Genomic DNA, 132,267 nt, shown 5'->3' on the forward strand with positions numbered 1-132,267 from the left:
GAAACCGACAAGGTAAAACATGCAGGTGTACTGAACACAGCTGCGCATTGGAGAGCGGCTCGAGTCGGAGCATGAGTCGAGTCTAGAAAAACAGCGTTTAGTCGTTAGGCAGGAGTTGAAGTGGGTGGCATGTCTGGTGCTACCTTGCTGTTTAGTGTACAGGCTGGTTCGTGTCTGGTAGCTCTACTTCCGCAACTATTTCCACCTCACAAACGTGCGGTACCTCATCGGAACAGGGCCTCAGGACATGTGATATGCTGTAGAGGCTGGAGGACCACAACCCTGGATCTGGTCCTGTGAAGTGGAAGTGAGTGTTGAGGTGGGAGGTACTGGGAACACTCCTCCTCCTACTCCTCCCTGAGAGGTGGAGATATGAGGAGTAGTTACTGTGACGTAGTCAGGTTGTTGAGATAGTCGGCGGCAAAGCCACGACCTGCTCTTAAACCGTATCCCAGAACGTGAGCACTCGGTCCGTGTAACTGCTAAACAAAACACGTCTGTATACGCTGCAATGTGGTCATTAGCAGCTCTCGACCGAAACTATCTCTAATAATCCAATATACCTTCCAGAAGAGCAGCTCAGCCCTTTATCTACTAATGAACAAAGCGGATTACAATATAGTTTACTTTAGGCAGCACGTGGTAGCCAGTGAGGAACATCACATGTGCTCACCTGCAGAGGGTGGATTGGCTAGTGGGGGATCAGAAGCTGCGCTCCCAGACCCGGCCGGCTACGTCACCTCATACCTCATACCAGACCGGACTCCGGAACCGGAAACTGATAATCGCTACATCACTACACTTCACCCTGTTACTGTCACCATCAGTAGATCTTTAGCCTAACTCGTAACATAGTGCGGGTGGTAAGCCATGAGGCCCCTCGTGCACGGTGCACCCTCCTGACACACTGTTTCAAGTTATTAAGCTGCGGGAGATGGACTGGATGTACTCGGCAAGGGTCATGCCCTGGTCTACTATACCTAATGTTCTTGCCAGTCTAGTGCGGTCTTTCCGGGCAGTTTAAATTCGCTACACTTTGTATCAGTATACCGTACGCGGCGTGGTTTACAACAACTTTATAGCTGGTGCTGCTGCTGCTGGTGGTGGTCGTTGTTTCATTTTGTTCCAATTATAGTACACTGTTTCACAATGCAACTAGTATACGCGTCATAATAGGCGCTAGATGCCACTACCATTGTGTATCTAACACTCTGCTTGATCCATCCTAACTGTGATAAAACGTTGGGAGGCTAATGCCGTACCATGTTTACGTTTGTATCTATTTAAGAGTACCCCTCCTAACCTCGCCTCGCTGAACCGTCAGTTTTATTGCCCTTCAGTAGTTGGGGAGGGGGCACTGTTTGCTTGGGTCTTTATCTCGGGGTGGTGCCTGCTGTGAGAGGACGTTGTGTTGTGTGCTGCACATGTCACCTGCCCTACTAGACCGCATGTACCCTCTCTGGGCTCCCTGTTCAGCCCACTTACCGGGCGCGTCTGTCACCTGATTTTCAGATGCCATTGTGTCTAGCAGTGCACGGGGTGGGGACAGTCGTCTTGCATCTATTGGTATAGTCGCATTCATTCTGTTTACTCATTCGTAGTGCAGGTTGGGAGACCAGAGAGGTAGAAATTAGAATTATATTTACTTCTCCTACCCCCTAGTGTTCAATTAAGATCACTCTTCTATTATGGCATTGTTGATTTCATTAAAGAGATCACCTGTATCCCAAATTCCTTTATCGAATCAGTGATCACTCTTGGGATTTCAAAATACCTCTCGTCACAGCGATAAGACGTCACTCCTATGACTTGATCCACAGGGAGTATCCAATATTTCATATGTTCCTGAGTACCAGCCAGCAGATATCTGGTCTGTTATTAGTAGGTGGTAAAGTAATCTATATCTGAGGTAACAACTTCATAGGTGCTGGTGATATCACACGACCACAACATAGTTTGTCCAGCAACCCTGGTATAAGATAAGCTGGGGATGACGGAGCAGAATGAAATGTGGCTGCACATGCTGCATCGACTTACTACTCAGCGGTATCCGGCTGGTTCTAGCATTTCGTCACGTTTATCAGTCCTGACCAAGGTTGTGATTGTCAGTCTTTGTTGTTAATTGTCCAGTCTTGGACGATAGACGCCTTTTTCGAATGTTTTGTGCGCAGGATCGGGATTTATTTTAGTTTTGATTTAGGGCAGACGTTTGGTTGCCAGCTGGCCATTTAGTTTGCAAAATGGCACGCAGACTCCAAATTTAGTTGTTTATGTCATTAATTAATGTGAGTGCTGTTAATTTCTAATCTATTGTTTAGAAAGCGGCTGGCGCCGTTTTGGATGGTCTGATTAACCTCTTTCAGCTTCATTCTCTCTAATTAGTCTTGTTCACTTGTCCTGTGCAATGTGCACCCCCGTTCCCCCTTGACGAAGGTGAGAAATGATCACAATAGTTCGACCCGAGTTGGCAAGTGAAGTCTTCTGTAGTTTAATCGAACTTGACAATAGTACCGTAGTAAAGTGAGTAGCTAGTGAGAATTTAGCGTGCACCCGGTAAATTCTAATCTTTTTTAATTTCAATACGTCAAGTTCTCGTTATACTCACAACAGGGAATGAAACTAATTCCAGCTTTAGTTTTAATCCGGCGTTACTCAAACCGTCCTTTTCTTGAGCACGTGTTCCTGCTAACGAGTTCACCTGGGCAACCTGGCAACTTTGGTTAACGTTTTTAGCTCCATTGTTACTGGAGAGGCGCCTCGGAGCTCCACAGACTGCACGTGCTCATCCCACCACGCCTGACGCCATACTTCGGGAAAGATCAGAGCCACCAAGCATTCTCAACCACCTGGCATTGGCACTAATTCGAGGAGACTCTTTGAAAAATAAGGCTTCAGAATTATAGCTTTTCTGTTAATATAACCTGGCATTTAAATTTTCATTTGACGAAGGCGAGCCTATTGTTTTCCAGTGGATAACAATTAGCTCGAGGTGCAGCTCCGATATATAGTGAAATACTACAATGAAAATAATTGAACTTTTTGCCAGTGATGCTCCTGGGCCGGTTATAAGTGGTTTATTAGTCACCCTCTCACTTACCCACGTGTTTAGCTGGAGCGGCTCAAAAGTCCAGCACCAGGTTACTGAGCAGTCATTTATTTTCCGCTCAGTTTCGACTTGGATTAATTCCGGTGCGGAGTAGACATCGTTCTAAGCCACCTAGTTTTTATTTGATGTTTACAAACTTCTTCAAGTTTTTTTAAGATTTTGAAAAATTTTATAAAGATCTGAGTGGGACTTGAAGACAACATTTGAAAAATACTATGTCGTATTCAAGTATATTCAGTGTATTTATAGATATGGGTAGATAAGAGGTGACACATTTAGTACCTATAACTGCCTGTCAGTGACTCAGTGGTCTTACATAACGAGGCAAGCATTTTCATTGTCATCATCACTAAGAGATCAGCCATGCAGATGCTCATAAACTGGTGATAATGATAATTAATAGCTGATCCCTGCTAAGGCATGCTCGTGGGTATTATGTGTCGGCTGGCAGCTTGCTGTCGAAATCATGCACCATAACGTGTATACAGGGCCCATAATATAAGTGGCCCTTCCACGGGATTAAAACTTCCACCAAGGTGCCTTCCTCCTTAGTGTCCACCTCAATCTGGAGCTCTATTTGAAACTAAATGGAGGTGAAGAGAATGCATGGTTTAAGTAAAGGCACGTGTTGAAGGATAGTTTTGTTTAAACACGTGACTGCACATTTGCCAAATCAAATTCAAAAACTATTGGCACGTGTCCAAAACTATTGTCACGTGTCAAAAACTACTATCACATGTCCACACAATCCTTATCTAATCTGCTATCCTGATTTCCATGGTGATTTACCTTAACACAATAAGAGTGTACACCGCACCCCTTATTTTAATCTGATTCATTCTGGTTATTCACCCCGGTCATTCATTCTAGGGATGCAACCTGTTTGTTCATCCACATGATTTAGCGGGGTGAATTATTCTAGTGATAAACCTTGGTTATAAATTTTATTCATTCTGAGATAGACATGTACGACATTTGAATGATAAAGTGATAAGTTCCAACTCCATGTCAGAAGTTATACCATGAAAATATCCTATGTGACTGCAACAGATCATTGTCAGTTTTGGCACTGGTGGTTTAAAGAGCCCTCTGGCAGTGGCTAAAGTAATGAAACTGAACAATATATGCAATGTTCATTGTGCAAGGTGTGTCACACTCTGTGAGCTCTGTAGGGGTTGTATCCACTCTCTGATCTCTCCAGTCTCTCCACTCTCCAGTCACTTCAAGTGTCATCGTATTAGCGTCCCCAACGTCTGGTGAAAGTAGATCACGGTGCCCATGGTTGCCAGCACACCGTGGTTTACTCTTTCAGCCACTAAGTCCTGACCTTGACGTCTGGTTTTACCTAGACCACCACCAGCCGTCTCTAAGGGCAACACCGTGCTGCTCGCCAGCTCCGACCCCACCATGCTGCTTTATATCCAGCTTCACGGCCTCTATATTAACTTAAGAACATTAGTAACATTGTCCGGGCATATTTTCATCGAGATTAAATAAACGTCTTTAGTGAACGCCTTTAAACTTATTTACATTTTTGAAGCTGCATTATTGGCTATTTTTCTTTCATCTCAGGTTTAAGCATCTTATTTTAAACTCGGGTTACCCTTAATCCTTATTTCTTAAATCACCTTTCTTAACAAAGGCAACTTATTAGCCATCAAATTCGAGCTACGGTTTTAATTCGATCAACCAATAACCATGATTGTCGCCATTATCGTACAAAAAAGTGGTGTGATAACACATCCAGTCCGTTTTCGAATTTCCAGTTATTAAATTCCTTATTTTATAGGTACTTTTATAGTAAGGCTACCAGGAATAGAGTCTATTTTTACGTTGTTCCCGGAGATTTACTTCACTTGTTTAGTGAACGCCCTTCTTCGTGACCTCGATAGTTTTTGTTGGCTTACTTAATACTTACCTTACTTATATACTTATCATTGTCCTCCCTACAAATGAAGAAATATATCTCTTTATTTACAGTGTTATATTAATATTTAACACTTATTTGCAATACTTTAAGCGTTTGTTATGTGCTTATCTCTTCGGTTATCGACCACAATGGTTGAAATTTTTGGACACTTTTCCATTATTGTCTGCAAATTAAAGTGAGAAAAGTCATTAGCCGATATTATGATTCGTACAAGGCTTGGAGTACAATCCAAAGTTTTCCCACCCGTTTATGAAATTATCGGTTGCGATAATTTTCATCATTTAACAAATTAACACCTCGTGCCGACACTGCCGAATTCCTGCTGTTTCCATGTTCCATGTGTGTTGAGCTTGATCACTTTCGGGTCGTGGAAATTTTATCAGAGACCAGCATCCAATTCTCTTCACATCCTGACTAACTGCTGAGTTCACAGTCTTGACCTGTAATCAATAATTTCATTTTGGTGCAGTGACTCATCTCAATTAAGTATATTGTACGCTTATGTCACGTTGTCACATTAGCTCTCCCTGCAGATAACTCACCTCGTTACGGCTCCTTCACGGGTAGCTGAATTTCCGGAATTTTATTGGGATAACTCCACCAATGATACCAATGATACGGTGACCGTGATCAACTATTTATAAGATCGTGAGTAAATTGTTATAGTAGGTTGCATTGTGTGCCCATTAGGTGCAAGAGCAATGAACTGCTGGGCTGCATTACCGGATAAGAATACGTCACCCGATTACTATACCACCTGGTCACCGGTGGGGCTCGTTACCGGTTTATTGGCGGTTATTAGTCGGCGACAAAACTTGTCGCTATGTGTCAGCCTCAGACAGGTTAGAAAAATGTCAACTCTTGTTTTGTTTCTGTTAATTTAGCGTTTTCGGCCGGCCTATTGTTCGACTCCTGTGAAACTTACTCTTTTCTTTTAGTATCAATAGAGATATTTCAGGCTTGTGGGAATTTTGTTAATTTTTAAATTGTTTCAAATTTATTGAAAACAAGACATTGTCTCCACTGTTTCAAGCCTGGGAAATTAAAACTTTTCGTCGCGAACTCTAATATCCATCAGTTTCAGCTACCGCACGATTGCAAGAGTTTTGTTTATAGCAAGTTGTTAATTCTGAAAGCTGTTTGATATTTCCCCCTATCTTTACTGCACGTGGCGGTGAAAGTGTGATGCCACTAAACTCGACATGTAGTAGTCACCGTCCTTAAACCCAGTCTGTTTATCCTGGTCTAGTAAACGAGTTCAGGTTTACTCACGCGATGCTCCGCACAGGTGCTCCGTTGCAAGTCAATTTAATTCAAATTATCGTTTGGAACGTGTGATTACAGGAATTGGCAACAGCTTGACGTCTTGTAGCCGAGGTTGGTCTGGGGACGTATGACACCTCCGCCCCATATTACCACCACTCTCCGTGTCTGACAGAGCACTTTCAGCTCTCGTCTGTCAAAAAAACACAAAAAAGTGTTTCTTTGTGGGAAACAAAGCGTTAACAATTAATGTCAATAGTTGGGAGCACATGGTTCCGCATGTGGCGGGATGCCCGTCAGTTACTGCGTGTCACACTATCGATAGCCAATGCGCGGCGCCATCTATTGCACGTGTCTGTGTTGTCATGGTAACAACAGGGTCATGTGACCAAGCAGATCACGCATCCCTGAAGGGTGATAGATCACGCGCATTTTCAGGCTCTGGCTCCCTATTTTGTCTGTGGGGTCCACAAAAAGATTGTATCTCGAGCCGATCATTATTAAACCACCCAGTTAGTGTATTAGTCTATCTTTATTTAAACTATATCTGCAGGAACTTAGCATCAACCATTTCCCAAATTCTATGTTGTTTCTCGATCTATATCTCCCGCTCTCCCTCTATTTCACATTCGAGCAGTTCACTGCTCAGTTCACAGTTCCGGATTATGTCGTGTTAGCTCACTGATTATTGTTCCATATCACTTTAACAGATATATATCGAGTATTGGAACGGTAATCTCTGGAACCAGCTGGCGGGGCAGTGGCAGTGTGAAACTAACTGTCGCCCTAGGGGGTTATTAAGTGAAGGAGACCTGCAAATTTCCAATAATTACCGCTCCCTGGCGCTCTTGAAATTAATCAAACAGTTATTTTGGTGCGGTGCAGTGAGATTTGGGTACTGGTGATCAGGTACCGTGATCACAAATAACTCAACTATTTGAAAGTTTGTGAAGTTTCACATCAAGTACCCGTGTGAGGTTCTATTGCTTGATTAATCAGTTGGTAGCAATCAAATAAGCTATTTGATCGCCTCAACTTCGTCCTCTATCGATTATATTTTAGATTGACAGGTCTTCGTTGATTCCCAGGCATCATCGTTTTTGAAATTATATTTACAACGCAAAAATTTAAACGACCAATCAGGAGGCACCAAAAGTTTCCCAGAATCCTTACTGAACCCAGAGACGTTCGATCAGATCTGTCGATATAAAATGGACCTTCCTTGGTAAGCTTCACAACTGAAGCCTGAATTCCGAAACAGCTAGGATAAGATAACATTTGTAATACGAATGCCCAGCCTCTTGAAGTTTAACGCTGTACTACTCGAGTATCAATATCTTACTTTTCAATTTAAAACAGAGCCGCACCGAACTCTAGGATATATATTATATAAGTTTAATTCAACGGATCTGTCTTTGGCTAATCTTAGATCTGTTTCCATAAGAGAACTTTGCACTGGTTTAAAGAACTTGAATATGTTGTTGGGAATTTTTTATGGTTTTTCGCCTTCCTTTGATGATTTAAGTCTAGGTTTATGTTAAGGCGTCATGAGAATGGGTTAAACTATTTCTGTCAGATCGTAATGATGTGTTGTAGTTTCTATGGCAACAGGTTTAGTGTTACTGGAGCTACGAAACCGGTGTGGAACACGAGCTGAACAGCTCATTCTTCTAAAATTACTGAAATTAATCGAAAGGAAGCCAAAAAATGTGTCATGGAACTGGTAGAGAGCCGATTAACAGGCAGTTGGCAATTTGAGAGTTTCGAGGTTTAGGGCGTTGAAAATAAACTAATAATGCTCACGTGCGCAGCACAGACTCAGGTCCGCATGGTAACATACATTCGTCCTGGTAACTGGCTGCGCGGCCAACCTGCAGGCCGACCAGCGCCGTGCCATCAGTGCCACTTTGCTCTTGTTGGTCTTTTTGGGTTCGACCTCCTTGTTCTTCCGAGTTGACCCCAGATTGGGACCTCTTGATAGGGGGCTGCAAGTCCAAAGTGGTCGGTATACTTTTTGTTCTTTATCTGTTTGCAGTCGTATCAGTTTAACTGTACTACTCGATAATATCTGTTGTACTTTGGCCTGGTTGCTGTTAAAAGTTCAATTGCTGTTAAAAGTCCTGTTTGCGGCATATTAACTGTTTGCCGGTAGCCGGCACAGATCAGCTGTGGGTCTGTTGGTGCGTGGCCGGCCTGATCACCCGGGCCCGCGTGTGTCCCACACAGCCAAACAATTGTTTGCAGCTCCTTGCACAGCTCATCTACCATTTAGTGTATGTTGTTTGGCACTTGATGGCTTCGGACCAAAATAATTGAGTACTGACACAAAAGAAAGATAAGCAGTGTTTATAATTAAGAAATTGACACTTGTTTTCTAAGTTGGGCCGTGTTTGGGAGTGCCCCGGGTCCCCCCTCAGCTAGCTCTCACAAGGATTCTCCCTTATCAAGTCTAACGCCACTCTTGTGTCTATTCTCGTATCTTTTCATATTTCTTGTACGTCATTTCCGTTACTTCTCACTTTGCTTGCTCTTACCGGATATTTGAAGTCATGTCGATAACGTTTTTGTAGACGAAGGATTATGCCTAACTTGTTACATTTTGATACAAATATCTGCCATGTTTACTTTGATTTAAACCTTCACATTTGTAACCCAAATCTCCGTTATCTAGCTCTCTGTTCTACAATCTCTCTCTCGCTATCATGATCACCACGCACCCGTACAACTTTAGTTCCGATGTGGAACGTCCTTCTCGTGCCCCAACTTGTGCCCGATGCAGGAACCACGGAGTTTCCCTCCTACTTAAGGGCCACAAGAGGTACTGTCCGTGGAGGGACTGCGAGTGTAGCAAGTGTAGCCTTATCATCCAACGAAGACAGGTCAGTTCCTTAAATTGTTATCTGTAAACTTGTGGCTACTGTAAAATCTGCTCTTCGGTTCAACTTACCGTCTACTGTTTTTCAGACCTCGTTTTAGACTTATTTCCAAAAAATTTTAAACGGAATGTTCACATTTGATGGTTGTGATGTTGTTGGTCGCGTGTGGCAGCCTCATAACTCCTGAACCACCAGGTGATGGCAGCACAAGTCGCTCTTAGGAGACAGCAGGCACAGGAGGAATCAATGAGATTACACCTTGGACTTAGCCTGGGTTTTTACCCGTCTCAACAAATCAGTCAGGTAAATAAACGACTTTGTTGGCAGGCTTATGTGAAAGATTTTTACTGTTTTTGATGTCTAGTATAACATAACTTTCGACTCTGTTATACAGACTATCCCCAATGATCTTACTTCGAATCTCTCTAACAACATTGTCAGATCATCTGCTATAATAAAACCTATTTTTTAACCGTCTATACTCCACTTTACCCGCCGCAAATCATTTGATCAAAACCTTCATTTGATCCTTGCCACTCTAATATGATTTGTCGTCAAGAGAGCCAACAATTAATTGTATCTTCCGGACAGGATCCCAACAATACCTCACCCGGAGGTGATGCCAACACTTCTCCTCGACCTGGTGACCAAGTCATGAAGGAGTCCGGTTCTCCTTCCTCGACATCACCCGCACCCACTCAACGTGAGTATTGCTGCAAATCTTATATCATTAAATATTAAAAGAGGCTTCGTTTTGGAATGTGGTGTTTTTCTATATTTGAATTTTTAGTCATCGCTCTTTATAAATTCTACAAAAAAGATGGCCTCTTATAAACTCAACGCGACCATACTTATAAAACGTTTTACTTTACATTCAAACTGTTGAATTTATGACTAAATGTGAATATATTTGGCCAGGTACTGAAGCTGAACAACAAGAATTAAACAACAGCCAGAACAGAAGTCCCGCCCGGAAAAGATCACCCTTGGAATTGTTGATGGCGCTATTCCCCGAACACGCAGCTGAAAATATTCAGGTTATTACTATTCATCTTTTCCGTTGTCAAAATTCTTGTGATAAAAAAGTAGAAAATGCTATCTGCCGAATGTTTATTCACCAAATATCTACTCCCAGACCCCTTCACTTAATATTATTTCAGGCTGCACTAATCGCCTGTCAAAACGAGGAGATCCGCACTATAGAGTACCTCTTGACAATCCGTCGCCAGAGTGGCATGGCGGAGAAGAGACCCCGAAACTCCCCACCAGTCACCAACCCCGTAACCTCCACCACCCCCACTACTCAGGAGACCATCATCCCTCAAACCACAACCTCTCTCCAGCTCCCGCCCATATCGCTCAAGGTTCGTTTGTTAATCTCATCGATTATTATTCCCGCTTTAATTGATGCTTTTCATCTAGCTAGAGTATACGTCTGTATACTATTATGCCTCTAATTCTGTCCAGCGAATAACATGAATCTATTCAATAATAATATTTTCCCATTAAACAGTGAATCTATTCTATAGTATTTTTGGGGGCCATTAAACTGCTTCAGTCATTAGTTTGGCGAGCTAATTTACTTTTGCACTAAGTTGTCATTGTGCGGTGTTCTCTGTTAATGAACGGTTTTCACCCACCATCCTATTTGGCACCTCATAATTAGTGAATTTTTGGTGACATATACCATTGAGAGGATCGTGTTTTGTGGGCCGCCCAACCAATGGGGTGCTGAAGATCGGTACCCTATTGTTTGCCAATAACCCCACTGGTCATTGTCAGTTTTAAAATTCAAATAACTGATTCACGTTCCACTAGTAGAGCCTCCCCCCTCTCGGTGTGTCATTTCTCAATAAGTATAATAGTAAAATATATAGTTGGGGAGGCCGGGGTAGGACACGTGAACTCAGGATCTCTGAAACTAGCTCTATTGCTCGGGGCCGGCTTGTCATTCAATCATTGTAAAGAGGATCTTAATTCTTGATATATTATACTAATAACAATTAGAGAAGATGTGTATACTGCAACGAGACAGGCAATAATAATTAATGGTATTATTATAATGCAAGGGCTGGTTTTCCTCCCCTCCCCTCCCCTCTAGCTCTCTCTCTCTCTTTCTAAACCACTCTTTTCATTCGGAGAGGAAGATGTCATTGCTCCTTTATAAACCAAAACAAAACACAGGCGTGGGCACCTTAATCGTATTTCACGATTTGCATGCTGGTCATTGGCTCGTACAGGAAACCGTTATCGCTGCTGAGGAGATATAACCTTGTTAGAGGGAGTAGCAGATGGGATAATATCACAACAATAAGGAACTGAGCATGGGAATTAGCTAATTTGTGGTATTGTTAGTGCCACACAAGTTCTAGTTACGGAGCAGCTACCAATGGAACAGAGGTCACGTTGGTCACGTGACATGAGTTCCTCAGAGTGGAGGTCCTAGTGATAACTGATAACCCCTTCACATTAAATCACATGAAGAGATCGGTAGCCGGTATTGTAAACCAATTGTACGGATTGTAGGGTAGCTGATAAACTGTCAGTGTGCCAATTAGGGAGACGCTATCACCCATCAGGGCAGCTGACATCATATCTGGCAGCACGGGTCAGGGGCAGTGAGGCAGAGAGGGGAGCCACGCGGCTACCCTGACTCACAAGTCATGTGGTGGTAGCCACACATGTACCAGATCACATCAGGTATCGCGTCTAGCTGGACTCTGATCTGGGATCAGGACCTGGAAACTTCCCAGACAATTGCCCTGATTTTACTAGGTTTTACCACCACTGGTACCCCCAGTGGCATCTGAACTGCTCGCATCGCATGAGGCACGGGTCGCTAATGTCCACTCTGGCCGCAACTGTCAACATAGAACTGGCTGTGTACAAATAGCTGCCGACTTGTTGGTGTACGTCACGTTTACCGGAGGAATTTAAACCAATTCCATCACGGCCGAGTCAAATGTTAGCACACCGCTAAAAACATGGTGGTCCTGGCGAGGCATAGCACTTCACCTCGGGCTTCAGGCGTGGTTAGGAAGTGTGTCTACAGGAGGCCGGGGTGGTTCAGATATCACTTCAGTTAACGGCAGGGAGGGCATTAGTGCACATTAGTGGTGGGGTATATTAGCTTTGCGGTGACATACAGTGATCCACTTATCTCATGACACTAACAGAAGTATAGGACGTGGTCTCCTTTCAGCCCACGCCGATAAAAGGAGCCCTTCAAAGGAACACCTGTAGAATGTGTTCAGTATTTACCCCACCTTTGACATGGAACCCTTTGATCTGCATGGCTTTATTTGTCACAACATTCTGGAGAAACGTCCGATTAACTCGGTTAAAGGGCAATTTTCCCGTTACCTTCTCTAACATGAAGCTCCCTACCGCCCTAATGTGCCAGCTAGTTGCACCTTGGGGGAGCACTACACAGACAAAAGAGATGACATACAATTGCTGGGGCTGAAAAACACGGAAGAGTTTTGTGAACTGTCACTCGTTGCAGGTGACAATGGTTCTAAAGGTGCATGTGCCCCCTGGTACAGCAGTTCCGTAATACTCTCTTTTGTAGAGCTGAAACCCCAAGAATAATAATAATCAACCTTTCCAGACATTATAACAATTTGTCTCAAAGGATGGCGTGGGAAGGAGCTGCTATGGTGCTTTGTTTCTAGGAATATGGTTAAAAGATATGTTAAACTTGGCCCCCTACTAGCCTGCCCCTTATCATCATACGTCTAGTTGCTCGGAGAGAGAGAGAGAGAGAGAGAGAGGACTGAGGAGTGCAGGGTGATAGATGACGACAGTCGTGATAATGTGGCAGGAATGTAACCATGTGTAGGTCACGCCAGCCTCGCTACAACCGATACAATGTTTCTACTGCTACACTTGTCTTGCTTCACCTCATACCTGCCATTGTCTGCAGTTAATCCAGTTTGTTTCACCTCCACCTAACAAGGTTACTTATCTGCCCGCACAAGTGCTAAGTACTGATAATGAGAACCGTGCCAGGCTTGTCTTGGTCCCACCAGGCCTCATCTACCTCCTCCTGGATGGGGTCCCAATAGGAGGGAGAGGGAGGAGGGTAGTGGCGGGTGTTGCACTTATCCCACCAATGTATCGTTATGTGTTGCGGAGCGTGCTGCAATGTGCACCTTTGCCCCGTCCCACTGGTCGCGTATTTACGACAACATTACCCAAATTCTAGATAATTTGAGATAATTTAACCTAGATTATCGACAATTATTAAGTTATATTATAATATTCATAGTAGAGTTGCCACATGGTGAAGTCTATGATAGGGAACTGAATATGTTTCTGGATGTCAGTGTCTGCCTGATATCATGTGCAGCTACGCGGTCACGTTCAGCTCCCTGAGGTCGCCCTGTCCAGCCGTCCTGCTGGTGTCGGGAGTAAGGACCGGCCTGTCTGTTCCAACAACTTCTGCCAGCTCCCTCTGTCCGCTCACCGTTTTGTTTCGCACCCCATTTGACGGGTTTACACCTTCTGTCCATCCCCATTAGATAAGACAAATTATCTTGCTGGCACTGAAATAGACCCCAATATAGCTAGTCGTCACTATCATTAATAGTAATCTCCTAGACGTTCCCTACACCTGGTATAGGATCAATCATCACCTTGCTCCGCTACTATGTAGGCATGTGGCGTGCCCTAATTCGAGTTCCATGCAGTTTTACACTTGCACATGACCCACCGGGAAACCTGTGAACCCGTACGCATTGCTCCGTCTCGCGTCTGTCTAATTATGTAGCAGTCGATAGAAGGTCTAATAAGAATACAGTCCGTCTAACAATATGTTTATTTTCAGAACATGCAGCTGACGGCGTTCTCCCCGGTGATGCCGAGGAAGCGGCCATCGCTCTGTCTATCAGGAATAGAGTACCTTACCAACCCTAACCTCTCCAGCTCCAAGCTGTCCAGCTTCGTCTCCAACATTCCCAAGTTCTCGGTCCCTGAGCGAGGTGGGTTTCCTTAATTTAATACGGCCTTTGTCTTTCTTTATCACATGTCCGAAGAAAAATTTAACCATATAGTCCCGATCATCTGATTGATCATGTGAACTGAATACTATATGAATATGTCTATCATATTATCACTACGTGTCACACAACTAACCTATAACTTTTCCAGAAGTTCCTATCGCCACTGGGAATTCCCCGGCCACGGGCACCGACCAGCCGACATTCTCCCTCAGCAACCTGATGACACAGAACTTTTCTCTCTTGGGAGGACCTCACAAAACCCCAACTTTCCCGACTGTCTCCCAGACAAACCCCCTCCTCAACTTCCTGCCCTCTTTCTCGACCACCAAGTTCCAGACCAGTGGAACTTTCACTAACTCCTTTACCAATACTACCACCCCTTCCTTCGTCTCGAACTCCCAGCCAGGGGAAATCCCCAAACCGGATCTCCTGATGCAGACCATGACCAGGTGAAATGGACAATTTCTCTGAGGAACAGTATGTGTTTCTCTGAGAAGCAGTACGTGATTTTTCGGAGACAGTGAAGTATACTTGCTTCTCTCCTGATGCTAGACAGTGACCGGCTCCAGGATCTAATTTTAGTTAGAGACAGAAGCCACGTCTGTAATAAGAGAGAGAGAGAGAGAGAGAGAGAGAGAGAGAGAGAGAGAGAGAGAGAGAGAGAGAGAGAGAGAGAGAGAGAGAGAGAGAGAGAGAGAGAGAGAGAGAGAGAGAGAGAGAGAGAGAGAGAGAGAGAGAGAGAGAGAGAGAGAGAGAGAGAGAGAGAGAGAGAGAGAGAGAGAGAGAGAGAGAGAGAGAGAGAGAGAGAGAGAGAGAGAGAGAGAGAGAGAGAGAGAGAGAGAGAGAGAGAGCTAGATGTTTAGAGTCGAATCTCTCTGACAAGATGGAAATCCTGCAGATGTGATCAGGGCATTATTTGTGCAAGCAGTTATGAGTTAGTAGACTGTAGATGAATTAGAGATATTGTCATGTGATGTTATCGTTCGATACCGTAATAATATAATATCGCATATAATATATTGAAATGTTATTAAGTGCTGTTAATGTTAATTAATATTGACTTGGAAGTGTTAAATATTGTGCTTGATGAAGTTTGTTAAATGTTAGCATTTATTATGGGTTGAATGAGTTTATCATTACTAACGACCCGTCTTATTTACAATGCTATAAAAACTGATATCAGTCTATAGAGAATCTAATAGGCTATACATATTTAATTTAAACTTTAAAGTATTCTTTGGTAATTATATGATTGTTGACGCCTAAAAGTATTATGTCTAGTTTGTTTATTTATTTTAGTTATGGAACAAAATGACATCGTTTTCCTATTTCCATAACTCCCAAAATAACATCAAGCTGTGTTGTGACGACACCAGTGACGACACGACAACTTGCTACCCGGTTATTTCCTTCTCTCTCTCGTCAGCTCACATGTCATCACCCACTGTTTGCAACCTGGCCTTCGTTCGTTCCGTTTAAAGCATTGTAATTGTCTATAAATATCACCTAGAGGAGAACTGATGAGTTGCGGAGGGAACATGACACAAGTTTTCACAACGCTGTACCCCGCACACAGATCACTATCAGTATCACCTTTCTCAATGAAAGTATAATTCTATTTCATTCTCACGTGGCCGCTGGTATCTGATAACATTAACACCTGTAAGTGTGTATGTTGAAGGGAAACTGCATCATTCAGTGTGTTACGTAACCAGCAGGTGAATATGTACAGTTCAAGTGCTTATCAAGTAAGATGTAATACAGTTTAACAGTTATCTACAATAATCTAAAACAGTTATCTACAATGCAAATGTTATTCTGATCTTGAAATTTATAATTGACTACGGTAAACAATTTCTGAACCAGCATACATTGTGAACGTAATCAAATTAATTTGGTTTAATTTAAGTTTATTTTCATTGCCTGAAATAACAGGCTCATACTCAATACTCATAGTTCATATCGATATGGTGATACACACGAGTGTCCACTGTAGTTCCTAATAAAAAGTCTATAATGTGTCTCAGATATAAATGATTGCCTATTATTCTAGTGACCACTCTGGTACTCCTGCTCTGGTGTTCTTTCTATCCTCACAATTTACTGCCATTTCCATCCTTATAGCCTCTAACTCTTATATTCTCCTCGTACTTGTCCCATTCTACTCGAACTCGTCCCTTTCTATCCCTAAAATCCCTATTTGTAAATCTGTCCATATAAAATCTTCCTCGGGTTCCATTTCCCTTCTTTATAACCGCATTGCCATTCTCTCCTTTTCAATCCCCGTATTTTCGTTTTTAAAATAACAAGAAAACCTCAAAAAATCGAATACCTTACGAGACATATTTAAAAAGTACGAAAGTCGGTGGTTTTCCAAAAAAACACCATATTTTCGGACTATCAAAATTTAGGTCACCATAATTTTTTCCCCCAAATTATTTGTCACGTATTTTCTTTAATTATGACTTTGTAGATTTACTATCTATATTAATATAGTAAGTTATCAATATGATTCATATAACAAATGAACACTATTATTACACATGGGACTACAAAGAGAGAAACGTCCTTGAACCAGAAGATCAAGAAGAAACTGACTTGTAATTTTTCATATTTTACTTTATTGATTTTCTTAAATATTGGGTTTTATTTTTGTAAAATAAAGAAATGAAAAAAATCCACGAATACCATGATTTAATTTGGGGTACGAAATGAGTTGGTTTTCGGCAAACAATCCCATATTTTCGGTCCCAAATCATTTAGGTCACCGGAATTTCGTCGAGTATAAATATGTCTCGTAAGGTAAGCATTTTTTAATACATTTTCTGTTGCCACATCAATCATAGTTTATTCGCCAAGTGTACACCGAGTAAAAAGCAATTCACATTTTATTAAGCTCTAAATTCGGTCCACAAGAATACATTAACCGCTGCAATTCAACTCTAGCAAGCATTGCGACGTGCATGCATTGTCCAATTACTCAACAAACTATAACAATCTTTTAATGGACCTGCGATTATCAGTAAAGCCATGCCTTGATCTTATGTTAAATTGGCTTCGTAGCCTAGTTTACTGATCCATTAATTTGTCATTTATGCTGTCACTTACATTTTTTCTAAGTTCGTGATCGCTTAATATCAATATTCTCATCGGAAACATAAAATGAAATGAATGTTAGTGCCATGGCACCGACGCGTAATCTATCAGAATCAATATGCAAAGTAATGCATGCGTGACTGTACATTCGAAATCTCCGCAAGCTTGATTTATAGCGGTGATTTGTTCGTATCTGATAATTTTAGTGCGTCTTATTCTGTACTGGTTATTCTGTAATAGTTGTTGTATTGTGTATTCTAAAGGTGAGATGTGTGCTGCAAAGACCGAAGCGCCCTGGTACAACCAGAGACCCGGACAGATGAGGAGCAGTGCTCCACAATCTGAGCAAGGTAAGTGTCTGGACTTATCATGTAACGATCTCATTTTACCTATCTAGATGATGTACATATATCATTAATTGACCACGTGACCTGTTTGCCACATGTAATACGACTGATTGTGTTTCATTGGCTCATTATGCCAGACGCTGTAATCATTAAATTATTATAAGTTGGACCCAATTAATAATAATAACCTCTCCGTAAATTCAGGTTAATAACCAGTAATAGTCCCCGTTTATATCACAAAAGTAGTCCCCTATTTGTATAATTGGCCGAACCATATGACAGTAAATCTTGTTTTGGAATATCTCATGTATCAAGTTTGATTACTGATGGACCCAAATTGAGCACACGATCCTTGCTAATTCTCATTCTCATTATTCCCATTATCGTGCATAATATAGCTTCACTTATCTCACATATCCTTTCTAAGTCTCATATCACATTTGATCCGTGCTTCATTGACATCACGTTTACCTTGGTTGCTGTTTCTTGGATTTGTGTAACTAACCCTGACACCATCACATCGAAGCGGGCGACCGAGCGTCTTTACTGGGAGTTGTATCTACCGAACCATCCTTGACACCGGTGACGAGCCTCTGGAGACAAACTATAAAGCATGATCATGATTCTTACAGAGCATCAACGTTCAAATTATCATCAAGTTCAACATCTATCTCAACAACCAAAACCTTTAAACATGTTCGGAAACTACAACCTCTACTTCCACAACCTCCCAACTTTGGAATCCCGGTGCAAGACAGCTGGTATCCCTGTGGAACCCTTCCTCTGCTCTGCTGTATCTCATGTTGTGGTTCTCAACAAAACCAGTCTCTGTCCTAAGCTTCTCAACAAAATCACCTCCCTTGGAGTAAAACTTGTATCTTCTAGAGCTGTCAACAAGTGGCTTGAGGATTACAACATTGTGAAAAAACAGAACTCCTCCCCTCCCAAACCTAAGGCTGCACCTGCAGTTACTCCCATTATCACTCAACGAGCAGCCCTTGTAGTTCAGGATGTTGAAAAGGTCTACAAACCTCAGTTCCTGACAAAGACTGAGGTCCCTTTTTACCCAGACCACGCCTGCTCTGGATCCCCCTGGGCTAAGAATATGAGTCCTGGTGACAGAAAGGAGGCTCCCACTAATACTATCCAGTCCAGACCTTCTGGGTACAGACCCACTACACAGAACACTATTCCTACCACCCAGTCCAGAACCCAATCCCGACCTAACGCTCTCCTTCTGCCAACCAAACGCAAGATATTCTGTGAGAACTGCAGAGTTTCTGTCAGCGATCTGGACGCTCACTTCAAGACTATACAACACCGCAGATATGCAGAAAACAACAAGAACTTTGCTGAGCTGGATGCAGTGATCGGAGATCTAACTATGGATAACCTTTTTTCCGCTTCCAACAAGAAGAGACGAGTTCAGGTTCCCTCCCTGCGTCTGACTCTACAACCTCAATCTACTTCTCAATCTGCTTCTCAGACCATGAATCGACCTTGTCCCCCTCTTACTATGGGATTCCAGTTCAGCAGATAATGATCAGAATTCAGAGTTTATTAGTTGTAATTTATTATTTATTTACATATATTTAATTTTCAACAAAATTACTGGTATACTCTCTAAATAACAACAAAGTATTTATTCTCTTTCACGAATCAATTTCGCAATCTTCCATTGTACTTCGCAATCAACGATAATAACGAGAGGACATAAAGTTATGTTTCAAATACTGAACATCAAAATTGTTTAGATTGGGCTGATGAAGGAACGGGTAATTTGTTACTTACCGCATATTTTCCAACATTAAGGCACGTTTCTTATTTTTTCTCTCTCAATATGGCACTTGCATGTTTCTCTTAATATGGCGATGAGTTAAGCTCGACCAGCTCTTACCATAGGATTCCATTTCAGAAGATAACGCTCTGAAACTTTTTTTAACAAATAATTCAATAAGATCAAGAAAGTCAAATAAAACTGAGCAAAGAAAACGTTTAGTTGGGGTGAATAAACGATCGGGTAATTTGTTACTTACCGCATATTTCCAACATTAAGGCACGTTTCTTATTTTCTTCTCTTAATATGCAATTTTCAGCATGTTCTCGCATGAGTTAAAGGATTATTTAGTATCCAAACTAGCTGCCATTGTTTCGACATGTGTTTGCAGTGCATGCTATCCATTTTCTAAACATTGGGACTCGAATTGCACAATCGCCTAACAATTTTCACTGAAGAGACATGCGAAATGACGTTATTTAATCAGCACATAACATGTACCAACATGTACCGTTGTCATGGAGATAACATTTAATTAGACCGGCAAGTTGGTATTGTTGAACAGCAACAAATGTTATGATGTTGCTTAAACGTCCCCCGATGCTTGCAGTAGTGCTTGTTTCTTGTCATTTGCTATCACGACTCTGGCTAGGAGAGAATATAAGGTTTACTTACGTTTACCTGACTGTGGGTTTCTTTTGTTGCATATTCGCGTCAGTGGTAAGAGACGATGCAATAGAAAGAATTTATCGTATTTCTGATTACGATCTGTCGAAATGAGTTCTAAAGTCGGAGAAAGACGTTCAGGAAGTGCAGCATGTTATTGTTCTTACAGGCGCAGAAGTAAGTGCACGAAATGGTTATCGTTGCCAAGGAAATGGCCGCGCGCCGACCTGACGCACGTGCAAAACAGCATCGCGTCCAATTTTGGATGGTTAATTCATTTATAGTTGAATCGAAGTTGAAATGAGTTTGGCTGTTATCAATATCAGGCGAGGACTTTCCGTGGCCAATGATGGAAAAAGAGGTGAACCTTAACTTATTTCAGGGTTAATGTTTGGCGAGGAACTTGTCCACATTACTGATTTCCAAACCCAGTGGCGGTAGTTCAGGGCCTTCATCCCTAAAGTTAATACTTTGCATATTAACATGAAATAACGCTAAAGTGCTGGCATAGTGGGCAACCTCAGTTTGGTATCTATGGCTACCATATCACATATCCGGCATCGCGAACTGTTTCCAGTTGCTCAACTATCTATTCCGGACTGTAATATCTACTCACTCTCCCAGGCTCCCACGATCGTGTATACGCCGGTCGAACAACTGTTGCCATGCCAGTCAAGTAAGTTCCGATACTTACAGTCACATACATATTATCTTCCTAATCCTCCTAATACTTTAACTTAATTTTATTCGATTAAATGTGAAGCGGAGTATTTTACTTAGTATTATATATGCTTATATGCTACAGTTGTGTTTATTTGTTTCGCTTGGCGACAGTTTCTGTAACAACCGAACTTGTTTTATTTTCGAATGCGTTTGTAATTTGCTGAGATTGCTAGCTTATTCAGCTTAATTTCTTAGGGAGCGAATAGAAACGTTGGCGAAACCTAAACTTTCACGGTCAACACTTTCTTACGGGTAACATGTTCTCAAATTTCGGTATTTCTTGCAGAATCATTAGTTCTTCAGTGCATCATGCCGTGATAAAGTTTTGTTCGTGGGCTGATTCTGGTTGGTAACATTCAAATTTAAGATAAAACCATGGAATGTGGAGTGTTGCAGAAACGTTTTAGCTGGTGCTTTTTCAGGCCCTCTTTATCATGGGGCAACCAGCAAACCATGTGGGAACTAACTAAAGGTGCAAAAAGTGCTGAACCCTCAGACCGCATACTGAGTCTAGCTCAGTCTAAGAGGAACCTCTCCACACAGGAGGACTTGAAGTAAGTTTCATCACAAAATAATTGCAAGTATAACAGTTTTATAACAATAATCCCAAACCATACTACAAGGTAGATCTATACCATTCTTGATCGTGATATAATGCGAAACCAGGATACTGCCCTAATTGTAATTTCTCAGGCCTCAATGGGAGTACAGTTGTGGGAGACAAAGTCCGATCATACAGGTGTCTGGAGCAGCTAGGAAAGCAGTCAACAGTGAGAGGATAGAGCAGCTAGCACAACCCAAGAACAACCACTGTAATTACACTGAAAACAGGTACATACTACATGCTACTATGCTATATGGTACAATACCTGGAACCTGATACATGCCGAACAATACCCTTCCTTTTAAAATTGTGTTTGTTCTCATCTTCTAAAGTTTTCTCATTCTTTTCATAATGAAGTTCTTAAATAAATATCTTAATCATGCCCAGTACACGTCATGAATCCCTTACCTAGGCCTATGTACGAGTTTAGTTGTGGACGAAGTTCCCCAGTCGAGGGCCCGGCAGAGACCGCTAAAACGGCAGCTGAACGAGAGAGGACCAACCAGCTAGCTCAACCTAAGAAGGTTCATTCTGAACATCAGGCTAGCAGGGAGGTGAGAGTCATTTTAGAATTTATCATTAATTACTTAATTACTTAATTACTTAAGCTTAATTAATTAATTAATTACTGAGAGGTAGATACCCGTCAGAGAGCAAGGTATTTTATTTTGCAACCTTATCGTCCTCTTTTTAAATGGTCTTAACTGTGAGCGACCACAATTAAGAACGGTCCTTATTACTTTATTATGAGCAGAAAATTGCTCAGCCCACGAGTTTTTTTATTTTTGAGGAATTTCGAGTCTTTGGATACTATTTTTTGTGCTTGTCTCCAGATGTAAATTGTCCTCTGATATACATTTTTGTGCTTGATTATAGGGCGATCTGCCGAAACTTTTATGTTTGTCGGTTGCATTTAAGCTCAATTAAAGAGCAATTTAAACGAAACACAAAATACAGATCAATCAACACCAGCGCTGCTACAATTAACAAAAAACCCAGTGCAGTGTTTGAGATCTGCCCGGTTTATAATTACCACTTAATACCAGCTTTCTCAGATCATTTAGTAGTACGTATTGTAGCAGCTGGAATATCTTTATGATACCTTAGCCTCTAACTCGCGAAGTAGTGTGAAAGTTTTGTACAAATTTAAACCCAAGATTATGATCGGATACAATGCGCAGACCAAATTGTGAGTATTATTGTGAGCAGTGGAGCAGTAGAGAAAAATTATTGAAAAGTTGAAATAACAGTCGACGGGGCTATTTAGTTAGTGTGGAGATGTTCATTAGTTTCCATAACATTCACAGGTTCAGTCGATCTTAACACAAGCAGCAATGAACACGAGACCAACAGAAAGATTGGATCAACTTGCCGAGGCCAAGAGACGTCCAGACGGTCCCTTCAGGGAACCCGAGTGGCCTGTGTGCAAGAAAGCGATGAAAGCCCAGTCTACTGAGAGGACCAGAGAATTGTCAAGATCTAAAGGCCTGGTTGAAGGATTCCAGGTTGGGAAGCTTTACATTCATAATTTGAGTATGGTTGATTATTTGGTGATCTTTCTAGAAGAGTCCTGATAATGAAGATGTAGGAGGTAATCACACCTACAACATGCACATTGCACATCCCCCGAGATATTAACACGCTGTTCCTGAAATTTAAACTATCTCCTTAATGGCAAATAAATAAGCTTGTTAAATATTAAAGTACGTGATATCACTGAATATAAACAATCTCCTTAACGGCAAATAAATAAGCTTGTTAAATATTACGTGATATCACTGAATATATTTCCTGTAGGGAAACAGGCATGTTATGTGGAATGTAAGCAAGTCCGCTAAGCAAGCTGTGGCTACTCGGAGAGTGGAGGAGCTTAGCGTCCCTAGTTAGTAAACTTTACTTCTCTTATAATTCCGCACACCTATTCAATATATTGTTTTGATATTTAAATTAATCGCCTATCAAAACTTCAATCACAGTCATGGGATACTCATAATATAACTCATAATATAACTCATCCATTCACTTCCAGTTCAAAGAAAGTCTATGGATCATGTACAATTCAACCCTGACGCATTCAAAGTCAGCGAAGAAGCTTTGAAATCAGCGATCACTGATAGAATTAAAGAACTAGCACAACCAATTCGACGACCCGGATTTAAATAAGTCATAACTTTCAACACCAACTCACATATTATCTCAATATCCTACTGGGACGATGACTTGGAATAAAATTCAAATTAATTTTGATAATCCACCCAAAAGATCTTTGTAAGATCTTTTTGTGGCGGTATGTAAATGTGGAGTTTACTTGCGTCTTCAAAATTAGTCAAACTTGCATCAAACAATCACATAATCACACAACACTAAACATTTGACAACTTTCATCTCTTCCTTATATATAGAACACCAATTGAAAGTAGTCATGGAATCATGAAAACGATGTACGAATCGCCTCGAGGTACATCGTTTTCATGCTTCCAGTTCCATGACTACTTTCAATTGTAAAGTTTTTCGCATAACTACTTTGGGGCGACCGCAGCTAACGAACATCACTGCTGACTTGTATTTTTCTCCCAACATCAGCTCAAAACAACAATATAAAACACCTGTACACTGTATAGTTATACTTTACTTTCCACTTTCTGTTATACTTTACCTCCCACTTTCTGCAGTACAGAGAGAGTCGATGGATCACGTCCAGTTTAACCCTGATGTGTTCAAAGTGAGCGAGACAGCAAAGAAAGCAAAGTGCTCGGTTAGGACCGAGGAGCTGGCCCAGCCCATCTCCAGAAAATGATAACTCCCTCGTCACTTCTATGAGAACTGTCTTAATTTAGTTATCTGAACTTAATTTATTACAATGAATCAAAACGTGAAAATTTACCAAGTTTCTTGTGTGAATAGTTAGGGTTAGGACTTAGGTAGTATTAAAAAAACGTCGAATTACATTTTACAATAATTGTCGTGCAATAGTCTGCAGATTCACTCTTTAGGTACCTGGAACCTACTATATGTATATATTTTAGATTGAAATCCTGTAAATACCAACCTGTTAAATAATTTTGTTAAAAGATAAATTCAATCGAATTGTTTTTGCTTTCTTTGTGAGTCTCTTTTTAATCGCTACAAAAATAACTTTTAATTCAATTCTGAAACTTTTGTCAGATACCCAAATCTGACAAAGTTTCAGAGCGTTTAAAAGTAGTTTTTTAAACAAACAGTTAGAATCAAACAGTTAGGTATTGATCAATACAACACGAACAGAGGTTACAGAGGTTACAAAGTAGAAATTGAACGTAAAGTACTAACTTGTTTCAAGGCACCTCGGGAGGGAGAGGTAGGAGTAAGTTGTTCCACCTAAACACGTGACAGTTGTGTCTCCTCTCACTAGGTAGGTTGGAGGACAGAACAGATCCACTTTACTCGACGTAGGGACTGGGAAGAGGGTCTTGGTTCTGACATCGCTCCAGATTACTTTGTCAAATCCAGTGCAGTCTGATGCATCTGTGGGTGGCTGGAATCAAGGTTCAACTTGTATAACAATTCACTAATTAATATAACTACAAACACGACCTATTACTTAAGACCACGTCACCTGGGTAGAGTTAGTATGAATAGTTTTGTTGGAAGATTTCCTGATTTCCCACAACTTTGCCCTTGTAGTTGTTGGGCCGTATATTGCTTAGTCAGTAAGTCGACACACTTTCAGTGTATTTCGTATAAAATACTTGAGATAAGGTAATGTTTACACTTTCAGTGTATTTCGTATAGAACACTTGAGATAAGGTTATCATGTTTACTTTCAGTGTATTTCGTATAGAACACTGAGATAAGGTAATGTTTACGCTGATTTTAGCTAAATTTGCACATAGCAAATAGCATATATCCCCACAAATAACACAGAAATTAGGCTAATATTGCATAAATTTAATGCTTATCCAGCCTGCACGTCCATAGTTCCATTTCTGTAGGACTTGCACTTTCCTGCTACCTGCACATTTCATAATGTGCATATTCTCCGGAAACTATTCGTATAATCTACAGAACAGTCATATCTGAGGATCTATCTCAGGGTCATTTCAGCTGCAAGCAGCAGCAGGATATTCAATTTAATTGCAATAGATAACAAAAACCTACAGATGACCATGTAGTCTGCAGTGACCCTATCATCACGACTAACAGAACAGAAAGAAGTAATACTTTCTCTCAGCTCAGCCGTCAAGCAATCTCCAAGGGAGGAAAATTGGAGCGACATCACCCTCAGACCGTTGCAATCCAAGTTTATTCCGGAAGACGAAGTGGTGAAAGTCCACAATCGTTCGTTGCTCGTGGGGACACCTGACATTTGACAGCAGTCATCTACTTTACAGATACCGTGAATCTTAAACTCGTAGTCCGTCTCATCATCCGCCAGATCGCATTCAAATCCTAGAGTGGAACGAAATCCGGATTCATTGTCAGGCACGAAGTGAACGTCAAAGTGACCTTGTCCAATAGTGCGCAGCTTGACTATTCCCAGACCGTCATTGCTTACTTTTTCATAGTCAACTTTTGTCCATTCTGGATCGGTGGATTGGCCTGTAAAATATGTGGTCTGTTAGGTGGATTGGCCTGTAAATGTGGTCTGTTCGGTTTCTCGAAGTTTTATGAAAAAACGTTTAGAAACCTTATAGATATCATTAGAAATACAAATTAATCTTTGCATATGGTCATGAAAACTCGTAACATTGCAAGTGGGACTGCTGTCATATCCTCCTTTGATCATTTAATGATTGAACGGTGACTGTATAAGTATGATAATATTATCAATATTAATATCAATATTTACCAGAGTCACATGTCACAAGGAAGATGATCTGACTAAAAACCAGTATCCTCCGAAACATTTCCTGTTGTACTTGTAGCTTTATGTTAGCAAAATAAAAGCTATATTTGTTAAGTTTACTATCACTATAACATAGAAAATTCAAAAAGCTGACAATTACAATAAAAAAGGGCATATGTTGCGAACAGACCGCAGATTGTATAATGAGCAACTTAAAGTTTAGTTACTAAGCTTAAAATAATTCCCATTAAACGGGTACGTAGCTGTTAAGTTGTTGGCATAACGGAATTAAGGAGGAGGTTACCCAGGAGGTTACCCTGTAGGTTACCCAGGAGGTTACCCAGGAGGTTACCCAGGAGGTTACCCAGGAGGTTACCCAGGAGATTACCCAGGAGATTACCCAGGAGGTTACCCAGTAGGTTACCCAGGAGATTACCCAGTAGGTTACCAGTTGGGCCCAGCTTACTGGTTTATGGCTCGCAAGTGAAACGAATGCGGCGGAGGGAATGGTGTGCCGGGTAAAGGCGGAGGTCATGGAGCATGAGGAATTGGGAACCAACAATGTCATACTGCAGTGTAAAAGTGAGTCTGCACCTTCCTCTTCGAATTAAAGTCAAAATAATATGCTAATATATCCGGCCAATGCTGTCCACGTGGTGCACATAACGTTATAATTCTAAAGAGAGAATGGCACGCGGCCGGCCTTAAAGAGGCTCTCCTCTCAGTGAGTCGTATGTTTATAATTTAAGATTCTATGGACACACGCTCCAACCAGTCCCTTCTCTCCGAGGAGACAATTAGAGCCTAAACTGGATGCTAGACGGGGATCTGGGATCACCTGTTGAAATAGTGATGTTTGCTGCTGACATCTCTGTTATGTTGAAATAATGGCTCATGGTTATTCAATCGAAAGTAGGTGTGCTGTTGCCCATTGTCATCTCCCCCTTACAATCTGCATAACCATAGGGCCTAGGGGAGATCTATTTAACATACGTCAAATTCGTCTCTCTTTTGTATTTCAAATGATCCAGTAATCAGGGACATTGATGCGTCTGTCTTCATACCAAGATAATTATTATTAATACCGATGCCATAATATTGTCTCCCTCCACCTGGCTTTAAGGCCACCTTAAAATCAGATAAACGAAATATAATTATAAGTAGGGATTCAGGTAATTGGCCGTGACGGAGAAGGTGCGATTATTTCAGTGATTATCTTTATCTGGAACCTAATTAAGGAAATAATTTGATTTGGGAGCAGGGACAAAAGGATTTCGCGATTATTTTGGCCAAAAATCGCGATACCGCGAATTTTAACAGACTATACATTAAACTATACATAAAGTTTGTCGCAAATAATGGAAAAAATCGCAATTCCGTACATGCCGCGATTTCCTTTTGTCCCTGTTTGGGAGCAGCATGAGGTTTTTTTACAGTTTTCTGCTTTGTCGACCACAAGGATGTGTTTATGGATTTGGATACGCAATACGAAGAAGACAATCAAATAAAAACCATTATCTTCCAGTGCAGAAAAACGTCTATGATATATAGACTATATACATTATATTTCGCCGGGCCTGTCGAGGAAACGAAAATTGCACGGTATAGTGAGGTTCATAATGTGATCCCGATCCCCAGTATCTGTAGCCTCCCAAATAACCTGTCAAGTGTCTTATAACTTCAACGATATAATAATAATAAGACTTGTTCCCAAGTCTTTGAGAGACTCTTTCAAAATCTTAGTTGTTTTTGACGTTAAAAACTTTTTTTTCACAAGATCGTTTCAAACGATGATAAAAACGTTTTTTAGTGGTACCCCAAATCAAAGTTTTTATTTTGGGTGGGAGGCAGAAACTGTTGAAATTACCAAAATTTTGAAAACATCAAAAATTTTGAAATTTTTTTGAATCTTATAAGCCTGATCGTTGTTAATCGTTTTTTCAACAAGTGCTTGAAAACATTTTTTACTCTGAAATCAACCGTCCATAACAACTAAGTTAAAAACCCTAAATATGATTCAGCTAAGCTACCTGTGACCTGGTTTTAATGTTCTGACTTTTGAAACTCTAAATATTTTGAAAGGAGGGGCTGCGGTACATGGGTGATACTAATTTGATTTTGAGTGGCGTTAAATTACCACCTAGGCATCAACTCTGACTCTGAGTGGGAGTGAGCTGGTTTTAAAGACTTTGTAAGACTTCTCTGCTGCAGCGAGTCGGTAGCAAAACAATATTAAGCAACAGTATTTGAAGCATTTTTTAGGATTTTCTGGAATATGTGGCCGCGGTGGGTGGTTTATAAAATCCAGAATGTCGAAAAGAAGTTATGAATACTGTCCGGAAATAGTTAATACTCATGCACTGTCAATCTTGCTAGCCAGCCACGAATGTGGTCCTGAACCTGTGGCCCTTAAGCTGTTGTTTAAACTGAAGAACTCGCAGGGTAGAGCCAGCGATCCTGTTATAATTCGGAACGGAGTTAATTGTTGATGTCTTGGTAGAATTTGTACCGGTCACTCACTGGTATTGACTGCAGCCAAGTCCGGTAAAAATTTAAATGAAATGTGGTGTCCGCCTTACCTTACTGGCCGGCGCTCAGCCTAGTCATTCCGCCGAATCTTTATGTTTACGAACATAATGGCCTAGGGGTCCCCAGGTAAGCCTTACCATGATGTATAACGTTAAAGTGAACCACGTGCATGTTAGAAGTGTCAAGAATTAGTCCCTTTTTATTTGGAACCCGGAATTCGGAATTCGTAAAGATTGAGATGTTTTCAGTGCTACTGCATACCACGTACTCACGTAGTCGTACACCTCTGCTCTATTTTCACCAGTGAACAATGGGCATAAACAATTAGGAGGAGAGGTGCTGCTGCAGATGAGTGCCAAAAACGCAATATAAAACCAAATTTAATGTCGACATTCGCCCAATTTCTCTGGTTTCAGCCGGATAAATTGAATCAGGGTCGATAAATTAAATAACAAAGCGAGAGGAGTACCAAATTGGAACTCATATTGATAAAATTATGAATCTAATGACCCCAGAAAATGAAACATCCATGGAGCCGTTAACGCTGATAGTTATTTTTGTTGCTGCCCTACTTGCTAAGTCGTCCAAAGTTCAACATGACCAAGATTGATATCATGGATCAAAAAGAAGTCTCGTCGATAAGGTAAGATTATGAAAATTAGAGCGATGTGTCAAAATTAGTTAACCGTCCAACGGAATGCAAAGATTAAATCTAATCAAGGTAAGGGTAACAGAACACAGCCCGAACAAATAACACAATGCAACGACGCTCCCGCGCTGGGGCCCTCTTCATTGGACAAAACTGAGCCTGGCTAACTAACTTATCTCGCAGGAGTCTAATATTTGTAACCTTCAAATATGAACCATAATCGGACCCTATTCTCAATTTTCTTCCGAGGTTGATTTGTCTCGTTTTATGAGTTAGTCATGGGAGCAAAGCTAGACGATAATTCAGGGCTGGAGGTTCCAAAGTAAGTTGTTACATGTTCCCCTGGCACATAATAAAGTGAAGCATTTGAAGAACGAAAACTAACCTGAATCTAGTTTTATCACTTACTCTTGATTGTTTTGAAACTAAGATTAAAATCATTGTTCATTTGTATGACGTGACTTCAAATCATAAAGAAGCTTCGGCTGTAAATCAACATGTTAACAGTTTTAAATCTTGTTAGAAAAACAATTATGGTACTATTAATATTTTTTAGTTAATTGAGCATAGCCATAATATTTTCATAGGAATGCTGAGTACTGGCCAATCGCCAATGGCCACAATCGATGGTTCTTCTCAATCGTGAACAGTAGCCTAAGGCATTGCATTATAACGATAAACTCATTCGACGTCAGTACCGATGGAGGTTATAGAGTTATTCACAGCCTCTACTGCAGTCTACTAGTACTTGTATTGGGTCGGAGACTTTTTGTGGTGTTATTAAGGGCCTTTAAATCAAGTTTATGACTATGTACTATATCTATAAAATCTGATGCCGTAAATTTTTGCACAGTCGAATGTTAAAATGTCCATTCTATTAGAATGAATACAACGATTCCAATTAAAGAACACATGCGTTTTCACTCCGCCGCATTTCAATACATGGTTTGACCATGATACAACTTATTTTACAACTATTGGGGGCTGTGGCCGTTTTCTCTACTCAAAATCAAATTCTGAACAGGCGTTACAATTGTGGAGTTTTTTCTGTGATTAACATTATATCTAGTTCCATGATGTTCTTCTTTCTTCAAATCACCACTATTTTGATGGTTTTTACGCCAATTCGTTCTATTATTTGTGAATGGCATTTCATTCATAATGAGATTTTGGTAACCGAGTTAGTACCACGAGCAGTCGCCTGAAGAAGATCAAATTTAACTTTAACAGGTGTTGTATGAATGTAATTAGGAAACAAAGGATTTTATCATGTACCAGCATTTGAGCTGACGTCTACATGTGGTTCTCGACATGAACAGGTAAATTACTGAAATAATAGGATCTATTGGATCAACATGAACGTGGTTGAAACAGATGGTCGAAATTGTAAGTTAGGGGGAAACTCATGAAGTAACTGTAAGAATTTTAGGGGCTAACTTTGGATTTGAAGGTTCAGTTTTTTCTCGCGGTATTGCTTGTATTGAGTTGCAATTGATCTAAAACATTGTAATGATTGATTTCTTCGCTGATGACTCTCTCAACAGGTAATTACTAGTTTTTAAATACTGATAATCGTAAAATTAATCAATTATCCCCTCGTATTTATTTAAGCTAATTTATTCAATCTTACGACGATATTAAATGTACTCTGCTTCATATAAGGTCACATTGTAAGTTCAGTTAATAAATACAATAGGAATTATTTCTGACGCTGAATCCTCCTGGAAAAGTGAAAAGACTTAAACAACCATAATACATTTATATAAATACGTTTCATAATTTGAAAACATCTAGAGCCATCTAATCGCTTACTGGGCGGTGCCATATCTTCGATCGTGTTTACGAACACAATGTGTTTATGAACACAAAAGCCTGAAGTCCCCAGGTAATCGTATCACCTGTATTCGTCCTAAGCATTAGCAATGTATGATAGGGACTTCCTTCATGATGCTCATAAAAGCCTTTGTACATTTTATTAGATTTTGTACAATTTGTTAAGTTTGCTGCTTATTCCAGAACTTAACGAGTTATATAATTTGCTGCTTTTATCTTAATGTACACTTATAATTTCTAGGCTCTGGATATAGAACAATCTATCAAGAGCTCTGAATAAACAAGTGTACCTGAAGACTTTTTAGTGTAGTATATAAAGACTGGTGTGTGTCGTGTCAGTATGTGGTACCCATCAGGGTACCACGAGATTCCGAGAGCACGCTCCTCCTCCTCCTCTTCCTCCTCTGTACTGTACGTATAATTTATTATATTCTAGTACAACTGACCAAATACACGCGTTATTTCGACGCAAGTCGATTTATAATAAATCTGGCATTAATATAACGGTACATCGGATAGTAACTCGATAGTCGATATTGCAGACAGAATAATTACAGCCATGTCTCTGCAGGAACCAAAACCTCTATGACTATGGTCGTCAAAACGCCGTTCAGATCATGCATATGGAATGATTCTCATTCATACCATGATCTACATAGAACGGCTGCGAGTCCCTTATTTGTATTAATTATTCATGTGCATAATGATAATCAGCTGCCCTACACAAATGTTCAATGAGTATCGATTATCCGTTACATACTCTCAGTATTCTGTACAAGTACAAGTGTTGCTTATATTTATTACTGGCATTTACTGTACAACTTATTACTTGCCGTATTGCTGTTTACAGCATTATCGTTATGCTTTCCTCCGTTTGAGTAGATTTTAGTGATTCTGAATAGAATGAGGAATCTAGCCTTAGAGAAGAGGCATTACAAACGAATAGAAGAATGCCCATGATCAGATTTGCCGGCAGCAGGCCTGTTCAATACAGCCTAATTTTGATGTGAGTTTAAATTGTTTGTTCGACATCAAGTTCGACATTTAAAGACTAATATAATATGTCTACCTGCCTAGGTCAATCCAGATGAAGTCTGGAACGAGTTTCGTGACAGCGCTTCTCTCCATTTATCATTATCACTCATGAGCCAACGTAACTTATCAGGATCCAATCCAGTATCTTCTTGTAGGACGTCCGGAAAGGTCTTATGAGGTCGTCCTCTATACTGATGGCCATATGACGGTTGCCAGAAAAGGAGTTTCTGAGCAGGTTGGTCCTGAAGACGGTACACATGTCCTGCAAAACGGAGTCGTCGTGTCTTTCCGTAAAGAACGGAGTTAGGTGTGTAAGATTTCCACGAGATGCCGAAAACCCTTCGTAGCATTCTTGTATAGACCCCGTCTAGTGCAGCTCTAGTGTCAGCTTTCTTCAGGGTCCACGTTTCCGCGCCATACAGAAGAAAGGGTTCTACTACGGTTCTACAAATATTGGTCTTGATCTTCCTAGACATGTCAGATTTCCAGAAAACATCTAGACTTTGCAGGGCTTTCCAAGCAATGCCTATCCTAACATTGATGTCTCTGCTAGTTGAAGCTATATAAGATCCTAAATATTTGAAGTCCTCTACTTCTTTTAGAGGAGTGCCGTTGACAAAGACCCTCTCATCTGAGTTGACAGGCCTCGGAATGTTGTAGGACATGTACTTGGTCTTGAAAATGTTGATAAGTAAACCATACCGAGCTGCAATATCAAAGATGCTTTGACATATGCGGCTATTTTCGCTGAAGCTGTCAGTAACTGTAGATAAGTCGTCAGCGAAGTCCAAATCAGCTATATAATAAAGTCAGTGCCAACTTTGAACCCATCGCGTGGCCCTATTGCCAGTCTTAGAATGAAGTCCATGACGATTATGAAAATGAGTGGAGCAAGAACATCGCCCTGGAGAATTCCGAGGTTGGTCAGGAATTCAAGTTATTATTCCTTCAGGAGTCATGATTTTAGCCTTTATGTTGATATGTAGAGCGACATAATGGCTTTCATGATGATTTTTTAAGGAAAACCTTAGGAAGCCAGAATTTCAGAAGATGAGATCGAAAAATGCAGTCAAAGGCCTTTGAGAAATCAATGAAGGAGATGACACAAGGCAGCTGGAAGTTAATAACTTCTTCTATGATCCGACGAAGAGCTAGATTTGTTCTCGAGTGCCCCTTCAAGGCCGAAAACCATTTTGGTTGTATCGGAAACGTGGTTCTATGTGGATCCTGATGTGGTTGAAAGGTAACCTGTTGTAGATCTTCGTGGCAACAGGCAGGATGGAGATACCTCTACTGTTCTCAGGGCAGAACCTTTTATTACCTTTAGGTATAGGGAGGATGGCGGTGACTAGGAGCTCCTCTAGGGCTCTACCGGTACACGGTAACAAGCATGTTGTTGAACAAGAATAGTAGTGTAGTAGTGTGGTGTACAAGTCAACACACTTGTACAGCAGAGAAGGAATTCTGTCGTGTCCGTACGTATCCTTCGTCTGCTTGAGAGCCGTGGAGATCAGTTCTTCTGCTGAGATATATATAATATACCTATGTACATTGTAGTTGTACATATTATATAAATATATTATATGATATGAAACTTCTAGTTTGTTAACCCATTGTTTCACTTTGTATCCAGCTCCCTCTGGGTTGAGCACTTTTTTCACTGGATAAATCCATTCAAAAATCGTATTCGACGAGAGTAAGGAACTTTATAATTACTTAAATTTTGTTAGCTATTGTAACATTAAAGACTCGCTGGTAGCGTATTATTATATATAATTGTCGTATTTAAGTTGCAAATTGGTCTTGCAACCTATGGCTATAGTAGATTATATTATATTCTGCTTAACAGGAAGCGATGTAACAGGGCTGATATATATAATTTTGTTTGTTTCCATGTGGTGATTGAAGTTTTCATTCATCGTGCCGTCCGCTAGTTTTACACCCTTTTAATATATATGATAATTTAACATTCTAAATTAAGACTGATGTACGTGTTTAGTGGTCTAGATACTTCGAGGAGCAAAATTACACATTGTAGCATGTCGTGAGGTTGCTAAGTAGTGTTTGTATTGGAGTTGCATAAGTTTGTTGTTGTTGCTCATGTCGGGGGATAACACTGATGGCACCTGTTGTCCATGTATACAGTCTAATTCAGCCTCGTATGGAAGCACACAAATTAGCGCCTCATTCTCCAGCCTCATGTATGAACCTGTTTTACAATTGTTTTACTCTTAAACTGTCGCGTTCGGAGAAAAGTATCAGCTGTTAATATATAACCGATATAAGTAGCAATTTGGGTGTTCTAATCTACCAACAGTAAACAATCAGCTGAATGGAAACCTAATTCATGTTGACAGTTATCGGAAATGTAAATTTTCTTTGATATGTGTTTGCTGTCTGCATTAGTCCATAGGCACAACCATTACCGGACCTCAATTTTCCGATTGGTCTCTGGAGAAAACAGTGAGGGCCGAATTCTTGGAAGTCCGGAATGTAACGACTCTTGTTCTTAAAGAGTACAGGACCGGGGTAGCTGGTGGCGAATGAATCAACGGATTTTGCGAATGAATCAATGAATCAATAAATGTCCAGAAAACGTAGGACCAACAAGGAAAGAAAAAGCCTGTTTAAATTAAGTGACTGACTTTTTCAGAGGAGAAGAAGACGAAAGTAGAGTAAAGACACAAGTCCCAAAATGGAGGACAGCATTCACCCTATTAGTAATCCTTATAGCAGTCATCATCATCTCTTCTCTAGGAAATGATGTAACCAACTTACTCTCTTCTTTTAGTTTTACTCTTTTCAAAGTATCTTCATCTCCATGTTGCACCACTTTTCAATTGTTGTAGGTTTATAACCTACCAAGACACGCGCCGAGTTGGACTCGTCGACGGTCTTGGAACAAATTTGTTTGAAACAAATATTTTACGACTACGAGTATCACCCGTTAATTCAACTGTCCCGTATTGATCATCGAATTGTATAACCATTATGTTGATCGAATACATTTTGCAGCAATTGAAGGAACGAGCAGGTGTAGTCATAGCAACAACCGCTCTACTCTGGTGCACAGAAGCCATGCCTCTCATGATAACAGCACTGATGCCAGCTATCCTCTTCCCCTTTGCGGGTGTCTTGGACACTAAACAAGTATCAGCTGTTTACTGGAACGTAAGTAGATACGACGAGTGTTCGGACCAAAAACGTTTAGATTTGTTCGTATTTGCAAAATAATGATCAAGTTTCAAGCTGAAAATGGTAATACTTTAAACTGGGTATAGTCCTACTCCTAGTTAAATATCAAAACGTCCCTTGCTGAATGCTGTCTCTAAACATTTGTTTTCATTAACCCTGGTTTACTCTCCAGTACATTAGTATGCTCATGTTGGGTACCTTCCTGATGGCTGAGAGTGTGGAGGCGTGTGGGCTGCACAAAAGGATAGCCCTGGCTATTCTCTCCCTTCTGGGCCGTAGCGAAGCTTTGTACGTGATTCATTTTTAATTTGACCCTTGAAATTCATTCAACACTTAACATTTTATTTCATTAATCACTGATAAAGAATGGAGATGATCGATATAGATGTAGATCGGGTTTACTGACATAATACGACTTAATTACTATTAAGTTATTTTTGTTTACATATTTATTCTCAAAAACAAGTAACGACTAACGTTGTCACTGTAATTAGTGAGCCCCTCTATTTTTGTTCAGGTTGTTGTTAGGGTCTATGTTGGTAGCATGGAAACTTTCAATGTTTATGAGCAACACAGCTACAACGGCGATGATGCTGCCAATCATAGGTGAATAAAAGCACAAACCATATACATAGTCTTTCTCTGTACACATTTTCGAATATTTAGCATATCTTTTAGTTCTAATCGATTTTTATTCACCAAAACTCTATCAATGAACAAATCCTATGCAATTATTCAGTTAATATGTGCACCACTTCTTATAGTTATTGCCCTATTTTTCCATCCAATTGAATTTCAGGGGCAATTATTGAGAGTTTGCGTTCGATACAACGTGAAATGGACCGAAAGAACGGAGCAGCTGGGATCGATATGGGAACGGTAACAACGAACGGAAGTGTGGCTGAGAAGCTAGCAGAGGAAGAAGAGGAGGAGAGGGAGTAGAGGCGGACCCACCCAGATTCACTTGGTTCTGCAAAGGTAACAACTAACAACTGAGTCACCGTTACCAGTTACTAGATGACAGAGTAATCTTAAAACAATTTAAAGCTGCTGGACTTGCAAGCTCTGTTCACAGACGTGAGACTTGTGTAAATATCCCAAATCTTGGTATGTTTCATTAATTCTGAGTGACAGAGAGAACTTTATAAATTGTTTCAGGGTTAATTTTATCGATTCCGTATGGAGCGAGTATTGGTGGTATTGCAACATTAACTGGAACCCCTCCCAATCTTGTCTTTAAATCAAATCTGGAGAAGTTCTTCCCAAATAGCCCTTCCGTCGACTTTGGTAAATGGATGGCCTTCTGCTATCCTATTTCTTTCCTACTAGTGATAACAGGATGGCACGTTTTGGTGATAATGTATGCTAGACACAGGTAAGATGCCAACAATTTCAATATTATGTTAATATGTTTCCGGAATAGAATAATTACTTAGCGATAATACGGCCCCAGACCTACAGTATTTCAAATCTAAAATTCAGCAACTTCAATGATTTAAGACGGCTTCAAAGTTGTATTTCAGTTACGTGGACATGATTAAGTTAATTGGCAAGAAACTTGTCAACATCTTTGTGCCGGGCCGCTTCTCAACAGATGACACCGACGATCAGAAGAAATGGAAACAAGTTAACAGCGAAATCCAAAAGAAATACCGAGCTCTAGGACCTCTGAGGTAAACTGGAGGCTACATTGTATAAAACAGTTCGTGTGTATTTTGATTGAGAGTTTAATGACTAGAAGTTGAACTCCTACTGTAAAGGACTGGTAATGCTAATGGGTTCAAATTCAATTCTTATTGTTGTGTGTTGTGAGGACTGCTAATTTTAACAGTTTTATTTCAGGTTCCCCGAGGTAGTTTTGTTTTGTCTTGTAATTATCCTGGTTATTTTGTGGCTGTTCAGAGATCCTGCTGGTTTACAGGGGTGGAGCATCGCTCATTAGTGAGTTTTATCAATATAACGGAGGATATTTACAACATCCACTTTAACATTATTAAACAGACTTGATTAATGACTATTGGAAGGCGTAATTTACCGTAGCCATCATCGCGATATCTTTTAAAGTTCCTAAATCTAATAATAAAGCCCACTAGGCTTACTTGCACAGACTCTAAAAACTAAACACGACAAACGTTTTACTTTATATGTACAGTATCACTAGCACTCACTATCATTCTACATTTTACATCTTTCAGCAAAAGCTTGGTACAGCATGATGCAGTTGAAGGAGCATACGGTAGCGATGGAGAATCAATACACCCGTATCTTAAAGACGCTTGGATAGCTATAGTTATTGGAGTGGTTCTCTTCAACATCCCCACTGAGAATCCTTTAGAAGGAACATGGCTCTGGAAGGCTCCTCCAGGTAACTTACTGATATATATTTGTTCCTGTATCTTGTATTACAAAAAGCGCATTTCTGGCCAGCTAAGAAATGAAATAGTTTAATTCTTGAAACTTGTGGGGTCGAAAAGGTTGAGTCGATAAGTAAAATAAACATTATTACACAGGTAAGAAGTTTAAGAGGTCTGAGAAGTTGTTGACAATGGAGACTGTGATGAAGAAGACTCCCTGGGATGTTCTTATTCTGTTGGGTGGTGGGTATGCAATTGCAGAGGGTTGTGAGGTTAGACGAACATGATCTTATTAACTTAATAATATTCTTATTAACTTTCTGGCTAACTTCAGATCAAATATTTTCTTATCATCTGGGTCCTGGAAAAGATCCAACTCCTTGTTCCAGTGGACAGTTTTGTTCCTAGACATAATTAATGTTAATTTCATTAGTACTGCGACCGCAAATTTCGTTTTATAAATTTATCAAATTCACTCGTAATATTAAACCTAAAATTATGAATATGCCTCAGTCATCAGGATTATCTCAATGGCTAGGAGACAGCTTTGGATTCCTGATAGGGCAGAATAACGTTCTAATAGCTATGGTGATCTGCTTCATGGTAGCTTGCTTGACGGAGGTGGCTTCCAACACCGCTTCAACCACTCTTCTCATGCCCGTCCTCGCTCCAATGGTAGTTACTGTTTTCCCTCAGGGGTCGTTCACGTATTTCGTAATCACTTTTTCGCAATTTTAACCCCCTCCCCCTCCCCCTCCGTAATCATTTTTACACATAGCTATTGTAATCATTTGGAAACCCCTCCTCTCTAATTTTCCAGTCATGAAACTCTCGAAACATTAACTTTCTATATGCGTGATGAATTCTGCCTTAATACTTCATTACGATTACGAAAACCTGTTTGTTATTTATGTAAGTGCCTTTAGAGCAAGACTTTGAACGTGAATCCTCTATTTTTGATGATAAGCGGTACGATATCAGCTTCACTCGCTTTCTGCCTTCCTTCTGCTACTGGACCAAATGCTCTTGTGTTTACTTTCAAGGAGATAAAAGTCATTGACATGGTAAGTTAGTCACACTTACTGTCAGTCAGTTAGTTTATTTTATAGATTTGCGTCGTAAATTGAATATTACCTAATACATAATATAAAACATTATTTTACTACATCTACTGTCTGACTTTGTTTCATTTTAAGATTGCTAAACCATTTCCCTGTCCCAGCTAAGGACAGGAGTAATAATGAATATACTGAGTGTGCTGGTTGTGGTTCTGGGTGTTTCTACATGGACCTTGTCTATTCTAGGAATAGAAAACAACGAATATATTGATAGTTGGGAACCTTAAATGCGATGACGAAACCCCGTCACGAAACCCCGGCCCAGGTTTTAAGTGTGAGGTCAAAAAATAGTAAATACTGAGTCAATGGTAACGAAAGTTGCCATTGTCCCAAGCTCCTTAGCACATAAAATTTAAGTTCGGAACAAGATTGTGGAGTTTCTAGCTTGGCTTTTATTTCATTTTATACATGAACGTTTTTTGGATTGTAGCTATTGTATTTCACCAGAAATATGCAGCTCTATAATTTTTAATTTTGCAGTGGCTATTAGTCCACCAACTTTAACGACGATTTAATACTATAGATTTTTTAATCTTCCAAATGATTGATGATAACCAGACTTTGAAAATTCGTCGAAATTCTGTAAAAAGTGTTTATAAGATTAAAATATAAATCTCATTACAGTTGTAATCAGTTCATAGCAGGTTGTCAAATAGATTACCGTATAATTTAATAGATTTTTTGGGGAATATGATTAGGATTATTTTACTCATTACAGATAACTTAATGTAACCAACAACTTTTGTAAGATTTTCATTGATAATGCGTGGATTTAGATATGCCACTGTTATTTTGATTTTATACCTAAGTTATTATTATACGATGCAAGTTTAATAGTTTTTATAGGTGTAAATTTAATTTACTATGTAATTGTAGTTTTCATTCGAGAAGTAATGTCACTTTTATTTCAACTTAACTAATACACCTGTCACTAATAAGTCTGAAATTTAGCACACTTATATTTATAACTACAAGTCGTGTCTACAACACTATACTTATAACTACAAGCCCTTTCAATGCTTTTATTAAGAATTTAAATAAAACTTAAAAGACATACCGGAATATCTGAATAGGAGATCCCTGGCAGATGACAGATGAGACAGGTCCTGGTTTTAATTTGTTTGAACAAGAAAAATGTGACAGGTTTCGAAATTTGTTTGAAATTTTTTGTGAATCAAGAATTTACAATACCATCAATAAATCGTAATAAATTCCATTAAATGCTAACTAAATTACACATATTCCTTCATCCTGTTGTCTCTGGCAACCTTTCCTCTCCGTTAAAAAGAATCTAGAATGTAAGAATGTACTGGTTCGTCTGTACCAATTATCAAGAGAGTTGTGTTCGCTAAAAATATCAATTATGCTGTCTGTGCAATGTTTCACTAACAAAGCCACACTTATCAATCAACATAAAAAACATTCTTTCTACAAGGAGAGTATCTACAAAAAGCTATTAATAGTTTTCCTGCGCTCTATGCCCACTGTTTATTTCCTCTTTTTGAGTTCCTCAAATCTTCGGTTCAGATCATCAAAGTCAACGTCGTCACTGTTATCAGTCGGCGGGAAACTTCCGGAGGGAACTGAAAATATAATTAATTTAAAGTTTGTAATTAATTGACGGAGATATTACTTTATATGAAAGTAAAGAAGGTGCAAAAATATCATCATTCATAAACAGCAATGATATAACAACAAGACAAGAAGCAGCAATTAATTCATTTTATTAAGTTTGAATTGAATTAAACATTTTTTAATTGTTACGTATTTACTCATAACACTCGTCATAAAACATTTCACAATTAGCATACTATCAGAACATATCAATAATCAATAGAAAATGGTAATGGATGCCGTGTTAAGTTAGTGTATGGCAGGTTCGTGTATGAGTATGGCTTTGTTATGATGGTGCATAATTTTGTGTTGCATGATGAGTGGCAAGTGGCAAGTGCACATGATGAGTGGCAAGTGGCATTATAACAAGACTCATACCAGAAGGCAAGTTAGGCAGCTCGAAACTATCGTTGTAAGAGGGAGGGGCATTCGGTGCTGGGCCTCCTAAAAATCATTTAGTCATCACATTATACTAACATGTTATTAACATATTGATCAGCTTAAATCGAATAACAGCTCAAGTCGTTTTAGTATGTCTGCACTCTATATTATTATGTGCATTAAAAGAGCTACATAAACCATCAGCACCCTACTAACCGTGACTTGGTGGCTGAGGTAGGTTGTTAGCTACAGGGGGAGGCGGCTTTTGCTGTGCAGGCGGCGCGGAGAAGGCGCCTGGCGGCTGTGGGAGCCCTGCAGGTCTGCCAGCGGGGACGGTGGTGCTTCCCGGTAAACCTGTTTGATACATATCCGGACTGTTACACAAGTAAAACATAATAAACTGTGATAATTCAGCTAAATGGTGTGTTAAGTTTCTCGTTATAAACATTAACCACTCACTGTTGATTCCCTGTGAGGTGTTATCTTCAGAATACGCCATGTTGTGTCCCGGCTGAAGAAAAGCACTGTCAATTGGGAAATCTTATATTAAGTGACTATATTGCTTTTTGTATTGAGTCCGGAGTCTGTTCTTAGTTAAGCCTAGCTGCACTCAAATAAGATAATGAATCCGCGAGCCGCGCGGTCAGCCGGCTGTACGTGATCATGGTAAATGTGTGCAGTGAAATTTCGCATCATAGAAAATAGAAATGTCTTCGCGCGTCACGTAAATTCATATAATGATTCCTCAAAATGGAGACATTTTCTCAATTTCAGATTTCGCCCAAAACAGCCTAAAACTGATCTATCTTACAAGTTATCAGTTCTAATATGACAGGAAAGTTTTTTGAACCGGTGAAAAAGGATGGTGAAGATAAAATATGCCAAAAATTTAAATTCTGAAATTCATCGAAAAACATCGTTGGGAACCGGAATTCCAGGATAAGAATAAATTTTAACTGTCCTAATAGACCAGGGAGGGCATTTACGATTGACACCCTGGTAGATCTGGAAGTATTTGGGGCCTTCAGGGGGAAAAATGGGCCGAAAAGGGGCCGAAAAGGGGCCGAAAAGGGGCCGAAAAGGGACATTTTCGGGTGTTTTCAAATTTGAGATTTCAAAGCCAGATTTTCGGCTTTAGTTGGCTGGGACATGCCCAAATTGGTGTGGATGAGTTGCATAGAGGTAGTACAAGTGTGATCCGTTGCAGAAATCCGGGTTCCCAAGATTCAAAATGACTTGAAAAGATTTTGTAAAAAATTTGAGACATTTTGGAATCCATGGGAATTTTTTGGAGACATCCATATTTCGCCCTAAAACGTCTCCAATGAGTTTGGTTGGCACCCTGGTTGATCTGGAAGTACGTTACCAGTTATTTGGGGCCTTCAGGGGGGAAAATGGGCCGAAAAATGGGCCGAAAAGGGGCATTTTCGGGTGTTTTCAAATTTGAGATTTCAAAGCCAGATTTTCGGCTTTAGTTGGCTGGGACATGCCCAAATTGGTGTGGGTGAGTTGCATAGAGGTAGTACAAGTGTGATCCGTTTCAGAAATCCGGGTTCCCAACATTCAAAATGACTTGAAAAGATTTTGTAAAAAATTGGAGACATTTTGGAATCCATGGGAATTTTTTGGAGACATCCATATTTCGCCCTAAAACGTCTCCAATGAGTTTGGTTGGCACCCTGGTTGATCTGGAAGTACGTTACCAGTTATTTGGGGCCTTCAGGGGGGAAAATGGGCCGAAAAATGGGCCGAAAAGGGGCATTTTCGGGTGTTTTCAAATTTGAGATTTCAAAGCCAGATTTTCGGCTTTAGTTGGCTGGGACATGCCCAAATTGGTGTGGGTGAGTTGCATAGAGGTAGTACAAGTGTGATCCGTTGCAGAAATCCGGGTTCCCAACATTCAAAATGACTTGAAAAGATTTTGTAAAAAATTGGAGACATTTTGGAATCCATGGGAATTTTTTGGAGACATCCATATTTCGCCCTAAAACGTCTCCAATGAGTTTGGTTGGCACCCTGGTTGATCTGGAAGTACGTTACCAGTTATTTGGGGCCTTCAGGGGGGAAAATGGGCCGAAAAATGGGCCGAAAAGGGGCATTTTCGGGTGTTTTCAAATTTGAGATTTCAAAGCCAGATTTTCGGCTTTAGTTGGCTGGGACATGCCCAAATTGGTGTGGGTGAGTTGCATAGAGGTAGTACAAGTGTGATCCGTTTCAGAAATCCGGGTTCCCAACATTCAAAATGACTTGAAAAGATTTTGTAAAAAATTGGAGACATTTTGGAATCCATGGGAATTTTTTGGAGACATCCATATTTCGCCCTAAAACGTCTCCAATGAGTTTGGTTGGCACCCTGGTTGATCTGGAAGTACGTTACCAGTTATTTGGGGCCTTCAGGGGGGGAAAATGGGCCGAAAAATGGGCCGAAAAGGGGCATTTTCGGGTGTTTTCAAATTTGAGATTTCAAAGCCAGATTTTCGGCTTTAGTTGGCTGGGACATGCCCAAATTGGTGTGGGTGAGTTGCATAGAGGTAGTACAAGTGTGATCCGTTGCAGAAATCCGGGTTCCCAACATTCAAAATGACTTGAAAAGATTTTGTAAAAAATTGGAGACATTTTGGAATCCATGGGAATTTTTTGGAGACATCCATATTTCGCCCTAAAACGTCTCCAATGAGTTTGGTTGGCACCCTGGTTGATCTGGAAGTACGTTACCAGTTATTTGGGGCCTTCAGGGGGGAAAATGGGCCGAAAAATGGGCCGAATGGGTGCCAACCAAACTCATTGGAGACGTTTTAGGGCGAAATATGGATGTCTCCAAAAAATTCCCATGGATTCCAAAATGTCTCCAATTTTTTACAAAATCTTTTCAAGTCATTTTGAATCTTGGGAACCCGGATTTCTGCAACGGATCACACTTGTACTACCTCTATGCAACTCACCCACACCAATTTGGGCATGTCCCAGCCAACTAAAGCCGAAAATCTGGCTTTAGAATCTCAAATTTGAAAACACCCGAAAATGCCCCTTTTCGGCCCATTTTTCGGCCCATTTTCCCCCCTGAAGGCCCCAAATAACTGGTAACGTACTTCCAGATCAACCAGGGTGCCAACCAAACTCATTGGAGACGTTTTAGGGCGAAATATGGATGTCTCCAAAAAATTCCCATGGATTCCAAAATGTCTCCAATTTTTTACAAAATCTTTTCAAGTCATTTTGAATGTTGGGAACCCGGATTTCTGCAACGGATCACACTTGTACTACCTCTATGCAACTCACCCACACCAATTTGGGCATGTCCCAGCCAACTAAAGCCGAAAATCTGGCTTTGAAATCTCAAATTTGAAAACACCCGAAAATGCCCCTTTTCGGCCCATTTTTCGGCCCATTTTCCCCCCTGAAGGCCCCAAATAACTGGTAACGTACTTCCAGATCAACCAGGGTGCCAACCAAACTCATTGGAGACGTTTTAGGGCGAAATATGGAAAACAAAATTTTGACATTTTTTTTTGGCAAATATGGTTCGCCACCCCCCCTTTTTTGTCTTCTTTTCGCATGTGAAAGGTCTTAGTTTGTTTGAGGGACAGACCAGAACTCAGTTAAGCCATATACAGCTAATTTAGGTGCTTAAATATCAATAATACGTAATTCCCCTCTAATTCCCCTCCAATTCCCATGAAATTCCCATGGAGACAATGTCTCCAAAATGTCTCCAAATATGAGGAATCATAATATCCGTAAATTAAATACAAATTTCCACAACAATCGACTTCCGAACGTTTTTATGATAAATGAGATGTATGAGATCATCATTCTACTGATCATTCATCAGTTATGTCACAACTGTGTATCTCAAAATAACAGATGAAAAGACTTCCATGAGTCATGTTAAATATGATAATGGTAAGTACTAAGTTTATTGAGTAGGATCTAATTTGTTTTTTCACATCTCGCTCACAATCAGTAACCACTCACTATATTTTCACTCACATTGTGTATACACCATCTCACATGTATTGTATCTTTTACCTTATCATCTGTTATCACTTACATCTTAAATCATCTGTTATCACTGTACATGTCATTCCATCACACGATCACAATCACGTACTTGCTGTTTAGTGGATGTTTTAAGTTTATTGAATAGCAGATCGAGTAGTGTTGTACATATATAGATTTTGATTCTAATTTTAGTCGAGTATTTGAACAATTTGTTGTCGTTTAGCCATTTTTGATTAATAAATTTTATGAGACAGTTTTCTCACATATTTACCAATTTTGTCAGCATGAATAAGAAGTTGTTACTTTGAAACGTCGTTTATCCTAACAGTGCAATATCATTTGTCGCAAATCAGAATAATCAGAAACTATTTGGAAAAACCCAAAAACTGTCTATTGATCTAATTTGAGTCAGTATTTGAAATAAATCAAACTCACTAGTCACTATATCATGTGTTGTCGTTATAAAGCACAGACCAATATTAGCTGTCAGTCATTTCACCTAACATTACTAGCACATATCATAATAGATGCAACAAAACTCATATTGTGTGGGGAAATGAGTGCACTGAAGTCTTTTTGAAAGTTTATGGCTTATACAACCGAACCTCTATACACTGTGCCTCTCTATACCGCTTTTTCTACACCGTGTACTTTTTACCCCAAGAGGCCCGGTATATAAAGGTTTGACTGTTATTACAGTATTTTTAACATTTTTACAAATCAACAATAATGAAAGTGATAGTAGTGAAACATACATTACTGGGCCCTGGCTGTGAGATATCGTTACATGGAGGGGGTAAACTTGATGTAGATTGTGTGTGATGAGTGACGTTTGATGACTGAAAGATATCATGATAAGACAAATGAAGCGATCGACTGGAACTCCCCCCCCCCCCCCCACCCAATTGGTTAGAAATTCCCGCCCATCTAGATTCACAACATAGCAACAAATCTTAGTCAATAATCATGCGTGACTTAATTAGGAACAAAAATTAAATTATTAAAATGAAAACTAATTTACCAGCGGGGGAGGATCCATCTGAGGGGGTCCTGATAGTAGATCTCCAAACCCTGCAAATCCAGGAGCAGGGGGTATGGATCCAGCTGGCACATTGCCACCACCTCCACCACCACCACCACCACCACCACCACCACCACCACCACCACCACCACCACCACCGTTATCTGGATGTGAGCCTAGGTAGTCCTCTCCCTGGGTAGTGAGTGCGGGTTATATAGTGTTATATACATTATACATTATACATTATGTTACATTATACATTATACATTACATTATACATTATACATTATACATTATACATTATACATTATACATTATACATAGTGTTTATAAACACTAGTACTACTGCATGTAAAGCCAAGGGGACAATAAACAGTCCCCTTAACTAAATAGTGATATGATAAATGTAAACACTTTACCATCAGATAGTCCTGCTTCGGTTCAAATGGAATGTTATGAGCATTTGCTATCTCAATAAGATACTGTTCAACAAGTTGTGGGGACGGCTGCTGCAACGTTATCTTGTTCTTTATCTGAACAAATCGAAGGTTGGAATTTGAGAAAGAATCGTTAATACACATATAAATTTGTATCTCAAATTCTAATACAACTATTATATGTATGAAATAGATTGTTTGGCTAAATTCTGTACTTACCCTTGGATCTACAGCTCCATTTGTATTATTTCGTGCTTGCTGAGCAAAATCCTTCCCGAATTTGTGGGAGAGCAGGTCGGCAATCTGAAAATATTTAAGTAAAACTGAGTCAAAATATGTACTATATCGTTTAAAAATGTTCTGGTGGACAACCAAATTTAGTTTTAGCCAGAGCTCTTCAATAACTGCAGCACAAGCATGAAATATCTTAAAGTGAAGAAGCGAATTATTTTGTGTTGTGTAACAAGTTAAGACAGTGAGTGTTGTGTAACAAGATAGTGAGTGTTGTGTAACAAGATAGTGAGTGTTGTGTAACAAGACAGTGAGTGTTGTGTAACAAGAAACTTACAGCTTTAAACTCAGCTATATCGTTTTGCATACGAGGAGCAACCCATATAAGAGTACAAACTGGTGTGGCGAGTCCATCGTCACAAAACCTAAATATAGACAGTCAGAAAACACATCAGTTAGAGGACATATTGTTCTAAAATTTTAGAGGAAGAGGAAAATAACAGGAAGGAAAGTAATGTTCAAATTGAATAATTAAGTGATCCAAGCAGAATTTTAGAATTAGCAAACGATGTAATGAGGAAAGTAAATGTAAATTGTAGATACGAAAGGAATGACATTTACTTTTGTGTTTCGATAAGACCGATTCTAGCCAGAATAAGATCACAGTACAGTTCCAAACACTCCATAGCTTCAACAAGGTAATCATCTCGAATAATGTGTTCTACCTGAATGTTTATCAGGCTAATAATGCAGATACCAATATCAGTTACTGGATTTATCAAACAAAGATTGCTAAAAAATAAGCTGAGTTTTTTATTAAAAGAGCTTTCAGTACAGTAATCAAAAGAAATATTATTCAAACTGAAAAGCAAACTCTAACTCTACCTTAATCCTAGCCCTATCATCTTTGTTTTGAGCTAAATATCCAGCAATTTCCTTCCGTGCTTTTACATTCAACTCAGCTGAAGATAGAAATTGTTTGATATAACATAACCAGATCCGGAGGATCAAACTAAAAAATTGCGATCAAAGTTTTCTAAATATCCTTATTCCTTATTAATATGTAGAATTAATTACTATCCCTCTCTGGATACCGATGATATTTACTAACTGTCATACTTTATTATCAATTAAATCAAAGTATGAACATAAAATATAAGAAAAAGCAATTTACTTTTTTTCTTCTGCAGAAGTTTGAGCCTGTTAATGCACAACCTCAAATTTGTTTTTAGTTTTGAGGATGAGAACCCTCCTCCAAACATCCTGTTGATAGAATAAGTTAATTCAGTAGGTTATACTTTAGTGTGACTAACGTAAAATGGAACTGTAGAATCAAATATCATTCTTTAAAGATATTCCATATTGTTTTCATGTTGTATTACTGAAGTTAAACACGTGAAAAGATGATAAAAGTAACGGAGTTGATTATCAATAATTCCACATAATCAATGATCATTGCCGATTTTAGGTATACCTCAATTGTATAAAAAATATATTTAAAGAATGTACCAGATTTACAACTTTATGAAACGCCATGATGATACCGACAAAATAATTGAAATGCAATACAAATGATATTTTAAAAACTTAAAATTGTGCCGACTGATAGTCATATTATGCACATTAAAAACAAAACTGATCAACTTATTTGAACGATGTGAAGTTGCAACCCAAAAAAACAACTGCAACCGATCTAAGTTTGGTTTGCAAGTTCTACCCAAAATAGTTAAGTATGGAAATTATAAATAGATTATAAACTTTAAAGTGATGTCACATGCTAAAGAATAGAAGTCACTAGCAATAGATATAGATTCGGATGGGAAGGTGAGGCATTACTTTTATGACATGTGACAGTAATACCTGATCAGCATCACCAATAAAACCCCCCAATATAACTGTCACATGATTATAAGATATAACCCACCTCCCACCAAAATACACCTCTATAAGCCGTATAGGGATCACAAGATTAATCACTTTCTTTTTCTCTTCTAATTATATGGTAACACAGGTGAGCTTGATCTTCGTTGTACTCTTATCTTCTCTACAAGTTGAAGAAGCTCAGACGAAGTTTTCCGATCTGGTACATTATCTATCAGACACTCTTTCAGCAGGGTTCTGATGTCACGACTACTTATCTGTGTAAGGAGTGGCTCCAGCACCTCTTGCCTGAAACCACCACTTTTATGAACCTTTATAAAATCTGCTTGTTGAGACCACAACCCATATGCTCCAAAAAAGTCAGGTTGATGAAATACCATTTCCAAGATAACAATCCCAAGGCTCCAGATATCCTCATTAAATCCTTTGTGTTCTTTTTTATCTAGAAGAATCTCTGGACCACACCACAGGTAATTTCCAACTTTGCTGGAGGGTGCATCAGTATTGCGTAAACTTGATGTTTCAGAAACACACTTTGTTATCCCAAAGTCAGCCAGTTTTGCTACGTCGTTAGCATCAAGGAGCACATTGGCAGCTCTTAAATCTCTGTGTATAAATTTCATTTCATTATGTAAATACACCAACGCTTTAAGTATATGCTCAATGTATTTTAATGAACTAACAGTTCTAAGGACAGGAATGGTTCTTGAATTCACATCACGTGTTATGGTCGACAGTTTCGTTTCAAGTGATGAATTTTCCATATATTCCATGATAATGTGATACTTATCAGTGTTTATGCATTTATGGGCCATTATATAGTGAACAATGTGAGGATGTGCGAAAGTCTTGTGTTTCTCTATCTCCTCTAAAAATAAAGTTGCATTATTTTTGAATGGCACCTTAATGGCAACTGTCTCTCTTCCAATGCTGTCCTGATGCTTGTACACCTTTCCATATGATCCACGAGCAAGGAACTGAAAGAAATCTTCTGGGGTGTCAAAGAAATCGACTGGAATATTAACATTAAAATCATTAAGTCGATCAGGAAGACAACATTTGACACAATTCTTAGGTTGAACGCCAGTGGTCATTTTGTTGATCGTGTTTTGCAGAAGAAACGTTTCTCTTTGCTCATCATCTGTAAATAGTTGACATCAAAAACTCAAATTTTTTCGGGTCTTCAACCTTTGTCAAGGCAGTTGAAGTAACTGCAGTGGTCATACAAATAAAATTAAGTTTCAAATTGGACAATAACTTATATTTTACATTTCTTTGAACATGTAATGGCAGGTTGTTGATTATAGTTGTTGATTATAGTTGTTGTTTATAGTTGATTATAGTGAGACAAAGTGAGTTTCTCTATGATATTATAAAATTTCTAGACAAGCACTGTAAACTTGTTTTTGAGTGGAATATTCGTTGGGACTAATACTGAGGTTATAGTAACATTCATTGTAAATCTAAAGCTGGAGGCTGCAAGGTTTTTACCTGGAGACCTCAGGATATCATGTTTATAAACATGGAGATTAGGCGGAATGACAGGCTGAGCGCGGCCCAGTAACAAGGTTTGTGTTGTCAATACGTTTCTCACAGCGGTGAAAAGGGGGATTTCTCACTACATTAACAGTATTTACAAACGTCCTATCATACTAATGAATAAGTCGTTGATGTTTTATAAGATTTCAATTTAAACAATATATATATTGTATATATGCATTTAATTAAATCAAGTGATGCAATTGGCAAAGCATAATACGCAGTTAACCGAAACTATCCACTGATACCAATATTATATGAAATATAATATTGGACAGGAATGAAATCGTAAAATAAGCTTTAAGTCTTTTTTGATATTTGAAGAATTTCAAACAACATAAACATAATATAACTGATAACAATGACCCTATATAAAAATTCAATAAAAATGTTAGCTAATTTTATAAAAACCCTTAAAGTATAGTTTCAAATTTTTTGTTCATTTTGTTATTTCTTGCCTTTGTGAAATGTGACCTCGTAGATCGGTGTGCGTTGTTTTTGACATTGTTGATTGTGCTGTGAATCTTATGCGTGTCCTCACATGTAGGCCTTAATTGACGATGTCAATTCTTCGCAGCTCGGCGAGGCCTTGACGGAGATATGTTACTCGTTTGAATTTCTTCGAAGTCGCGCGCGCCGCTTTCTTCTCGAAATGTTACCGACTGCAAGTGCTACGAAGTAGCGCGCGCCGGGCCAGACCGGCCTTGCTCTAACCAAAGCCCTCTCGCTTGTAGTAGCGCGCGACCGCCGAAGCAGAAGGTGGCAAGGGAGCTTATATTCTACTTGTGAAACAAGCGCGTCACGCTTAATAGTAGAGGCTCTTACGCGTACGGGCATTGTCTGCTCGATACACTAGGGACCCCAGATACACCTTACTAGACGTATTTTTGACCGTAGAATCGATTTAAAGTGGTTTTAAGATGATTGGACTGATTTTTCTGGGTTAAAATCGCAAAAAAACGATTTTTGGGCAAAAAAAGGCCAAAAAACCATGTTTTTTGATATTTTGAACAAGTTAATTTTGTTGGCATGTCGGCAAAACTTGCATGGAGATAGCTAAAACACACCCGCACAAGATGGTTTAAAAATTTTAAAAATCCCTCTATTTTTTTGGGGGTAAAAATCCAAAAAAGTGGTAAAAATTTTGACTTTTTTGCTTGAAGTTTGAATAATTTTTTGCAGTTGTATTAAATCAACCCAAAAATAGTCACATCGTGTTTGCCTAAATTTTTCCTTTCCGAGAAGTACCCACTTCATATACTTTATCGAAGTTTGAATATTGTCACTCTGCAAGCGTTTTTGCCAAATTTTCGACGCACACTACGCGCAAAAGCATTTAGTTGTTATCAATTGGCACATGCGCGTTCATCATAAATTTCAAACAGCTATAAGGAAAGGAAGCAGTTCTAACGAGCTCTTCTCAAACACAAGGATATAACTTGTGAACTCGGCTAGTATATATGAAACATTTGTCATGGAGTTGTAGTGGGAGTTATGTGCCTCGCCGGGCTAAAGTAGTGGATGACCTTGCTGTACGGCAAGTTAAACAAGGATCTGAAACTACTAGGTTCCGTGCAGACTCAACTCTGCACCCGTGTCAATGTGTTCATTATATGCAAGCCTCTTGATTTATAACTCAGCGAGATTATGTCCGTTCTAGCTCATATTTTCACACCAAATAGAAAACAATGTCATCTTATTGCTGACAAAATATGAATATAATTACTTTATTTGCCTTAGAGTAATAGACTGTCAAAGTTTAAAACGCGCATTGGTATAGCACGTGACTAATAAGGTTAAATTTATACTTCTTAACATATTATCAATTCTTAGACATCATACTATTGTGTCCAATTAGCGGTTAGGTCTCTAAACTCGTAGTTGACATACGTTGCATGCCACTTTTCTACTACCTTACAAGACATATTTATAACGTACGAAATGTGGCGGTTTTCCGAAAATTTCGCCATATTTTCGGACCGCCAAAATTTCGGTCGTCGTAATAGAATCCGTCGCATTATCTTTCAGCTTATTTCAATGACTGTGCCTTCACTGCTTTATTTTGTTTCTAAAAAGTAATATCAAGTAAAATAAATAAATAAATTCTGGCATCTTGGGACAAATTATCACCACACCAATGACGAATTGAATGTCAAGCAATACAGTTTAGATTTGCATTAAAATACATGTATGTGCTAACAAGAAAGTCTTAATACAGACTAAGTTTGAACATGATTTTACCGAATTTCAGAAATTTCCTTACTCATTACTGCTTACTGTCACAAAAAATGATGAAAAATACCCTTATTTTCTGTGACGTCCGAAATTTGACGGTTTTTGTTCAATTTCGCCATATTTTCGGACCGCCAAAATTTCGGTCGCCGCAAATTAGGCCGCCATAAATATTTCTTGTAAGGTATAATTATACACATGGCTATATGTGAAGGCGAGGCCCAGTTGACCATTGTTTTAATGATCTGGCGCGCGCTACTTCGAAAAAATTTATACGAGGCCCAGTAAAGTATTTCGCCGATTTAACGAAGAGATCGGTGTGGTTGCAAGAATCATTATTATATGTTGTAGCGCGATGTTGATACATGTTTCGTATCCAAATATCAGAGATATTATGGATACACCATGAAGGAACACCTCTGCGCGGCGTAAGTAAATTTACAAGTTCGCGCGAAAAATTGTCTTATTTTCCTGGCGCTTTGTTCTCGCGCCGGGAGTGAATCACTAATTAGCTAACTACTTCACTAACATAAAGTAGTGGATGACCTTGCTGTACGGCAAGTTAAACAAGGATCTGAAACTACTAGGTTCCGTACAGACTCAACTCTGCACCCGTGTCAATATGTTCATTATATGCAAGCCTCTTGATTTATAATCTACAATGCGAAGTAAGAGTTACCACGTTACTCTTTTATTTCTCCGTTAAGCCTACAATTCTAATAACTAACAATGGAGTATGAGGTCAATTAAATGTCCATAGATATGGATTATAGAAATTATATAAACACATAATTGAACAGCATGAGACAAGTGGAAAACTAACAAACGAATAGATTTCAAGCTCGTAAAGGATCGTTGCTGGATATTGGAGATTTCAAAACTGTAGTCAGACAGTCAAAGTTCTCTTGTCTAACTTTAGTGCGTATCGAACTTGACTCCAGATAGAGCACTTTAGTTCGACAGAGTCGAACCTCAGGGTTTGTCGAACTACATGGTATAAGTGACGAACTAGAGTGCGTGTCGAACTTGGGTACGTGTACCGAATCTACCATGGTAAAAACATCTTCACACCGTAAAATGGGCAAAAGCTACAATAACGGTTCCTCCGATATTGTTTACAGCGGGCAATATCCTTTATTTCATTCAATTCTTCTGAAGTGTTCATGACCAAATTACGGTCTTTAGGATCGTCCATTAATAATTTAAGGAGGCTTTTGCCGGGACAACCTATACACCCTTTTAATTTTGACAGGGCAGCTCAGAAGTAGATGGTTCTAAAACAAAACATAAATAAATCTAATCCCTTTAAAATAAATATGCTACCTTCTAGCTTACTCATAGAACACAACTCGGAATGAGCTTTTATACTTCATATTCAAATCAAGCGGTAAGTAAATATTGATAATATAACTAACTCTACTGCATTATAATCCACCTTGCGTGGCTGAGAGGACCAATTCGTTCTCTCGACAGTTCAGGACTCAGAACCCCTTAAATTTTTTAATGGCAGGTCTATCCTGTGAAGGCACCAAATAAATCTTTGCAATTCCCATCCAAAATTTTTCTCTAAGAGGGCTATAATCCCATTGTGACGTCCGGTGTTGACGTTAGTGGCGTAACAGCCACAAGATCTTAGTGGCGAGTTGTCTAATGTCGATCCTAAGCTCATCACAATGCTGCATCTTTTCTCCCGTCAAGGTAGAGCGACTCCACTTTCAGATTCCGAAGGTCTTCTAACTCATTCTCTTTAGATCGCTGCACTATCTTTGGATTTCTTCAGTCTCCTGAAATATATTATGTCACAATAGATCATTAGATGATACGTAAAGATACTGTACAGGCAATCCATGATTGTTGATTTGTTTGCATACCCAAAAATATTTCTTTTACATTAATAGCTTATAAAAACCCCAACATTAGGATGTATTTGAAAAGTAACTTAAAACGACATGCAGAGCGACCAATAACGCCTGAATCAATGCTTGGTAGCACAAACCGGAGGTTAAAAATGAATATTTGACCACATGGTGACATGGTTGTTGCATGGGTCACTTGCAAGTTCATATATCACATACTTGGTTTTACATTTCGGAAAGCAGCGTGGGTTTCAGAGTTCCGACTCCACTTGAGGATATGCTCCTGATAGCGTAATCCAGTTTCTTTATATTTGGGATAACCTCCGAAACAGAAACCCTGTCCCCCTCCGCCGCTTTTGTGGTGATGTAGAATGGCTTCAGTACCGCAATAGCTTTGGTCAGAAGATCCCAATCGTGAGGAGTCATCTGCAAAATTCAGTTGATCAATGCTTAGCCTGTACATTGAGAAGTGAGCTAGGAATTAGGAGGTCCAGCGGACAAGAATTTGTTCCAGTTACATTCCAGGGACATTGATTCTCTAAACTTGATGTTAACTAGTGCTACTCAGAAAATGAGAGATGAGTCAAAAGAGCTGCATGTAAACTGACCTGTTGAGATGCAGACAACGATAACTCTGCATTTTGAGCGGTGATTGTTATTGCATATTTTTTATTCTGAAAGGCCTGGAAGATCATGTAATAACTGTTCCATCTCGTGTCCACTGCAACTGGTCTGATGAGAGTTGCCTCTACTGCTTGATTTTCATTCAGTAGACGTTTACCTGCATGTGCGGGATAGTTTAACATATGATAGTTAAGAAATGATAAACGCAAGTCGTAACAATGATAGTTTTGCCAAGATTATGTCACTCAACGAACATGTACCTACGGCAACATTTTAATCAAACGTTATTAATGTGTACATTTCAGTCCACTAGTATTTAATATTAGCCTGTAATAGCTCAATAAAATGTGACCTCCAGATCAGTAAAATTAGGGGTGCTGGAAGAGCTGCATAGAGTCCACTAGTATTTAATATTAGCCTGTACTGGCTCAATAAAATGTGACCTCCAGATCAGTCAAATTAAGGGTGCTGGAAGAGCTGCATAGAGTCCACTAGTATTTAATATTAGCCTGTACTGGCTCAGTAAAATGTGACCTCCAGATCAGTAAAATTAGGGGTGCTGGAAGAGCTGCATAGAGTCCACTAGTATTTAATATTAGCCTGTACTGGCTCAATAAAATGTGACCTCCAGATCAGTAAATTTAGGGGTGCTGGAAGAGCTGCAAAGAGTCCACTAGTATTTAATATTAGCCCCAAAAAAGCGGTCCTGGTCGAGCCTTGGCTTTAACGAGTTGGAAGCAACCAGAGAGATGGTTAGATGTATAAATTTGGGGATTGAAGTGGTTTGCAATAACCAGAGAGATGTTAAACAAATTGAACAACAGGTTGAACAAAAAAGCATGTGTAAAAAGTTATCGAGTGATAAAATAGGACAAAGGAGAAAGCATAGATATGATCTTAGGCAGCTAGACGCCAGCTAGCTCATCGCGGTGTCACATGACTTTAATACCACGATATCATTGGTCATCTATATATCCAATGCGAAATATAAATATAGCGCGTTTTTCATGAATTAGTAGCGCCGTACAAAAATTAAGCGGTTTGGAACAAAATTACAAGTTTTCAGTTTACAGAAATATTGAAACATTTCAATTTTTGTTTGCATGAAGGTTCTAATGACTTAATAAAGTCGTTTAGATAATAAAAATATTACAAAGATACCAAGTAAACTCACAAATATTGCAACTTGGTTAAAAACAATGCATTTAACTGTTTTGGTGGCGCGCGCGCGCCATCTCAGTCAATTACTCCCATATTTGGTCAAATAGGATAATAGGGACGCAGAATATGCGTCCCTCTAAAAAGTCCGATTCCCTTCATGGTATGCCCCTTTTTCCGCCTTCGGCGGCGCGCGCTTCGCGCGCGAAAAGTGGCATGCAACGTATGTCAAGCGCGATGCGTTACTGTGCCTTACTTACCACGGCGTTGCTCTAACCAGAGCCCTCTCTTGCAGTAGCGCGCGACAGCCGAAGGTGGCACACGCTGCGACCCCTTTTGATCGCGCGCGAGCGACCGCAAAATAAATAAATAAAAGGCAGGCCGAGCAAATATTATTGATACACACATGCTGTTTTGTGTTTTTAAGGTTCAAGCAAAGGCCAGGAATTCAAGTGCAAAGTGAAACAATCGATCTCAAAGTGAATCAGTAAATAAATTAGTAAAAATTAGAGCTTGTTGGAATTTAGGTAACAGAGGGTCGATATTGCTCTGGACTGATTCTGAAATACAGTCAGTAAATTTATGGGATGATATTTCTCTGGACTGATTTGAAATACAGTCAGTATATAAGGCTGAACAAATTTAATTTGTACAAAAATAGAGATCAAGTGAGTCTTCGCCAATCACATTACAGTGAAATTATTTCGCGTCTTTGTATTCAGCATCTGTCTGCTTTTCTGAGCCGCTAGATTCGCTAGATTCACTTGAGCCGCCTTCATTGTCGTTCATCTTCTTTTTGTATGCCATCTCGAATAATTTCAACGAAGCTTGCTGAACCTCGTTCATCTTTTCTCTGATCTCTTCTGCATCCTTATCATCATCCCCGATAATATCCTTAAGTTCTTGGATATTTTCCTTCATCTTGTCCATTTCGCTCTGTTCCAGCTGATCTCTGAATTCATCGATCTTACTTTCGGTGTCGTTGGCGATTGCCTCAGCCTGGTTCCTGATTTCAACACGGTCTCTTCTCTTCTTGTCCTCATCGGCATACTTCTCAGCCTCACGCACCATGTTCTCAATCTGGTCGTTGGACAGTCCTCCGGAAGATTGTATTGAGATCTGCTGTTCTTTACCGGTACCCTTGTCTCGGGCGGACACGTTAACGATACCATTAGCGTCGATATCAAAGGTCACTTCGATCTGGGGAGTACCTCGAGGCATGGGAGGAATTCCGGAGAGGACAAAGTTACCGAGAGATTTGTTGTCAGCAGCCATTTCTCGCTCTCCCTGGAGAACCTTGATCTCTACCTGAGTCTGACCATCAGCAGCTGTGGAGAATACTTGTCCCTTCTTAGTGGGGATGGTGGTATTTCTTGTGATCAGTTTAGTGCTAACACCTCCTAGAGTCTCGATACCCAGAGACAGTGGTGTTACGTCGAGTAATAGCACATCTGAAATATCTCCCGCTAATACTCCTCCCTGGATGGCTGCTCCCATAGCTACTGCTTCATCTGGGTTCACAGATTTACTTGGAGTGCGACCGAATGTGTTTTTGACGATTTCTTGAACTCGGGGCATTCTGCTCATTCCACCTACGAGGATCACTTCACCAATCTCTGACTTGCTGACATCAGCATCTTTAATAGCTTTCTGACAGGGAGGGACTGTTCGGTCCACCATGGCTCCAACAAGGGACTCAAACTTAGATCTGGAGAGGGTCATGTTCATGTGTTTGGGTCCAGTGGCATCAGCAGTCACGTATGGTAGGTTAATGTCTGTTTGTAACGCAGAGGATAGCTCAATTTTAGCCTTTTCGGCGGCCTCTCTTAACCTTTGAAGGGCCATTGGGTCTTTGGAAAGGTCAACATTTTGTTCCTTCTTGAACTCTGAGCACAAGAAGTCTACTAACACGTTATCAAAGTCTTCTCCGCCTAAATGAGTGTCTCCATTCGTTGATTTGACCTCGAACACTCCTCGCTGGATTTCAAGGACAGAGACATCGAAGGTTCCGCCACCTAAATCATACACAGCGATGATCTTGTCTTCAGTTTTGTCGAGACCGTATGCCAATGCTGCAGCGGTTGGTTCGTTGATAACTCGGAGTACATTCAACCCAGAGATCTGTCCCGCATCTTTGGTAGCCTGAAATATTAGTTATGATTAAACGCAGGATAGATAATATTTTTTAAGACGGGTAATGTTAGCGCCACCATCTAACTGTGTCGTGAGTGCTATTGTTTTTGCAACAGAATCATCGAAGTTTCCTCCCTTCTCAAAAGCCACAAGGATTCTCATCGACGAAAAACTATGAGTAGTAAGTGGCATGGTGATTGGTGAATCATGCTTAAATACGTTCTCACTTCTTTTTTTACTCTCCATATTTGATATTAACGAATCTATGACTATAACAGAATGGCTATCGTGATGTTAACCATTCAACATGATACGCAAATTGAGTCTTTCACATAATTTGCAGAAACAAGTATCGCTTGTTGATAGAAGTCTGACTGTAATATGACGACAGCAAGAAACTTTACACGGGTATCACCAGTCAGTCTCGATTTTGCTGGGCTTTTCACAAACGTTCTAGAATTTCCTAGTTTAGCGCGCCGCGCAATGACAATCTCAAGAAAATTATATTCTTTATCAAAAATTTGCACCGCGGCCTACGCAACAGTAGATGAATCCGCGAATTCATGGTAGCTTTCTAGTTGTCACATGACGTCTATTATGTTCATTGAGTGAACCAAATGAGCTTTCATTTATCATACAGCCATAAAAGGTTTTTCTAATACCCAAGTACTTCTTGCAAGTAATATCTACCGACTATTAGCTGTGTGATGATACTGTATTATGAATTTATCTAGAATGAGTGGCGTACGTGACCATAACTTCACCTGAACAATTTGAACCTCTGTCACAGATATGGCATCTCACACTTCCGATAACGATTACTTTTTTCCTACTGATAATTTTGACTTTGGCAGAATGGCAGTGGAAAAAGCTATCATATTTAATTCTGATATTTAAAGTATTTTTTATTAATAGCTACTTTACTTCACTTTATTTAGCTAAATGAACAAAAAATATCACAGCTGTTTTGCTGTGTTTCGATCTAACGTATTAAGCTAAAGTGAACTGTACTTTAGAAATTAAACTCGGGGATAAAGGCAAACTAAAAGTTCATGATGAACTTTTAGTTTGCAGTATTTCCAGAGTTTCATCTGTAAAATAACTGAACAAACCTGTCTTTGTGAGTCGTTGAAGTAAGCTGGTACAGTAATAACCGCGTCTTTAATGCTTGTACCGAGGAAAGCAGCTGAAATTATAGGTTTACAATTTCTGTTTTAAATGTTTTGATGAGGAATTCCCACAATTATGCACTTCATTTAGCTGACATAATACTTAAAATTTACATGATTAATATAGGGCGCACCAAAGAGAGGGTGGTTTTAGCGTCGGGTTCGATAAAGAGTATAAAGTATAAACACAAAGGATGATTGATCACTTATATCTCAATAAGATAGTTCCTAAGCCGATGTAAAAGTGGCATTTTATTGGTGAGTGGGTTTGCTGCAGATGTCAAATTGTCAAACCAGTAAATATTCAAAATGTTGAACGGACAATATATTCTACAACATGTCTTGATATTGGTGAACACTATGTGCCTATAGCTAGGGCAGATAATCTGGACAAAAAGTAAAATACCAACCTGCAGTGTCCTTCATTTTAGTGAGGACGAAAGCACCCATTTGACTAGGAGAGTAGAGTTTGCCCTGAGCCTCAACCCATGCATCACCATTAGACGCCTTTACGATCTTATACGATTGTGTCCTCCTGAATTTATAAACAGTTGTTGTTATGAAATTGGCAGCAGTTTTTGTTACTCATGCATATATTCCATGAATCTAGCATGCACATGATGTTTAGCTGTCTTTACAGTGAGATGACCTAATTGATAGTCATCCGCCGCCCATTACTTTACGCTAATTCTAACGTCCCTAATGTCCAGGATGTGAAAACACATTTAATTGCAACATGGATATTTTTTAATTAATATTTGACTTAGTATGTACCGTATATCTTGTCATTTTATGTGAGTTACCCTAGTTTATACAGGGGTGCAGTGTGACTACTATAACCCACCATTATTAACTCTTCTATATCAATTTCTCTTCTGATTTGTTTCACTTGGTATCTTACCTTTTTTAAAGTTTATAATTATCAGTGATTCAGAAGCGAGATAACAACCCGGAACAATCAAACTTAGCTCAGTTTCGTTGCAAATACAAACTATAGCAATATATCAATCTATCATGCAACTCTTAAAGTTGCACAATATAAGTAACACACATGTCAATTGGAAGATAATACTAACAAATAAAAAGACATTGAAACTCACATATCTTCCTGGACAGTTTTGTCATCGAAACGTCTTCCTATGAGTCGTTTAGTAGCTCCTACCGTATTTGCAGGGTTAGTAACAGCTTGACGCTTAGCAGGTGTCCCCACCAGTCTTTCACCGTCTTTAACGAAGGCTACGACTGATGGTGTAGTACGTGATCCCTCAGCGTTCTCTATAACGCGTGGCGTCTTACCGTCCATAACACTGACGCAGGAATTTGTTGTTCCTAGATCTACCCCAATAACATGTCCCTTAGCTGTGCTCATCTGAAATATTGTAGTTTTAACTTTTTAAGAAGAACGTTATCGTTAGAAGGAGTCTAAAAATAACGATATCTATAATGTTTTGTTTCTCATAGAGATATGGGTAAAAGAAACATTAATATTAATTAATAGAATACTCAGTGATACTCATTCTGTGTACACATTCAAGACAGAATATAAAACTTCTAGTTACCTGGCAAGCTGCAAGAATTGAATCTTGAGAGATACGGGGGGATCGGGAAATGAATCTTGACAACATCTTTGCTAAATTATAACAATATTTAGAAATAAAATTCAGTACAATTAAAAGATGAGGTCGCACAATATGATCGATACAATATGAATATAGAGATTTCAACTTTTTAAAATAGGAAAACACTCGTGGTATTTGCAATCTTCTAGGCACAAAGAGTGAGAATTGTATTTTTTAAACAAGATAAAAACAAATACTATATTTGTATATCCAACACAATAAAATGAGGAAAATAAAATTGGGTAACTATCAAATTCCAAACAATAAATGAAAAATATTCAATTTTCCCAAACACAACAAACAACAATCTATTCGGGCTTATACATATTCAACTTATCGTTAAAAAACCTTTATTCTGGCACAGGATTACTTGTCAAGTCAGCTTTAAACAAGTACAACCACATATTATCTAAATTCTAAGTTTACATTTTTGAATTTCCAAAATTTAACTTCCCCAAAGAAAAGGAAACCAAATCATGGTTTCTCTGTAACTGAATCAAAAACATAAACTGGAAATCAATAAATTTCCGGTCACAAGATTGGGGTTTCCCAACCTACCCTTAATAAACAAATTAAAAACATCAGAAATCTGTAATGTAATGAATTGTAATGGTAGCATCAGAAAATTGTTATCAGCTTCGTGACCAAATGATGACATTTTTCGAATTAGGACAACAAACAGTTTTTGAGCCTCTGAAATACAGATTAAGATTCATGCATTTAATATCTAGAATCAATGGAAAAGAAAAGTTTCACAAAACCTTACAATGCTAATGACAAAGAAAAGTTACATTATTTACAAATCAATGTTTCAAATCACTAATCATCTTTCCTTGGTTTGGGTTTTCTTTTGGAAGTTTTCTTTTTGTTCTTATCCTCTTTTTCTAACATTTGCACGTACTTATAAGTTAGGCCAGCACTTAACAGCAGCAGAGGGGTGACTATCATCATTAAACTGAAATTATAACATTTAAAACTTGATTAAGAACTTTTAAGAGACCTGTGAATGTAAGACAACAATCTGTAATATCTGTAATGTTACCCAGATCTCACACAGTAGTATTTCATTCCAATCATTCTTAACAATTTCTTTAAGAGAAGGTTCACACGCCTTATTGATGATATTGGAACACTTCCTTACAGTGAAAGGTTGGATGCCTTACAGATTACAACACTTGCTGAGAGACGGGTTAGAGGAGATTCAAATGAAGCATACAAAATTGTGAATGGATTGGTTGAATATGGAAAAGATATTTTCAATTTAAGTAGATCAGGAGATAAAATTGTTAGCACTAAATCTAACAATATTAATAGAAATATTAAAACCATGTCAAATAATTTTTTATTAGAGCATGTTATCAGCTTTTGGAATAAATTGCCATCTTTTGTTAGAAATTCAGTGACTATTATTGATTTTAAAATTAATCTAGAGGAATTTAAAAAGACTAATAATTTAGTAGACACTGGCAAATTTCGGGAAGTGTCAAATACAGTGTTAAGAAAGATAGAGAGTATAATCTATATCGAGTAGAAGAAGCAGCATGTTCAATATTTACATAAAAATCCGTATGTTGCCAAGAGAAAAGGAATAAATATCTCTTGAATTTTTTAAATTAACAGTTTATTACTCATTAATTAAATTTTTATTGATTTAATTTATACTATTAATTTGTATGTAAATAAGTTATTACAATTTGTTTGTTTAATGATGAAGGCTGTTAAATGTTCACAGTTCTGATAGTGAAGAAATAAGAAAGAATGTATAAAACTTGTGATGATGTTATGTCATTATTCTTAATCTAATCCAATTCAATCTAGAAGACAACAGTACCTGACGAAAAAATCCTTTGGGTCTTTAGCAACATAAATGATAAACTGTTTTATGTAAGCGTCCAGCCACTCTTTCCATGTCCCCTCACTTTCTACCACAGTTTCAGCCATACTGAACGATAATAATGGGCTAAGTCAATTTCAATTCGATACACCTAGACTGGCTTTCGCCTGAGCATGTAAATTTCTATTGTGATTCACAATAAAAATCTGCCCTTTATAACTGCATCCAAACTTCTGTAATATACAAGGTGCAGGTCTCCCAGGGCCGGGGGGTGCACCTTCAGAGAAGATGATTTGCTGATGATCTTAAATAAATTGGTAATGCAGCTAACCACGGTAGTGTTGCTGAAGATATCGAAGAATTAGAAGTTTGGGAAAGTATTTGGCTTTTACAATTTAATCCTGCCAAGTGCAAAGTAGTGCACATTAATTTTAACAACAATCCTAATTTAAATTATAAGGTAAATGGTATAGAACTTGAAGTATCTGCACAGAAAAAAGATTTGGGGGTTATTACCCATAGCTCCCTGCTTTGAAACGAACAGATCAAAGCATGTATCGCTAAGGCAAATCGTATGATTTGTTGGATTGTAAGGAATTTAGTTATTAGAGAAAAGGTTGTTATGATTGCTATATATAAAGCTTTAATAAGACCTCATCTTGCAGGGTGAGAATCCCTGCCACGTTTTTGGTCAGTTTCGCCGGGGCTCATGTCTTTCCTCGAGGGAGCATTAGTGTCTACAGAAAAACTGACAAATCCTAGCGAAGTCCAATCCGAACCGAACCACATCTTCCATCAGAGGTGGTGCTGGGTCAGCTGGTTACTGAACGGATTGGCCTGGAGAAAGGCATAGTCCTGTTATTCTCAAGTTAACCATAGAGGGGGTCAGGAGCTGTTCGCTCACGGCTGGTTCTTGGAGCCAACACCCTCAGCCCCACAGAAGTGGGAGCACTGTCGGTGTTGGCTCCCCCAGATAACGGACAGTGTTTCTCCTTCTTTCTTCTTGGACTTGCATTGTTGCTGGTGAGTCAGCTGGCAACAGTGTGCCATACTATCATATTCATGTTTTCTTCCCCACTTCTCCTACACCTCACTTTAATACTTACTCATTCACTCACATGCCGCCTTAGGGCCGCTACCAGTTAGAGGGGATCTAACAATCAGACAAACTGCCAGCCTTAGGGCCGCTACCAGTTAGAGGGGATCTAACAATCAGACAAACTGCCAGCTATTGGAGATATAGCACTTAGATTATTTCCAGCAAACGTAAAATTAGCAATAATTACGTGAACAAAGAAATTGCCAAATTGCGACAAAAAAAGGGTCTACTCAAAATACGAATATCGAATGTAAATTCGTGAGTCAGCACTTTAGTATAGCGCGGAAATTGAGCCGCGCAAAGACAAAGAATAACACAAAAACAACAAATGAGATGGGTGAATTCCATCAGAGGCTCAGGCATGCCTGGTAGGTTCCTGTCAGCCCACTAGAATGACAGGGGGCAGCCTGTTCTATCGAGTACTCGGGAGAACATCCAGGCATGGGTGGTGCTCTCCCGTGAACGAGCATTATGACAGTTTCCCTAACGGGAAACGTCGCTCACCAGGCTTTATCCTCTGGAGGGGCGGGATCACTAGCCCATGCCAAGTGACCCAAACCTACTGACACCTACAACCAGAGGAACCCCAATAGACGTAAGTCACTAATGACGGACGTAGCCTCCCAATAGGGAGGTAAAGTGGGTGCCCCAACATAAAAATTTTAAAAAAATAAAAAAGACCTCATCTTGAGTATTGTGTCCAATTGTGGAATCCACCTGCGGCTCATGGAAGTTGGGGGACTGTTTTGGAGCTGGAGAGCGTCCAGAGGTGGTTTACCCGTCTGATTGATGAGCTGAGGTGGGTACTCTTCCTTACAGCCGTAGACTGGAGATCCTCAATTTGACAACGCTGGCAGAGCGGCGAATACGTGGGGACCTTATTGAAGCTTTTAAGGTTATTAATGGTATGACTGAGTATGGTTCAGACTTGTTCAGACCAAGCAGATCAGGTCTTAATCTGGTTTCATCCAATTTTTTTTATTTTTTTATTTTATTTAAATACTTTAATAAAAGTGTGACAAAGGTCAAGAATATCCAGAAGTCTTTTCTCCCGGAGCAAGTTATTCCATATTGGAACAAACTCCCTCCGGACGTCAAGAACTCTGTGACAGTTTTAGGTTTTAAAATTAAATTAGAAGGATATAAGATAGATATGATTTCTAAAGTATTACAAATGATTGCTTTTTTTGGAATGTTTCTAATGAAGTTTTAGTAAGAATTGAGGGAGCCAGTTATGTCAGTAATAAAGAGAAACATAACAATTATCTTTGGTTCCATCCTTATGTGGCAAAGAAGCGTTTTATAAATCTTTATTCCACTGGGAAGTTTTTAAAATAGGATAATGTTTTTGATGAAATTGTTTTTAAATATTGTATTTGATAATTAATTAATGTTGGTGGGGAAATATTTATTATATATTTTTTCACACAGTGCGATGATAGTTTGTAAACATGTGTGATGATGTGATGTCATTAATTTTACTTTACTTTACTTTAAGAGTACTTAATCACGAATCATGGGTCTTTTAAACGAAAAATCGCTGCACAGAGGCACCAAAAAGACCTTTTTTCTTTTGTAGGGGACCTTAAAAATTAGGAGCCAGTTATGTGAGTAATAAAGAGAAACATAACAATTATCTTTGGTTCCATCCTTGTGTGGCAAAGAAGCGTTTTATAAATCTTTATTCCACTGGGAAGTCTTTAAAATAGGATAAGTTTTAAACTAATTACAACACTACAAATCTATTACATTTATTGAGTTTCAGGAAGCAATGTCAATGGCGGGCCAAAAGGGGCACGAGGCCCTGGCCAGTAAGAAGCTCAAGAAGACTCTAAAGCCAAAGAAGAACTCTGTTATACTTCCTGTATTTGAAGACGGCTCGTGTAAACAGTGTGGGAGTAATGAAACTGTGAATGAATCGATTATCTGTAATGTCTGTGATGGGATGTTTCACTCCGCTTGTCGCAAAAAAAACCGGTGTTCAATTTCCTGAGTCCATTAGTACAAATACCTTCCGTGCTAAGGTGAGACCTATGATTGCAGATCAAGCTCGTTGGGGTTATTTTCTATTCGTATGTGAAGATTGCATTTCACTGGTAGATGACACCTGTTCTTCCAAAAACGTTTCTCCACCTGGTCCACCTGTACCATCTGTGGTAGATGCTCCTAAGTCCAACCCTGTGATGAGTCATGATAATGGTCATGATGAAGCTCCTGATATTCTCTCCAAAGTTGAGCATCTGATGAGGGCAAACAACTCTGCCCTTCTGGAATCATTTCGTGAGGAAATGCATAGCATTATTGTCGACAAGCTTGCTCTATGTGCTCCAGCCTCTGAACATTTGCTGGAAGAGCGAGTTTCTAATGTTAACAAAGAAAACTTGCAATCCCGGTCTCCAAGTGCACTGTCCTCTTACAGCAATTTTGCTGAAGCTCTTTTAGGTGGTGCTAGTTCTCCTCAGCCAAGTAAAGTGTCCGCTAACATAAATCAAATTGGCAAGGAAAGTAAAGAGATATTGGTGCTAGATAGTCCCTTTCCTTCTGCTGATATTTCATCTGCTCCAGATGTTCTATCTGAGTTGCTCTATGACACACGATTGATTGCTATGAAAACTAGCCTACTAGATTCACATAAGAAGATAACGCTAGTTTTTCCATCTTCATCTGATAGGCTGAAGGCTAAAAGTCTTATTGAAAACTCTGATGTCATTAATCACTTGGTTTTCACATCACTCTCTCACAGAAAGCTCTCCCTAAGGTCACTGTGTCTAATATTCCCAGTCAGATATTCGAAACCATTGATCGCTCTGGTTTGCCTGCTGAAGATTTCCGGTTACAGACTAAAAAAGCTCTTCTAGATATTATTCCCTTGAAAAATCCTGGACTTAAACACTTGCTAGATAATGAGCATTTCTTTGAAATTTAATTGTGTACATAAATGTTGGACTAAGGTACACTACTGCTGGGATCAAGGTCTCTCCTCAGATTAGGAACCTATTGACAGGAGACGGCAAAATCTTCATTCTGAATAGTGCTTGTCCTGTAAAGGATAGATTCATCATCAAGCAGTGCTATAATTGTCAGAAGCTCCACCATATTTCCCAAAATTGTCCTGAGAAAGAAACTCTGGTTTGTATGTACAGGGTTGCCGGCATTTTTGAGAGTCATTTTTAAGGTTTTTTCACGTCTTTTAAGGCCCCTTTTGACCCATTTTTAAGGTCCAAAACAGTTAAATTCAAGGTTTTTTAAGGTCCACAGTGCGAAAGTTTGGACAAACGTAATGCAATAAAGGTGCAAATTTAAGGTTTTTCAAGGTTTTCCGCTACAGAAATTGCAATCATATCTTAAAGGGGGAAGGTATAATTTCAGAAAACCCCAATTAGATCTACAACAAGCTAGGTATAATTTCAGAAAAACCCAATTAGATCTACAACAAGCTAGGTATAATTTCAGAAAAACCCAATGAGATCTACAACAAGCTAAGTATAATTTCAGAAAACCCCAATTAGATCTACAACAAGCTAGGTATAATTTCAGAAAAACCCAATTAGATCTACAACAAGCTAGGTATAATTTCAGAAAAACCCAATTAGATCTACAACAAGCTAGGTATAATTTCAGAAAAACCCAATTAGATCTACAACAAGCTAGGTATAATTTCAGAAAAACCCAATCAGATCTACACCGAGCTAGGTATAATTTCAGAAACCCAATTAGATCTACACCGAGCTAGGTATAATTTCAGAAAAACCAAATTAGATCTACAACAAGCTAGGTATAATTTCAGAAACCCAATTAGATCTACACCGAGCTAGGTATAATTTCAGAAAAACCCAATTAGATCTACAACAAGCTAGGTATAATTTCAGAAAACCCCAATTAGATCTACAACAAGCTAGGTATACCGTATAATTTCAGAAAAACCCAATTAGATCTACAACAAGCTAGGTATAATTTCAGAAAAACCTAATTAGATCTACAACAAGCTAGGTATAATTTCAGAAAAACCCAATTAGATCTACAACAAGCTAGGTATAATTTCAGAAACCCAATTAGATCTACACCGAGCTAGGTATAATTTCAGAAAAACCTAATTAGATCTACAACAAGCTAGGTATAATTTCAGAAAAACCCAATTAGATCTACAACAAGCTAGGTATAATTTCAGAAAAACCCAATCAGATCTACACCGAGCTAGGTATAATTTCAGAAACCCAATTAGATCTACACCGAGCTAGGTATAATTTCAGAAAAACCTAATTAGATCTACAACAAGCTAGGTATAATTTCAGAAACCCAATTAGATCTACACCGAGCTAGGTATAATTTCAGAAAAACCCAATTAGATCTACAACAAGCTAGGTATAATTTCAGAAAACCCCAATTAGATCTACAACAAGCTAGGTATAATTTCAGAAAAACCCAATTAGATCTACAACAAGCTAGGTATAATTTCAGAAACCCAATTAGATCTACACCGAGCTAGGTATATTTTCAGAAACCCAATTAGATCTACACCGAGCTAGGTATAATTTCAGAAAATCTTATCAGGTCTACACAGAGCTAGGTATAATTTCAGAATATCCAATCAGATCTACACCGAGCTAGGTATAAATTCAGAAAATCCAATCAGATCTACATCAAGCTAGGTATAATTTCAAAAATTTTTACTAATCCGGAAAATCCATTTAGATCTAACATCAAGCTAGGTATAATTTAGGTATGGAACCTTAAAAAACCTTAAAAACCTGAAAATTTGCCCGTTTTTCACGTCTTTTTTAAGGTTTTTTGCCCAAAATTGCCGTTTTTAAGGTTTTTAAGGTTTTTTAAGGTTTTTAAGGTCCCCCGGCAACCCTGTGTATGTATTGCAGCGGTAGGCATAGAACATCAGACTGTCATTACAAGGAAGACCCTAGCAGACATAGATGTCGCAATTGCAGTCTGTCAAAAGATCCAAGAATCTCATCTCACTGTAACACTCACCATTCCAGCTCAGAGCAGTGCCCCATCATGCAACATGCATTGAATCGGTATAAACAAAACATCCTTACTTCAAAAAACTAGCTACAAACTCTAAGTCAGAATGTCAGAGTATGAACTTTGCCCTGTTCAATTGCAGATCCATCTGCAATAAAACTGCTGGAGTCATGCAATTGTTTGAAGACTTTGATACTGATATTTGCTGTGCTACAGAAACTTGGCTGAGAAAAGATGACAATGCTAAGTTTTCTGAGATGAAAGAACTTGGATATTCCATTCATAGCCAGCCAAGAGCTGGGCGGGGAGGAGGTGTTGCTGTTCTATATAAGAAAAGTCTTAAAGTGACTCCTCAGAAGTGCAAGCGATTCAAAACGTTTGAGTCTTGTGAATGTACCTTCAAATCATCTTCTGGAGATATACTACGAATTGTTTCAATTTACCGTTCTGGCACCTCCACATCTCAGAGTGCTAACATCCCCCAATTTCTAACTGACTTTGAGCAACTCTTGGTTGATTTAGTAGACAAACCTGGAAAGCCCTTGATCATGGGTGATTTTAATATCCACATTGAAGACGAAAATGATTCAGTTGCACAAAGGTTTAATTCACTACTTAGGTCTTGTGGGTGGGTGCAACAAATTTTAGCTGCAACACACAGAGATGGGGGCATATTAGATCTTGTAATTACCAGGGATGGTTCTTTTACTCACGATTGCATTGAAGTTCTAGATCCTGTCATTACTGATTCTGGCACATCGTCTGACCACTACTTTGTTGCTTTCAATTGCAATGTATCTCCAGCACCCATAGGCACTCTAGAACCAATTACTTACAGAAACATTGCTTGCATAGACCTAGATGCTTTTGTTGAGGACATTCTTAAGTCAAAACTATGTGACACTGATTGCTTCAATGACCTCGATAGTGCAGTTGATATCTATGAGTCTGAGTTGAGCAGTATTTTGGACAAGCATGCTAAAGAAAAAACTTTCATCCCAAGAAAAGATCATAATGCTGAATGGTGGTCTACACACTGTCAACAAGCAAAAGCAATGAGAAGAAAGATTGAGAGACTGTATCAAAAGAATCATGATTGCCCAGATTATAAACGACTGTACAGGAAAGCATCAGAGAGAGCATCCTCAGTCATTGTATCCACAAGAGATCACTTCTACAAAACAAGGTTACAAGATAGTGCAGGTGATGTTAAAAAGACTTATTCCATCGTTAATAAGTTGCTCAATAAAGAAAAAGTTAGTACTACTACACCTTCTTGCTCTTCGAATCTTGAGAGTGCTAACAACTTTGCACAGTTCTTTAAATCAAAGGTCGACAACATATACAACAACATTTATTTAGAACAACAATCCCAAGATTCTCCTAACTCAGATGAATTTGTTCCTCTTTGGGGGGGGGTGTAACCCAAAAAAACCCAAAAAAACCCAATCCCAGTATTACCTTTTTCAGGGTAGGAGTTGGGTTTTTTTGGGTTTTTTACAAATTTTTCATTTGAAGGAAATAAAATCATGTAGGCACCTAGCAAAACAATTATCAGTACAACATCACTGTTGTGGTTCATCACTACAACATCACAATAGATATATAATCGCTTAAATATCACCCAAAAGCAGTATTTTATTCACTGATGTGCTCAGAAGAAGTTGGCCATCCAGATATGATATCAGCCATATGTAATGCTCACTTCGATGGCCATGGCAAATTGAGTTAGTAGGGACGCAACTCACTGATGACCCCAACCCTGACCGCAACCGGTACGAGTTCTTCTCACCTTCACGATCTCTGTTTCCGTTTTCCTGATCATCCGCTTAACGAGAAACCATGCTCTATCTCCAACTGAAAGAATCTTACAGTTACCATCAGCTGCATGATCGCATGTGATATTAAGTGATATCTTCGCTTGTTTATGGCCCTGGAGTCGCTAAAATCCTGACTGGGATGGCATTCGATCTCGCCCTCCATTGAGGCAAACCTCAACAGCCGTATCATGATGCAGAGCATCACAATACACAGTTACTATTTTCGCCCATTCCTCTGATGAGTCAATATCCTCCACTTCCTCTTCTTCATCATCTGTTTCCGCTTCGTCACTCTCTGCTCCGTCAGAAGATGGTTGGAAAGCTTCTCCTTCAAAGCTATATTAGTGTTCTTGAAGGAGTTCTCTACCCCTTGACTCTTGAGACTCCCTTCTTCATAGCTTGTAACAATCTTGGGATTGAAGTATCTTTACCTCTAAATGGTTTCTGCTTTCGGATGCGGTATAACAAGCTTGTTGCGAGGGTGGGCAACTGTTACAAGGATCAAACTTTTGCCGAGTGCATCAAGCTCGAGGGAACGCAAACGGTTTGATTTGCCCATGCCAACCAACATATCCATAGACCACAGATTAGTTCTAATGCCTGCAAGGAGGCCTATGCGCAGGAAAGCATAAAGTTTGCTCGCAGGCATCGGATGTAAACAGCCGGGGCATAAAGTGTTGATAACTGTTGTCAGCTGTTACACTGAGAATGTACAGCATCAGACCCTCGACTGTAATAATCGCATCGTCAAAATTTTACAAGTAGGCAGGTGGTCTTTCAATGGTTGTGTGAAGCTTAGGTGGCCCAAGGCGTCACCGCTGGATAGAAGCTGGGTGGAAGCCCGGTCTGATGTGAGGCTCCCAGAACTTTGAAAAGGGGTATCCTGCTGGTGCCCTCTTCCAGACACTCATCGGACAGCATGATGAAAGTCACTACCTCCGCGTGCTGAAGACTGGATACTGGACAGGGGGTCCAGGCTAAAGGCAGGACGATCGACGGGAGACATTGAGCCCCGGTAGTTCAATAATTTGATCTATTGACTCCTTAACTCTTGGTCTACAAGAGGCTTTGAGACTCGTAAATCTTTACTGTGGATTGCACAGTAGCTAAAGAGGTGTTGGCTGTTACCCTGTTCAATCTAGTCTACTATGACCCAGCTAGACTGGACCACACTCTGGTGGTCAGGATACGGCTCCCTATGCCCGGGGTACCGGCTAACGAGGTAGTCAGGGGAAGGATTAGTCCCCGCTAAAGTGTAGCTCTGTTCTCACTCTAACCTCCTTATGCTTTGGGATAAAATCGGAAAGTCCCACACTGGAGCAGGTGACGATTGGGTAAGGATTACAACTGATGCTGTTGGGTAGAAAAAGGAAGTGTCACATTTGTCTTGTATAGCATATTATGTTCGTGCAATTACATGCTCAAGATACCCAAGATATTATGGTGAGAGTTAAGGGGGCCGGGGGGGGGGGGGTCTTCATCAAAATTCTCTCGAAATTGACTTTATAGTTGTTTCTGATAGAAGGGAGTGATATCTACCAGCTGCTTTTGGTCCCATGGAAAAATATTGTTCCTAGCCGAAATTATCGCCGGTCTAAGGTCAGCGCTTATGTGTAATTGTATTGCGCGAGCGATTTTCAATCGCAAATTTTGAAAATCGAGTCTAAAAATCTATCTTCTCCTACATTTTTTGAGCAATCACCCTGAAACTTTCAGGATATGTTCTAGGGACCAGTTAGAAGAGATCGTTCAAGCCAAAATTTTGAGATAGGCCTTTAAAATTTTTTTATTAAATTTTGAAAATCTTGGACCTCGTTTTTTAACGATTTTTTCAGGTCCAAGATTTTCAAAATTGAATTAAAAATTTTTAAAGGCCTATCTCAAAATTTTGGCTTGAACGATCTCTTCTAAATGGTCCCTAGAACATATCCTGAAAGTTTCAGGGTGATTGCTCAAAAAATGTAGGAGAAGATAGATTTTTAGACTCGATTTTCAAAATTTGCGATTGAAAATCGCTCGCGCAATACAATTACACATAAGCGCTGACCTTAGACCGGCAATAATTTCGGCTAGGAACAATATTTTTCCATGGGACCAAAAGGAGCTGGTAGATATCACTCCCCTCTATCAGAAACAACTATAAAGTCAATTTCGAGAGAATTTTGATGAAGACCCCCCCGGCCCCCTTAAAGATGGCTATTGTTCAAGCGGATGCCCTTAACCTTTTAGTGGCGCAAGAGTTAAGAACACAATCCACTGCCAATGTGCAGGGGACTGCACAGGATTGTGAGCCAACTGAAAAGTCAAGATGAAGTTTATCAACAGCTTAAGGGTTAAAGCCCCTTATTTTTCTAGTGGAAGTGGTTGCCGGGGTAATTACGCTGCTATTACAGAAGCTGATGACTCGGTCTCCACATCACGACAACCTATTTCTACAGAAAGTCAAACAAGAAAACATCAAAAAAATATGAACATCAATTGTATTGTATCATGTAAAAGGACTGCTAAGGTTAGCACATTTAACATAAGAACAGCCAGAGAACAGCACAAACGCATCGAACTTGCAGAACTATTTTCTCGAAGCAAGCTGCACATCCTTGGCCTGCAAGAATCGAACATTGGGTAGTGCATGCTGATTGCTGAGAATACCAGAATAGAAAAGATGAACAAAGGGATTCATCCAGTGATATCATCTGCGTGGAGAAACACAGCTGGCGCTTCTAATGGGAGAGTAGGAATCATCTTGACGAGGACAGCAGCGCATATGAGGCTATAAGTCTTATAAAATTATAAAATCTTACAGCGCAAGGATCCTCACCATGTCTCTTAATGGAAAGCCCAGGCTCACTGTCATCACATGCTACAGTCCTACAGAAGCCTCATCTGATGAGGAGGCATGAAATCTTTTTTGTCTAAAACCAAGCATCTTACAGTTAATTTAGTAGGAGAGGAGCCACACACAATAATTTCTAAGGACGGACATGCCTTAGAAGAAGTTGAGGATTTTAGTACAACGGAGCACGACTTTAGGTTACGCAAGGCCAAGGCATGGGCTGCCTACCACAAAATGTAAGCTATATGGAGGTCCAATTTGCGCCGAGATTTAAAGATCCGTCTGTTCAAGTTACGGTTGAATCAATCTTCCTGTATGGAACGAGAACGTGGACAATAACAGAATCTTTGAAGAAAAGAATAGACGGATGTTACAGTAGAATGCTTCGGATGGCCCTAAACGTGGACTGGAGAGGACATCGCACCAACAAGGAGGTCTTTGGATCACTCCCAAGAGTTATTTCGGAGATACAGGCCAGAAGAATGAGGTTGGCTGGGCACATCCAGCGACATGATGACCTGGCAGCACACCAACTTCTCCTTTGGGAACCTAGGGAGGGGTAGACCACCGCTCACCTTCGTCGATAACCTAATAAGTGACACTGGATTAAGAACACTGGGGAGATTAAGGAGCTTATGGCGGACAGAAAGCTTTGGAGACACATCATCGAGACTCGGAATCTGAAGCCGCCTTAAGTCAAGTAATTTAAGTCATGTGCTTTGACTTGCCCTTGACCTTCGTCATAGCCTCCTTTCATGACAGGAGAACACATTTGCCACGTTTGGCACATTTCCACTTTGTGCATTTATATATGGATTATATCTCGATGAACGAGACATCCTGTTTGCTATCGTGATAACATACTATCAATATAAACACACTTATATAATACTATGTAAACTATCTATTAAGTTAAGACATGAGAACAACACGTAGGTAAGACTCAGTGGGAAATAATTCACATTCAATACAATTAATGAAATGGCTAGAATTTTGTTTAAATTTTGTTTAAAAAACCCAAAAAAACCCAAAAAAACCCAATCCCAGTATTACCTTTTCTTGGGTAGGAGTTGGGTTTTTTTGGGTTACACCCCCCCCCCTCTTTCTAATAGCCCAAAGATAGTACAATTCCGTCATGTGTCTGATGAAGAACTAGTAAGCATCATAAAGAATATGTCTAACAAATTCTGTGATCTTGACCCCATACCTACAAAGATTCTCATCAAGTGTCTCCCAGAACTCCTTCCTCTGATCTCATTTATAGTCAATGAATCATTAGTTAAAGGTGAGTTTCCTATAAAACTTAAGGAGGCTCTCATTCGTCCAAGTTTGAAGAAACGTGGCCTTGACGGTGAATCTCTATCTAACTATAGGCCTATTAGCAATCTCTCATTCTTGTCAAAAATCATTGAGAAGTGTGTATCTATACAGCTCACCAGTTATCTTGAGGATAACAACTTGCTTTCTAAAGTTCAGTCCGGCTATAGGAAGTTTCATAGCTGTGAAACTGCAACAACCAGAATCCATAACGACATCTTGATAACTATTGACAAGAAAACTAAAGTTGTTCTTTTACTTCTAGATTTGAGTGCTGCCTTTGATACTGTCAATCACCCAAGATTAATCAAGAAGCTAAGATCTGCTTATGGCATTACAGGCATTGCTCTTACATGGATCAGGTCCTACTTGGCTAACCGTTCATTTTGTGTCAAAGTCAAGGATTCGTCTTCCTCAGCAACTGTTCTTGAGATAGGTGTGCCACAAGGTTCAATCCTTGGCCCCCTGCTATTCATATTGTACACCAAAGATCTTGAGAACATTGCAAGTATGCATGGGTGCTGTATTCATTTGTATGCTGATGACACCCAGCTGTATTTCACTCTTGATTCTGATGACCCATCACAGCTAGAGCACAATATGGAACACTGTATGTCTGATATCAAGAAATGGATGACAAACAATTTCCTTCAACTGAATTCTTCTAAGACTGAAGTCATCGTTATATCCTCTAAATTTGACTCAACAAATATTCCAGCCTCTCTACAGATTGTTAAGGATCAAGAGCCACATGTTGTTAGTGGAACTGTGAAGAGTCTTGGGCTGTATTTGGACAGTTATCTTTCAATGAGTGATCAGATTACGTCAGTGGTTCAAGCATGTAATATTCAGATCAGAAATTTGTGGTTTATTGCATCAAAACTGTCTTTTAACCTTAAGATTCAGCTTGTTCATGCTCTAGTACTCTCTAGAATTGATTATTGCAATAGCGTATATTTTGGACTGAGCTCTTATAATAAATAATAATAATAAAATTTGGTAGCTTAAACACAAACTCTAAGCCCAGTGGATAAACCACAAAACTTATGCTCTATTGTGTGAAACAAAGATACTAGATCAAGATAATTATCAAGGAGTGTATGCATAGGACATAAAAAGTTTTGGAACGAAGATGACATGCTTGTGAAGCGAGCTAACAGTCTAATTGCTAATAAGTTCAAAAAGATCATGACATTAGGTTGCATCCTAAACAGTTTAAGCAAATAACATAAAGTTATTATATTGTCAATTAATCGCTCATGCCATAACTTTTCTTAAACAGTTGAGTTTTTAATAATGTTTTGAACAGATCAACATCGGAACAAGTCTTAATTTCAATTGGTAGTTGGTTCCAGATTTTCGGAGCAACAGTCTGAAATGCTCTTGGGTGTGATCTTGTAGATCCGACGGGTAGGTGTAAGGAGGAAGTTCTTCTGCTACTCGAACTAACAAATGTTACTAGATCACACAGATATGCAGGAGCAACACCATTGACTGCTTTGAAAATCAGTAAGCATAACTTAAACTCAATCCTCTCCTTCACCTTGAGCCAATGAAGGGATTTGAGCTTCTCTTCGACTGAGTCTCTCTTCTTTAATCCAAAAACCAGACGGCATGCTCGGTTCTGAATGTTCTGCAGCTGCGTAATTGAGGCTTGACTACAACCGTAGTAAAGTGCATTGCAGTAGTCAAGCGATGAGATTACAATTGCTTGAGTCAGTGTTCCCATCTGTTTGGTTGTGAGGAAAGTTTTCATCTTAGCAAGGTCTCTTAGTTTCAGAAAACACGATGTTTTAAGTTGCTTGATTTGCTCACCAAAGTTTAGTTGAGAGTCGAGACGAAATCCGAGGTTCTTTGCAACAGGTGACAGCCTGACACACGTCTCAGAGTTAACAAACACGCCCCCTATGGACAGCTGCTGGAGAACAAGCGGTGTCCCAAAGACAAGAATCTCAGTTTTTCCTGCATTGAGCTGTAGATAATGTTTTTTCATCCAGTCATTAATTTCTTGGAAACATTTGGGAACATCGTTGATAAGGACGGTGGGCTCCTCGTTTGGCTTGAAACTTTTATACAGCTGATGATCGTCGGCGTAACCCTGGATGGAGAAGTTCAAATCATGTGCTGCTGAGTACAAAGAGCGAATGTAGATGTTGAACAGGACCGGACCCAGCACAGAGCCTTGTGGGACTCCAAACTTAATCACTATCTCATAAGATTCCTCATTTCCAACTTTAATCGTTTGACATCTACCTGTGAGGAAGCTGCTGAACCATTTCCAAGCTGTCCCTGTTATTCCCAACTCATTTCTGAGGATGTTCAGTAGTTTGCAGTGGTCAACTGTATCAAAAGCTGCGCTGAGATCTAGGAGAAGAACAACAGTTGCCTTGCTTTCTGTAGATGCAATGAGTAGATCGTTAACAACTCTCACAAGCAGAGTCTCGGTGCTGTGTTTTGATTTGTATCCAGACTGCTGTGGGATGTTCAGGTTGTTGTTTTCGAGATGTTCATTTAGACGCCTGAGGACTACTCTTTCTATCAACTTGCCCACAAAACTAAGGTTAGATATTGGTCTGTAATTCTTGAGATTATCACTATCTAATCCCTGGCCCTTGATCAGGGGTGTGATATGAGCTAGTTTAGCGCCATCAATACTGCCAGAAGATAATGAAGCATTTACTATGTCAACTAAGACGGGTAGTAGAACCTCAAGGTTTTCTTTAAAGATGTTTGCAGGTAGAGGGTCAATTGAAGAAGACTTGATCTCAGATGCCTTGATTATCTCCTCTAGTTCTTCTAGAGTAGTTGGAGAGAACTCAGCTAGTTTTTCTCCGCAGTAAGAGGGCGTTTGATCGTCAGACTCCACATGATCAAAGTTATTTCGTATTGCCTTTATTTTCTCCTGAAAATATACGTTAAAGTTTTCGACTGTGTCCTTGAGAGACTCCGACGAAGGATTTAAGTCGTTTACAGAAGGTGCAAAATTCTGCTGTAAGATTTATTTTCGGGAGAGGAAGAAAGGCACACACTACTCCACTACTTAAGAAAGTTCATTTTCTACCAGTTAGATTTAGAATAGATTTTAAGATTGCCCTACTTGCCTACAAGTGTTTAAATAATATAGCTCCTCCTTACTTAAAAGAGTTGATATCTCCTAGGCAGCAAAGTTTTAAAAATGTACGTCTTGATAATGATTATTTTTACCTTAGTTTTCCGCCCTCTCCTAACTATGTAAACACAGAGAAAGCTTTTAGTCACTGTGCAGTTAAAGTATTTAATTCCTTGCCATACGACATAAGATCAGCTGAGTCAGTTACATCTTTCAAGACCAAACTTAAAACATACTTCTTTTCTCTAGCATTTGATTGATTTTGCATTTACATAGGTAAAATGAAATTGTCATGTCTAATTTTCAATTAAACTAAGCTCAGTTAATGTAAGAGCCGCTTTAGAAAGCACTGGAGTTTATCTCCAGGATTAAATTATATCGAGTTATATGATTTAGCTATAAGGCGGTTTATAAATGTTGTATTTTATTTTATTTATTTATTTTATAATGTTTTTGATAAAATTGTTTTTAAATATTGTATTTGATAAATAATTAATGTTGGTGGGGAAATATTTATTATATATTTTTTCACACAGTGCGATGATATTTTGTAGACATGTGTGATGATGTGATGTCCTAAATTTTACTTTACTTTACTTTAACATACATTATAGTTACACACAGGCCACAGTGCCTCATGTATGTAATGTGTCACAGGCGACAGCAAATAAACAAAAACAAAAACTTATAACATGAGTGAAACAGGACACACACGTGTACGATCTCAGCCGTGCAGTATCATAACAGTTCAGATTGTCCTGGACAACCAAATCATATAGATTACCTGTAGTGGATGCGCTTGATGTGCTTGCGCTTTGTACCGTTTACAATTAACTATGTGTTAAAACTGCGCGTCTTAGTTGTCCAAACAAGGATTGGACACCCTACACCACAAAATTTCACAAAGATCATGCGTGCGCTTACATTCGAACATTTGAATGAATAGAGAGCTTTATATTGCGGTTAGATATTTCCGAATACCATTACTAATCACTATTTCTATTTTCAAGCATTAGCCACCAGATAATAATTTTAGGGCGTCCACGGACGCTTGGACGCCCTCAATAGCCGCCTCTGCGTTGTGCCACTGGTTCGATCGTGTGAATTTCCAAGAAAGTACTAGCAGATTATGATGGAATATTACAGTGACCAAGAACCATAATTAATATGGTCGTTAATAAGGGAAAACACATTAATGATCAGATTAAAAGGCCACGAGAAAACGCAAGTGGGAGAATTTTCCCTTGAGATGACTATACTTTCATGGTTTGTATATAATTGCCATCTGAAACTAAAATTTTACTTAGCTTTACTTTATCGATTTAATTCCATCAACAACTGTCCAAATGGATACCAAAAGGATACCACGGAAATAATAAACATAAAGACAAATTAGACAGAACTTAAGGTGACAATTTGATACCAATAGAATCATTTAGGGCATCAATGTTGGCGACTGCTTGAAGGGACTCGTAATCAAAATAAAAAATTGACAGTTCGATAAGCTTTACTAAGTCAACGAACTTAGTTAAAGTAACACTGAAAAGTGAGCAACTCAAGATACAGTCGAGATACGAAGAATTAGAATGAACAGAATTAAACTTCGATAAGAATGAGCTTGTATTTTAAAACAGAGTCCTTTGACTTTATTATTTTGAAATTGAAGAATCATTTGGCCATAACTCATTTCGTTCGCATTATAGATTCACATTCACTTTCATTTTCACTATCACGCACAGTACAGGGTCATACCTCAATACCAAATTATTATAGGGCACAAGAACAAATTTGTTTACAATTATCAAAATTTGTTGAGCCCAGCAGCTTACTTCCTTTCCTCTCTTCCCCCGTCGTCTGGAGTGTGTGATTTTTGTTGATATCCGAGCTCTTATTTTTATCTTTTGGTTAACTTTCTGTGATTGGACTCGGTATTTTCGTCCCGGCCGAGTGGGACGATGCTTGCTCACCAGTTAAGCTATACTGTAGATAACACTAATTTCTACAAACCACAAAATATTAAATATAAAATGTGTCCAGTATGGCGCAAATGCATAATTTGATAATTTCTCGACGCCGTCGTCAGGGTGAGAGTTGTCTGAACCAACTGCATGCCCCTACGATTGCGTCACCACTGGTGAGCAAGCATTTGTTTGTTGTTTAGTTGTGTTGAAAGGGAACATTACTTGATTAATTCATCCATTCGGATTTTAATAACGATGAGCTATGATATACCGTTCATCTTAGATTATTGGATCAATCTTATTATATGATTAGATTTTATAAACGAACTTGGCACACAAAAGATTATAATGCGGAGGTTGGCTGGCTCTTCTATAATAAATTCGACACTTCAATTTACAGAATGCTTGCTAGAGATAAGACAAAATATTATCAGACTATACATGCAGCATGAGGAACTGGTGGATAAGCCTTCGGTAAAAACGGATCCGGAAAAGTCAATGCGGCACTCGGGTCCTTGGCATTGTCGTCGGTATATTGTCCATTATCTACGTTCTGCTTTCGTAGTTTAAACAATAGTGAGTTCTAAATATACAGCTTTAAACCGATTAAGTATGAATGAATGAAATACCTGACAATCCGCACTCTTATAATCCAAAAGCATGAGTAACTCGTAGTGATGTATGATTTCTAGAAACTTTAAATTAAATTTAACCTTCAAGCTTAAATTATTCACCTTACTGAGGCAGTCAACCAACGCGCGGCTTTATTTTTATGATATGATATGTTTTGATTGTTATTAATAAATACCAAAATTTAAATTTGTTTTCCTAAAAATTTGTTTTCCTAGTTTACGATTCGAAATCCGCTCGTGCCTCGATCTCAAGAGATACCCTAAAGATTTTGGTGCAAACTTTTCCGGTTGACTCAGTCAAATGATCGAGAAATCCATGAATGGATCACCTAGCTTGCTGGTATTTTGCTCACTTCTCTTACGGGAGCAAAATTGAAATGCATGCTCACAGAGGGAATTCCACGCCAGGTCATAATGGAAGTTAAATGAAAGGGGACTTCATGTTGGCATAATTCCAAAAGCAAAGGTATCGTTCACTGAATAGAATAGAATCTCTTTTGTAAAAATTTTATGAATAATACTACATTAGGTAAAGGAAATGCGCGCAATTAACCAAAAATTTACATTCGTCAAAAATTACTAAAACATTATTGTTTTTTAGTAAACTGTACTTTTGAGAAATAATACTCGGGTTTTTTCCAAATTAGCGCGCGGCCGCTCTATTTTTCATTTTCGAGGCAAAATATTCGAAATAGTGCAAGCTAAGTTATTTTGTATCACTTGTCTTGGTGCGCACTACTTCGACAAAATTTTTATTACTTCGTGCACCTCCATTGTCGTTTCACTATATCAATTCTACGATACAGGGAGCCGCGCACTCGCGCTTGGCTGGTCATACAACGTATCCAAGCTTATTTTCCGACAAGTCCTTGATTAACAATTTAAATCTTTTGCAGCTCAGTGTGCAAAAGATTACAATAACCATTATTTGATGCACGGTGCGGCCCAGTAGTGCATAGTGCTACAAGGTCAGTCCATTTATATAAACAGCTATCATCTAGGAATTATCTAAATTTGATATAAAGTATTTTGCCCACCATATTGGGATGTTGATGTAGTGGTTGCTGGAATACTGTACAGTCATACAGTTGTGGTTTAAGCCCGGCCGTTCCGGCCTTTGGAATGAGATTAGTTTAATATTTATTTTATTGGGTCCATACAGCCACCACTGACCACGCTTATCGGTAAACCTTATCGGCGAAGAATGGTTCCTACCAAAAATCATGAATTTCAAAGGGTATGTGAGCTAAAACTGGTCACGGCTTAAAGTCAACCGGGGTCGTAGATATAATTTTTTGAAGGCTGCAAATGAACTGTTATGTAAAGTAACTTGCTGTTTGATTTGCGTCGATGACCTGGTATAGTGATAATTAACATGGACTCCCTTTACCATGCAAGTCTCATTCTCAGAGATATGGATTCAAACTTATTGTATAAGTGTATAAGTGTGAATCTGCAGGGTTGCTAATGTTCTTAGCTCCATTACTAGACTGCCTACTGAGCAAATGACGGTGTACCTCAATGCTTCAGCAACAGCAACCTATTCCTTACCTTAGAGTCCGTGAGCTGGCGGATTTAGCCGTGGTTATGTTGGCCACCCTTCCTTACTCAAAATATCTTTTATTAAGGTATTTACTGTGCAGAAATTTAATGATATATGATATATATATATATATATATATATATATATATCATATATCATACAAATATTATATATATCATACAAATTTCCTTATTTATAACTTATATTAGTATATATACTAATATAAGTTATAAATAAGGAAATTTGTTGTTTTCTTGAGTAAGGAGAGTGGTGCTGACTCAATTGTATTCTGCATATAAATAGTGATGATAAATGATTTTAACCAATTGACTGCTCAAATTTAAATATTTCCAATCCATTTAGTAGAAGTGGTAAGAGCATTTCATTTAGAGTACACTGTATGGATTAGTTGATAATTATTTTATAAGACACGCGGCTTATGTCGATCGCAAATAATTTATTAACTGTTTAGCTTCATTTATTTTATACTTTTGCATTAACTCTATAGTCTATATTAAAAACAATTATATGACATTTTAACTTATTCAGGGATGTAAACTGTTGGAAATCAACTATAATCCTTCACATAAATAGCTGCCTTTGGACGCCTTTTTCAGTATAGGACAGATTTTTATTTGGTCCATAAAAGAATTCATGATCCTGTAGTGTGTGATGTGAATAGTTGTGCAATGAACCAAAGACCATCCTGGTTATTTTATAAGACAGATAATGGCATCCCACAGCTTCTCTCTAAAGCTTTGAACCAAGAACAGTTCAAAGAAGTTCCAGAAACCCATAGAAATGATCAATGGAACTTGTATTGGAGGGGAAGTGGATTTACACTATCAGATTATAAAAATGTAAAAACCTGGCAGATATTAAATCACTTCCCAAAGGTGAGATGTATAAACTAATGCCAATACTAATTGGAGGTGATATAGATTTGTCATTCAAGTGATAGTGGCTTTCCAATCATCTAGCATCATCGACCAATTAAATCCAAGAATCACAGTTATTTTCTAAATGAAAGATCACCTCAAAATTAACTTATGTTCGTGATCATACTACGAATTCTACAATCAATTGAAAACTATATTTTTGGAGTTGACAGGCTACATTATAACCTTCACTCAGGGTAACACTATCACAAGGAAAGATTCACTAGCTCGATGCTTGAAGAGAATGCGGATGGTTCATGGGACAATATTTAACTTCTTTCCTGTTTCATTCAACCTTCCAAACGACTATACAAAGTTCCTATCATATTTTTCTAAAATTCAAAGCAAAAAAGGAAAACAGGTCTTTTATATTCTAAGTTAGTAAATTTTTCTCTTTGACAACTAGGTGCAATGCAAACTTGTTGTGAATGACACTATATTATCGCCTGTATAGGTTCCAAATCTAGTGATATCAATGCACCTGGTGCATTGATTTGGAACCTATACAGGCGATAATATCTATCTTGATAAATGCTCATTTTCACATATTATGTAGTATGTACCCATATTTCTTAAATATAATATCTATTCCGTCGATTGCTTGAAAAAATAATCTATACAATAAGAAATATATAATCCTTTCTTAACATTTTGCTACAGGTTTGGATTTGCAAACCATCAGATTTGTCTAGAGGCCGAGGTATATTCCTATTTGATAACATCAGCGATTTGCTCTACGATGGATCAACAGTGGTCCAGCGATACATAGAGGACCCTTATCTCATAGGTGATTATCCGATTGAATGTTTTGATCATATTCTTTGTTAATCTCTTAAAATGTTTGTGATATCTGAATTCCAACGTTAGAAATATACCATCATCTCATATCTGTATCATTTTCAGGAGGATATAAGTTCGACTTGCGACTATATGCAGTGGTGACAAGTTATCACCCCCTGAGAATATACCTGCACCAGGACGGACTGGTCCGGTTCAGTACTGAGAAATATGCTGGAAGTGTCATTCACAACAAGTTTGCTCACCTCACCAACACCTCTATCAATAGAAACGGCCCCAATTACAACGTGGAAAAGGAACGAGTTGGTGCTGGGTGCAAGTAAATTGTTTGCACTTTTTATCATTTTAGAAAGAGATGTCCACAAAACAGTGTTTGTTATGATTTATCAATTATAAAATTGTTTTCAACTCTGTACGCAGGGTTAAATAATTGCTTCAATTTTAAGGCTATTTTCACCTCACTATTACAGGTGGAGTATTTCTCAACTGCGAGCTTATTTTCAACAGTGTAGTGTGGATGACAGGCTGGCCTGGGAGCGAATCAAACACATGATCTCACTGACCATACTGATGCAGGCCAATTCCATACCAGAATCTGCTAAGCAATGTATCGAACTGTATGGTTTCGACATTATACTTGACAAAAAACTTAAACCGTGGCTCTTAGAGGTGAGTGGTGTATTGTATGTATTATATTACTACTACCACTACTACTACTAGGTCGGAACTAAGTCCAATCTACACCAAAAAACCCCCTCCATACATCCCTGTCCCGCATCAGGGTTGCCCACATCCAGAAACACGCCATCTTGCCAGGCAGCCTGGGAGGAAATAAGAGGAATTGAGGAAATTTTTGAGAAAAAATGTCAGGGCAGTCGGAGTCGGCCCTGACATGCCATTGTTTCTCGGAGGCGGTCTAACATTGTTTTACACGTGACAGCTGCGAGAATACACAATGCTAGAAGTTGGTGAGATAGTCGCTGTAAAAACAAAGTTACACCAACTCCTAGTCAAGGAAGAACAAGCAAGCCATGGACTGATTTCAACTGACAACAATACAATTGTTTACTGTGGGTTTTAAGACTATGCATGATAACTTTACATCTCCGAACAACAATTTGCCTTCTTTTGTTCAACTTAATAACCATTAGACGCAAACTTGTTTCAGGTAAATTTCACTCCAGCACTTGGGAATGACTGTTCGGCTGATGTAGCCGTGAAGTTGCCAATGTTGGTTGACTTGTTGACCCTAGCAAAACAGAAGATAACACTTCCCCGGCCAGTTACTGATCACCGCAGAAAAAATAACAATCTATCCAGACAAGCTGTTATCTTGAAAGAGGGTGCGTGGATGGATATACACTATACAGTGCTATTGTCTTATTTGTGACCTGTATAAGGCTTACAGCATTTTATCAGCATTATAAGTAGCCTTTTATATAATATCTCAATGTTAAAATTTAGAGCTTTAACCAACTCCTATACAGTTTTTAAACACAAACGAGCATTAACTAATAGATTTCTACGTTCACATTTATTGAATCCTGAACCGGTCAACTTCTTAACTGCTTTAGATTTCTATAAGTATGTGATCTTCTTTCTACAGAGCAGAATTTACTGGAGCTACTTATCCGGCAAACCAAAGAACTCTCAGTTCTGCGACGTGACAAAGCAGATCAAAGCAAAATGATGAAAAGCATTGCTCGTCACGAGAAACTCCGCAAAAAATGCAGAATGTTGTTTGAAAAGAAATCCCAGGATCAGGAACAAGGTGATTGGGTCGTCAAACCACGTGTCATGTAGTGAATAGTGATCAGTGACACACACAACATCCACCTCCTTCATAGCTTACAACCTTTATTTTATATTGTTCTTTTTCCTCTTATAGGACATGCCTTATATTAGGCAAGAACAAGAATCGCGTCCGTACTGCTCCTGTATTGGATATTGCGTCCTGTAATCTTTAGCCTAGTTGTCCACTGTCCTTCAAATTGCATAAAGTATCCGGCTTCCTTCACTATTTCCTAAGTTACCAATATTATCGATAGTTATGGATGTACCGTAGAGTGGTTCATTTTACCAAGTGGTACCGTCAATCGTCAACAAGCAATAGGTTATATTATTAAGCATATTCTATTGGAGACGCACAAGACAAAATGAACTGTAGAGAATAGTAACTTAGTAAGGTTATTGCTTCAAATATACCATCTTTCACTTGCATAATGTGATAATATAATACGGTATCATTTGACAGACCAGGTTAACCATCAACCATCAACCATCAACAAGCAATAGTATATGCACAAGATAAAGTAAAATAAAAGTAGATAATAATAAGCTAATAACTTAAAAGATATTAAAATAGTTAAATAATTACGGACAAGTAGTATCCTAGCACTGTAACCGTATTGTGTTGCGAAATTTTATAACTGAACTGAATATTGCGACCGAGCCTTTAAAAATATGTAGTTAAGAGCGATCATGAGTCACACATCAGTGGTTTTCTCAGTTATATTTTATAGTCTGGTTGGATAGTAAAAGCCGTGCACAAAACGAAGCGCTCTTGTCATATCAGACCTTCAAACTCAAAAATGGAGACTTGCTTAAATTTCTCATGGTTAATATCATAATTTGCATTACTTTGTTATCGGTATTTTTCGTTTATTTACTTTATCTGAGAGACTATATTATTGTCTTACAGATTATCAATCCTACCTGTTCCGTGTATTTTTCGATATGTTATCAGCTGATCCAAAAAATTATAAGCTTATGTCGATGCCTGTCATAAGTTTTCATAATGAAAATCAGCGGTTTGTTGCTGTTATGTAACCATCTTAATAAATATACCTTTTCCATATTTCAGTCTCCCCACTCTAGGCCATGCACTTGTAAAATGTAAAATGAGCAGGTGTTTAATTTTAAACTATGTATTATCGTGAGTTATACGATTATAGATTTTTAGAATTGAAAATTGCCTTTGAAAAGTTGCGGATAATTATTTGTAACGTCCAACACCACTGTGCCGTATCGTGGTGACTTGGTGGTGTTGATCGCTGCACCTTCGCCTAAAATAGCCACCAACTTTAACCAATATTGCAGAGTTGTTTACTCGAAGGCGGTTGCCACCAATAGGTAGGTTCTTGTTTTGTGTAAAAAATGTCATCAGCATTAAAATGAAAAAGAAAACATGTCAACGTTTTATTTTCCTTCGAAAAATTAGTTTCTTAGCGTGCCAGGAAAAACATGCCGTCTCTGGAAAACGTTATATTTTGCCTTTTTCGCCCGTGTTCAAGTCACAGATTTGCAGTAGAGATTAGAGATTTGCTAGTATAGTGTTATAATGTATGAATGTACTACACAATTTGTATTAATTTCAGTAATTCATAAGTTATAATATTATATAAACATCAGCTAGACCACCTTAATTTTTACAAATTCAATTCAAATATTACATTAATTATTATTTGACAATTATAACTTGGAATGCATGAATGCAAGCACAGATGGTTTGTTAGCACCATTATAGGTCATATTGCACAATTCCCTGTTGTTCATTCGGTGCTACACCTTCACTTCAAATGTATTCGTTATCAAAACTATTTTAACTACCATTTCTTGAAAATTCAATTGTTTATTTTTAATATAATTTGACCCTGTTTCAAATTATTCCGTTTTAAATATATTATGAAATGTTTAATCTATCGTTAATCAGATCCAGAGGAGAGACAAGAGGATTTAAACCACTTTGACGACGTCTTCAGAAACAGATTTATAATGGATCCTGCGGAGACAGAGCGAATGAAGGCTATAGAGAGACGGGTTACTAAAATACCTGACATTAAGAAAACTGGCTCTATCATAGTGAGTCCAAAATTGTTTTTATGAAATTTTGGAAATTTGTTCTGTCGACGTTTCGATTAACAATTCTCGTGCTAAAAGTTTAATTATACCGATGTGTACTAGGTGAATTTAAATTTATTCATCAACATGATTTGCTGACTCTTATTGTGCTATCAATTTCGATGGATACAATTAAAATGATCAAATCGTTAAGTCGACTCAATTTAACTGATAATTGTTCAGGATCAAAACTCCAAGTCCCACACAGAGACGGACTCAGTTATTTCCAATAGATGCTCAACTGTTTCCTCTATAAGATCACAGAGAGCTCAAATTCGTTCCCATAGCAGCAGCTCCTTCAGAAACAACATTGCGTCTTATCCGCAAGTTGCGAACTCGGAATATAAAGTCGGGGGTTTCTTCCTGACTTTCCCCATCAGCAATAACACTCAAACTTACAGCAAGGGAGCAACGGACATTGCCAAATCTGTGACAGAGATCAGGAACTCTCTTAGGATATCGGAGACGAACTTTAAGTTCATGCCAGCGGAAAATCGGCAGTTGCATGAACGGACAACGGTCAATTGGAACGTTATGTCAGGTTTCAAACAAACTTAGCATGAATAATGAATATTGTGTTTTTAGTGTCTTTTGCTATGCCTATAATATTATCTTGTATAAAGTTCATTCGGCTAGTTTTATCATGGGTTTGTTTTATTTTGCTTGTAGTGGTATCCGTATTTGGTGCCGGTGTTTCATAGATAGTTTTCTTAATATTCACCAATTTCTAAGATTTGCGTCAATTTGCGTGAAATTGAACAAAGTGATTTTATCTTTCAGAATTCAGATAGGTTTCTTTCAAATGATATGAATGTTATTTATGTTAACGGGCCCCGATTTGTTTAAAACAAATTTGCCCAACTTAATGTTAACGTGACTCTGCTAGTGTTAATGTTGACTGTGATATTACTTTAATGTTAATTGGAGGATCCATGATATTGTGGTCCTATAGCTATGAAATATGAATGGATATTATATTGTTTTCAAAAGATTTAGGAATTATTTCTTTCCGAACACAAACAGTTCACTCAGAATATGCTCTGAATATTGTGACAGTTACATGATGTGTCGGTGGTTTACCCACCATGTTGCAGAGTCTGACCTGCACACCTTTAACGCATAGTGCTCCTTTGTGAAGCAACTAACCCGCTGTCACATTGCCATGCTGTCACATTGCCACAGCATTGTCAGCGGGACAGTGATATAAGACCACAACTTTGTATAGTACTTCTTTTCAAAATGCATCACCATACGAGATTACGAAGAAATTACAACTATTTTATTTACTTGAGCTGAATTTCAGAGAGACATTCATAAATTTTATGCGTTTTATTCTTGAAAAGAAAATCAGATTGCACAATTTAATGAAAGTGAAATTTGGAAATAAAATGAAAATACAACTATCCGATTATATATGAGTCTTTAGTATGAAATCACTCTAACTAATTTCCTTTGTTTAGGTGAATGTCCTAGGTTTCTACTTCGGGAATATTCTCTCTCCGGACCTAAAAAGAAGAAGTATAGAGATATGAACTGTACAATGGTAAAACTTTCAAACCGTATAATATGTACTGGTTTGTCAATAAACAGTCACTTGACATATTTTTTATAGGATTTTAATCAGGTTAAATTCGTTAATATCAACAACACCATACCTTTATTATTCTAGATCACCTCTTGAACGCCACCAGTCATCCTAAAAGTGCTGCAACCCTGCAAATAAGTTGGTTACAAAGATAACACTTGAAAGGGCTTATTGATTGATCATATGATGTTCTTTGTAGAGCCATTCTCCGCTTTACAAAGGTTAATATTCACATATTAGGTTAATATTCACATTATATTTGAACTTGTTAGTATGATTACAATTTACAACGTTATATTTTGTTGAAACGTGGCATATAAAACTTGTACTCGAGTCCCATGGCCATGCGCGTGAAAAATGTATTCCACAGATTTAAAGATCATATTCTGATCTCCTAAAATCTTATGCATGCAACTTGATTTACTAGTTAAAATGTATGTTGGTAAGTATTGTAGTCATCACTTCATCGGTCGGCTAGACACAACTTCACGCGATTTTCTTATACGCTTATATTATAAGATTGATGTGAAGGGTTCCGCTGTCTAAATTTTAAATTTTTTAAACTCTGATATATACAACTTAACAGGCATAATTACGCAACATGAACATTTTGCAATAGGGGCTAATATTGTCAAAAAGATGAGAATTATAATAAACGTGTGTTAATTTACCCAAGCAGTAAATGTTGACGCTTGTCCAACCGCCCACATTTCCTCTGCTAGCTCCAAGTCGCTTGTTGTGTGCCTCGCAACTCCTTGAAGAACTGTTGTATGACACAGACTCACAGTTGTCTTTGTTAGCACAGAACTGGATACAGAGATCAAGAGAAGCTGTTGATGTCGTATGGATGACTGATCCAGTGAACCTGACTCCACTCTTCGCACATCGACTGATTCCACCTCGGTTTGCACCTGTAAACATTTCGTCATATTATAACTATCGCGGATTTATAACATAAATTCTATCATTACGACAAGGAAAGAAATTAAAAGTTTAGACTTTAGATCATGTTATTTCATTTCTATCGTTGATTCTTGGTTTGAGGTTGACAACTTACTTAGGCACATCAAGGAGATGCTGACTGTATTGCTGTCTGAATTGACCCGGTCTCCGTTTCTTTTGTTTTTAGCGTAGCATGTCTTGGATGGTTTGTTGAACGAAGCTGCTACACAACCCTCCACAGTTTGGCAGAATGCTGCACACTCTCCGATATTACTTATTCCAGCCGAATTGACGATTTCTGCACCGGGATAATTGATGTTTTCTTGGACGCATTCTTTCCAGGTGTCGATTGTAGCAGATTCTGTCACTGAAACAGATATTATTGTGAACAATGTTACATTTAAAAGTTTCCATGGATAAAATAAATTTTCAGACCTATTATGCTATGATGAAAACAAGAAACTTACATTGGCAATACATGTTTGCCGACATGAAGTTTTTCTGAGGATACAGCATATAGCCATTTCGATTTTTTCCAAGAAGACACTTTCGTGATGTTATTCTATTGCCATTTTTAATGTTTTCGACACTGGCACTGGAACAGCCGTCAGTATCGGCGCATTTAGCTAGACAGTCAGCCTCCGAGTTGACATATAGCGTATTTAATAGACTGTCAGATTGGTCCCAAATCTGAAATCCATCCAAGAAGCACTTTGATTTCTGCAGGCCTGAAAACAGATGGTATAAATCAATTTCATAACTTGCAACGTATCTTGTACGTTTAGTTAAAAGAAATTACTTATTCTAATTAATAATGTATAAATTGTTCTGCTCACTCCGCGAACCTCACCATTTGATTTTTGCTGAACTCCCACGAAATCCAGGGAAATCTTTTGCGACATTGCAAGAATCTGTTGTAGCCCTCCAGATTTTGCATCATTGAACGTCTTTTCTGTATTATCTAGCGTGGAAATGAGCTGGTCCTTCTGAGAGTTTGCATGGTCTAATTGCTGTTCAGAAGAAGACTGGAAGTTGCTGATATTCTCCCGGAGGTGGTCTATCGGAGAGCCGGAGCTGGTGGTGGTGATCAGTGTTGGATCTGAGTAGTCTGAGCTTATCATGTTATCTCCTTGCTTTACCTGGGATAATTTAATTATCAAAGATAAATTATTGCGCAGTGCTGTGAATCACCGTTTAACTCTAACATGATGGACTCAGGTTAAATATATAATTAATAAATTCATTCATACTAGAGCTGAAAATTACTTTTCGAATATTAATTTTATATATAGAATTAATATTCTATTATTTTATTCAAATAGGATATATCCTATTTGAATAAAACATATAAATGTTATTACCAAAAGTTTAACTTGCACTCCATAAGACGTTCCAGTTTCAAAACTAGCAATGTCTATCTCGGTGTTTTCTTGATCCTGTAAAATTTGAGGTTATTTTTGTCTATTTTTGATAACCCGCCAGAAATGAAAGGACACTCTATTATAATATTATATTCAACTAGTTTCCACTTCACATTTACCTGAAGACGCTGCATGTAGTAGACTTCAGTTCCACTAACAACCTGATTGTTGTTAATCTTGTAGTACTTGATCGAGAGCAGTTCTTTTGTCACTCCTGCCGGTACGCTGACGTCTCCAACCTTCACTTGGAATCTCACTCTGTTGTCTTGGATCTGACCTGGAACTGGAGCTGCAAGAGCGGCCGGGGCAGTTGCAAAGTCTGCCTTAGCATTAAGACTGATTTTACCGGCCGTCTTGTCATCAAGGACCTCTGCAGTGACAGTGACAGAGTACAGAGTACCGGGCTGAAGACCCTGCACCGAGCTAGTCAGCTCGCTGGTTTCCTGATCTGTGACCACTATACTATCCTTGTACACCTTTACTCTGTATTTAATTGGAGTTTTTGCAAATGCTGGGTGAATGTGTTCAGGTTTAGACCACAGTAAAATGGTTGAAGTAGCCGTGGTGCCTGTTACTTTCAGGGCTGTGGGAGGGGAAGTAGGTTTTGTAACACAGTCGTTCAGGCTCTCTGTGACGTCACTGTAACTATGACCATCATGCACGACGTACCTAGTTTTTATAAGGAACTGAGTGAACGGTTTCAAGCCTTCGACCACAAATGAATCTTCGTTAGGAACGAAAACTGACGATTTAGCTAGTTCTCCTCCAGCAGTCACCTCTTCCAGTAACACTTCTTGTCCAGTTACTTGAGCGTTATCTGTCCTTCTGGAGACAATTTTCATACTGTTTGATCCGATTTCATCAATCGGGCACTTTGGAGTTGGAGGTGCTTGTGGAGGCCTGAAGTCCGTTTCAAATTGGCTTCCAGTTTCGTACAGTTGGACTTCAGAGATGTCGTCTGGATCGTCTGATATATTCTCTAGTCTTATCAAGAAGCACTGTGATCTCTCTGCATCCTTTTTGTTGGTGTCGACGTAGCTTTCAAACACCCGCTTTCGATTTCCAATTTCTTTCACTTTTAGGATGTTGTTGGAGAACCATGCCTGTTCTTCAGACCAAGTTCCCCTTGAATTTAAGAATTGTTGGGTAATATCTTCTGAAGGGAGCAGTTTAAGAACGAAAGCAGAGCTGGATTCCCCTTTAAATATGCACTCATTATCAACAGCATTTTTAACGTCTGATAGAGACATCTTTGGATCCTTCAGGGCTTTGTCTATTATCAAGGTGATAGTTTCGATTTCCTTCTTTCTTAGGGTCAAGAATGTATCCGCTCGATGATTTGTGAATGCTGAATTTTCGAAAGTAACCAGAATCTCAACCAGCGCACTTTCATTTATTAGCTTAGCTTTAACCTTTGGCAAAATGTCAACAAGTTGCCTTCTGTATTCCGACATGAACTCCTCTAGCGCATTTTTGAAGGTGATTAGAGGTAGTTTGATTGACTCGTACCTAATTGCAGGGTCGAGTTCAAGCAAAGTATTGACAGAAGCTTGAATACCCCTTAATACAGACAGAGAGTTACTCGACAACTCTACCAAATCTTCGGTTATTTTGTGAATTATGACATTATCAGCATCAGCCAAACTGTCACAAAACTCGGATATGGGAGTGACATGGTATCTCATAGGAGTGGTCCGGGGGCCATTTCTTATGGTGTCATCGTATGCTACAGCTGCTTGTGGGTACTGTGTAGGGAAACTAGCTAGCAAGGCATCTCCATAGAACCTAACATTGAGTCGGTCAATGTTCTTCACTTGCGTCCCATTAGCGTGTATTGCAATACGACCTTCGATTGAACACAGAGGTATAAAACTAACACTTGCTGCTAGTTCAGCTTCGATATCCTCGGAGTTTCTATTGTGCTCCACGTATTTATCGAAGATAAAATATGACCTTTGACCTTTAGTTATTCGAGTGATAACATGAGTTGGGCCACTGGTGGGTGTGACCATTTCACAAAGATCAGGATAGTCAATGGGCGTATACGTATCAATGTCCTCAGTTGAACCAATCAGCTCACCTTTAAGGATCATTCTGACCGAATTGGTGGTCTTCCTATAGTCCTTGAGAAACTGTGCACTTCCTTTTATGCTGATCAGACCAGCTAGGAAATCTAACTCAAGTTGGGCTCCTAGACCGAAGTGTTTGGCCTTATCTCGGGCATTCTTTTCAACCAGAAACTCAACATTCAGACCATCACTCTCAACAGAGTATATCTCTTCTTTTAATGTTTTCTTCGACCAAAGGTTGAAGCCATTGTACAGAAAGCCTCTTCTCACATCATACAAGGCCCCTATCTTAATAGCCTCCCCCATGGACACCCTCTCGTGGGAACCTGATTCACTTGACTCCTTCAGACCTCTCTTCTCTAGATCATCAGGGTTAGCACACTCCGCAAGCTTTTTATTAAACTTCATCCCTGCATTACACTTCTTCAACACCGCTTCTTTTCCTTCCGCACACTCATAGTACTCGTCATCAGCAAATGTAGCAAATGCTCGGATCCCTTTGGGACATTTGACGGCAGCAACACCACCGAACATGAACAGGATGCCTAACAACAGCCTTATGTCTGCCATTACAACCCAAGAAAAGCAGCAGAGGCCCTATTAGACAAGTTAAACAATTTGAGGTACTCAAGATTGTGCTTTCTATATCAATATGCTATTGGAAAAAATCAGGGCCGTGAAGGAATACCCTCCAACCAGGTGTTTTTCTAGCAACACCCTTTAGTTGCCTGACAGGTAGAAAAATCAGTAATCTTTTGTACACAAAGAACTGGTGAGAGGTCCCTCTTCCAGTTCTAGATTTCACACCTCTTGGACCTTTGTTTTCAGATTCTTTGTTGAGCTGAGAATAATTGATAGTCGCCCCTGTTGTCATGACAACAGCACAATAGCACCTTGTGAGAACCAGAAGGTAGGTTTTGTGACGTTTTATCGAACGGATTAGTAGGATTATTGTATTGGATATAGAGTCACAGATGTTGAAAATTCGTTGTTACTGATGACTGGAATTTATTCGGTTGGTATTAGCGGGGAAAGTACTAATTTTCAAGTAAACTAATTCACGTCGAATAATCAGGGCGGCACATTACGAATCTACGTTCAATTCCACACATTGTAAGTACAGTTTCAAACAAAATCCACATTTACGATGAGAATTTTTTGTTTTGACAAACATTGTATGTGCCTTCACAGACATACAATGTTTGATACAGATTACAGTGGGACCTATTATAAACCATGATATCAAATAATATGATATTTTCCAAATATTGAAAGTACAAAATGGATGATACAATGTTTGATAAAATCATTTGTCCGACAATGTCAATAAGTGTAATATACTTGTGACAAACATAGTATGTACAATGTACAATTTACAATATCGTGCGCAGATTTGTTCCGGAGGATGTTCTAGAAGAAGAATTTTAAGCCGCGCTGCACGTTTCTGGAGACAATGTCGCGGAAAAGGCCATTTTATTGGCGCTTAAGGCCAGAGGGGGGGGTAAATGGCACTTTTCTAGTTTTCACATATTTGATAATAGCTGCTGGAGACGAACAAGAAGAAAAAAACCGGATCAAAATCTGACCTTGCGTTCCTGAGATATCGCGCGCTAAATTTTGAGGTTTACCTGTAATTACATGTTAAACTGGATCTTTAAACGGCTGTAACTTTTTTGACCTTTCGATTCCTTAGTTGAGAAAACCGGCCACTCCCTGATCTTGAGGTTTGGTACAGTGGTTCCTTAGACAATTATCCTCATTTATTATGTGAGCGATTTTTTTTATTTGACTCGGTTCTCGAATTATGAGGTTAACCATGTCAAAAATTCGGAAAATTTAGCTGGTTAACCTCATAATTCGAGAACCGAGTCAAATTTAAAAAATCGCTCACATAATAAATGAGGACAATTGTCTAAGGAACCACTGTACCAAACTTCAAGATCAGGGAGTGGCCAGTTTTCTCAACTAAGGAATCGAAAGGTCAAAAAATGTGTTTTGAGATAGATGCAATTTAGTGTTTTCAAAATTTTGAATATTCACTGGAATGTATCACAGTTCGTTAGTTAGGACTTTTTATACACTTAATAACGTTTGCTTGATCAGACCTGGCCGTCCCCTAAATGATTTTAGCCACTTTCAGTAGTTAATGTCCTTGTATTGTAAAAAATGAGGTTAACCAAGACTTCCTGTAAACACTAACTGCTTAAAATTTGGTTGTTAACCTCGCTTTAGACCATATAACACTGGGATTGGTTTATCAATATGTTATTATATATGTAGTAAAACATTTGCACAGTATAACGATTAAGGTTTTGAGGTTAACATGTAATTAACTGGTCAGATATTCAAAAAATGAGAGGTTAACCTCATTTTTTAGCCATTTACGGGTAAAATCTTCTACTAAAATATGGTCAGTTCAAATCACCTTTGTCACGTGATTATAGTTGTAGGCATTGTGATACCAATAGATACCTCACTTCGATATTGTGGTACATTACATAAGTAAGAATCGTATGTATATTCCCTACGGTACCAAAATGTGATGGTTAACCTCATTTTTTTCATTTTCTCAAGATAAAAGTAAAGTCAATCAACACGTCATCTATTTAGAAATTTGTATACCGTAAACTTACCATGAAAATAATAACTCTATCATTTGATCTATTCTCGCTATATCTAAAAGAAGAGGTTAACCTCATTTAATCACGTTTGGATATTACTTTTTCTGATAATTATGAACCTAAAATTTAGAGTTTACATTTGCTGACCGAAATAACAAAAAATTATGGCGTGTAATAAAATATGAACCTCAATTTTATTAACCTCAATGTTGTATACAGTAGTCAATTTTGTGAAAATCGGTTAACCTCAATTATAAAATAAAGTTAATCAGCTACAAATATGTGAATAGCAGCAATGTTTTTGTCATCAAAAATTAAATCGATTTAGAAAATAATATTTTGGTAGAATTTTTTGACCCCTTACCCCCCCCCTCTGGCCTTAATTTCTTCTTTTCTTGGTCGTTGTTTTCACAGACACCATATTACCGTTGCAACTTGCTAGTTGCTATTGTTATATAAAATATGATCCATCATGCCATTCATGTGCTGTCCGTGATCACATAACCACTTCATTTTTATGCTACTCTGATTGCTTTGCTTATTCAGTTTAAATCTCCAGCTAAACGTGTCTGGATCTGTAACGTGAGATTCGTCCGTCATATTATAGCGAACTGTCAGCAGTGCTCTCCGTGGGGCATGAAATATCAATTCTGTTTTCTTGCCGAGTTTACTACTTTTATAGTAAACAAAAGTAGAAAACTCGGCAAGAAAACAGTTTGGTTCCATTTTTGGCTCAACTTTTGATCATGTGATGTAAACGTCAGAGTATGTCCTGCCCCTATCTATTGAAACTGAAGATATCCGAATTGAAATATTAATCTCTGTCTCAACATCATAACAATGCTCCTCCTCATTACAATGAATTGCCCAAATTGTTATGATTAAAATTGAATTGCCCATTTGTCCACCTGCTTCATTTCAGCTACCAGCTCTGAAATATGAATTGTTTTGTTAAATTAATCTGGGATTTTATTAATCAGCGATCACGTGATATAACACACTCTCAGTACGCTGCCAAACATTTCGATTGATAGTTAATACCCAATAATTGAATCGACTGTCAATGAAACGACTTAATAATGGATTTACCTATCCTGGTGAATTTTTTTTCAATAAAAACTTCAAATGGGACGATTCCTGCTACTGATTTCATTTCTTCAGTACTCTTCAGATTGATTGATGATTTGCGGATGTTTGCCATCGCTATTAATTGCGTACCGAACAAAACTTTATCGCCATATGCTGATGTACCCTATGAATTGCCGTTTGGTTGCCATATGTTGTGAAACCAAAACACCGGATCAAAGATCGCAATGAGCCACCTCCTTCCTCCTTCCACTCCTCCTTCTCCTTCAGACCGTACGTAGCATATGTTTTTTTTGTATTATAATATCTCTCGGACTCCCCTTCTTTGTGAATGGTGTAAACGTTTTGACCCCCAGCAATCAATTTATCATGACTTCATCATGAGCATATGTGTGTCATGTGACATAATAAACATCATTTGAAGGTGACCCCACAACAGATGGAACATCAGGAGCACGATAAAACCAAGAGGAGAAATGAAGCAAATGACAGAGAGCGCAAGAGGATGAAGCATTTGAACGAGTGTTTTAACGATCTCAGAAAGGTTTGTCTCGACATACGCTAGTTTTAATGTTATTCCTATTTATTTTATCTGAGTATGTGGTTAGCTTTTTTGTTGCCAGCCTCCTATTTACATTTGCTTACAGTTGGGAGCCAACTGCTTATATTATTGAGTCCGGTATAGGCAAATTTTGCTCCCATCTGGTCCAGAAACCGAATTAGCCTATTTATTCTGGTCCAGCCACTGCGACTAGATCGTTTTGTCAGATCTGGTCCGGTTTGGTTATGAATATTTAATAATGGATCTGCACGGTTTCTGCTCGTGTCTGAGGAACAATATGCTACTTTTTGGCCCTTGGGGCGCTGCATAGTATTTGTTAGGAGCCAGCTCAATATTTATTTCATTTTCTATCTTTATGATAACTAACAAATTCCAGGATTTCGGCTGGCAGTTTCACGACCAAGACAGGGTCAGAAGCAAAGTTCAAGTTCTGAAAGACGCTCACATTTACTTACGGGAGTTGGAGAAAAGAGTCGATCCACAACTACTCCGCGAACTACAAATCAACTTTAACCAGTATCGAGACCAAGCAGAATCTTCCTGTGTCACGCCTGAGCTGGGGGAAACTGAGCCAGTAGTAGAGCCTGACAAGAGCCTGGGGACTGCACTTGCAACCTGTAAACCTGGTGAGAAGAAAGGTCGAGTAGAGACAGCTCCAGAACAAGTTACTAACGGCATGATGAGTGATCAGGACCAACTCCACAGCTGCAAGAGAATGTTCACTCAAACAACCACCTATCATGAGTACGAATGGGCTGAAGGTGTGCCACCGATAGACTTTTGGGGGCCAGGTAGAAAGCCCTCCGGCGCTTATTACATTCAGCCGCTAAGTCAGGATTTCTCGGCAGGCTGGGCTCAGTCTAGTAGGCTGTTAGATGGATATGAGCAAGATGGTGCAAAGCGCCGCCGGGTTAGCTAAAGTATCATCACGAACACAGCCTTAGATTTTGCAGGGTCCAGGAGCAGGGGCTCTTCACTGTGGGGTCCAGGGCCAGGGACAGGGCCAGGGACAGGGCCTCACAACTGCAACTGACATTGGGAACTTCTCCAAAGTCATCTCAAATTTGTTAGGAAATTAGAAAATGCATCTTATTGTGAAAACCGAAATTTGTCTTACAAACGATACAAAACTTTATCGTGATATTTTGATAAGTTTTTACTAAGTCAGGATATTTCATCGAGATTATTGTGTCAGTGACTATGACCAATGTGACACATTATGACATTTTTGATTTACTATTTAATTAATCAAAATTTTGTGATAAACATCAATGTTTCAATGTTTCAAGACATACATGTATATTATATACATGTATATCAACAATGTATATCAATAATGTCGTCAGTAATGTTTCATATAGAATTTAATTGACTTTGATAATAAATATGATTTTAAATTGAATCAACAAATATTTTCGGAAGCAGAAGCTGATAAGAAACAGTCAGCAGATTGGGCCGTTTATTGGGTCATGAGATTTAGCCGTACTGTCCACTTTTTGGGCAAGCTCCGTATTACTGAACTTACAGTTCGCTATTGTAGTGTCCTCTAGCGTAGTGTCCTCTAGCGTAGGCCGTAGTGTCTCTTTCCTTGTCAGTATTATCCAGTCCCAGTAGCCGGGAAAGTAGAGGGAGGATTATTTCTCCTCCCTTCATCCCATTGCTTGAAGATTATACTTCAGTTCACTTACAGAAACACATCCGTGTTAAGGATTCAGAATTAAAACTGTGAATTTGTATATATAACTTGTCTAATAACTTACAATCACTTTACTTACCATGTCTACAGTTGTAAACCGATTACGGTAAGTACAATTGAAAACTCAATAGCATGTCCGATTCATTCATTCATTCTCGTTTTAAAAAGATAAACGTGACTTATAAAAACATTCTGTAAATTTTATCGACTGGCGACGTGCAGCTTCAACCAGCTTATCCTACGTTTTTGTTTTTTACATGTTATTGATTAACTATGCTTCTGTGTGGTCACCTATCGATTATAACTTAGCTGCTTCGTCAGTTCATTTGTCTTTGTTTCTGATCAAGATATATATCATTAACACGGTCAGAAATAATGACTCTTTACTGATTGAACTTAGATTACTTATATTATTGCGGAAGACGAGTAACGCATGTTTTGTAAAGCTCCTGTTACTATAAACTTTCCTGTTACTATAAACGTTTGTAACACTTTCATGTTTAAAGGTTTAAGCAACCCCCTCCAGATAGATTTTTCACATCACATTTTGTTTGCTTTACTCGATTTACAAATTTTGTTTATCATTTTGAAGTTTCTTGACAAATAAATCATATGATACAGTTTTAATGCGAGAAAATGTTTAAAATAAGATTGATATATATTTTGAATTCTTCGATTACCAAGTAGATTTACTTCTTTCCCTATGAGAGATTTCCATTTTCCGATGTCATCCGGTTCAGTTAGAATCTTAGAAGTGCTGTAGTCCTGAAAATAGCAAGATTTTATCATAGCTTTAGTTATCTGCAGAAATGCGACCTTCACACTGTTTTAGAAGCAAAAATTCAAATAGGCCAGCTTTTGCCGTGGCCCAAAGATGTTTGGCCTTAGTACGTTTTTCCGGCCTTTCGAATCTGGCACTGATGCACTGATTGTTTCCTCTAAGGGCCAAAATAAAATAAGTTAGGACCTAGAAACTATCATTATCAATTTACCCAAGCAGTAAATGTTGACGCTTGTCCAACCGCCCACATTTCCTCTGCTAGCTCCAAGTCGCTTGTTGTGTGCCTCGCAACTCCTTGAAGAACTGTTGTAGGACACAGACTCACAGTTGTCTTTGTTAGCACAGAACTGGATACAGAGATCAAGAGAAGCTGTTGATGTCGTATGGATGACTGATCCAGTGAACCTGACTCCACTCTTCGCACATCGACTGATTCCACCTCGGTTTGCACCTGTAAACATTTCGTCATATTATAACTATCGCGGATTTATAACATAAATTCTATCATTACGACAAGGAAAGAAATTAAAAGTTAGACTTTAAATCATGTTATTTCATTTCTATCGTTGATTCTTGGTTTGAGGTTGACAACTTACTTAGGCACATCAAGGAGACGCTGACTGTATTGCTGTCTGAATTGACCCGGTCTCCGTTTCTTTTGTTTTTAGCGTAGCATGTCTTGGATTGTTTGTTGAACGAAGCTGCTACACAATTCTCCACAGTTTGGCAGAATGCTGCACACTCTTCGATATTACTTATTCCAGCCGAATTGACGATGTCTGCACCGGGATAATTGATGTTTTCTTGGACGCATTCTTTCCAGGTGTCGATTGTAGCAGATTCTGTCACTGAAACAGATATTATTGTAAATCATGTTATATTAAAAGTTTCTGGATAATTTACATTTTCAGAGCTGTGCTACAATTGAATCAAGAAAAATCATAATATTAGCTGTTAAATCAGCAGTTTCAAAAACAAGAAACTTACATTGGCAATACATGTTGGCCGATATGAAGTTTTTCTGTGGATACAGCATATAGCCATTTCGTTTTGGTCCAAGAAGACACTTTCGTGATGTTATTCTATTGCCATTTTTAATGTTTTCGACACTGGCACTGGAACAGCCGTCAGTATCGGCGCATTTAGCTAGACAGTCAGCCTCCGAGTTGACATATAGCGTATTTAATAGACTGTCAGATTGGTCCCAAATCTGAAATCCATCCAAGAAGCACTTTGATTTCTGCAGGACTGAAAACACACGGAATCAGTATCGTCATTATTCATTAAATGAATCAATTAGTGATTGCAACTTAAGAGAGTATAATATATTATATAACTTTAAATTTGTGGCGTAGTCTAATGCTAACGTTGAATCTTTCAAAATTACATATTATGAAAAATTGGCAGATACCCGAAATTACCAATACAAAAGATTTTTTTAAATGTATCGGTTGTCACATAGATTTTACCATTCGATTTTTGCTGAACTCCCACGAAATCCAGAGAAATCCTCTCCCCCATGTCATCTATCTGACTCAGGCCTCCTGATTTTGCGGAGGTGAATTTGTTCTCCGCGGCATTCATTGTGGAGACAAGCTGGTTCTTCTGTAGGTCTGCATTGTCGAGTTTTTGTTTGGAGAAGACTCAAACTGGTTGATATTATCTCGTAGATTGTCGATAGGAGAACCGGTATTTGTGGTGGTTACAGTAACTTGACTGGAGTAGTCAGATCCCAGCAGTCGGCCATCATACCTTACCTGTTAAATAATGCTTGTAAATCCCAACATTTCCTGATCAATTATTCTCTCTTTCTTATTGTTTTCAGCATGTGAAAATCTTATTATATAGATTATAGAATGATAGTGGCATGATGGGACTGAAGTATGCAATTTTAATACTTGTCATATCGCGTTTCTTTTTATTATATCAATGATATTTACCAAAAGTTTAACTTGCACTCCATATAAGGTTCCTGTCTCCAAACTAGCAATGTCTATCTCGGTGTTTTCTTGATTCTGTAGAGTAAGAGGTAATTTTAATATTAATAATATGTTAATACGATAGTTATTCAAAAGCTGACAAATTGAATTGGTTGTTGTTCTCTGCTAAACGTTTGTACGTTAAAATAGCATCATGATAAGATATATTGAAAATATTAATAAACCAAGTTCCATTTACCTGAAGACGCTGCATGTAGTAGACTTCAGTTCCACTAACAACCTGATTGTTGTTAATCTTGTAGTACTTGATCGAGAGCAGTTCTTTTGTCACTCCTGCCGGTACGCTGACGTCTCCAACCTTCACTTGGAATCGCACTCTGTTGTCTTGGATCTGACCTGGAACTGGAGCTGCAGGAGCGGCCGGTGCTGTTGTGACTGTTAAAACTGCAGTGTCACCTTCGTTACCATTAACTGTTGAAAACACTCCTATTGTGTACAAAGTTCCTGCCCTTTTTCCGTTAAACTGATACACTTTAAATCCCAGATCAGCTGCACTCACCGTTGCACTTATACCTAAACTGTTTCCTTCGTTAATCAGTACAGTATAGGTGATGTCTCTGTCTTTAAGATGTGGTGCGATCAATGCAGGCGTTGCCCATGAGATTCTAATAGTATTTGAAGTAATTGGGCTGGCTAGAAGAGCAACAGGAGCAGAGGATGGCCGAGTTCTGCAATCTTCCGACTGTGAGTATTCGCTGAATCCGTGACCGTTCTGAACAACATATCTGTAACTGACTTTGTAATTCTCGTCAGAATGAAGATTTGTTACCCTAGCAGACGTTCCTTTTTCCAGTACTTGTTTTGATTTGTGATTGTGGACATAGCTTTCCAGCGTAACTTCAATTCCTGTGACATCCTCATCTTTGTTATCTTCTACCCTGAGAGTCAACCCATCAGAATGTGTCTCTTCACAAGCCACCGCATGGGGTGGTTTTTGCGGTATCTGGAAGTCCTTGGTTACTTCCTTGCCATTCTCATATAAATACATCTGGTAATTTTGTTCATTGTTAAGTGAACCCAACTTCAGCATGTAGCACCTCTTCTGGCCTGTGGTCTTCACATTAGCCTCCACATAGGTTTCGAATCGTTTCCTTGCTTGTCCGACATTTAAAACTGTACTTGTTCTCTCGAACCATGCTGTTGGCTCTGACCATGTATCTTTCGTGTCAATGAATTTCTGGGCAACTCCACTCTCTGGTAGGAGATTCATCTCAAAGATGGTGCCATAATCCTGTTTGAAAACACATTGGTTGTCTGTGGCACTAACTGGATCAGACAAAAGCATGTCTGGGTTCTTCAGGGCTCCTTTGACAATATTTAGGATGGTATCGATTTCACGATATCTGTAAGTGAGGAAATCATCAGATCGTGACTTAACGAACGCAGAGTCTTCAAAATCAGTAAGAATATTTCTTAACTCACGCTCATCGACCATGCTTGCTTTAATAAGCGGAAGCAACTTTGCTACTCTGGATGCCATACTCGCATAGAAAGCCTCGATTCCATTTTTGAAGACAAGTAGCTGCTCCCTGATTGCCGAGTATCTAATGGCTGGATCTGTTCCTAGCAAGTAGTTTAGCTTCTCTCTGTTGTCAGTCAGATCATCAAGGTATTTTATAGTCTTGGACACTAAATCCTCCGTTATACCCTGGATCACTGCTGCAGTTCCATCATCACACACTTCATTGAGGGGAGTCAATGAGTATTTGATTGGACTACTATACGCCAGTACTTTGCGTCCATCTTCCTTTTGTTCGAGAACTGTATTAAATGTGTCAATGGCCTGAAACCAAGTTCTAGGAACTTTTTCTAGGATGGCATCACCGTAGAACTTAACCCTCATTTTGTCATCATTATGGTACTCTTGGTCATGCAGACCTATCGCCACACTGCCCTTAATGACTAGGTCCGGAATCAAATCAATTTGGGCTTCTAATGAACCTTTAAGTGTCATCCAAATTTTCACCAACTGCTGCATCTTTTTCGAAAACCATGTAAGATCTTTGTCCATAGATTATTCTTGACACAAAATGAGTGGGTCCAGTGTTTCGGCCGATAAGATTGCAGTAGTCATAGTCTATAGATGCACCATCCTTATCTAACTCCAAAACGTCACCTTCGATCTCTTTCTTCAGGACAACTCGTGCTCTTTGAGAACTTTTGATTTCGTCCTTCATGTACTCAGCGCTGCCCTTAACACTGATCAGACCGGACATAAGTTCCAGTTCCAATTCTGCCCCGAGCCCAAACTTGGCTCTGGAACTCCTTGTGTTGGCCACAGCATCTATTTCTTGAACTTCCCTCAGAGATCCCTCTATCCTGCTCACGTATTCGTCCAATGTGTCCTTGCTGTAAAGTTCGTAACCATGGTACATTTGGCTGGTCCTCTGGCTGTACAGTGTCCCTATCTTTATAGCCTGTCCCAGAGATACCTGGTCAACGATTGGCTGTACCAGCTCACTTTGTCCTCTTTTCAGCAGATTTTGTGTGCACGTGACTTCCTTTCTATCGTAGATCATGCCATCCTCACAGGTTACGAGCTCTGCGTATTTATCCCCGCTCCTGCAGTTGTAGTATTGGTGCTCTGACGGTCCTGCAAATCCCCGCACTCCCTGAGGACATCGCTCAGTGCTTGTTGCAGAATATCCACCCACCACCAGATACACCAGTCCTAACAATCTAAGCATTCCTTTTCGTTTTAAGGATCTTTACTTGCACTAAATAATAAAGCAAAAATAGTAATGATTGTTTTGAATTAATGAAAAATTACCGAAGGACAGGGAGAGAGAATCTTATGTTTTACAGTACATTATTTGAAGATTTGCAATATAGATTTATTCAAGAAAATTTCGGATTTTTCTGAATAGACTCAGTGATGACAATGATCTAAGGACGAAACATTGTCATCACTGAGTCTATTCAGAAAAAATCAGAAATCTTCTTGAAAGAATCATCAAATGAGACTCAATAGCACTACACGACTTAATCAGAATATAGATTTAAAGATTCAGAAAGTTAACAACTGAAGTAGAAAGATTAGATTACAGAGCTGAGTGGCAAAGAATTATTATATCACGTCAGGTGCTTATGTACAGTAGCAATGAATTCCTAGCCTTTCTTTATACCTTTATCAGCAACGGTTGAAAAGGAAAAATACTGAGCGGGAGCATTCGTAGGTGCGCATAAAAAACTTGTCAAATAGTGCGGACGGCATAAATTTATAAAATATGATACACATGCACACTGCACACTGCACACTGCACACTGCACACTGCACACTACACACTGCACACTGCACACTGCACACTGCACACTGCACACTGCACACTGCACACTGCACACTGCACACTGCACACTGCACACTGCACACTGCACACGGCACACTGCACACTGCACACGCACACTAGATGAAAATTGGAATAGTGGGGGGGGGGGGCTCAGTCACCTCCCCTGATAAATCTCCCTGAACAAAGTAAGGGCAAATCACAAAAAATAGGTCAGTCTTCGGTCCGTGGTGCGAAACCCAGTAAATAAGTCAAGATAGAAAAGAGAATACTTGTGAATTGTACCGAAGATTGATAGTTGGCTTTTAAATACAATAAGATGAATTTGCACAGCAGATGTTATGATAAAAGTAGATGACACGAAATGTCTCTCTTTGCCTCCGCACAATCTCTATCTTTGTTTCTCACTTGACGATCCAGTTTGTGATCTGTCAGAATTCTCACCTTTTTGTCACATCTTTTGTCCTATTCTCCGCCAAGAGTCCAGGTAGGCACCACCTGGCGTATAGTTATTATCGCTTTGACGTGTAACACCTCCCCAGCGCGCTGTTACATTGTTACAATTCTTGTCAGATTTGTTCGATGGAGTTGAACAGTAAACCAGATGGTAGTTATTACTAAGTGATACAGTACTGAATAGTGAACAACTGAATAGTGAACTACTGGTAAACTAAATATAATATATATATATATATATCGAGATTCAAGTAATGCTGATATATCATATTAGTTCATACTATGTAAAAGGTTAAAGTATGTTCGTTGGATTTTAATACATACATTGCACAGTGTCAACTGCCAAGTGGCCACAAGTCAATTGTAAAGCAACCAATCAGGCATTTTGAACAAACTGTAATTTCAGCACTTATTAACGCTTTAATTATTTGCTATAAATTCTGATATTTTTATGGAAGGGAGACGGGGTAGACCATGTTTAATCTTATTAGATGTTATTAGAAAAGACTTGACTAGTAGAAATCTTGATATTAGACTTAAGAATTTGACTGATTTCGAAGACCTTAGATTTTTAGCTTTAGATAGGGAGGAGTGGAAGAAGTTAGAAGATGGTTCATGTTTTTGTTTTCTTTTTTATGCGTTTTGATATCTATAAGGTGCCTAGGATGCTCTTTTAAAGAGATATTTCGTACTTTGAAAGATTTACTACTACTACTACTATTAACGCTTTACTCAAATTTATAAAACTTTCTAAATGCTGTTTAGTTGATACCTGTCAAGTTTCAGAGTGATGTAACATTGTTGCAAAAATCTGGGAATGAAGTTGACAGAATTAGTATTCCCGTGAAATTACGTTTGATTCCTCTCCTCTTTTATAAAACATCATAAAAATCGATTTTCATGATCGACGATTATCATTGTTATATTGTATCGGGACCCCAGATATGGAAAAAAGGTCAATAACTCAAAAAGATTATTTTATCCCCTTTTTATTATAAAACGACGACGATGAGATGAACTGCTTCATCAAGATTTCACCTTTTTCTTCCCTGAAGCACCACAGTTTGACTCTTTCAATTTACTGATGTGAATTTTTTTTTTCTACTGTTATAGGTATCCCACTTTAGGTTATTTTATATTTAATTGGTAACGATAACTTTATTGTTTATGAAGTTTCAGAGTGGATATTTTTATATATTATATTGTTATCTTCTACTGCTACAGGATCCAGCAGTTCTTACCAGTTTCATTTTAGATCGAATAATTTGATTTTTACAAAGATATCAATATATTTTATAAAATTACAATAAAATATTTCATTTATAAACGGGATCAATAGAAATTTACCCAAGAAAACATTTCAAACATTTTACATTTTATTTACATCAAGATAATTTTTAAAACCATGAGACCACCATAGTCCATAATATGATACAAATTATTAAACAGACAAAAAATAATTTTTAAAACGCATATAAAATAATTTCAAAACATTTAGGCCAAGTTTCTAGTTCTCTTATCTCTCTCATCGTAAAGAAAATTCTCTATAATTGAATTAAACTCAAGTCATTAAAGTTATGAACCACTCAGTTTAAGTCCTGTTAATAGAGTTAGTTTTAAGGTAAAATCAGTTTAAATCATAGATGCGTTGTCCACCAGAATGAGCTCTCTGCGCTGTCTGCCATTAAAAGGGCTCGTGAATCCAGCTGTCATTCTCATATAAGGGTACGGTGTCAGGTTCTGCTTTGCTAGAGCTGTCTTGAGAAGGTCGAACTGCTTGAGATGTTCTGGATCGTGTCTGCTCCCACCATAGGCCCGTATGTAGATTGTAGCCTCGTCCCACTGCTCCACTCTCAGCTGCTCGTCTGTCGAGGCAGGAGGGTTGCTCTGGACGTCTGCAGGAATGTAGAAGCTCATTGTAGCTGACAGGATATTACCATCTTCGTCCATCCACCATTTCTTCATGACAGGAACCGCCATATCCATCTCAAGTCCACGGTCGTTCCTTGCTCCGCTCCTGTAACCATGAAGACGGAAGTAGGCCTCCCGATATCCGTCAGGTGATTTCAGGTCGATGTCAGTAACGGTCCAGTTGGCACGCAGAATGATTCTCTCCTCAAATCCGCATCCTGATGACTCGACTTTTTGGAACATCGGGCACTCGTAGGTTCCGCAAATCTCTTCAAGGGCCTTTGGTTTAGGACTCTTTCGGAAATTTCCCTGATCGTCAGGGTAATTTCCAAGATCGTTCGGGGAGCTTCCATCAAAGTCTTGGGTGGCATCAAACTCGTTGTATCCCGGGTCATTTGTCTGGCATTCCTGGTAGCCCTCAGCTTCTTCCCAAGAGTAGTTGTCTTCCTCAATCGTCTGGTAGGAATGTTTCGAATGTGCTCCACCAAGGTTGAGAAGTGCGACTGTCAGCAACCCTAAGACTTCATAGACTCTTGACATAGCTGAAAATATATGAGGGTAAAATTAATAAGGTTCAATCAATTTGAATATAATGTTTCATTTCAAATTCAATTGATCTAGATGCAGTAAAATGTTAATTGTACATCTTTTAGTAGAATTTGAGGCAAATAACCATAATTATTTTGGATTAGTAACTGAGTGTACACAATAAATAAGACCTGGTTTATAAATGCTGCAATGTGATGAAAAATATATAATCACAGATGTACACAGTACATCAATCACAAAAAAATAAATAACATTATACCCTTCCCTCGTCGAAGGTAATCAATTAAAATTTTTCGACCTTGAAGTATTAAGACGTATTTTAAAACGTACCCAATTTCAAAGAGAAATAATTTAGAATTTGAATTGAAATGTCACCGTTAATATAATTTGATCATTCAAATTTTATCACAAAGTTTCCCGATGATCCAGTTATCACGCACTAATGGAGTCGTTGTCAACCAGCATTGCTTCTAGACGCTGTCTGCCGTATCTGTAGTAGGTGTACCCAACCACAATCTTCATGTGAGGATATGGGACGATGTTCTGTTTGTCCAGTGCTAACTTGAGAAGGTCGAACTGCTGTTGGTATTCTGCATCATCCCTGTACCCACCATATGCTCGGACATAAACCTTCATCTCATCCCATTTCTCGATTCTTACCTCGTCGTATGTTGATGCTGGTGGGTTGCTCTGGTATTCTGATGGAATGAGCATACCAATCTCTGCTCGCTCGACTTGTCCAAACTCGTCCAGGTAGTATTTCTTCAAGACTGGAAGCACGAAGCTCATCTTAAGTGCCTGATCGTTGCTGTGTCCGCTTCTCACGCGATAGATGCGCTTGTAGGCTTCTCTAACTCCCAATTCTCGGGACAGGTCGATGTCTGCAACCATCCAGTAGGCACTTGGTAAGATCCTCGTTGCAAATCCACATCCGGGTGAGTCCACTTCTTCAGCGTCCAGGCATTCGTAACTTTCGCAGATATCTGCCAATGGCTTGGGCTTGTGGCGGTTGAGAAGATGATGGAATCCATTGGCAGCGTTTGCGTTCCCGTCCCCTTCCACGTAGTTTTCATTGTAAGATGGGTCATTGAGGAAATCGTCGCATTCTTCATAGCCGTCAGCTTCTAGCCTGCTGTCAGGTTCAACGTCAACATGTCCTGCAACAACCTTTGTTTGTTTGTACTCCGCTCCCTTGTACCTGTGTGCCTCGCTAAGAGTTACGAGTACGACTGTAAACAGTCCTAAGACGAATAGTCTGGACATAGCTGCAAATGTGGACGTGAGGTTAGACATATCTTTAAAAGATGAAACGTAAAATTGATTTACTGTGAATCGATGATTTTAGAAATAATGTCAAGATTATGGAATATGGGACAGAGGGACAGAGGGACAGAGGGACAGAGGGACAGAGGGACAGAGGGACAGAGGGACAGAGGGACAGAGGGACAGAGGGACAGAGGGACAGAGGGACAGAGGGACAGAGGGACAGCGGGACAGAGGGACAGAGGGACAGAGGGACAGAGGGACAGAGGGACAGAGGGCCAGAGGGACAGAGGGACAGAGGGACAGAGGGACAGAGGGACAGAGGCACAGAGGCACCGACGCACAGAGGCACAGAGGCACAGAGGCACAGAGCAACTCAGGGACTCTGGAACTCAGGGACAGAGGGACAGAGGGACAGAGGGAGTGATACAAACAAGTTGAATTGCAACAAGCTCTATACTGCTCTTGCCACCGTTTGATCGATGTATTTGAAGACAAACTGAATTCTATTCGTGACTAGGGACGCGTTACAAAAAAAATTGAAAGCAAAAGTAAGGTACTAATGGAATCAACGGAAATGGTCTCATTTCCTTATCGAAGCAAATTCAATTTAGAACCAATCATGTTTTTATTTCTCCGAGTTATAAACTGTGTCGGCAGCACAATCTGTTCAGACTCAAGATTGTGATAAGTTCTCTTGCAATTATATTTCTACCCCATCTAATATGATTAGTTTAATATTTTATCAGAATTTAACAGGAAGTATATCCCTGAACGAATGGTGTTGGCCAATGTTCATCCAAAATTATAATGGCAAATTACACCGGTCACTTTTTATCTTTTTGTTGTTGACTCTATTCCCTAATCACGTTAATTAACACACTTTAGCTGATAACAGCTGCAGACAAATTATCATGCTCCTGGACGGAAATTAACGACAAACGATTATTAAGTTAAATCTTAATTCAATAAATTCTCGTTAAGTTTTTATCAAACCTTTATTTCAATTCTGCTCGATAAGATACTACGGAAAATTAGCCCCAAAATCACGTTTTAATAATAACATCCCGACATTAGGAATGACCAAGAGAGATGATGTACCGCCAGAAGCTGAGTAAAGTTAAATGTGGACGATGTCAACTTGTCATCCCACTCCGTCTGTGGAGAGAACATACCCTCCAACATGGATCTCTGAGGATTTTAAAGCTAGATAACTACCCGCCATCCTTTCTTGAACTTACCAGACACTATTGCAGGTATTTCTGCTTTTTATCTCGCCCCGCCCTCTTATTCCAGTTTACAATCATCTTCTGAGTCTGTATTGTAGAGTTTTAATGCAGTGCAGCGTTATAATAATATGTTTATTCGTATTGCAGCTGTAAGTGGAAAATTAATTCTGACAAGTGGCATATTTAATATGTTATCGACAAGTACATATTATGACTGAATAACTATATAATTAATAATTATGCACATCGTATTTCAGTATGTTAGAGAAAATAGACGACGCTGATAAAAAGTCCACCGCCCGTCTGACGAATGCTTATGACACACTAAAAATGCTTTATTTCAAGGATTTTAAGGAATACTCGGAGGACAACTGCTACTCACCCGGCTACTCTCCCTCATTTGAGAAGATGACTGAAGCTCTAGCTCCCAAGAACTACAACTACGCTTCCTGGGATTGTGGTAACTTAGTGATATTGTAAATTTATTTCGTAACTTAACCAGCAGCTACTCGGATGTAATTCGATCTGATTTTTTAAATGAATTATAATTAAATCGCTTGGTGGTTCCGCGATCAACACCAATCGATCAGGATAGTCAGTTTTCATCAGTTATGGGCAAACATGATAATGAAGGGACTGGAAAACAGCGTCGTGATATTTGACTGTGTACTCTTCGCTCTTTTAAGATAACAGATTATTACATTATAAATCACAAATTTATTTGACCATGTAGTGAAAGTCGCACGTTAGTTTTAGTCGGACTTAGTAAACAGCCCCGATACGTGCGAGGGCAACACGTTAGGAGGGCGGCATCTAAACAACATGTTACAAACATGCAGGTGTGTGACTAACTAACATAAGTTTAGAGATCTTTGGATAATAATTCAAAATATGATATAGAATATAGATATATAAAAACAAGGTTCGATGTTTTAGCTGCATGGTGCACCGGGTACGGTATATTGGTGTAAAGTAGGACAGTAAAATGACCTAATACATATTTAGCTTTCATTTTAGACTTCACGTCTCCCGAAATAAAACTGCGAACAAAGTGAAACAAGGAACTAAGTGAACTGTAAAACCAAATTTTCGTCACGCATTGGACTTTATCAAGGTTACACTGAAAAGGGGAGGTTTGATCTCTGAACCAGAGAGTGTGGTAATTGGGTTAGGAAAGTAAACATACATGCGACAAAGATCAGGGTTACCATAAGGAAGAAAATTTCAGCAAAATTTATAGAAAAGAGTGTACACATACATGCGAGAAAAATCGGGTTACCAATAAGAAAAAATCACAACAGAGAACAGAGGATCCGAGAGATCTGAGGGTTGTAAACTTTTCTGTTGTGATTTTTTCTTATTGGTAACCCGATTTTTCTCGCATGTATGTGTACACTCTTTTCTATAAATTTTGCTGAAATTTTCTTCCTTATGGTAACCCTGATCTTTGTCGCATGTATGTTTACTTTCCTAACCCAATTACCTAATACATATTAGCATATTGGACACTGTTCGCAGTTCGAACGAAGCTCTGCTGGGTAGTGGGTGAGTCAGTGTGGTAGCTCTGTCCAGTGTGCACTAAAACTGCAGTGCCAGTACGTGTACCTTGCTAACCATCCCGTTCAGTCTTCTAATTTGTTATCGATGATTTCAATTACGAGCCATGGGAATATTCTAACCAATTTTGCAGTGCAATTTGTTATCTGGAATCAGCCGACGTTATTTTATATAATTGAGGGGTGTCTTCCCACTTCATTTAATTTAAACATGAGGGAAATTGTAAAACGAAAGCCAAAACCAGGGTCCAGGAGGCAACAGGAAACTGTGCTCGCCCAACATCTAAGAACCCGGAAAACCTATTTAGCAAGTTTATTAGGGGTTATTGGGGCTATATAACTACATTTAGCAGATGCTAGAAGTATGAAACTTGTTGATGTAGGTGTGGTTGTGTAATCTTCTCTGGCGCCCACCTTTTAGATCGAAATTTCAAAAACATGTTTTATCCCTTTTAAAGCTGACCAAGAAGTGTTTCAGAGAGTAACACTGATCCTCCCGCTCCGTACAGTTTTGGGTTGAAGATAGAGCAACTGAATGAGAACATATTCCACTCGGAGGAGTTGATACAGGAGCTTAGACAAACCTTCTTTACCGCAGACCCTGTCACACCCGGTCTGTTTATCTGTAAATGTATCATCAGTTACCCTGTTTAACTCACAGTTTACCTGTTTAAGATGACGTGTTAAAACAAATTATCCTAGCACGTAAAACTCATTGTCCGTCGTTAGAATTGAGATGTTTTGAATAACATTAGGTTCTGCAAGAGCCTACTGTAATTTACACAGTAACATTCCCCAGATCTGAGACAAGATGATGGTTCACTGTGGGGGTGTGCCATGTTTGAGGGTTTAAAAGGGAACACAGCCTCTCGGTACACTGCCAGTAACTACTGGTCCTATGTGAAGGAGATATTGGGAGGAGGCTCCTCCTTTCCCTCTCCTCACGATATCAGGTTCACATTAACTGATATTCATAAATGTTGTGAACACTCGCTTTTTTTTTAAACTTAGCACGTACATGTATTTTACATTCCCGGAGTATCTGTGATATAATGCTTGTTGTTTACAGGCGTGCAATGAAGCGATCACTTCACAAGATAGATGTGAACCTGAAGCAGGGTCACGAAGAGCTGGGTCAGAGCAGGTGGAGTGGAGTTACCGGGTGTATGTGTATCTTTCAAACCATTCCTAGCCAAGACAACGGCCAATCAAGACCTTCCACTGCTACATCCCAGACCGAGACCTCTACTGGTCCGTTAAGTTAAATTCGCTGCTTTTTAGCATAATTGTTATTTTATTATATATTATTATATATTTATAACTTATACTAAAATGTGTGTTACACCTCATCCCCTGGCACTTTTCTAACTCGTCTTTATTGTCTATATACAATTTGGGTCGTCCTTCCATGCCGTAGTTAGTAGTTACAGCAATCTTCCCACTCAGATAATGTGAAAGATAGTTTGGGAATGTTACACGTGGCTAACATAGGCTCAGTGACCGCCATACTGTCACGTGAGGGGCTCCCCAAGAAGATAACTTACACTCACACAGCGGCGGACAAGGCGGAGAGAGAACGTGTTATTTCTAACGGGGCTGCTGTGTCTTCTTCCGGGCAGGTTAGTTACTTAGTAACATATTAGTAACCATCCACAGAGTTACTCAGTAACCATTGAGTAAGTTAGTAACCACTTGAACAGAGCTTCTTAGTAACCAATCACATAGTCTCTTAGTAACCACTGCACTGATAGGATTAATTTGCCATAAAGTAGCCAAATTATTTGAAAATAACTTATTTAAAGCCATATACTTTCACAATATTTACTATTGCTAAAACAGTTTGTGTTCAGGTAAATTGTGTAACAACAGTGACACGAGCTCTTGGTTTCCATGGAGACGTCAGCTTGAGACATGCTCTATCTCAGAAATCTTATTGTAACTCCGTCCCTCTGTTTGAATCAGACGAGTTTCTTATCATTGGTAAGAGGAAATCAAGAAAAACTTAATTCCGATAATATTAATAATATTATGCTAACGAAATGGTCTGATAATGATAAATTTAAACACTGATTATATTAAAATTACGACCTTATCAAAATTTCGTAGCTAATGCCACGTTCTGGAAGTACCTGGGTCCAACAGAAGCCTGCAACATGTGCAAATCACTCCTGGCTCCTAGTCTTCGGAAACTTATACACATCTTTACTACACTTCCTAACGAAGTTCAGGTGGGTCAAATAGTCACACATTTCTAAACTTCCACAACGACAGGCCCGAGGGTTGTAATTATATCAGGTTATAATATTACTCCTGATAATGCGTGTTGGAAATGAGATTGTGATTGTTTGGCCAAAAAGTTTTGTTTTATTTTCTTCCCCGGTTGTCACTGTTGTAATACTGGGGTGTATACTCTATATGACTGATGGAAGATGATAATCAGGGTACTGCGATCATATAACAATATGTATAATGTTCTTTTATAATAAGCTATATTGTGCTGATGTTTGTAGCTTTCCTGTTGCTTTTCGCAATGGGCAGCTGACAATGAAGTTGATGCTACCAAGTCATGGGTGCTAAAGTTGTGTTCCTGTCCAGGAGGAGGCCCTGTCAAACGCCTCAACCCTCGATTACGACGCTCTGGTATCTGACTTTGGGGACAATTCTCAGGATAGCTCTATGATTCCTGATAATGAAAGCGAGGTTTGATAATGATTACCTGCTAATTTTGCATGTTTTCTTCTCAAATCTCTTTGAAAATGATAAGTTGATAATGATTACCTGCTAATTTTTGCATGTTTCCTTCTCATATCTCTTTGAAAATGATAAGTTGAAAAGGGATGTTGATTTTAAATTAAGCGATAAAATAATAAAAAGAAAAATCATCAGTGTTTATAGCACCTTAACTTTTTCAGCGAATACCTCACTTTTTAATTGTTGTTACTGCGATTTATCAATTTTATAGGGACAGCGTTTTAAACCTTAACAGTGTATCAGATTAATAAAAGTTACTCGTACAGTGCTAAGATGTGACTTGACATTAGTTATTAATTTTACCTTGTCGAGTTTATATACGTGTATTTTTTTTTCTGGGCAATTCAGGATGCTCAGTTATTTTATGTCCAGCTCAATGTTTTACCTTCCTTTCTGGTTAAGTATATGTGTTTGAGAGTGTTTTAATGTGCTGTAAAATCAATAGGATCATGATCCTCATATTCAGGCATGCATTCGTTAATTTAAGATTTTCGTAAATTTTCAAATATGTTTCATCTCATTAGAAGAACGTAATGCTGGTCAAGTTCAACTCGCTAATAAAAATGGCGACCTGCATGCTTGCAAAGAAATTCACCGAAGCAAATGAAGACAAAGCAGACGGAGTGGAAGCTGGTGCTGGGAAGAGTCGTCAGAGTGGGTACAGAAGCAAACTGGAAGGCAGGATCTCTGAGGAGATTGAGGATGACGAGGTTGAGATGATAAGGGGATGATACCGTGATGAGACACTGCTTGTGGAGCTGTCCGGCATGTCCACAATATGACAGTGGAGCTTTGAACATATTTTATGCAGAGTCAAGTATTATCTCGAAGTCAAGTGCAGCTGTGATGAGAAACCGGTGGATATCCAGCGTTTAGTGAAGCAGGAACTCTACCATCCCCTCATTCAAACTTCATTGGTTATCTATAAACTTTAGCATGTTTGTTGTTATCTTATTTTTCCTCATTATCTTATTTTTCCTCGCTGCCTGCATGTACGCGAAATGGACTAATTTTCATTAATTCTTTGTAAGCCTGCTTGATTGGAATCTGTTTCTTTTCTAATATCACTTGCTGACGTGTTAATCTTTTTGGAAGCACGTTTTTGTCTCAAAAATCCGTATTCAGTTCATTTTCGCGGGGAATTTTAATGAATTAATGAATAGCCCTTTCTTTTCTTACTAGCTTTTGGTTAATTAGTATAGTGTGGTCATACATTTTTTTAATTTTAGCTTTTATCCTGGAGGCTTTTTCTTTTTTATCATAAAGCAGAGTTTCAGCTTAACAGCTCCAAAAAAAACTGCTTAAGTTCTAATGCACTCCTGCGCCAAAAATATGGGGGATATGATTTTCAGGGTTTTCCCCGTAATATGATATTTTTTCTTCTAACATGAAGAAATTTTATGGATTTCATGACACAATAAAGAATTGAAAGCACCAGTCACATTTTAATCCAGGCTTGTCTAGGGTACTTTTGGTGCAATTTTCTGCAGGCAGGATATTGTTTACTAAATATCTTCTTCATTGCTTAGCATAAAAGTCAAATGCAGTTATTATTTAAACTTGATTACTTTTTAAAACTCATTAAAGTTTCTCGGCCCCTCCCAAGTCTCTCCATGTTTACTCTTTACAGCCAAGAAAACCTTCCCCATTACTTGTATGTCACACTCCTCTCCTTGGCGCAGCGAGTAATATTGCTAGTGCCGTTTACTCTATTTCCTGGTGCATTGATAACATTTCAGAGAAATTATGTTAATATGTAAAATCTACAGTTTGGAAATATGGAAAATTATAGATTCGAAAATGATTGGATGCTAGAATTTATTCATTTTGTTACGATTCTTTCAATATATTACAACAGATTCTATAACAATGAAAAGTACTCATCAATACGACCATTATTTATATAAACATTAAACATAAAGATAATTATTTCCAATGCAACCTGGCATATCATAATATTACGCAGCTCAACTTTGTGTTTCTAATAAAATGATCTCTAATGACAAAGTAACCGCTCCTCAGAGTCAAGCAGGAGATGAGATAAACTGGAGTGACATGTTTAACGATCCTATAGACAATCTTTCCGTGGATGATGTTTGTAAGATGCTGAGTGACACCATGTCTGATTCTCTGGTGGACGCCGCCAGGCAGGCCGGGGCTGTGGGACCAATTTCTTGTGGGGTAATGTTACTTCAGGGTGCACTAGAGTCTGTCAGGAGGCGGCTCTTCTATGAGCAAGCTATTCATGAACTGAAGAAAATGTAAGTTTTACTAGATTTTTTGATTGAAGATATTTTCAGCTAAAAATAGGAATTTAAGGATTTGTTTCTGCTCTTTTATTCACTGCTGACTTAGGTTCGACGATTTTGCGATGAGTGAAGCTTCTCTGATGAGCAGTTCAGCTGGTGATGCGGTCAGTGTTCTCTCTACAAGTTCTGGGGTTAATCTACTCCCTCCTTCCTTTGAAGCGCTAGATCAATACGAGTGAGTTTTACAGTACTCTTCCCCCCTCCTCCACTCCACCTCTCCCCCTCCCACCAGTGTCCATGTAACCCAACTCTTGGCCAAATTCCAATACCATGCCACTGCACGATACAACAATACCATTCATTTTCTCGTTAATTTATCCGAACGACTCTCCGTAATGCTATGTAACCCAGTGTTCATAAGATGCAAATTGTGGCGAATAAGTCGCTAAAATTGGGTATAGTATTACCTCGACAACCCACAATTGAACTAACATAGTTCACCTTAACCCCAAACTTAATTATCCTCCTCTGAAATATAATTAACAATTGTAATCTGTTGCAGACCTTCTCTCCAATCACCCACTGACATGGTGTCGCACCAGATCTCTACAATAGTTGGTAAACCACCTTCTATAATCCAGCCCGACATTGCTGAACACATGACTTTAGATCCGGGAAGTCTGGTCTTTAAGGATTCCCTTGGGGTTTTGAAACTTACTAGAAACATCGAGAAGCTCAAATATAAGAATGTAAGTAATTTCATCGCCCTAAGATTATTAAATTCGATTCACTAGTTAAGTGTGATCAGAATGAACCTGTAGATTCTAGATACATCCTCTGTAAGTTTTACTGCATATGACACTAAAGTTGGAGTGAATTAGGCTAGAATGTAATTCATTTGTTTCAGCTCAACCTGGACGCACTAAGACTAGAAGATGTTGACGATGCATCGCTCACTAAACAAGAGCAACGTGATATGATCAGAGACATGGTTGCCATGGCAATTCATCAGAACACCACTCCAGATCCAGAGGCAGAGGGAGACTCAGCTCAGCCAATCACTCCAACAGCAACTGTCTTGCCCACAGCTGTGTCCTGAACACTCCGCTCTGTGGGTCTCAATCAGCAGTGTGTGTGAGAAAACACCATTGTCGCGGTCGGAAGTACAACTCATGTTCTTGTGGAAGGTCGACATATTGTGGAGAGTTGCTTATTACTATTAGATAGGGTTTTAAGAAGCAGCATTATTATGTGTTTACCGGGCTGTATGTGCATAGCACGCCGATATAATTATACTGGCATTTCTTTAATCGCCATCATCGTGCTTATCATATCTTTATCGTTTCTTAATCGGCAGCAATTTCAATTCCATCAGTTTATCATACCTGCTTGAGGACAGAGACGGCAAATCGTATGATAATAACCTCTGTTGTGTACTGACTACTGAGTATGTACTGATTTATTGCACGCTTGCCGGCACTATGTCTCTAAGAGGTACTTGTCAAGCAATCAATTTAAAAGCGTCTTTGTACTCTCGACTCCCCTAAACATTTCACTAATAATCTATTGCTGTCATGTTAACTAACACGATTTTAAGAAAATGGTGTTGTGGTAACTTTTAAAGATCTGTTTTCTTTTTCTTCCAATAGTTACTGGCGCGGCAAAACTGGTCTAAAGGATCCATTCAATGATTATCAAATGTTAGTTTTCAGTGCTTGTTATGTAAATTCAAGCAAATAATATGACCCGATTGCCATAAATTGATTCTGTAGAAGTTATAAATTTGTATGGACTATGGGGCCAATCCGATGTCGTCAAGTCAAAATATTTAATCACAAACATCCTTTAAGAACCTTTCGGATGATTCTGTTCGATATTCTAGAAAAATCTCCTTCAATCTTTGAGGCTTGAAATGAGCCTATCATTGTATTTTTGGTCAGCCATAACGTGGGAGGCGCTGTATTCTCAATATTTGTGGCACGTTATATCTCACCGTTTAGAGTGGCTCAGACTTCAGCGTATGTGTTTGGTATATAATGATTACAGTAAGTACTATGAAGGTAAACCAATGATATTAGATTGTCAAATAAACCATCTCAAGACGTGTCAGGTTTTTTTACTAACATTGTGGCGCAACTAGCCCCCATGATTTGTTAATAAAGTTAATTAAATAATTAGTATTCGATCATACTGGTAATAGCTCGTTAATAGGCAAATGGCAAGATAGGGACAAGACTAGATGTGGGCCGCGCCACAAATACCGAGAATACATCTGGTTAATAAACGTGGGTACACGCTGAACAAACGGCACGCGCGGCAGCCGAATCAATTGATCATGTAGACAGAAGCGCAAAAATTGTTATGGCAACGTACCTATTAAACGACAATTAAAAACAATCGAGTGACCTGAGAAACCAAAATAGACACCTATTTCTTCATTTTAAACCAGGAAGAAACATCATATCCTTTTTCACTAATAATCTCTGCGCTCTAACAGCCATTATCTGTGTCCTTTTAAACACTCAATCATGTTAATAGTGGTTTTTTTAGCACTCTAAGATCCTAGTTGTGACTTGTGTCATTTGTGAGAAATTTAAAATGTGGCTGCTAGTTATGTACGTCGATTGACTCTCTCCACGATAAAATTCAATTCCAAGTTTTTTCAAGTTCATACTGTGTTCACGTTCACACTAATTGAGTAATTGGGTATACCGTAGACGAATAATTAATGAAATGGGGAAGAATCGAAGTTCAGTCTTTGCTCTTGCCAATTGAATATAAATTGGTGTGTACTTGGTAGATTTTACTGTAACCAAGATGTAGCTAACTTCAGCAAATTTCAACTTCTACTACTGGTTCCAACTGCAAATAAAAGGGGCCCTCTAATAAAAATCTCGAAGTTCGAGTGTGTATTATAGTGATTATATAAATATTAAAGCACGCTCGGAAGTTGGCTAGTAAGATTGAGCTTATATTATGAGAATTTCGTGGTGAACTAAGGAACGTTAAAATATTCTAGATAAGACCTTTAAATTGTTTACATTCTATAAGACCTTTAAATTGTTGCTTGTCGGTATTACTATTGTAGTTATATCCCTTAGATAGCAACTTTGAGCTTATAATGTATCTTTGTTCATGTTTGTATGAGATTGTGATCTGGTGGTAACTTCAACGAGACCGGAAAAGCATATATACTCAGTACTACAAATGCAGAATCATTGACATCATCAACCAAGTTATCTGCATGATAGTAAAATGTTAAATTATTATTGGTAAACTGTACCAAACACGATTCAAATTATTAAAATAACAAATAACGTGTGAAAAAGTGAATACGACACAAAATGAAATCTTAAAATTTTGCAAGAGTGAAGGCCGGGGGTTCTGTATATTATGTGATATCGTGTCGGGATGATGATTAATCACTCTACACTCGACTGTCACGTGACTTTTTCAACCCGTTCTCTGTTCTCTAGCTGGTCCTGAAGTTAAAAGACTTTTCGAAACCCCAACTCTCTAATCTGATCCAAACCCTAACTCTAACCCAATCCTTAACAAAAACATACGCTGAAACCCTGACCCTAACGAGAAATTAGACTAACTTCCTTATATACGATCATATCACGTGATCGAGACAGTTTTTCGCCAATATCTCTTTAGGGCAGCGTTTTAACTCTATGTCATGGGGGAGGGGTGATTTGGAATCAGCGTCCGAAAATACATTGATTGAAGTTGGTTTTAACTGTGGGGGCCATTTAGAACAATCTCGAAGATCATGATCTTCGAGATCTGATCGATCAGCTGTAGAGTGATTTAACACTAACCAGAACCTTGAACCTACAAGTTTTGTTGTAACGGGAAATTACTTGTAGGTTTATAACCTACCAATACAAAACGCGCGCCGAGTTGGACTCCCCAGGAAACCTTACCGTTAGGGGCCTAACTTTGGAATCTAAGTAAACTATAGGTAAAAATATAATATTAATCATAAGCTAAAATGTACTAATCTTTGTATTCTAAATGGGGAAAAAAGAAGAAACATTGTCAGGCAGTCGAGAAAATTGTCAGTCAGGCTATATGGCAGCTTTGCAGATGTTGTGACTATGCTAGTAGTGGTCCCAGGCTTGCGACTGGAATTGCGGTGTTAAATCGATTTAATGGTACCAACGATCCACCTCCCACTTGTTGTTTGGTACTTAGCATTAATAGTGTTAGCTGTAGCCATTTATAGCAAGAATCTTAAAACTAAAGGGGATGACAAGGAAAAGAGGAAGGAAAAAGAATAACGGGACAAACAATTAATTAAAGTATTTATAGGAGCATAAGATATTGTAATTACAAGCTTCAAAAATAAATCACTGACTAAAACTTCTAATTAAAATGACACTTGGTACGCTCGCCCATTTTCACTGGTCAGTCTGAACTTCGGTTTAGCACGTTGTACACTTATTCACCTAAGATTCAGAATTTGTTCAGTTTAGCAGAGTTAGTACCCGTGTTTCAATAAATCAAAAGATATCAGGGGAGTTCTTTAATAATGTTACGGTCATCTAGAATACCGAACTTCCTGAAAACGTTATCATATTTCCTCAGACAACGTTTAATGCCTTTAATCAGTCTATCACGGCTATATCCTCTATCAATTAGAATTTTGAATATTTTGTGAAGATGGGAGGTAAAGATATCCAATCTAGTGCAAACATTACCATATCTAAGAACTTGACTTGAAAAAACGTTGTAGCCAACCTCGGTTGGGATGTTACTGTGAGGAAATGTAAGGGATACAACATGAAAATTAAAATCATCAGTTTTGTTATACACTGATATTTCTAGTCCTTCTGTGGAAATATTAATATTTAAATCAAGGTAGTTAATGATTTTATTATTGGAACCAGCTCGCTCCATCTCCAATGAATTAGGATAAATATCTTTAATCAATTTATGAAAGTAAAGGTAGTTAATAATAGATAAATCGTCAACATATCGTTTATTATTGGATAATATCTTTGCTAATCTCATTTTCTTTTCCTGAAGTAAACGTTTCATATAATTAAATTCCTTTTTGCCAACAGTGAGATCAGCTATAGGGGAACTTGAATTTCCACCCATAGGAATACCCTTGGTTTGTATGAATACAATCCCACCGAAGACGACATAAGTGTTATAAATAATAAATTTGACAGCCTCTTTTAGGTCATCTTGACTAAAGCAGGCATGACAATCATAGGTTTTATTGGAAAAGAAACATGTATTACTGTCTCTTTTAGAAATACAAATATATCTATTACGGTCTGAAAATATTAAATCAACAACTTCATTAATCATATTCTCTACTTCAATCAAGTCTAATCTGGTATAAAGAGTAGTAAAATCATATACTTGTATATTATAAACATCGCTATTTTTGATAGCTTCAAGGAATTCACTTGAGGAATCTATGCTCCAAAACATGTTTATACCGCTGTTGTTGTAGATTGCCTCGCAGTATTTCTTGAAGTATTTCCTCAAAAGTTTCAGACAACAGTTAACTTGGACGTTAAGTTGTTTCGTAACGCAAAAACGGGCACCTGCAATGAACCTCGCCTTGTAAGGGTTCTTATGAAGCTTAGGGTTCCAGAAGATGCGTGCTAGTCGCAAGTTTTTATCTTCAACTTGTACATTAAATCTCTCCTTTAGACTCTCAGATATTTTATTGACATAATGAGTCTCGTCTTCGCTACAGGGTTTATATGTATCATTACCTATACATTCTAGAGTATTAGGATCAAAACCCATTTCATTGACAAGAGTTTTTACATAAAACTTTTTACAAATAAATGAAAAATTGCCAGAAGCTTTGTCGATACTACAAATAATGTATTTACTTTTCAGCAATTTAAGACTTCTTTTAACATCATCTTTTTCCAGTGTGTTTTCTTTTATTTCAAACGTTTCAGGAAAGTTTTTCTTGTAATATTCAATACGATTGGAAACTATTGATAACACTTTTTCCTTCCAATCGCTGAACTTTACTTCTTTTTGACAGTACTTTCTACTTTTTGATTTTATAAATTTATCGACAGCTTCGGTAACTGACATATATATCTCATCTGGAGATTTAAATGTGGGAATTCTGTATTTACAACCGTAGGAAAGTACTTCCCTAAGTTCAACATTATCAACAATATCTAAATTACCAGTAACTACATGTCCATGAGGAGGATAATTGAAAGGGGAGGAGTGACAATCGCATGGACTACCTAAAATAGATTTAATATCAGAAATAGAAAGTTTCTTTAAGAATGAAGCATAGTTACGAATAGAAAGACTTATAGGATCATTATACTCATAATAAATCTGTAATGGTGTAAAAGACTGAATCAAAATGGGAAGCAAATCAATGACTGAAGTGTCAGAGAAAATAGATTTTAGGTTAAGATTATCAATGAATTTGCAATTAAATGGAACAATTATAAATTCTCTATTACTGGATTCAGATTTGTTCTGATGGTATTTGGGGGAAAATGTTGAACAGAAAGAGGAACATACGTTGTAAATCAATCCTGAATTATTTTGACTCAAAGAGTAGAGAGTGTCTAAATCTGATAAGCTATAACATTTTAATGTTTTGTATATGGAATGTTCTGAAGAGATGTTATCTTTCAGCCTGTTAATATCAGACTCTATATGGTATCCAGAGACTTCTTAGGCTGAACTTTCTTCTTTCCATTCCCTCTGCCACGATTGTATCGAGCAATCTGTCCACTAAAATAATTCATAACCCGATCTTGGGAGATGTTGCCCGTTCCTTTCTTCTTGTCATTAAGACCAAGAGGGAATGCTGTCCCAAGCTTCTCTATCCAGTAATCCTCCAGGAGAAGTAAATCATTTTTGACATCAGTGGACATGTCAGAATCAACATAATCTACAATCTGTATGGAAGCATCTGAGAAGACGTGACCAGGAATATTAAAATGTTCATATAAAAATGTGGATGATTTGGCTTTGACACAATTTCTGTGGCCATTGACTCTTTTATGAAGTGGTTGAGTTGTTTCTCCAACATATTGTTTTTTACAGGTAGAACAGGTAATAACATAGATAACATTATTAGTTTTACAATTAAATATAAAATTTGTATGTCCAAAGATAAAATCATTTTTAAAAGTACTGCTCCTAAATGTATTAACAGGATTAAAACTGTTGCAAGTGAGACAACCTCTACCATTGCAACATCTAAAAGTGCTAGAAAAGACATTACTAGGGGTTACCCATTTATTCAAGGATTTTGAGAAAAATTTACCATTACGTTTAAGTCAAGAAGGTAACATCATCCCTTTTATTTCGGCGAGAGAGATAGAAACGTCTGGTTTTCAACAAAATGTTCGCCTTGTAAAAATAACGTTTCCTCCCCAGGAGGAAAATTCAAAACGCTGTAGATTTTGAATTATTGCGAAAAGTCTTGGCCTTATAAAACTGCGCAGCTTTAACTTTGCAGATTGTTGTTCTCTGATTGGCTGAATCGTATCACGTGGTACGCGGTACAATTGCATTCTTGGAATATTTGAAGCGTGCAAATGCAATGAACTAGCGCTAGCGCGCGCGGAGTTCAACAAGCTGTGAAAAGGCGATCACCCTGTAGTAATATCGCTAGCCGGTAAGGTCTGCTGGGTCGTCGATTAGACTGTAGACGGTCTTTTGGAAAAAATATTTTACGAGTATCACCCGTTAAGAAATCTTAATTACATTAACTTCCTTATTATGTATTATAAATATATGGTCTGTGATCGAAACAGTTCATCGCCTGGGCATTAAGGGGTCGTTATATAAAATATTCAATATTATTATTACGCAATCAGCTGAGGGGGAGGGTTCCGAATTGCGAATTATTATGCTAGTGTAATTTTAGCACAATTGCAATAATAGCTATGTGTAAAACTGATTACAGAGGGGGGGTAAAAATGTTCCAAACATGATTACGTAATACGTGAACGACTCCTAAGCTAACGGGCGATATATACATAAATAACAGAAAAGCTGCGCCTGCGTGAGACCTAATTCCTGCGTGCGAGTGGTGAGACCTAATTTTCCTGTTCGACCTAGTTACATCTTGGTTACTGGGCCGCGCGCTCAGCCTGTCATTCCGCCTAATCTCTATTCGGTTATGTTTATGAACATGATAGCCTGATGTAACATGTTGGTGACAGTAACTTGTAGGTTTATAACCTACCAAGACGCTTAACGGGTGATACTCGTAAAATATTTGTTCCAACGAGTCCAACTCGGCGCCGCGCGCGTCCTGGTAGGTTATAAACCTACAACCAAGACGCGCGCCGAGTACTGTGGTGTGCCCACCTAAAAGTGAAAGTGACGGCCTTAACGAATATTTGACACAAATATTTTACGAGTATGGCCCGTTAACCTGTTACTTGGTCCATCTTGCATTTTCCATATCACTGCCGCGCGCAGTGTTGTGACCCCTCTTCGTCGTATTTTACAAATATTTGGACGTTGGCAATTTATTCAATTGATAATTTTAAAGTTTTAACATTTTTAATATTAAATTCTTTTTTAATATAGTTCTAAAACGATTAGGCTTGCTTTCTGTAAAAATTTAATGTACTTTCGTAAAATAATTTTGATGTGGCAGCGATTTGAAAAAAAAATTAGTTAAAAATGATACAAAAAAATTGAACATTTTTTTATATTAAAACATGTATTACTTGGGCTGTGTTGACAGTAGAAAAATAATTTAACCCTTGTCCGAAAGGTTTACAAAAGTTTTACGCGCCGCGCATAATTGCCGCGCAATTTCGCGTGTCAAATCCGTCTAAGAGTGAACAGAATTGATGAAGGAGCACTTTGAGCTTTAAACCTCGTGCGTTCACTGTTCGCGTCTTAATTGCGCCCAGTTCACTGTTGCCTCGCGTTATTCCATCATCCATATTTCTGCTCTTAGTTGCTTTATAATGTGTCAGCAGTAATCAGCCCTGCTGTATTATATATTGTGCTTGATTGTTGATACCTAATTAATTAACTGTTTACGATGGCAGTTATGGTGGATGATGATTAATCACTCTACAATCGCCTGTCACGTGACTTCTTCAACCCGTTCTGTAGATGGCCCTAAACAACTATTCGAAACCCGGAAACCATAACCCTCTAATCAGATCCCAACCCTAACGGCATAACCCTAACCAAATCCTTTACAAAAGCATATACTGAAACACTATATAGAGAAATTAGGCTAACTTCCTTATACGGTCATATCACGTGATCGAGACAGTTTTTCGCCAATATCTCGTTAGGGGAGAATTTTAACCTTATGTCATGGGGGTAATAGGTAAGTACTTAGTAACCTCTTTGCTTTTATTCGAGCCTTTTATTAAATCGAAGTTACAGTTCACGAGGTTGATCCTTTGGGAGATATTAAATCCTGTTTTACTATTATTTATAAATTCTAACGTTTAACTTTAATAATAATAAGTAAGTTTGGACGCAGACTAGAAACGAGTTTAATCGACTAAGTTTTTGATTTTGTGTACCTTTTTATCATACAACTTTTTAATTTCAGCAAATTTTAGTTAAAGAGTAAATCAAAGTTAGCAATCATTGAACTCAATAGTTAAAAAGGTGACTGTAAAAATAGAACTAAGATTTCGATACTTTTAAATGAACTTCTAGTTCTAATGATATAATTTTAAATTATTAGATGTTTAAATTTTCCTGATAGCTGGATCATAGTCATGTAGAAATTAGGTTAAACATTGTCATGCAGAAATTAGGTTGAAATAATTTTGTCCATAGAAAACACAGTCACGCCTTACATTATTACAAGCTTTAAAGGGCTCGTGAGTCGTGTTAGTGTTACTATTACTTTTGAGCTTGAAAGCAGACAAAACTTTGCTTATTTGTTTGTTTATTATTTTGTTTGTTATTAGAGAAAGAAGACAATATTACCTCTCGATTATTTCAGGAGAAGCTAAAAGCGGTGAAAGACGCTAAAAGCGCTACAAGAAGCATCTCCCGCAGGAGCTGTTGAATCAGCACGCTGAAGAAGTACAGAGACTGGTGAACAAGCTGATAAACTCAGACAGCAGCAAAAACTTCAAGTGAGCTTCGTGACGTCATTGACATTACCGTCGTTGTGACGTCATTTTCGATGTTGATCGAATGTTTTTGGCCGGTGAAGAAGGTGAAGAAACCATTAATATTTACTGAATTAAATGCGACTATAAAACCGAAATAGTAATACACTGCTGACTACAAAGAAACATCTTACATGGGGCCAGGCTCATATAAGTGTTCATATGTTAGTGTTCATAGCCGTTGAAAATATGGCGGAATGACAGGCTGAATGTGGCCCAGTAGAAGAAAAAACATTATAATTCTTTCCGACCATAATAGAAATACAATTAAACTAGAATGAAACAAAGAGTATTAAATTTTTAAATTAGTCGAGTCAACCAAATTTCACAGAGAAGCTGGACATTTATACGACAATTTAAACGCAATGTGTATGCGCCGTGATCAATGGTCACGGCGCAGAACCATTGCGCCGTGACCGTTGATCACGGCGCATAACCCGTAAGATGCTGCGCACATTTTGATTTTAAAATGGCGGGAACACATTTCAACTGCCATTGTTATACGATACATTGAAGTGCATAGTGGAGTGTGTGGTCTGATAGTAGACAGAGGATTTATTTGAAACATTCCCGGTGCCTTCAACTGTTCTTTGCACTGATTATTTGATTGCTTAAACGAATAGGCGAGCCTTCAAAAACATTAGTTTTCATAGTTTTATGATGCAAATATGATTTTTCCATTTACTTAACTGATAATACCCCCAATATCTTTTCAGGTGTGGAGGTCGGACCGAAACTGTAATCAGACACTAAACATTAACGAGGACCAATTATTTTACTCCCTTAATGATGAATAAAGATCGCTGATTGCTTTTACTAATATATAGTGTTAAAATGAAAGAGAAACTGTTGAGACGAAAGAGAAAAACGCACTCATTTATTTATAGTTTTATGTCTTAACAATGTTATTCGAAAGCTAATTTTAAAAGCTGGCTCTGAATCCTTGCTAAATGATTTGGGAAGGTGTAAGGGCTAAATATGCCTGTAGACATCATTTTCAGTGGGTTTTATGAAGTTTATGATTAGGGTATATTTTGGGACTGAAATAAGCGCAAGATCGACCTTCGACGTTCCTATTCCTACTGTTTTTTTAATTTAGCAAATATACAAAAAAAAATTATACTGTCGTAAAGATAAAATGTTTAGTTATCGGATAGATACTTTAAAATTAAGTATTAAAATAACCGAGCTAAGATATTCAATGTTAAACTCAAAAATGTTCACGCGTTTATGAAGAAATATCTAATTCTGCGCGTAGTTTTTTGGTCACAACTATGGCAAATTTTTACCAATTTTGTTCATAATTTCAAAATGTTATTTAGTAGACAAATTACTTTCGGACTAAATCCATATTGTTTATTCAAATCTAAAAGAAACAACATTTATTTGACTTCAAAATTGTTCAATCTGAATACGAGCTAATTACGACGAAGGGAGGTCACAACACTGCGCGCAGGAGTGCATATGCCCTATGAGTATGTATACAGTATATGTGATATGTGCATTGGGGGGGGGCCAATGGCATAAAATGGCATAAAATGGCATAAAATGGAGACTTTTTCTATGGAGAAAATGGAAAAACCCATGAGTAATTCTCCATTTTCTCCATTTTATGCCATGAATTTTGTCTTCGAAATTTCATCTTTAACACCATTTAACACCTAAATTGGACATCCTAACATGTTTATTTACGCTTACTAGGCACTAGGGGTGTAACAAGCTTATGAAAGCTCATAGTAGGCTACTAGATGCTTATACTAGGTTAGTAGAGGCACACTTCAGGCAAACTCATAATTACTCAAGCCTAGTGTAAAGTTATTTCTACAGGCTACAGCAGGAGTGAGTAATAGGCACTGAGAAGTGAGACCTACATCCTCGAAAGTCGAAACCAGCTCGCACTGCAAAGGGGAGGCCTGCCTTCCGAGATGCATTACCAGGGGGAAGCCTCGAATCCAAATTTGTGTATCGAGGGGTAGGTGCAGACTTCGTTGACCCGAAAAACCAAAAAAATATTTTCGGCTAATAATGAAGAGGATAGCATGAAACGTGGATGGTGGAGAAAAGTGGTTTTTAGAAAAACTTTGAAAAATTTTGACTTAGAAAATTTTCGGCCCGAGTCATTCTCGATACGTACCTCTCGCATCGAGAGCTCCCGATTCCGAGCTCGTGTTGCAAAGGGGAGGCCTGCCTTCCGAGATCGCATTACCAGGGGAAGCCTCGAGTCCAAAATTGTGTACCGAGGGGTAATTTTCTAAGTCAAAATTTTTCAAATTTTTTCTGAAAACCGCTTTTCTCCACGTTTCATGCTTCCCTCTTCATTATTACCCGAAAATATTTTTTCGGTTTTTCGAAGTCCACACCTTCCCCTCGATACACAATTTTGGACTCGAGGTAATGCGATCTCGGAAGGCAGGCCTCCCCATTGCAACACGAGCTCGGAATCGGGAGCTCTCGATACGGGAGGTACGTATCGTAAATGACTCGGACCGAACATTTTCTAAGTCAACATTTTTCAAAGTTTTTCTGAAAACCACTTTTCTCCATGTTTCAAGATACCCTGTTCATTATTGGCCGAAAATATCTTTTTTTTAAATAATTTTTCTCGAAATTCTAAATTTTTCAGGTTTTCAATGGCATAAAATGGCATAAAATGGAGACTATTTCTTTGGAGAAAATGGAAAAACCCATGAGTAATTCTCCATTTTCTCCATTTATGCCATTGCCCCCCCCCCTGCATTGGTTTCACTTTTCACTTTTGTCTCTTATCTGATTTTAAACTATTAATATTACCTGGATGCTGGAACACCAATACTATGCGCGGCGCTATTTTCAAGCTTCATGCACAATGATGAATGAGAGGAGCGAGAAAGAGGCCAGCGAGCTAGGTAAATTTAATTATTATTTGTTAGTGCTCATTTTTCTTGACACACATTGAATTTCCTTTGTCCTTTTTGCGCGCGCCGGCAAGCACAAACAAAAAAAGATAAGCAACGTGTAGCGACCATCGCCGCCTTCGTGAGAAAGTATAGTAAGCAGTGCTAGGAGCTGTGAAAGTCGATAATCAGCTGATATTTGGTTTCGCTTTTCAAAACGAAGTTACAAACAATTAAAACGTCACATTAATGCGGACTTAAACGTTAAACACAATTATAAAGAAGATTAGATAATCCTTGCCATGAAAGCAAGTCAGATTTAAATATACTGCAACAATTTCCCAGACACGCGCTAAACAGTCCTTTATTTATTACCGCTGTTTCCTCGGCACGTGAATGCGGGATTGCAGCCGCCCAATCAAAAATCAGAGCTTGAAACACTCCTGAACAAGTCTTGAGTTCTTTCCGTTTAAAACCTTGGAGCAGAGCCAGGAAAAGGGGTGAAGGTTTGGGGTGGGAGGGTTGGGTTGCCGTTAGATTTGAAAAAGGGAACGTAAAATGGTTTATTTAAAAATAATTTCCAATATTTCTTGAAACTGTTTCACGTCTGTACATGTGAGATTAATAATATGGCTTATCTAACTAATTAAATTAAATTTCAAATAATATCACAGAGATTACGCCTTAGAAAGGCTGACAAAATGTGACTTTGTACACGAATTCAAATTTAGATTGCGTGAATGAGCAGGAAATATTGATACCGATAACACCACATCTCCAAATTAAACTTAATCCCTTTTCCAAATAACGGCAGATATTTTCCTGAGTATTGGGTGCACGGTCATAATACCTTAGTAAGTGTATTATAGAGGGGCACTCACTAAACAGGGTAAAGAGGGGGAGGGGGAGGAGGAGGGGGGGGGGAAGTGAATAACAAAACTGATAGGGAAAGTTAGCTAACATTCAATGAGGTAGCATCGATCTGTTGTTAAATTGAAAACCTTCGGAGCAGCAGTTAGCATTAAAGGATGGTTTTTCACAAAACAAAAAATCAATATTACTTAATTAACTTTCCTTCCCTGGTAATGGCATATATTCACAACATTATGCAACATCACTATCATAAAATCATAAATATTAAAAATACATCTGTAACTTTTGATAATAAATAACTCCAATCTTCAATAATCAAATAATAAGCTACAACTAATGCACCCTTTCTTAATTGAGGCTCAATTACGATGAAAAAAGATACCAGCCCCAATATCTCAACACTACAAATCATGACCGATTCGACAACCGAAGCTAAAAATTTAGCTTATATTAGTTTTACGTAAAACATTCGAATTTCGATGTATAGTACTTCTTAGCACATATAAAGTCTCAATTAAAAACAGTTAAGGCCACAGGGGGGGGTCCGAGGTCGAAAAAAAGTTTTTTGCCAGTTGGCAGACCACGTACTATCTGACGCTTGCACACCACCCTTAGCCCCCCAGAGCGCCTAGTTTGTCGTAAAATTGAGGTTAACTATTGCCTTTTTAATCAGTTAACCTCACAAATAACCAGTTCTTAACATTTTGTTGCTCTCGTCACAAGTTAAACTTATCAATGGGTATCAATTGGCCATCCAATGTGAACAGAACTATTATATGTCCTTTATTTGTTGGAA

The 132,267-nt window shown here is 38.6% G+C and overlaps 13 protein-coding genes and 1 long non-coding RNA gene across 25 annotated transcripts; 6 read left to right on the plus strand and 8 right to left on the minus strand.

Moving 5' to 3' along the window:
- The first annotated feature begins 9,001 nt into the window (after positions 1 to 9,001).
- On the plus strand, positions 9,002 to 14,796 carry LOC134824168 (doublesex- and mab-3-related transcription factor A2-like). The gene is made up of 7 exons (XM_063836315.1): positions 9,002 to 9,178; positions 9,371 to 9,478; positions 9,767 to 9,878; positions 10,094 to 10,212; positions 10,336 to 10,539; positions 14,004 to 14,157; positions 14,327 to 14,796. Exons 1-7 carry the CDS (start codon positions 9,002 to 9,004, stop codon positions 14,629 to 14,631), a joined length of 1,179 nt encoding a protein of 392 aa, XP_063692385.1. The 3' UTR covers positions 14,632 to 14,796.
- A 2,607-nt stretch (positions 14,797 to 17,403) lies between these two features.
- Positions 17,404 to 24,478, plus strand: LOC134820244 (sperm microtubule associated protein 2-like). 6 transcript variants are annotated; one of them, XM_063830472.1, is made up of 11 exons: positions 17,404 to 17,624; positions 19,376 to 19,396; positions 19,537 to 19,641; positions 20,689 to 20,740; positions 20,983 to 21,039; positions 21,210 to 21,341; positions 21,481 to 21,618; positions 21,804 to 21,945; positions 22,699 to 22,896; positions 23,189 to 23,273; positions 23,421 to 23,687. In XM_063830472.1, the coding sequence occupies exons 1-11, from the start codon at positions 17,543 to 17,545 to the stop codon at positions 23,552 to 23,554; spliced, it is 1,146 nt and encodes a 381-aa protein (XP_063686542.1). In that variant the 5' UTR covers positions 17,404 to 17,542; the 3' UTR covers positions 23,555 to 23,687. The 6 variants fall into 6 exon arrangements, with proteins under 6 accessions (XP_063686542.1, XP_063686551.1, XP_063686559.1 ...); XM_063830481.1 differs by lacking the exon at positions 23,421 to 23,687 and adding an exon at positions 24,064 to 24,478 and having other exon boundaries at positions 17,406 to 17,624; XM_063830489.1 differs by lacking the exon at positions 19,537 to 19,641 and having other exon boundaries at positions 17,406 to 17,624.
- A 7,623-nt stretch (positions 24,479 to 32,101) lies between these two features.
- Positions 32,102 to 39,637, plus strand: LOC134824988 (Na(+)/citrate cotransporter-like). The gene is made up of 15 exons (XM_063837414.1): positions 32,102 to 32,233; positions 34,916 to 35,027; positions 35,278 to 35,433; positions 35,630 to 35,745; positions 35,975 to 36,063; positions 36,257 to 36,395; positions 36,521 to 36,534; positions 36,616 to 36,832; positions 36,981 to 37,130; positions 37,300 to 37,398; positions 37,653 to 37,822; positions 37,968 to 38,083; positions 38,325 to 38,486; positions 38,738 to 38,875; positions 39,034 to 39,637. The coding sequence occupies exons 1-15, from the start codon at positions 32,178 to 32,180 to the stop codon at positions 39,154 to 39,156; spliced, it is 1,857 nt and encodes a 618-aa protein (XP_063693484.1). The 5' UTR covers positions 32,102 to 32,177; the 3' UTR covers positions 39,157 to 39,637.
- A 436-nt stretch (positions 39,638 to 40,073) lies between these two features.
- On the minus strand, positions 40,074 to 114,376 carry LOC134816575 (IST1 homolog). 2 transcript variants are annotated; one of them, XM_063825487.1, is made up of 12 exons: positions 114,372 to 114,376; positions 47,790 to 47,880; positions 47,501 to 47,577; positions 47,237 to 47,340; positions 46,953 to 47,040; positions 46,604 to 46,687; positions 46,367 to 46,480; positions 45,948 to 46,139; positions 41,384 to 41,435; positions 41,141 to 41,278; positions 40,922 to 40,987; positions 40,074 to 40,512 (listed from the first exon to the last, which is right to left on the minus strand). In XM_063825487.1, the coding sequence occupies exons 2-12, from the start codon at positions 47,875 to 47,877 to the stop codon at positions 40,418 to 40,420; spliced, it is 1,098 nt and encodes a 365-aa protein (XP_063681557.1). In that variant the 5' UTR covers positions 47,878 to 47,880; positions 114,372 to 114,376; the 3' UTR covers positions 40,074 to 40,417. The 2 variants fall into 2 exon arrangements, with proteins under 2 accessions (XP_063681557.1, XP_063681564.1); XM_063825494.1 differs by lacking the exon at positions 40,922 to 40,987.
- LOC134813202 (serine/threonine-protein kinase 4-like) lies at positions 48,205 to 50,063 on the minus strand. The gene is made up of 2 exons (XM_063820892.1): positions 49,988 to 50,063; positions 48,205 to 49,637 (listed from the first exon to the last, which is right to left on the minus strand). Exon 2 carries the CDS (start codon positions 49,588 to 49,590, stop codon positions 48,607 to 48,609), a length of 984 nt encoding a protein of 327 aa, XP_063676962.1. The 5' UTR covers positions 49,591 to 49,637; positions 49,988 to 50,063; the 3' UTR covers positions 48,205 to 48,606.
- Positions 53,809 to 54,998, minus strand: LOC134823213 (uncharacterized). Its single transcript, XR_010161266.1, has 3 exons — positions 54,732 to 54,998; positions 54,343 to 54,549; positions 53,809 to 54,051 (listed from the first exon to the last, which is right to left on the minus strand). It is a non-coding gene; the product is annotated as an uncharacterized LOC134823213 (long non-coding RNA).
- Positions 56,380 to 60,840, minus strand: LOC134816542 (stress-70 protein, mitochondrial-like). Its single transcript, XM_063825438.1, has 5 exons — positions 60,767 to 60,840; positions 60,308 to 60,576; positions 59,618 to 59,742; positions 59,151 to 59,224; positions 56,380 to 58,047 (listed from the first exon to the last, which is right to left on the minus strand). Exons 1-5 carry the CDS (start codon positions 60,830 to 60,832, stop codon positions 56,605 to 56,607), a joined length of 1,977 nt encoding a protein of 658 aa, XP_063681508.1. The 5' UTR covers positions 60,833 to 60,840; the 3' UTR covers positions 56,380 to 56,604.
- On the plus strand, positions 82,493 to 88,902 carry LOC134816551 (probable tubulin polyglutamylase TTLL2). Of its 4 annotated transcripts, XM_063825448.1 has the most exons (10): positions 82,493 to 82,847; positions 83,086 to 83,250; positions 83,550 to 83,676; positions 83,793 to 84,006; positions 84,158 to 84,356; positions 84,856 to 85,030; positions 85,294 to 85,458; positions 86,787 to 86,819; positions 87,400 to 87,548; positions 87,771 to 88,902. In XM_063825448.1, exons 1-10 carry the CDS (start codon positions 82,641 to 82,643, stop codon positions 88,143 to 88,145), a joined length of 1,809 nt encoding a protein of 602 aa, XP_063681518.1. In that variant the 5' UTR covers positions 82,493 to 82,640; the 3' UTR covers positions 88,146 to 88,902. The 4 variants fall into 4 exon arrangements, with proteins under 4 accessions (XP_063681518.1, XP_063681527.1, XP_063681535.1 ...); XM_063825457.1 differs by lacking the exon at positions 86,787 to 86,819; XM_063825465.1 differs by lacking the exon at positions 85,294 to 85,458 and having other exon boundaries at positions 82,499 to 82,847.
- On the minus strand, positions 88,944 to 92,963 carry LOC134816901 (uncharacterized). The gene is made up of 8 exons (XM_063825911.1): positions 91,655 to 92,963; positions 91,476 to 91,550; positions 90,965 to 91,253; positions 90,582 to 90,842; positions 90,230 to 90,481; positions 89,844 to 90,083; positions 89,243 to 89,300; positions 88,944 to 89,092 (listed from the first exon to the last, which is right to left on the minus strand). The coding sequence occupies exons 1-7, from the start codon at positions 92,783 to 92,785 to the stop codon at positions 89,284 to 89,286; spliced, it is 2,265 nt and encodes a 754-aa protein (XP_063681981.1). The 5' UTR covers positions 92,786 to 92,963; the 3' UTR covers positions 88,944 to 89,092; positions 89,243 to 89,283.
- Positions 92,797 to 94,276, minus strand: LOC134825963 (cytolytic toxin-alpha-like). Its single transcript, XM_063838217.1, has 2 exons — positions 92,903 to 94,276; positions 92,797 to 92,808 (listed from the first exon to the last, which is right to left on the minus strand). The coding sequence occupies exons 1-2, from the start codon at positions 94,172 to 94,174 to the stop codon at positions 92,797 to 92,799; spliced, it is 1,284 nt and encodes a 427-aa protein (XP_063694287.1). The 5' UTR covers positions 94,175 to 94,276.
- LOC134825911 (uncharacterized) lies at positions 97,679 to 99,111 on the plus strand. The gene is made up of 2 exons (XM_063838106.1): positions 97,679 to 97,855; positions 98,250 to 99,111. The coding sequence occupies exons 1-2, from the start codon at positions 97,751 to 97,753 to the stop codon at positions 98,790 to 98,792; spliced, it is 648 nt and encodes a 215-aa protein (XP_063694176.1). The 5' UTR covers positions 97,679 to 97,750; the 3' UTR covers positions 98,793 to 99,111.
- Positions 100,191 to 105,727, minus strand: LOC134821830 (uncharacterized). The gene is made up of 7 exons (XM_063832636.1): positions 102,529 to 105,727; positions 102,291 to 102,365; positions 101,820 to 102,107; positions 101,338 to 101,598; positions 100,947 to 101,198; positions 100,562 to 100,801; positions 100,191 to 100,334 (listed from the first exon to the last, which is right to left on the minus strand). The coding sequence occupies exons 1-3, from the start codon at positions 104,359 to 104,361 to the stop codon at positions 101,931 to 101,933; spliced, it is 2,085 nt and encodes a 694-aa protein (XP_063688706.1). The 5' UTR covers positions 104,362 to 105,727; the 3' UTR covers positions 100,191 to 100,334; positions 100,562 to 100,801; positions 100,947 to 101,198; positions 101,338 to 101,598; positions 101,820 to 101,930.
- On the minus strand, positions 100,318 to 101,350 carry LOC134826037 (uncharacterized). Its single transcript, XM_063838330.1, has 4 exons — positions 101,338 to 101,350; positions 100,947 to 101,198; positions 100,592 to 100,801; positions 100,318 to 100,334 (listed from the first exon to the last, which is right to left on the minus strand). Exons 1-4 carry the CDS (start codon positions 101,348 to 101,350, stop codon positions 100,318 to 100,320), a joined length of 492 nt encoding a protein of 163 aa, XP_063694400.1.
- LOC134816524 (uncharacterized) lies at positions 110,829 to 119,221 on the plus strand. 3 transcript variants are annotated; one of them, XM_063825409.1, is made up of 14 exons: positions 110,829 to 111,069; positions 111,300 to 111,502; positions 113,077 to 113,211; positions 113,398 to 113,551; positions 113,668 to 113,849; positions 114,045 to 114,217; positions 114,449 to 114,578; positions 114,705 to 114,826; positions 115,194 to 115,298; positions 115,874 to 116,059; positions 117,372 to 117,610; positions 117,705 to 117,833; positions 118,161 to 118,347; positions 118,506 to 119,221. In XM_063825409.1, exons 1-14 carry the CDS (start codon positions 110,906 to 110,908, stop codon positions 118,695 to 118,697), a joined length of 2,301 nt encoding a protein of 766 aa, XP_063681479.1. In that variant the 5' UTR covers positions 110,829 to 110,905; the 3' UTR covers positions 118,698 to 119,221. The 3 variants fall into 3 exon arrangements, with proteins under 3 accessions (XP_063681479.1, XP_063681495.1, XP_063681487.1); XM_063825417.1 differs by lacking the exon at positions 115,874 to 116,059 and having other exon boundaries at positions 110,830 to 111,069; XM_063825425.1 differs by lacking the exons at positions 115,194 to 115,298; positions 115,874 to 116,059.
- Positions 119,222 to 132,267: the final 13,046 nt, after the last annotated feature.

The sequence above is a fragment of the Bolinopsis microptera genome, chromosome 1 (genome assembly GCF_026151205.1).
Source record: "Bolinopsis microptera isolate Bmic1 chromosome 1, MBARI_Bmic_1.0, whole genome shotgun sequence".
NCBI lineage: Eukaryota > Metazoa > Ctenophora > Tentaculata > Lobata > Bolinopsidae > Bolinopsis > Bolinopsis microptera.

Excerpts from the sequence above, each read along its gene's own strand:
- LOC134824168 (XM_063836315.1), top strand. The coding sequence starts at position 9,002 with ATGATCACCACGCACCCGTACAACTTTAGTTCCGATGTGGAACGTCCT. Across the intron at positions 9,179-9,370 it reads TTATCATCCAACGAAGACAG|GTGATGGCAGCACAAGTCGC; the intron begins GTCAGTTCCTTA and ends CTGAACCACCAG. Across the intron at positions 9,879-10,093 it reads ATCACCCGCACCCACTCAAC|GTACTGAAGCTGAACAACAA; the intron begins GTGAGTATTGCT and ends ATATTTGGCCAG.
- LOC134816901 (XM_063825911.1), bottom strand. The coding sequence starts at position 92,785 with ATGTCTCTATCAGACGTTAAAAATGCTGTTGATAATGAGTGCATATTT. Across the intron at positions 90,843-90,964 it reads AGTTCAGCAAAAATCAAATG|GCCTGCAGAAATCAAAGTGC; the intron begins GTGAGGTTCGCG and ends ATCTGTTTTCAG. Across the intron at positions 90,482-90,581 it reads GGCAAACATGTATTGCCAAT|TGACAGAATCTGCTACAATC; the intron begins GTAAGTTTCTTG and ends TATCTGTTTCAG.
- LOC134816524 (XM_063825409.1), top strand. The coding sequence starts at position 110,906 with ATGATGTACCGCCAGAAGCTGAGTAAAGTTAAATGTGGACGATGTCAA. Across the intron at positions 113,552-113,667 it reads CCCTCTCCTCACGATATCAG|GCGTGCAATGAAGCGATCAC; the intron begins GTTCACATTAAC and ends TGTTGTTTACAG. Across the intron at positions 115,299-115,873 it reads TTCCTGATAATGAAAGCGAG|AAGAACGTAATGCTGGTCAA; the intron begins GTTTGATAATGA and ends TCATCTCATTAG.
- LOC134825963 (XM_063838217.1), bottom strand. The coding sequence starts at position 94,174 with ATGGCAGACATAAGGCTGTTGTTAGGCATCCTGTTCATGTTCGGTGGT.
- LOC134824988 (XM_063837414.1), top strand. The coding sequence starts at position 32,178 with ATGCCCATGATCAGATTTGCCGGCAGCAGGCCTGTTCAATACAGCCTA. Across the intron at positions 35,028-35,277 it reads TCTCTTCTCTAGGAAATGAT|CAATTGAAGGAACGAGCAGG; the intron begins GTAACCAACTTA and ends TACATTTTGCAG. Across the intron at positions 37,131-37,299 it reads CGAGCTCTAGGACCTCTGAG|GTTCCCCGAGGTAGTTTTGT; the intron begins GTAAACTGGAGG and ends GTTTTATTTCAG.
- LOC134825911 (XM_063838106.1), top strand. The coding sequence starts at position 97,751 with ATGGAACATCAGGAGCACGATAAAACCAAGAGGAGAAATGAAGCAAAT. Across the intron at positions 97,856-98,249 it reads GTTTTAACGATCTCAGAAAG|GATTTCGGCTGGCAGTTTCA; the intron begins GTTTGTCTCGAC and ends AACAAATTCCAG.
- LOC134813202 (XM_063820892.1), bottom strand. The coding sequence starts at position 49,590 with ATGACCACTGGCGTTCAACCTAAGAATTGTGTCAAATGTTGTCTTCCT.
- LOC134820244 (XM_063830472.1), top strand. The coding sequence starts at position 17,543 with ATGTGTGCTGCAAAGACCGAAGCGCCCTGGTACAACCAGAGACCCGGA. Across the intron at positions 17,625-19,375 it reads TGCTCCACAATCTGAGCAAG|ATTGGGCTGATGAAGGAACG; the intron begins GTAAGTGTCTGG and ends AAAATTGTTTAG. Across the intron at positions 21,946-22,698 it reads AACATCAGGCTAGCAGGGAG|GTTCAGTCGATCTTAACACA; the intron begins GTGAGAGTCATT and ends TAACATTCACAG.
- LOC134826037 (XM_063838330.1), bottom strand. Across the intron at positions 100,802-100,946 it reads CGTCTCCTTGATGTGCCTAA|GTGCAAACCGAGGTGGAATC; the intron begins GTAAGTTGTCAA and ends AAATGTTTACAG.
- LOC134821830 (XM_063832636.1), bottom strand. The coding sequence starts at position 104,361 with ATGGACAAAGATCTTACATGGTTTTCGAAAAAGATGCAGCAGTTGGTG. Across the intron at positions 102,366-102,528 it reads ACTACATGCAGCGTCTTCAG|AATCAAGAAAACACCGAGAT; the intron begins GTAAATGGAACT and ends CTTACTCTACAG. Across the intron at positions 102,108-102,290 it reads GAGTGCAAGTTAAACTTTTG|GTAAGGTATGATGGCCGACT; the intron begins GTAAATATCATT and ends ATTATTTAACAG.
- LOC134816542 (XM_063825438.1), bottom strand. The coding sequence starts at position 60,832 with ATGTTGTCAAGATTCATTTCCCGATCCCCCCGTATCTCTCAAGATTCA. Across the intron at positions 60,577-60,766 it reads CAATTCTTGCAGCTTGCCAG|ATGAGCACAGCTAAGGGACA; the intron begins GTAACTAGAAGT and ends ACAATATTTCAG. Across the intron at positions 59,225-59,617 it reads TAAAATGAAGGACACTGCAG|CTGCTTTCCTCGGTACAAGC; the intron begins GTTGGTATTTTA and ends CTATAATTTCAG.
- LOC134816551 (XM_063825448.1), top strand. The coding sequence starts at position 82,641 with ATGAACCAAAGACCATCCTGGTTATTTTATAAGACAGATAATGGCATC. Across the intron at positions 86,820-87,399 it reads AAGGCGGTTGCCACCAATAG|ATCCAGAGGAGAGACAAGAG; the intron begins GTAGGTTCTTGT and ends ATCGTTAATCAG. Across the intron at positions 87,549-87,770 it reads AGAAAACTGGCTCTATCATA|GATCAAAACTCCAAGTCCCA; the intron begins GTGAGTCCAAAA and ends ATAATTGTTCAG.
- LOC134816575 (XM_063825487.1), bottom strand. The coding sequence starts at position 47,877 with ATGTTTGGAGGAGGGTTCTCATCCTCAAAACTAAAAACAAATTTGAGG. Across the intron at positions 47,041-47,236 it reads GGTCTTATCGAAACACAAAA|GTTTTGTGACGATGGACTCG; the intron begins GTAAATGTCATT and ends GTCTATATTTAG. Across the intron at positions 46,688-46,952 it reads ATATAGCTGAGTTTAAAGCT|ATTGCCGACCTGCTCTCCCA; the intron begins GTAAGTTTCTTG and ends AAATATTTTCAG.